Source organism: Ictidomys tridecemlineatus, chromosome 3 (assembly GCF_052094955.1).
Source record: "Ictidomys tridecemlineatus isolate mIctTri1 chromosome 3, mIctTri1.hap1, whole genome shotgun sequence".
In the NCBI taxonomy this organism is placed as follows: Eukaryota; Metazoa; Chordata; class Mammalia; order Rodentia; family Sciuridae; genus Ictidomys; species Ictidomys tridecemlineatus.
Genome location: NC_135479.1, coordinates 10,092,102 through 10,236,280, shown reverse-complemented (window position 1 = coordinate 10,236,280; position 144,179 = coordinate 10,092,102). Strand labels below are relative to the sequence as shown.

At 39.7% G+C, this 144,179-nt stretch overlaps 1 protein-coding gene and 2 long non-coding RNA genes across 8 annotated transcripts; 1 reads left to right on the top strand and 2 right to left on the bottom strand.

Annotated features, from left to right (window-relative positions):
- Positions 1-60,005: 60,005 nt before the first annotated feature.
- LOC144375993 (uncharacterized) lies at positions 60,006-76,014 on the bottom strand. Of its 3 annotated transcripts, XR_013435966.1 has the most exons (5): positions 75,850-76,014; positions 74,669-75,016; positions 65,915-65,968; positions 61,075-61,234; positions 60,006-60,850 (listed from the first exon to the last, which is right to left on the bottom strand). It is a non-coding gene; the product is annotated as an uncharacterized LOC144375993 (long non-coding RNA). The 3 variants fall into 3 exon arrangements; XR_013435967.1 differs by lacking the exon at positions 65,915-65,968 and having other exon boundaries at positions 75,850-76,013; XR_013435968.1 differs by lacking the exons at positions 60,006-60,850; positions 61,075-61,234 and adding an exon at positions 65,654-65,824 and having other exon boundaries at positions 75,850-76,011.
- Positions 74,936-126,027, top strand: Kcnj16 (potassium inwardly rectifying channel subfamily J member 16). Of its 4 annotated transcripts, XM_078041784.1 has the most exons (3): positions 76,045-76,197; positions 118,118-118,275; positions 122,621-126,027. In XM_078041784.1, exon 3 carries the CDS (start codon positions 122,716-122,718, stop codon positions 123,973-123,975), a length of 1,260 nt encoding a protein of 419 aa, XP_077897910.1. In that variant the 5' UTR covers positions 76,045-76,197; positions 118,118-118,275; positions 122,621-122,715; the 3' UTR covers positions 123,976-126,027. The 4 variants fall into 4 exon arrangements, with proteins under 4 accessions (XP_077897911.1, XP_077897908.1, XP_077897910.1 ...); XM_078041785.1 differs by lacking the exons at positions 76,045-76,197; positions 118,118-118,275 and adding an exon at positions 74,936-74,956; XM_078041782.1 differs by lacking the exon at positions 118,118-118,275 and having other exon boundaries at positions 76,037-76,197.
- Positions 125,309-130,811, bottom strand: LOC144375994 (uncharacterized). Its single transcript, XR_013435969.1, has 2 exons — positions 128,909-130,811; positions 125,309-126,293 (listed from the first exon to the last, which is right to left on the bottom strand). It is a non-coding gene; the product is annotated as an uncharacterized LOC144375994 (long non-coding RNA).
- Between the last annotated feature and the right edge of the window lie 13,368 nt (positions 130,812-144,179).

Genomic DNA, 144,179 nt, shown 5'->3' with positions numbered 1-144,179 from the left:
TTTAAGCTCTTGCAGCTTCAATGAAATAAGTTTAAGAGACAAATGTTGGGGGGGATGTTCATGGTAACCCTTCAAACGGACTAATGTGAAACACAAAGGTGGGACCACATTAATCACACTCTTGATATTTTTACAGGTGCCCAGGTTGATGACTTGTGCTGACTCCTTTGATCTCCCTTGCAGAAAACTGCTCTGCTTCCTGTCAACAGAGATTGCTACATGCACCATTTCACCATTCACTGGCTTCTAGATCAAACCAGTGATAGACCTCACAGATAGAATTCCACCACTGGTCCCTCATAGGAGGTAAATTTTAGTCCTTTGCATCACTTCCAATGATTTCTTTCAACAGAGATCAATATTTAGGAAAAAAAAAAAAACCCTGTTAGCTAATATTGCCATCTGCTCTGGTTATTAACGAGGTTTAGAGTCTGGGCCTCAGTTGTGAAGTGTTTTGCCAAAGCCCTTTTTATTTTCAGCTGTTTTAAGGAAGCAAAAAATTAAGACTGGGTGGACTTTGTGAAAAACTTGTTTCTGATGTTGGCCTTATGCCTTTGGTGCTGCCGATAACAACACTGCTGTCTGAGGTTCAAAACCCAGTTTCTGATAAGCATGCTATTGGGGCACCATAATGAGCAGAAGGAAGACTTTGAGTTTTCGGGTGGGATTTTTCCTACAGGTACATGTTTTTAACCCCGGGGCTAGTCACATGCCTAGTTTTGAGGTAAAGGGAAAGCACTTTGCTATTTTAGGTGACAGAATGAATGTAACTGGCCATTGCAAGGCAGAAAGTGGGGCTCATTTACCCTTTGTCTTCATTTTCTAAGACTAAATTAAGGATGGCAATGCGGTAAAGTAGAATTGTCTGAATTTATAGCCAGAGATCAAGGGACCAAAGCCAAATTTGCCACTTAGTAGTTGGTGAACCTTGGATAAGTCAATCGATGCTTCACACCTGCACTCTCTCCAGCTCTCTGAGACCAATAACATCAGTGCATCTCCATAAACAGTCGATTTAATATTTACAAAAAGAGTTTATAAAGTAGTAAAGACTCTCAGAGATGTTGAACACAATAAGGACCGAGTCACAAGACCCCATTCATTGTAGGGAGCATGGGAGAGTATTGTAAGGAGGTAATGAATAACACTATGTGGAAAAATGAAATACGCATTGGTATTAGATTTTTTTTTTCATCATTACATAAAAAAATTATCACTGAACTCATGGCTCAAAACAACATACATTTATTACTCTACAGGTTCATGGGGCAGAGGTCCAGGAGTGACCTGCCCAGGAAGGATCCATCTGTATCAAGATGTCGACCAGATCACAAAGAAGGGAAGCCTGCCGTGTGAACGTCATGGGTGAACCCGAGGGCATTGTGCTAAGTGAAATAAGTCAAATGGAGCCAAATACCACGTGATCTCACCTCGATGTAAAAACCTAAACACATCAAACTCATTAAAACAGAGCAGAAGGGTGTTTCCGAGGATTGAGGGCTATAAAAAGTGAGATGCTAGTCAAAGGGCACAAACTTTCAAATGTGTGATGAATGAGTTCTGAGGATATAGTGTTTAGTCTGCTGACGGAAGTTAATAATATTGCATTGCATACTTGAAATTTGCTAGGAGAGTTGATTTTTTTTTTTTTAAATTGTAATTGTACATGGACAGAATGCCTTGATTTTGTTCCTTTGGTTCATTTTTATGTGGTGCTCAGGATTGAACCCAGTGCCTCACACATGCTAGCCAAGCACTCTGCCACAGAGCCACAACCCCAGCCCAGGAGAATAGATTGGAAATGTTCTTAACACACACACACACACACACACACACACACACACACACACACACACAGGTACTTACATAAGGTAATGAATGTGACTGTGGTGATCATTGCAAGGTGTACCTTATACATTTTGGTCAATTTTATCTCAATAAAGCTGGAAATATCCCAAGGAATTACAACAGTAGGAGTAAAAAGATGTTGGCCATGGTTGGGTTCTCTTTTGGAAATTTGACCGGAGATGAATCCACTACCAAACCCACTAAAGTTGTCAGCGGAATTCATCGTTTTGTGGTGAGATTCCGTTCCCGTTGCGGGCTGTTGACAAGGGACCCATCTCAACATCAAGAGGAAGCCCAAAGCTCCTCACCCTGTGATCTTCTCCCCCAGCCTCTCACCTCAGGACAGCTCATTCTACAAAACCAGCCAGAAAGAAAGCCTCTCGCAGGATCCTGCCGGCAGACCGTTTTTGCATAATGGAGTGTGTTCTTACAAAGATGTCAATCCCGTTGTCGGATAAAAGTGGCGTGATAACAGGAGGGACGTCATCATCTTCACCGTTGCTGTTTGTTGGAAGCAAGTCAAAGGTCCAGCCCACCTTCAAGGGGAGCCGATTTCCCACAGGTGTGGACACCTGGAAGCAGGGATCCTGAGGACTTCCTTCAAGTCTCTCCACCTGATGTTCTCAAACAAGATGAAGCTTCCTTTGGTTTCAGTGGGGGGCAGTCACAGTGAGTTCTGTCACCCCAGCTAGGTCTCTTGTGATCACCTTTCTACATCTACTGTCGGACAGTTTTCTTCTTGCTCCGTGTCTGGAAGACCCACCTGATCATGCTACCCAGCCCGCTGTGGTCCATTTGTGTTCGGTCAGTAGGGGCCACAATGGAAGGGAGGAGAGGAGGTCACCTCATCCAAATCCCATTTCCTCCTTTTGGAGGTCCGCTGGGTCTGCCCGTGTCTCCTCTGAACGCTGTCCTCTTCTCGGGCAAGCTCTCTGTAGGTTCAGTTACTGCTCTCCTCTTGTCTATTTCAGTCCAGGGATGAAGACAATGTGGACATTACTCGTCCTGGCCCACTATCCTGCTTTTTTTTTTTTTTTTTGGTTTTGTTTTGCAATTTCTCTGAACCCATCTCATAACTTTCCGATAGCTCCTTTATTAAATCAGTATATTGAATGTGCTTTTTTTTTTTTTTTTCCTTGCTGGAACAACCCTGACAACTAGATCACACAAAGAATTTCCAGGTATATGAGCTTGGAGGTTTGTGCATCAGGGATAATAAAAAATAATTAGCACGGAATGAATGAGGAAAAGAACTGACCTTTGGCCTGGGAGTGTGGCCACTCGATATTCCAAAAGTCCTGAGGGGTTTCCTCTGTCTTCTGCAGTTCTCCTAAGAGGGCTTCCCTGGAGTCTTCTTCCTAGAGGTCCAAGACTATAAATATGGCTTGTTCCAGAATGGAGAAGAGCCTAGTTTTCTGCTTGCCCTCTGAATCTTAGCCAGAAGACAGGTCTGGAGGAAAAAAAATAAATAAAAGGCAAGAGATGCATATTTGTAATAGGATTCCAGTGTTGGTTTCTGTGTGTAATGTCACAACCCATTGTTGTGGGGGAAGAAGCGACAGTGCAAAGCAAAGGTTATACTACTAAAGGAGAATCACTACAACATGTTAGAAAAAGACGAGTATGAACGTGGAGTAAAGCTAGCATCTCTTAAAAATAAGCATTCTATCAAGAAAATCTAAAACTACATCACATTACGAAATAAACACAAGGAAGCACAAAAAGGTTTGACTTTTAAGGATAATTAAAAAGATAGTTGGCAGGATACCCAACATTGCATGTGGACGAAAATTGGGAAATGATGTGGGATTAAGTCAAGGATGTTGAAGTCTCAGCAGGGCTGGTTTCTATGACTGTTTCATGGTGTTCTGGTATCAATATTTGCTCACGGGTGTCTGATGGATGCCATATCACTGTGATCTCTCGAACATTGGCTAAATTAATCACACAGATATGAATGATCATGGTTTCGAATAGGAAATAAGCAGCTGCCAGACTTCTGGATTTTGTCTCCATCGATTTCCCTTATTGGTTGTGACATTACAGACATGAGAGATCCTGGAAGGATCGAGGATTCTGGAGTCTGAAACCCATTTCTAGACATAGAGTCATTGTGTTTGTTTGTTTGCCAGCTCGTGGGCCCTGGAGTTCCTCTCCCTGGGTCTTGTTCCTGTGCTACTGGAAACATGGGGCCCAGGATGCCAACAGTAGAATTCTGCTCCTCTGTGGGCAAAGAAATCAGAGTTGTGAGGGAGGAAGGTCTTGGATCAGGTGCCGTGATAGGCATTCTTAGTGTTAAGTCGTATTTTGTGTGCTTGGCTTTATGTACTTTTCCATGAAGGATGCTGTGGTTCAGGTGATTATGCTCAAGGGCCCACATGTTAAGGCTTGGTGCCTAGGCTGTGCTGCTCCTAGAAGGTAGTTGAATTTTTAGGAGGTTGGGCCCAGTGGGAGAAACTTAGGTCATTATGAACAGACCCAGGTAGGGGATATTGGGACCTGGCCCCTTTCCCTCTTCCTCTTTGCTTCTGGGATGCCGTGAGATGAACATACCTCTTTTGCCACACACTCCCTTCATGATGTGCTGTGCTGCCACAGGCCCAAAGCAGCAGGACCAGCTGACTATGGACTGAAACCTCAGAAACTAGGAGCCAAAATAAACCTTGTCTTTTATTAAGTTGCTTGTCCTGGGCATTTTGTTACAGTAGCGCAAATCTGTCTAACACAAAGACATTTTATAGAAAATCGTGTGTCTGTTTACCTGTACCAGAACACAATTAATTATTCGGAGCTGTGTGTGCACACAGCACACTTTGTTTATAAACAATTTCAGAGACCATTTGCTTATTGGTTTTTCCTATATTTGAACCCTGGTTGGAAGTCACAGGTAGTGGTGTGGTGGCAGCCATGGAGAAAGTACTGTAGATAAGTGTTGGGCCCATAGTCCGGAGACTTGTGTTCCAGGTCCATCTCTGTTGCCAACTGACTGTAGATTCTTGATATCTTTATTGCTGAGTTTCATTTTCATCTTCTGAAAAGTCAATGTCAAAAAGTAAATGCTTTTCTTTTCTTTCAAGACCACGGTGATCCTTAGAGTTCTAAGATTCTCTAATGCATACTTTGATTTGAATTTGCCAATAATACAGTTAAGCCCAGTGGCCCGTTTTCACTAAGCTTCAATCATCTCAAAATATTTATTGCACATTTGCTCTATTCAGACAGTTAAGTGTGGTAATATAAACAAAATAGCAGAGTTACTAAAATGCTTACTCTGTAAGCACGATCATTATTCTTAAAGAATTTATAATCTAGTAAAGAGAAAGGCCATGTTCACCAATAAGCGAGATGCTTAACAGAAGGTAAAAAGGCAAGCCAGGATGAAACTCCAAAGCTTTAGAAAGTCATTTTGTCTAGGAACCAGGATAAGACATACAACAATGCCAGGCTTGGTGGCGCATGTCTGTAATCCCAGCGACCCAGGAGGATGAAGTAGGAGGATAGGAAGTCTAAGGCCAGTCTCAGAAACTTTGAGGCCCTAAGCAACTTAGTGGCTATAAGCAACTTAGTGAGACCCTGCCACAAAATGAAAATAAAATAGACCTAGGGATGTGACTCAGAGCCCTGGGTTCAATCTCTGGTACTTATAAAACAAAACAAAAAACAGACATGTAATAATAACTAATATGTAATATTTTCTCTGCACTAGATTTTGTCCCAAGTACTTCTTATAGGATAAAAGAATGTGATTTGGTGGCCTCTGTTATTGCTGTATTCTATATATTAGAAAATGTGCACAGACGTTACATGGTTTGCCCAAGACCACAGAGATAGACAGTGATAGAATCAAAATGCTAAGCCAGGCTGCTGAGAGTGAATGCACTCCTTCTCAAATATGATTAAAATGCTTGTTTTCCACGTTAGCCAGCTTTTTGTCGCTCAACAAAAATACCAGGCAGGAAAATCTTAAGAGAAGGAAAGGTTTATCTGAGCTCCTGGTTTCAGAGGTTCAGTCCGTAGTCAGTAGGCTCCAAGGCAAAACATGGCAGAAGTATGTGGTAGAGGAACCCAATTGCTCAATTCATGGCAGCCAGGGAGCAGAGAGAGAGAGAGAGAGAGAGAGAGAGAGAGAGAGAGAGAGAGAGAAGAGAAAAGATGAACCCTTTCCAGGGCATGCCCCTAGTGATCTACTTGTTCCAACTAGACTTCCACTTCCAAGAAGTCTATTCCTTTGTAAATGGATTAATCCATTAGATGAATTAACCCACTGATGAGATCAAAGCTCTCACAATCCAGTTATTGCCTAAGAGTCCTGCTTCTGAGGCTTATTGTTTTGGGGACCACACTTTCAAAACATATCAGCTTTTGGGGGGAACTTTTCAGATACAAACCATAAAATAAATTCCAATGAAAGTGAAATGATAACCTCCAACAAAAGACATCTGGGAGAACTTGATATGATCTCTTCTCTTGGGCCTTTACCTTGTTTTTCAAAGGTTTTTGTTCCCTAAACTCTCTCTGTATGAGAATAACTTAGGTAAAATTGTTGAAAGGATAGATTCTTGGGTATTCCCCTAACCCTATTAAATCAGAATTCTAAGGTTGGGTAAGAAAATCTGAATTTTTAACTTATTCTGTTTTAGACTGATGTATGTCAAGGTGGTGAACAAATTCTGAAGGGATAAATTAAAATTCAGTAGGTGAATTAGTTGGACAGTAATTATAGGTGGGAAACATACACACAGTCCTGGCAGCCCGGGCAAGGCCTTCTGAGAGTTGAAAAGCAAACTTGTGTAGGATGTATTCAAGTAAGAAAATAGTAAGATAGAAACCTTGAAAAAGTACAGATCAATCTACATTGAACCTTGGACAGAATACTTAGGACTTTGGACTTAATGTAAATGGAATCATTGGCTTTTTAAAAGTATTATATATATATATATATATATATATATATATATATATTTGTAGATAGAAACAATATCTTTATTTTATTTATTTATTTTTATGTGGTGCTGAGGATTGAACCCAGGGCCTCACACATGCTAGGCAAGTGTTCTACCACTGAGCCACAACCCCAGCCCCACCATTGTTTTTTTTTTTTTTTGTTCTGATTAGAAAATAGCCATTAAAATAGAATTTTAATCAAACTTGTCTGGCAGCCACAGGATGGATTGAATGTGAGTAGATTGATGAGCCCTTACTTAATTGGGCTCTTAAAAACCTAAATTAATTAATATATGAACTATTACATGATGATATTCCGGTATCCAGAAAGTCAGTATTAAACCTAGCATAAAGACACTCTTTTCTGGGTATAGATGTTGGAAGGGGAATCCAAAACATAGGCCCTGGGTTTCTGAGTCCCTGGGTCCCCACAAAAGACATCTGGGAAAACTTGATATGATCTCTTATCTTGGGCCTTTACCTTGATTTTCAAAGGTTTTTGTTCCCTAAACTCTCTGTATGAGAATAACTTAGGTAGATTTGTCAAAAGGATAGATTCTTGGGTATTCTCTCTAACCTATTAAATCAGGATTCTAAGGTTGGGTAAGAGAATCTGGAACCATGGGTCACCACTAACAGGTAGAAGTAAATCCCAAGGAGACACTGTTACGTTTAGGCAGGTGGTAGAGGGTTCACTTTTATAAGTATCGGTGGTGCTCAAGGGACACCCAGATCTGTGGCCTCAATAGAAATCAGTGTCATGGTTTGGACATGTGGTGTCCCCCAAAAGCTCATGTGTAAAACGATGCAAGAACATTGATGAGCCAAATAATTAGGTTATGAGAGGTGTCACCTCATCAGTGCATTAATCCATGGACATGCATTAACTGGGTGGTGAGTGCGGGCAGGTAGGGTGTGGCTGGAGAACAGAGGTCACTGGGGATGTGCCTTTGGGGTATATGTTTGTGGCATGATCTTCTGTCTCATCTTGGGCCCAGAGCCATGGGGTTAGCTGTCTGTCAATTGAGATTTGTAAAATCATGAGCCCCAGATAAATTTTTCCTCCTCTAAAATTGTTCTTTTCAGAGCTTTAGATCATAGAGGCACAAAAGTTCATAAAACTGTTGGGCATTCAAGGAAGCATGAAAAGGAAATGTCCAGCTTGAGTCATGGATTTAGATGTATTAGCACCAGAATGGAAGAGAACAGGGAGTATGAGGAGCAAATGAGAACACCCAGAGGATTAAAGAAAGACACACAGAGCTGTGCCTGGGGAACACCCTCACTGACAATGTGGAAAGAGATTAAAAATGAACTCCATTCTTAGAAGGAATTGGTTATAATATAACCTGCACTTACTGTTAGATACAGTCTCATCGTAGAGGGGAGAGAAATATTCCTAGACATCTGATTCACGCTTGAAGCTGCAGATAACACCGAACCCTGATATACAGTATGTTTTTCTATGCAGACATACATACGCACATTTAATGTCTTCTTGTCTTAATTTAGCACTGAACACACTATGGCCAAAACCTTATTATTTTTAAATGTGACAGGAAAACCAGTACAAGTTTCTCCTCCTTTCTTTACAATTCCCTGGACAAAAGATGTGGTCTTATTGTTTATTTTGCAACCTCGTCACACAAATATTTTCTTTCCTTATTAAGTCTCCAATTTTCAAATTTTTCACTTAAAGGAAGTACTTTATGGCTTCTATTTGACAATATTGAATTACCAGCATCATTATTCATCTGCATTGAGGCCTTTATGAAGTAAAATAGAGAGTGATTTGAACATAGCCAGTGAAATTCCATGGAATTTAATCTGATAACCAATTTTTGAGTGGCTGGTGGGTAGGTAGTATAAACTATATGGACACATTGGATAAAGGGCAGGACGACTAAGATTTTGTCACATTACTCAAAATGGCCTATGATTAGAAATTTGTGAATTGTATATTTCTGGAATTTTCCTTTGTGATATTTTGGAGCCATGGTTGATCATTGGTAACCGAAGCAACAATAGTGAAAGTACAGTTAAGAGGTAACTAACTAAGGCATAGACATGTTTCAAAGTGTTACCAATGGCCCTTAGCCATGCTAAGGAAGAGAAGAAGAGAGACAACTCGAATTACTAACATACGGGATGAAAAAGGCAATATCACAACAGACACTACAGAAATACAGAAGATAATTAGAAAGTATTTTGAAACCCTATATTCCAATAAAATAGAAGATAGTGAAGATATCGACAAATTTCTTAAGTCAGACGATCTGCCCAGATTGAGTCAGGAAGATACACACAATTTAAACAGACCAATAACAAAGGAAGAAGAAGCCATCAAAAGACTACCAACCAAGAAAAGCCCTGGACCGGATGTGTATACAGCGGAGTTTTACAAAACCTTCAAAGAAGAATTAATATCAATACTTTTCAAGCTATTTCAAGAAATAGAAAAAGAAGGAGCTCTTCCAAATTCATTCTATGAGGCCAACATCACCCTGATCCCGAAACCAGACAAAGACACTTCAAAGAAAGAAAACTACAGACCAATATCTCTAATGAACTTGGATGCAAAAATTCTCAATAAAATCCTGGCGAATCGAATACAAAAGCATATCAAAAAAATTGTGCACCATGATCAAGTAGGATTCATCCCTGGGATGCAAGGCTGGTTCAATATACAGAAATCAATAAATGCTATTCACCACATCAATAGGCTTAAAGATAAGAACCATATGATCATCTCGATAGATGCAGAAAAAGCATTCAACAAAGTACAGCATCCCTTTATGTTCAAAACACTAGAAAAACTAGGGATAATGAAGCCAGATTTAAAGTTAGGTAGTTAGTGTAGTTAGGTAAATCGGGTCTAATACCAAGTGAAATCTAAAATGGAGGCCATGCTGGGAATAACTGAGGGAAAACACAGAGGACAATTCATGGCCAAAGTCCACCTCAAAGAAGTGTTAATGAACAGCCCCCAACAGATTTGGAGATGGCCCATCCCAGAGAAGTGATAAGCCCATCCCAAAAGTCCTTCCTGCCCTTTTGGCCCACAGGTGTCCCACCCCTCGGGCCTTCCAACCTACATTCCATCACCAAAACTATAAAAAGGGGAAACAACCGCACTTCCACGGATTCCACCTCCTGGGTCCCCTTCTTCCTCCGGGAGAAGTCTTTTCTGCTGTCCTTTAATAAATTTCTAATTTCTACTCTGACCTTGCCTTGGCGTGCTTCTTTGGTGTTATTCTTCAACATCGGGGAAGCAAGAACTCGTCACCGGTCAACAGCAGTAACAATAACAGGAACTTACTTCAACATTGTAAAAGCTATATATGCTAAACCTCATGCTAGCATCATCCAAAATGGAGAAAAACTGAAGGCATTCCCTCTAAAATCTGGAACAAGACAGGGATGCCCTCTATCACCACTTCTATTCAATTTAGTTCTTGAAATACTAGCAAGAGCAATTAGACAGACAAAAGAAATTAAAGGCATAAAAATAGGAAAAGAAGAACTTAAATTATCGCTATTTGTGGATGACATGATAATATGTTTAACAGACCCAAAAGGGTCTACAAAGAAACTACTAGAGTTAATAAATGAATTCAGCAAAGTGGCAGGATATAAAATCAACACGCATAAATCAAAGGCATTCCTGTATATCAGCAACAAAATTTCTGAAATGGAAATGAGGAATATCACTCCATTCACAATATCCCCAAAGAAAATAAGATACTTGGGAATCAACCTAACAAAAGAGGTAAAAGATTTACACAATGAAAACTACAGAACCCTAAAGAGAGAGATAGAAGAAGATCTTAGAAGATGGAAAAAATGTACCCTGTTCATGGATAGGCAGAACTAACATCATCAAAATGGCGATATTACCCAAAGTTCTCTATAGGTTTAATGCGATGCCAATCAAAATCCCAACGGCATTTCTTGTAGAAATAGATAAAGCAATCATGAAATTCATATGGAAAAACAAAAGACCCAGAATAGCAAAAGCAATTCTAAGCAGGAAGTGTGAATCTGGAGGTATAGCGATACCAAATTTCAAACTGTACTACAAAGCAATAGTAACAAAAACAGCGTGGTACTGGTACCAAAACAGGCAGATGGACCAATGGTACAGAATAGAGGACACAGAGACCAATCCACAAAATTACAACTTTCTTATATTGGATAAAGGGGCTAAAAGCATGCAATGGAGGAAGGATAGCATCTTCAACAAATTTTGCTGGTAAAATTGGAAATCCATATGCAACAAAATGAAACTGAATCCCTTTCTCTCGCCATGCACAAAAGTTAACTCAAAATGGATCAAGGAGCTATATATCAAATCAGAGACACTGCGTCTGATAGAAGAAAAAGTTGGCTACTATCTACATACTGTGGGGTCGGGCTCCAAATTCCTTAATAGGACGGCCATAGCCCAAGAGTTAATAACAAGAATAAACAAATGGGACTTACTTAAACTAAAAAGTTTTTTCTCAGCAAGAGAAACAATAAGAGAGGTAAATAGAGAGCCTACATCCTGGGAACAAATTTTTACCCCTCACACTTCAGATTGAGCCCTAATATCCAGAATATACAAAGAACTCAAAAAATTAAACAATAAGATAACAAATAACCCAATCAATAAATGGGCCAAGGACCTGAACAGACACTTCACAGAGGAGGACATACAATCAATCAACAAGTACATGAAAAAATGCTCACCATCTCTAGCAGTCAGAGAAATGCAAATCAAAACCACCCTAAGATACCATCTCACTCCAGTAAGATTGGCAGCTATTATGAAGTCAAACAACAATAAGTGTTGGTGAGGATTTGGGGAAAAGGGTACACTTGTACATTGCTGGTGGGACTGCAAATTGGTGCTGCCAATTTGGAAAGCAGTATGGAGATTCCTGGGAAAGCTGGGAATGGATCCACCATTTGACCCAGCTATCACCCTTCTCGGACTATTCCCTGAGGATCTTAAAAGAGCGTACTATAGGGATACTGCCACATCAATGATCATAGTGGCACAATTCACAATAGCTAGACTGTGGAACCAACCTAGATGCCCTTCAATAGATGAATGGATAAAAAAATGTGGCATCTATACACAATGGAGTATTATGCAGCACTAAAAAATGACAAAATCATGGAATTTGCAGGGAAATGGATGGCATTAGAGTAGATTATGCTAAGCGAAGCCAGCCAATCCTTAAAAAACAAATGCCAAATGTCTTCTTTGATATAAAGAGAGCAACTAAGAACAGAACAGGGAGGAAGAGCATGAGGAAAAGATTAACATTAAACAGAGACAAGTGGGGGGAGAGTAAGGGAGAGAGAAGGGAAAACATATGGAAATGGTAGGAGACCCTCAATGTTACACAAAATTACATATAAGCGGTTGTGAGGGGAAAGGGAGGGGGAAACAAGGGATAGAATTGAACAACAGCAGATGAGGTAGAGAGGGAAGATGGGAGAGGAGGGGAGGGGGGATAGTAGGGAATAGGAAAGGTAGCAGAATACAACAGTCACTAATATGCCATTATGTAAAAATGTGAGTGTGTAACTGATGTGATTCTGCAATTTGTATTTGGGGTAAAAATGGGAGTTCATAACCTAGTTGAGTCAAATGTATGAAAGAAGATATATCATGAGCTTTGTAATGTTTTGAACAACCAATAAAAAAAAATGTTACCAATGGCCAGTACTACTTGTATTTCTGGAGATCTTAAGTTTAAAATAAAAATTTCTTGCACTTGCAATGGTGCTCATACAAATGGAAATGGATTTATCTTATATTTCTTGATAATCTTCTAGAACTATAGAACATTAGACTATAAAGAGACCAATTAAGTAGTATTTGAAAGCATTTAGATTGCAAAGTACACTTTTGATCAAAATTCTTTTGATTCCAACAGTGTTAGACTTAGGACTTTTAAGAATTTTTCAAATTATTTATTTATTTACTTTTTGCTGTGCTGGGAATGGAAGCCAGGACCCCATAAATGCTAAGCAAGTGCACTATCACCAAGCTATATCCCCAGCCTGTTTGACTCCTAAAAAGTGCCTCGGCACATCCTGACTCTAGTAATAGGCTCTACAACAATTCACCTTTTTGAATTATGAGAATCCTCCTCTGAAAAGTCCCTATCATTAAAAATAATCTTAAAATGTGTTTTCAAGTCCAACCTCTCAGCAGAACGGGTTAAGGCAAGAAAATATCAAAAACAAAAGGGAAATGAAATTGATAGAAATATCAAAAAAGGCCAAGGTCCATGAGGAATCACAGACAACTTTTTCATTAGAACCAGTTCCTTTCACTGACTGTGCCTCTGGGCACACAAAAGTGTCCTTCCGTGCAATGCGGAGTTAGCTTATTTGTGCATGGGGGTATGGCAACCTTTGATGAATATAAAACCCCATCATTATCTCATTTTGGTATATTTTGAGATTTTCCTAAACATATGTCATGGAAATTTCATTGAGAAAGAACATAACTTGTTACAAAAGTAACCCACAGATTTTTATCTTTCTCTTTTTGCCTTAAAAGTTCAAAGCTAGGAGAAAAAAAAATGACTTAATTGAGATAAGTCTCATAAGAAAAAGAACAGAAGGGTAATTCATGTGGCATGGACTGGGTAGTATTAAGTGAATTGTGTTAGATGGAGATTTAAATGCCCTAAATATCCTGTGATCATCTTTGGCTCTTCAGAAGTACTCCATCTTCTTAGAGTCTTTCTTATTCGCCTTCCGAATATCGCTTCTCTTCATGTATTAAGAAGATACCACTGTGAATAGAAAGAATGCTTGGAATTTATTTTTTTGTAAATAGTGAACAAATTTTCTCATCCATGATAAATATGTTACATTTGAGGTGGCCCGCACAGTGACACATGCCTGTAATCCCAGGGACTTGGAAGGCTGAGACAGAAAAGGAGCCAGAGTTCAAAGTCAGCCTTGACAACTTAGTGAGGCCCTAAGCATCTTAGAGAGAATCTGTCTCAAAATCAAACATGAGAAGGGCTGGCTCAGTGGTTAAGAGTTTCTGGGTTCAATCCCTAATGCCAAAAAAATTTTAAAGGGCTGAGGAACAACAAATAAACACACACACACACACACACACACACACCCACACACACACACACATCCATAAATATGTTTGCAAATTGTGACTTGAGTTCAGGGAGTTCAGGCTGCATCAGGGAGTGAGTGCCACCCCTTTAAGTACAGTCCTTGACCGTTAAAGAATCACACCCTTGACCTTGGGGATTAGTTAAGTGCTCTTTGAACCTGACACTTAAAGAATGTTTATAAGTGTTTAGGATAAAGCTGCAGCCATTATGATAAAGCAATAAGTGGACACTTGAGTCATACCATTGAGATCTGCTTTCTTTTAGAACTTAAGCCTGTATGATCTTGCAGGGAATCTGAGAACCAGCTCCATCACTTTCCTTTGGCCTGCTCCACAGAAACACCCTGATCATGATCCACCAATTAGAACAGTCAAAACAAACACTGAGGACACCAATGGACGGTGAGGACCTGGAGCAACAAGGAGGTGTCACATTCTACTCATGGGAACGCAGAATGGTCGTCACCTTGAGAAACAGTCTGTCAGTTTCTTACTAGAGTCAAGCAGACACTTGCCATATGACCTAACAGTTTTATTCCTTGGTAATGATTCAAGAAAACAGAAAATTCAGGGTCACATAGAAACCTATGTATGAATGGTTGTAATAAATGTATTCAAAGGTGCCCAAACTTGGAAACAATTCAGAGGCTTTTCAATTGTTGAATGAACAAACAAGCCATCAAACAACCATGCAATTAAATTGATTCGCTAAATAACAGGGATGAATCCCAAATGCATTTTGCTAAGTGAAAGAAGCCAGATCCCAAAGGCGACATTCGTACTGTATGAACCAATTTATATGACATTCTGGAAAAGGCAAATTAAAAGGGAAGAGATCAGTGGTTGCCTGGAGTTATGTGTGTGTGGGGGGGAGTTAACTACAAAGGGGCAGCAGTGGTGGGGATCGGGGAGTGCTGAAACGGTTTGCAACACATTCCATAGAACTGCACACCACAGAGAGTCTTTCAGTGTTTGCAAATTTTAAAATAAAAATATAGAAGGAAATATTATAGATTTATTCCACGATATTTCTTCACAACTTGAGTTGAAATCCTGTAAAATAGCTACAAATAAGGTAGATACTCATTTCTGTGACTCCTGAAGAGAGGTTGATGATAGCAAGAGCAGAGCAACAATAGGTCTGCTTTGTTGTTAAGTCCGTCTGCCTGAGAGACACTAAATTTGATGGGGCATTTTTATATGCACTGGTCCATGTCACTCTTGTCCATGGCACATGCTCTAAGTACCTCCAATTGCTTTGCCATGTGCACTCACTGAAGATGCATCAATTACCAAGTCTCAGGAAAGAAGGGTTAGATCACTTACTGCCTCCGTAAATATGGGCTCAGTGTCCACCACGTTCCTAATATTTTTCCAGGCACTGGGGATTCTTCAGCTTAACTGTGTAGAACTCACCCTCTATCCAAGAGCTTTACTTTGGTATATGTAGCATTCAGTAGTTGCAGATCTTCACCTTGGACTTGTTCATTTACATTACGGTTGATTGCAAACACACTTTGTGATTACAAACACACTTGGTTTATCGAGGGTAATTAGCTAATTAGAAACCTTAAACCTATCTGCTATCTAAAGCCCCCCTTTAGAAAACTTCCAAATTGAGCTGAATTTAAACTAGGGATCAAAGTTGATTATGGAAGCATCAAAAGGCACTCTCCAAAAAAAAGGAAAAAAAAAACAGTATTAATTTGATGATCTAATACACGGTGCCTGTTGAAATTTGGGGAACTAGTTGATATTTTCCTTCAGGTATAAAATTTTAGGTCACAAAAACTAATTTGTTCATTTTGAAAATAATACATGGAAATGAGAAGGGGTGCCGACCAGCTCCGTGAACACTGAGTCAGATGAGACTGATCTTTTTTGAACAAACCCTGAAAGAAGGACTGAGCAAGTTAGCAATTCCATAACGAGGCAAAACTGCTCTACGTGTTTTGGAGTTGGAAATTCTCTAGAACTTTGCGGTAACAGGACGCAATCTTTCTGTTTTACACAAGAGTGTGTTCAGGAGTTGATAGAAATACTGAGGCCACGTCATAATTTCTTGTGGCTTCTGTAACACATGATCACCCAGCTTAGTGGCTAAATACACCGTAAATGTATTAATTCGCGGTTCGGGAGGTCAGAATTCCAAACTGGGTTTTGATGAACTAAATCAAACCTTTTCCATTTCTAGAGGCCTGTGTGCTCCCTGGTTCACCCCACCCCCCCATATTCAAATCCAGCAGTGGCCCATCAGTCCCACCTTATGTCACTCTGATACCAATCCCTCTGCCCTCCTCCTCCACACCTAGGAACACCGTGATTACAGCTGATTACAAACACACTTTGTGATGACAAACACACTTGGTTTATCCAGGGTAATTAGCTAATTAGAAACCTTAATCCTATCTGCTATCTCAAGTCCCCTTGGCCAGGTAATGTAACGTATCCACTGCTTCTTGGCGTTTAGATATGGACATTGCTAGGGGTACATTACCCCTGTCTATCACAGGGGTAGCCACTCTATGAAGAATTGTTCCTATTGTGATAGCCTGGAGAATTGTTCAAAAATCTTAGTACTAACCAGATGAAATGTTGAAACTAATGTCTGAATGTTAACTCACTTCATGAGGGTCTTTTTTTTTTTTTTTGAACTATCTCCCATGTGTCCTGTAGGCACTTCCCCTGTAGGTCACCCTGGAAGTAAGCCAGCCAATGGGCAGACAGCCTAAAGTTACTCATCCATTCTGTTGTCCTTCCCAGGCAGCTCATCCTCCGTAACTCAAACACCCAAACAAGATCCCTGGCCCCATGGTCCACATTGGTTGTCCTCATTCAAAGTCCATTTGTGTCGGGGTCCCTTCACGTCTGGGAGCAAATCTAAGGCAAATCTAAATTTTATTGTGTTGACACTGATAAAACTGGTCTTTTTAACACATTTTCTGCAAGAATTTCAAGAGGTTCCAAATTTGAGATGAAACATTGGTTTTTCAGGCCCTTGGTGAAATTTCCTGGTTTGAGAAAGTCTTAATCAGATTTAGCTTCATGACTTCCATTTTTTTTTCCAAGTAGTGGTTTTGGAACAACATAAACAAGAATCATGAGCATCTTACTATTCTACTTGGTTGTAAGGAATCCAAGAACGATAAAAGTTTCTTAATAAAAGATCAATTACTTAAGTTCAGTCTGGGTTTCTTAGCCAACTACCAGTTTCTCTCTTTCAAGAGGAAGTCAATTGTAGGCTTTAAAAAGGTGTGAGATCCTTCTAATCTTGTGACATCAAATAAACACGAACCTGAAACATTAGCAGAGAGGGATTTAATACTTTAAATGAGATGAAAATTGGTTGCAAAATTAATTCCGAATGTTTTAGACATCAGACAGTTTGGGTTTTTCTCATCTCTGACCCCATGAATATTTTCATGGGCTAAGTATAAAGGGATATGAAACAAGTTGATAAAAATAACTATTTACTCTTCAAGAGAAATTAGGATGGGCTTGACAACGTGGAATTCCTCAGAGTGTACAAGCCTGGTCAGGGACACCAAGGAACGAAGGTTTGGGGCATTTGTACTGCGCCAGACCAATGCATGTAGTAATCCTCCAAGTTCTATTAGACTTATGAATATTTGGAGTAACAAGGATTTTTCCAAGATTATCTTGCAGTTAGTATGCTAATAACAAAGTTCTAGCCAGAGGTACACAAGTGAGAATAGTGATGTAATTTCCGAGAAGGAGGGGATAAATTCTTTCTTCCTTCTATTCTCCTTCCTTTGAGAGCTGGAATAATCATCGTGGACCAAGGTGTAGAGAATGACAGAGCAACAAGATTCAAAGACCTTGAGTCCACCATGATTGCTTAAGCCATGGTCGTATTTTCCGTTAACTTGTGACCAAATGTAATCTAATTGATTCAGTTAACTATCTGAAACCAACATTGGCTGAAAACATTGCGGTTAGAATGGAGTACGTTCAAGTATGTAAATCATCCAACATAGCGACTTGTCTAGAAAAGGTGAAACAGATATCACTTCCCTTCTCTTTCCCAATATAAAGTTCTGTAGACCTCCCTTCACGAAAATATCTCCATGAGTTTGATCTTCAATGTTCATAGCAAAGAAACATGTAAGTGCTGAAGGAGCCATGCTTCTAGAAGAACAATAAAAGGACTACTTTCTTGGTTTGGAAGCTTTCATGAAAGAGAAATTCGAACAAGAAATGACAGTATGGATTAGTATTTGGTTGGTAGTAAAAAGAAGCAATGTGTTATTAAGTAGAGGCAATAGGATCCTGGGCAACAAATATATATTTAGTTGATGCTGGTGGTTATGGTTTTGCAAGGCTGGGGTGTTAGACATGAGGGAGAGGTGTCCTGAGAGAACTGTGATAAAAGATAGTTTTAATGGTGGCATGGAGGATATATTTCCAACTCCTGTAGAAGGGTGATATGGCCCCAGCAGACCATTTAAGGTATGTTTCCAGGGTGTGAGATAGATATATATATATATATATATATATATATATGTGACCTCTTTTCTTTCTTTGATAACATATTTTAACCCTGGGCTTCCCCTTTTTCTCCCCAAATCTACTTTCCCCTTGTGTTTCAACTTTTATTTCATGTCCTTAAAAGAGCCATATTTTGGCTGTGTCAATTCTTCTCTATTTCATTGAATCCACCCCTACATTTGATATTTTCTTCTTTCTACTTAATGTATTTATTATTTATTAATATATTAATACATTTATTATTTTTTTTTAGTTTCTTAAATTTGATTTTTCCAGATTACTGATTCTCATTTCAATATCAACCAATTTAATCTTCACAATGACCTCTTTTCTTTCTTTGATAACATATTTTAACCCTGGGCTTTCCCCTTTGCTCCCCAAATCTACTTTCCCTTTGTGTTTCAATTTTTATTGCATGTCCTTAATTTTCATATCATATGTATTTATAGTATAGACTTTATTTATATCCTAGACATATTTATATCGTAGACTTTACATGACTATGATTTCAACTCTTGCAGACGTATCCTCCTGTTGATCCAACCGTGGGGATCAGTTCCTTGTGCAGTCTGCCGTAGTTGATTGTGGGGTCCTCGTTAGCAGGACTCTCAAGGGCTTGTGACCTGCTTTCACATTGATTTCTCAGCTTTGGGGATGCCAGTACCGTGTGGGTAACATAAACTCTGGCCCCAACCATATGAGGTGCTAGTTTGGGTGCTTCTTTTCTAATGGAAGACTTCTTGGTCTCCTCACATTTAGAGAAGCACGGGCAGAGATGTGCATTCTTATTGACACATTCGTAGACAGTTAAGTGGGTTTTATTTAGCCCTCCTTCAATTGAGAGGGTCAAAGATAGACTAATTCTATCCTTATATAAAGGTCTCACTTCTGGTTCTCAAGCTAAAGTCAGCTCCATGCCATCTTTTCCATCCCCATAGATGAATTAAGACATCAACCCTTAGTCTTTATGACCTAGCCACTGGTTCCTATTTTCAAGGGCATCAGTGTATAAGCTTATTTCTCTAACTTCAGTTGTCTCTTTATTTCTGGAACCTGGATAAATTCCCTTTTATTCATTGCAGTCCAGCTATTTGATGAATTAAATATTTCTGTTGCAGTGAGAAGAAAGTCCCTACTCTCCACTTAGAGTTTCCATTAGATTGTATTTGATCTTTGGAAGGCATGTAGAGGTATGTTTTATTTATATGTTTGTATCTGGCACGGACCTGTAAAATTCCATCAGCGCTTAAAAAAAAAAAAAGATTGAATTTAAAAACGAAAAAGGGAGGCAGTTTGAAATAGCGAAAGTTAAAAAGAGAGAGGGCATTAGTTAGTATTCTGATAGGTGAGTTCTTTCTCCCTAGCTCAAGTAGCTAGAGGATTGAGGAGGGGGCAGGAACAAGGCAGGTGTTACCTTCCTTACTAATGTATCAATAATTGCAATGCTGCTTTATTTAAAAAGAAAAGGAAAAAAAAAAAAAAAGCACCAGACTGGTTGCTGCCACAGAAATTCTGCCAACACCCTGGTGGTTGCTGGTTTGTAATTTTATGGGTTTCCAGGGGATCAAACACAGCATTATTGTGTTTGGCTACCAACTCGGGTCAGCAGTTCAAAAGGAGAGAGAAGGGGAATGAGGTGGGTGGGAGGCAAAGAGTGAACACGTATGACCTGGTGTATTTAAAAAAAAAAAGAGATGGAACTTAACGGTGAAGGAGTTTTTACTGAATCTCAATTTTATTTTTAACAGAAGAAAATTAACATTTGTTCAGAGCTCTGTTTTATAAGGATTGAACTTGCGATCTGTTAGAGCAGCCATGGTCCGAGATGGGGCTTTGGGAAAGTGATGGGATCCTGAGGGCTCTGATCTCATCCGTGGATGAATCCAGTGGATAATTCCATTGGTAGTGAAGTCAATTACTGACTGGTGGTAGGAACTGTAGGCAGGTGCAACATGGCTGGAGGAAGCAGGTAACTGGGGGTGTGTCCTAGAGGCAGTATCTTGTCTCTGGTCTCTTCCTTTCTCTCCCCATTTCCTGCATGCCATGAGCTGAGAACTTTCCCCTGCCATACCCTTCTACCATGGTGTTCTGCCTCATGTCTGGCCACAGCAATGGAGTCCACCAACCACAGGGCTGAAGTCACCCAGGCTGTTGGCCAAAGTAAATCCTTGTTCCTTGAAATTGTTTGTGTCAGGTATTTTGGTCAGAGTGGTGAAAAGCTGACTAACACATAGCCAATGTGTCCCAACTTTCATTCAGACTGAAGAATAAATGAATAGGCCGTATTTCCCATGAATATCCACTTTTACAAAGATTTTTAGAGTTTTATACATACAACTATTTAAAAAGTAGATTATTAGATATACCCCCCCATCCTAAATTCCATTCCTTTCAAAATAGATTTATTTATTTACATATAATTTATAGGAATATTAATATTAAATATGCAAGAATAATTATTGGCATTTAAAATAATTCAAAAGTGTGAATATAGCTCAGTCATAGAACATGAGCTTAGTATGCACAAGGCACTGGGGTTACCCTGCAAAAAATATATGTATATATAATAATTCAATAATTATGGGGTGATCAAAATATTTAACTATTATATGAACATCATTTAATATCTTAAACAATGTATATGTTTTCCCAAAAACCGAACTTAAAATTAACAATGTGAGAAACTCTTCATCTTGATCATGCAATTGTTAAAATCTATGTCCGTCATACTTTCTTAGTCTAAGTAAAAGACGAATATATATATATAATCCGTGTAACTGGTGTAACATGGACCAGTTCCTATAAGGCCAAGAAAAAAAAATCATGGTATAATTCAAATTGGTTTTCCAGGTTGTTCCTGGAATTACCTCGGTTCTTCCACTAATGTCCTTTTCCTACTCTAAGATCTCACTGGAAACACAAGTTGCACTTACATGTACTTTCCCACGAGTCTCCTGCAGTCTGCAACAGGACCTCAGTCTCCCCTCACCTTTCATGACCTGACAATGATCAGATATTTTGTCAAATGTCCCACATCTGGAGTAGTCTGTCATTTTACCATCATTGCAGTAGGGTGACGCATGTTGTCAAGAATCCCCAAGGCTTTGCGGAGCATTCCATGCATCCGGTGACACATTCAGAATGCCTCTTTTTATACTTTTGAACTATATCATAATTTCAAAAATGGAAGCCAGGTGCAGTGGTCCCTCCAGTAACCCAGCTACGCTGGTGATTGAAGCAGAAGGATCTCATGTTCAAGGTCAGCCTGGGCAACATGGCAAGAACTTGTCTCAAAATAAAATAAACCAGCTATGGGTATAGGTTAATGGTAGAGTGCTTGCTCAGTGTGTACAAGGTTCTACGTTTGATCCCTGGCACTGCTATAGAAGGCAGGAAGGAAGGAAGGAAGGAAGGAAGGAAGGAAGGAAGGAAGGAAGGAAGGAAGGAAGGAAGGAAGGAAGGAAGGAAGGAAGGAAGGAAGGAAAGAAGGAAGGCAGGAAGGCAGGAAGGAAGGAAGGAAGGAAGGAAGGAAGGAAGGAAGGAAGGAAGGAAGGAAGGAAGGGCATAGTATGTAATCTGGAATCTCTAGAGAAACAGAATAAGTAGGAGACTGTAATCTACGTGTGGTGGTCCATGCTTGTAATCCCAGTGGCTCAGGAGGCTGAGGCAGGATGATGTAGTTTCACAGCCAGCCTCAGCTACTTAGCGAGTCCTTCCTAAGTAACTCAGCAAGACCCTGTCTCTAAATAAAATATATTTTTTAAATAGCTTGAGGATGTGTCTTAGACATTAAGAATCCCTGGGTTAAATCCTTAGTATCAAGAAAAAATAATAATAAATATGAACAACATAAAAGATATTATACATAAAAACTTTTACAAGGAATTGGCTGATGGAGTTATGGACTCTGAGAAGTCCAGGAGCTGCCATCTGCCTGCTGGAGACACAGGAGTGTCAATGGTGATGTTCTAGTGCGATTCTGAAGGCTTTAGAAGCAGGAGGGCTCATGGGACAAGTCCAGTCCAAGTGCAGAGGCAGGGAGGACCGAGGTCCCAGCTCCAAGACAGTTGGGCAGAGCACTCGCCTGTTTTGTTCAGAGCTTCGATGGATTTGGAAGAGGCCCACCCACACTGGGGAGGACAATCTGCTTTACTGGATCTACTAGGACAAACTTATTTATTTGTTTGTGTGTTTGTTTGGGTACTAGGTGTTGAACCCAGAGGCACTTAACCAGTGACCAATGTCACCAGCCTTTTTTATGTTTTATTTAGAGACAGTCTCACTGAGTTGCTTAGAGCCTTGCTAAGATGCCAAGGCTGGCTTTGAAATCAAAATCCTCCTGCCTCAGCCTCCAAAGCCACTGGGATTCCAGGGTTGCACCACTGTACCTGGTTTACTGGTACAAATATTAATCTCATCCAGAAACATCCTCACTTACACACTCAGAATGATGCTTAACCAAAAAAAAAAAAATCTGAAAACCTAATAACCCATAGAATTGACACATAAATTTAACCATCATATTAGCTTAACTTATAAATTAGAAACTTCTGTATGTATTTAAGTTCCAAGTCCCATTGAGTCAAATGGATTTAAGGAAGTGTTTGACCTCTAAAAGTCACTCTGGGTACTGACCTTAGATATAAAGCATAGGTCCACAACTTATTATCATTTTTAAAATCTCAAGAAGATTTTTTATGAGCTTGCTTCATGAGAAGGCAATTGATGCCATATTAGAAAATGAGATCGTCATCTAAAAGAGCTAGGAGGTTATTAATTTGAACATAATCTACCTGGCTTCATATGTGTCCTATGTTGGCATTTTGGATGTTAAAAATGATGGTTCAAAATGCCAATGTGGCTTGTGAATTCAAAGGAACAGTTTCCAGTCAAGAACTTTGGGATCATTCTCCCCTCCCAGCCCTCCATAAAACAAGTGTCCCCAACTGCCACACCTATATGGAACAAGTAAGTATTGCCAACTCCATTTTTCTGGGTAAAAAAGACGATGCTCAGAGGCCTCTGTCTGGTTGCAGGATGAAAAAGAGTTAGGAATATGGAGACATCTGATGTGGTCCTCACTATCCCAGATGTTGGCCCTGTCACTTTGGATGAGTTAACCTCTGTACCCTTAGTTAACAAGCCTTGTAATAAATGGTGATAATGACAGTATTTAGCACATAGGGTTTTGAGCCAACCTAAGTGAGGTAACACATTAAGTGCATTTAGCAGAATAACTGGCACATAATACACGGTCAATGAACACCATGATTACCACTAGCGCTACTACAACCAACCCCACTATTACTATTATTCAGCACTTAAGAAAACTTAAACTGAAGTTTCTGATTCAAAGGCGAGCTCCCTGGAAGCCTTTAAACTGTGGCTAAGTGAAAATTTTAAAATAAAAGAAACAAGAATCCTAGCACCACTATGTGTAGGCAGCTATCCTCACAATACGGAAGGAGGTAGTCAGGGCACTGACACCTCAGAATGATGTCAAGGCGAAGCCACTTCCCTTCTGGTGCCATCTCACTCACTGTGAAGCTGTCTTGGAATCAGCAGCTGGAGGAAGCTCTGGAAGTGTCCGCACAGAAAGGATGACAGTTTTGAAGATATAAAACAATGAGCTGCAAAATCTAATTATAATTTGGCTTTTCATTTCAGGTTTGGGGTTCAGACTTGTTTCTCTTTCTTTCTCTCTCTTGCACGCGCACACACACACACACACACACACACACACACACACACACACAGGGAACCACACTGTGTACACAGTTTCCCTAGTCCTACTTTGGTCCTCTATGGCGATTGTATATAATCCACTCATAATCAGTAGCTAGCTAACATAAGATGTACCACATATGAAGTTTCAACATGATGATAAAGACCTTGTTCCCTTGGACTTCGTACTATATTCAGGACAAGTTCGGTGCGTTAGAATATGGTAATAAGATTTTTTCGTTTTAGTTCCAGAATAAAATACTCTGTTCTCCAACACTCTGCCTGGACATTGCACTGCTTTGGGGAGAAGTTGTAACTGTGTATATGGTAAGAATTTTGAGGTCTCTGCTAGGGCACGTCTCAACCTCTCTGACCTTTGGCATCCTTTTCTGTAAGAGTGACTAACAGGATAACTCCTTTTGCTATTGTGAATATGTATTATGATGCTGAGTAGTACTTGAAACCAGAGTCTAGAGACTGCGTAAGAAGGATCCTTATCTACCACTCACAGGGAAAATCTTTTCTGAGAATCTTAAAAGAGCAAGTTCTTAGCTTAGATTCCTCAAAAAGGCAGAGCCTGAGGCAAGGGCTGTGTGGGGGTAGTTTATTTTTGGAAGTATTCTCACATAGGAGGAATGAAGGGCTAGGGAGGAAGACGCAGGGGTAGAGGAAAAGCCAGTTCACAGGAACGTTGTGAAGTTGATTTCCACTGGGCTGAGTAAGCCCCAGGACCTTCCTCATTGCAGCTGAAGCCTCTGTCAGAGGACAGGGCCCTGAGCTGGCTGCCCAGGCTCCTAATAAAAGATGGGAGAAGAGGGCATGAAATCAGGCTTAAGATGAATCATCTGCAAGTATTTTCCATAACAACAGATTAACGGTAACAACGGATCAGTAGTCATCCTGCAGTAGGATTCAGAATCACATCAATTGCTTACAGATTCAGGAGGATTCATTTAACACAGGGAACTGGAAATAGAGGGCCAATGCATCATTCCCCAGCTTCTCTCTATACCAAGTTTGCAACTTCCACACTCTACCTTGTGGGCCAGGTATGAATTCTCTGTCTGGGTGCTGGGCTACCTCCTGCCCTGCACATTGTTTTTCACGTTTGCCCGTGTTACACTTTAGATATGAGGTGTTCCCCAAAAGCTTATGCATGAGACAAGGCAGAAAAGTTTAGAGGTGAAATGATTGGATGATGAGAACCTTAACCTAATCAGTGCAATAGTACCCTGGTATGGATTACTTGGATGGTAACAGAAGGCACTTGGGCATGGCTAGAGGAGACAGATCTTGGGGGTCTTGCCTTGGGGGTTTATATAGTATCTCTTGTGAGCAGAGTTCTCTCTGATTCCTTGTTGCCACATCTTTGGCTGCTTTCCTGCACCATACCCTTCCACCATGATGTTCAGCTTCACCTTGGGCCCACCGCCATGTAGTCGGCTGTCTATGGACTGTGGTTTCTGAAGCCAATAAAATTTTCCTCCTCTAAGTTGTCCTTATCAGACATTTTGGTCACTGCAATGAAAAGGCTGACTAAATCAGGCCACTAACTACTAGATGCCCGTAGCTGTTTCACCTTCCCTTGACTCCCTAAGTAATAACAACCAAAAATGTCTCCAAGACATTGCCAAATATCCCCGAGGAACCACTGATGTCATGTGATTGTGTTTTCCCTCTTGATGCTCTTTTCTCCGTCCCCTGGCCCACAGCTCTGTCCCAATGGCCCATGAATATGAGCAGCTCTCTTTACAACCTTCACCTCCTCCCAGCGCCCTGGACCCACTATGATCTCCTTGCAGCTCTGTTTACTACAAGGACATTAAAAGCCACTTGATAGGGCCAACACAACTGGAGGCGATTAGGAGCAGTTAAATAAAAGAATCCTCTGAAGAAAAGTATAAAGAGAGCATTCCAAGAGTTTGCTACGGTGAGGTAGGTTTAAAAATATTTTTTATGTGTCTTCTCCATGTTAAAATGCTCCTCACTTAAAATGGAACCATTTAGAGAATACTTCCTAATGCTTCTGTTAGTAAGTATACACAAGACTAGTATTAATAACCATAAGTCTGTCCAGGAATATTTTTTTTCCCTTTTTAATGCTATATCAAGGATCCCATATGGGGCACCATATTACATTTAATTATCATATCCCCTTGGAAATTCTCCATTCTGACCATTTGTAGCATCCTTTTTAATCCTGGGCTCCCAAGTGACCAAACACTGGTAAATCTTAAGATGTCCCCATTGAGAGCACCCATGGTTATGGATGAGGATACAAGGGCCAAGGTTTTGCTCCCTGTGTGTATAGAATGGGAATGCTAGATAATCCAGATTTGATTAGATACCCTGAGTGTTGAAATGACAGAAGGCATAGCTTTATAACTGTGTTAAAGGTTCCCAGACACAGAAAGACTTTTTATGGCTTCAAATGCTAGCCCTGGCTTCCCTTTTCAGCCTCATTTTTTTTTTTTCTTTCTCTTCTCCTGTCCTGAGATCCAGGCGTTCTTACTAGTCCTGATTCCGTGCTGGACCAAGGTTGAATTAGTTCAGAATGTCTGACCCCACATCTCTGTCCTGTCATTCAAAGTTACGTCCTCCATTGAGAGCTTCCAATAGTCAGTCAATTTTGCATCTACTCCGATCCACAATCTCAGCTTGTACATTTTCTGATAATAATATCTTCTAGACATGTGCAAAAAAAAAATAATAAATAACACTAACTCTTCACTGGATTTTTTATTGTGTTCCCTGTGCTAGTGCTCTTTGTGCAATGCCTTATTTAATCTTCATGACAACCCTAAAGGCACAGATTATATTTTCCTGCTTTATAAAAAATATGGAGGCACAGAGCATTTCAGTAAATTGTTCTTGTAGCCAGTGAGTGGTCAAGAAACACTTTTAACCTGAGCCTGTCTGATTCTGAATAGGGTCCAATGCAAAAGTCTTATTTTTCTGGTTTCCCATATCATTTGGACAAAGCCCACCACTATCCAGGTAACAATAACCTCTTGGCTACTTAGAAAGAGGGATTCCATATTATTCACATATATATCCACAAAACACTCCGTTCACTGCTGAATGCATCAGAGGCATTCACTATGAGGATTATTGAAATAATTCCTTAAGTTAAAAAAAAAAAGCTGGGCTGGGGATGTGGCTCAAATTTGAAGCCTCTTGAAATTCTTGCAGAAAATGTGTTAAAAAGACCAGTTTTATCATGCATGCATGCGGCCCGGGTTCCATCCTCAGCACCACATACAAACAAAAGATGTTGTGTTCACCAAAAACTAAAATAAATAAATAAATATTGAAAAATTCTCTCTCTCTCTCTCTTAAAAAAAAATAAAGTTATTCGGGCCTGTAGACTTGAACCTGGCAGCCCTGAAAGTGAGTTGGAAGAAGGCTTATGGGAGAAGAAGAGCTAAAACTACCTTCTCATTAAAGTAATGATCAGAAATACCAGTGAACTTCAGGAAGAGACATTCTTCAGGTCCTCCAGCTGCACAGGGCTCTGGGGCTGAGTTCTAATTGTAGGAAACAGTGCTCTGTCCAGGGCGCTTCTCTTGCCCACACTGGAAAATGACAAGGTGTGGTGGAATGTGCCCTGCTCTGGAATTCAGAGATTCAGCTTACAGCCTGCCAGACACCAACTCTACGACCTCCAGAAACTTCCTTCAACTATGTGGGCTCCAGTTTCCTCACCTGTAAAAATGCTGGGGGAAGGATCTTGGGCAAGCTGTGAGGATTCCACCAGCTCTAACATTCTATGATATTAGGTGCAATTATATGAGTCCTGGAAGCAATGCTCATCCACGCAGCCTCTCTGGAAAAAAAGGGGAAGGAAAAAGGAAAAGAAAAACACTTCCATAAAAGTATTTATAGTACAGCCAGTGACTATGAATCACGGCATAATTAATTCTCTTCTATAAAGTTGCCTTGTTCCCTAACTTAGTGCAGTAATTCCCAAGCCCTGCTCAACAGCAGCCCCATTGACAGATATGACATTTTCCTTGTCTCTTCGCACTGAATAAGATCAAACCATCCAGATGAATGTCGGAGTCTCTGCCAGCTCAAAATTCCTGCAGCTGCATGATTCTGATCTTCTGAGACTGATTGACAGACATGGTTGCTAAAGGGTAGAAGACGGACGTGATCTATCTTGACGTTAACCAAGCTTTGAATTAATTTCCTCACATCAATTTTGCCCATCAAGTTTTAAAATTAAATGCATTACAACTTAATTATGATTTGCCTAGAGAATCATAGCTATAGGCTGCTTTGAAATCACTGCATGCTGATCTTGTAGTTATGGTAGATAACAGCATCCCTCTCCTGCAAATGTATTTGACTCTTCATTTCTTAAAGCCGATGCTTTCTGGAACAGTTTCCTGATGACTTGTCTTTCTAATAACACCTTCCCGGAGAATTACTTCTCATAAAATATTTTTCTCTCATCTCGGATCTTATCCCAGAATTTGTGTCTTTGAGGGCGCTACCTGCAAGGATTCATGCCAGAGAGCTTGATGGCATCTTGATTATGTTGTGCAAACTTCATTTTATTTACTATGCTTCTACGTTCAGAATTGAGTTGAGGAACCATGTATTTTTGATTTCTTCCCCCTCTGAAGGAGGGAATTGAGGAAATTAGCATGCAGCTAAGGGGAGCTGATTTTCATGTTGAGAAATTCTACAGAATGGTCAGAGCAAGATAAATGCCACCCCTGGCAATAGGGGTCCCTGAGCTTCAGCTCCCCTCTCTCCTGTCCCATCCAAATTTTATGGGTGCCAGAAAAAGAACAAAGTGATTACATCTGGGGTTTTGCTTTTGACTTTGAAGAAGGTGTTTGACCTACCTGATATTGTTTTCCTCACAGTGGAATAAAAAATGTGAGCTAAGATGGCATCCAAAGATTCCTAGAACAGTCTGGACCAACCCATTCTATAAATCTCTGGGTTGGTTCACATTCTAAAACAACAGAGGTTGAGAGATCATTTTAAAGTACTTCCAAACAAAAAAAATAGTCCTTAACTTGAATGATAAGACTTTCTCATTATCCTTTCAGGTTGGTGCAATGCAAAATGTAGGGCCATCTGGTGATGCATTGATCCAGTAGAAACTGTATCATTCTTTTGCATCCTGAGGTGGCAATAAATCTTTACATGCTGCAATAAAAGCCTAAACAGTTCAGAGTCAGGCAGAAAATAACCCGTCTGCCTAACTGTCCCCAAGAAGGACAGCCAGACAAGATGCGTAATTCTTGGCAGAAATAACCAGTTTTCTGAATGCAGGATCCTCAGCATCCTCTTGATCCCAAATTGAAGGGATTTAAGAACACCCAGGGATTTCCAGCTTCAACCTCCCTTTTCATTGCCTGTAGCAGATAGTAGTTAGTCCTTAAAATGCCCTTCTTGGCATTACATCTCTCATTTGGATCTCCCATTTGCAAGCAGAGCTCAGTGTAGTGACAGAAAACAATAGAGGTACTCTGTCTCATTTTAACAGTATTATTTGTGTGTGTGTGTGTGTGTGTGTGGTGTGTGTGTGTGTGTGTGTGTGTGTGAAAAAAATCATCTGTTTTACTTTGTCTTATTAAGTACATCTTATAAATCGATAAAGAAATTTGGAGATTTCTTATAAGAAAGCCATTTAAAACTTGCAATCTCCAAAGTTATTTGAGGCATTACTTCTTTTCTACTGTCTGGAGGGTATAAGCCCATGTGTAGCACATTGGATTTAATCTTTATATAACATCTGAGAACACGGGAGAAAGGTTGAGGGACAGCCAAGTGTTACACAAAGATGATAAAGAAAATATTTTAAACTCAAAGGACTCTACGGTCCCTTGCACCAGCACCAGCATTCAGGGCTCTCTGGAGTGGTGGGTGATGAAAGAGCACGGGAGGGTCCCAGCCTAGTTCAGGCAACTTGATTTCTGAGTTAAGTATCTGATTTGTTCCCAAACTGCTGAATACCAACGGGCAGCCATGCTGATTTCTCCCAATACAATTTTTTTTCCTTATGATTTTATCAAAATCAAAATCAGAAAGCCAAGGGTCCTATGTTTTCTCTCATATGTGAAAGCCAGAGAGGAAAAAGGAACAGAAAGATGGGCCAAATCTCATGAAAATCAAAGGGAGATCAGTAATGTGGAGGAAAGCAACCCCAGGAAAGGAAGGAGAGGAGGGAAAAAGGAAATATTGGAGAATGACGTTGGCCAAATTATATTGTTATGTTGTGTGCATGTTACAAATGTGTAACAATGAATCCCATTGTAATGTGTAAAACTATAACACACCAATAAAAATACAGAAAAAAATTCATTCAGCTAAAGAGGTAAGAAATTTTTCCAGGAGAAGCTATTCATTCAACTGGCAATGTTTTTTAAAATTTTAGTCCACTATAAAAATGAACCCCAAATGGAAATTATTTTGAAATAAGATAAATTCATTTCAGGTTGAGTTTTCCTAACATGCTAGTTAATTCCGAGTTTAGTTTTTCATTACTGGCTGTCTTATCAATGGGATGTTTTTGATGTAGGGCATGTTACTGATTCTGGTTGTGTTTTCTGTAATATATCTTTTGTTTACCTTGAGCTGGAGCAAATGAGAACAATACCATAGGGAGGATAAATAAGGGCATTGTCCTTTGTCAAAAACCAAAGCAATTATACACAACCTCAAATAAAACCAAATAACCTCTACCTTTGCAGGTAGATACACATGATTGGAAGCAGAATGGGAAACATTCTTCCGTTGTGTGATACCAACCATATAAAACCCGAGTTTGCTCCATTGACAGCCTGTCATTCTTTACCATAAGTTCTTTTGTTTATTTGTATGGATAGGTCTGTTAATAGTTCTATTAACCTGACATGGCTTAAAATCATTCTTATTTTCAATGGAGTCTCCTTTATAGTGTTGGTCTTCATTACGTGTTATTTGCTACAGAAAAATAACTGCAATTACTGCTCTCTCTGGTTTACTAGAAATGAGATCACATGAATTACCCACAGATATCCAGAGAATGGTTACGGAAGGTCTCAAGGTTATAGAACTTCCCATGTTCCCATCAGCAAGTGGCTGTCTAGTTGAGTAATGAAACCAAGGTAGAAAGGGCATGGATAAGGCCATTTAATCATATCCCCAATCTGAGCAAGGTCATATGCACCTAAACTCTCTTAGAGAAATTCAAATCTTCCCTATTTTAAATCTTCCCAAGAATAAAAAAAAAAATTGTGTCATGTTTTGCTATAGACTAGTTGAAAATTTTTGAAAGCTTAAGTACTGTATTTGTGTGTGTGTGTATGTGTGTGTGTGTGTGTGTGTGTGTGTGTGTGTTTCTGTTTGTTTTAGGTGGAGAATCTAAGAAAAATGTACATGAGAAATGCAGGCATATACCCTGGGAACAAAAGGATTGAGGACTAAATCCTTTCTGAAATTCTCAGTTAGTGAAACTCGACAGGTTGGACCAAACTAGATGACCTGGAATAATGCTCACTATCAAAGAAAGGTGAAATGGCTCTCTGGGTTCAGAATTTCCAAGAAGAACAAAGGATGTAACTGTAGGAGTAGAAACCTATAATGAGAGCAAGGTGTTGACAGTGAACCTTGGGCACTGGAGCTGCTTCTGTTGGCTCAAAGAGGCTGTGGTGCACTTCCCTTCTCATATTGAGATTTTACATTGGTAGTTTGGAGTCAGTCGTGCTTAGGAGAATTTACACCACAGAAATGGCCCTACATCTATTTTTTTCTCCTAGAAGGGCAGTTAAATATTTTCCAGAGAATCATCTTTGGATCCACACACTGGATATAGCCTCAGATCAGCCCACCAGGCTTTAGGGCATTAGGCTTTTACTCTGAAGAAATGGTGGAGAGTGGGAGAGAAAAAATGGAAGGGCTCCTTCACTGAAGAATTGTAACACTGGGAGCTCCGACACACTCATCAGAAGTACAGCCATGACTCAACGTTTCTTTAGTGCTTTCTCAAGCACACATAAACCAAGTGGAGAATTCTGGTTCTCTATCTAAAGTAGCCAGACTGGATTTTGCACAAAGTACATAAAATTCCATCCCGAATTTCCCACAAGTTTCTCTTAGTACAGCAAACTGTTATGTATAAAGCTTAATGTTCCCTTCTCCTAAACCATTTGTAATCGGCTTCTAGCTTGTTTGTAATGGTATGAGAGATGGAGAAGCTTTATAAAATCTGGTGTGGGAAATGGAAAGGATTCAATTCTTGGTGGTCAAAAAGCAAAAAAAAAAAAAAAAAAAAAAGAGAAAGAAACTAGGAAATGATTCTTTTCATATCACTGAAGAAAACATTGGCCTTGTTCTTTGGCCTCTGGTTTCATAAATAAACTTGTTAAGGATCAAAACAGCATCTGAGCCACAGCTTCCCTTAGCATTATGATTTATTTTCTTCTTGCCATTTTAAAATTGAGAGTCGGATTGTTTAAGGTAAATGCCCAAAATAAAAATTTCTTTCTTTTTTTTTCTCCTTACCCACCTGTAACCAAGTTAACTCTCCAATGTTATCAAGATGTAATTGTCTTGGTTACAAATTTTCATATATTTCCCAACCAGAAACATTCCACCAGGCTGAAGCTTTTCGTTATTTCTTTAATATTTGTCTCCTTCTTTTCTTGAGCATGCTAACACCTGGTCATGTCTTGGTCATTATTTCCCTTGGAATATTCATCATTATACATCCAAATTCACATATATTAAAGCTAAGTAAAGAAATGTGGTGTTATACAAGACGGAAGTCTCATATCTTGCATGGTTACTTTGGGCATGGTGTCCAAATTCCTCTATTTTATCCATATCTATGAGTAGCATTTGCTATGTTTGGATATGGTTTGTCTCTCAAGGAATTCATGTGCTGGCTGCTTAGATCTCATTGTGGTCATGTGAGAGGTGGTGGGACTTCTAAAGTTTCTTTACTAAGAAACTCCAGGACACTGAGGATGTGGCCCTTGGAAAGGATTAAGGTAATTCTCATGGGACTTTGAGTTAGTTATCATAAGAATAAATTATGGTGATTGTAATCCAAACCCCTAATTCTCCCTCTGGCTTCCTTCTTGCAATGTGTACTTTGCCATTATGTCATCTGCCATTAGAACTTCACTAGAGACCAGATAAATGAGGCTGTCCAATTTTGGATTTTTAGACTCCAAAACTATAAAGTAAACAAATCTCCTTTCTTTCTTAAAGTAAACCTGTCTCTGGTATTTTGTTAGAATAGCCAAAAAATTAGACTAATAGAGCACCTTTTTACTTCTTAATATACTTTCATCTACATTATTTGATTGAGTAGTGATGTAGCCTTATAATATTAATAGTGTTGTGCCTTTATTATAGATTTATAATTCATTCCACAAGCATGAGATCCTGTGCTAGGTCTTAGTGGTTCAGTATTGAATATACCACGTTTTCTGCCTTCATAGAGATTATGAGCCAGTGATGGATCAAGATTGGTAAATGGGAAATACTGCACTAATATAGGGCGGCCTATCTTCCAAATGCCAGCATATCTCTCTACCTAAGGGAGTGTTGACTGGTCATCTTCATTATTTATCCCTTTACTAATAACTCCTAGGAATTAATGTACAAATACTGCTACTCTCTTGCTCTTCAAATGATATGCGCTCTAGAGTGTTTTCCATACTTTCCCAACTGAATCCCAACTCTAATCACCCACAGTAGCAATCCTCTTGACGACATTCTACTGCCTTCTTTCCCCCTAACTCACTTCATCACTGCCTGCGGGTCCTGACACCACACTTTAAATCAATTACTTGAAATCACATCCATGTATCAGAGTCAGATGTTGGAAGAATCCAAACATGAAAAAAATGCTGTTGATATGGCAATTTCCAAAGATAAGGACATGCATTTCTATTGAGGACATATTCATTCTTTAATCCATTCATTCATTTAATTTCATTTGAGTGACTCCTGTATACTTGATAAAAACTACTGAATCTGGGATGAGGAAAAACAGACTCATTTTCTGACACAATTGCCACTGGTCATAGTCCAGTGGCAATATGCCAATAAGTAAGATACATGGGGAAAACTCTTTGCTATTCTCCATAAGGTAAGCAGGACATTGGGAGGCACTTTGAAAAAATTAAACTCCTCATTTTATAAATATGGCAACTAATAATGAAGGAAGGAAGGATGGTAGTCGAGGCCATCTGGATAGGATGAGGCCAGGTAAGGCAGGATCAAGTGATCTTTCTGCCCCCCACCACATTGCCTCTGACTCTTTGGAAAGATTGAAAAGATGGGAGCTATTTAAATTGTATCACTCTTAATTGTGTCCAGAAATGCAGGCAATAAGGAAGTAACCTGTAAGTTTTTGTTTCAAATGGAGTTTACGTTAATTAGAGGAATAAGTGTGTAAGAAGTCCTTTTTTCCCCCCATTTTTTAACCCACCCTCAAGGGCCAGCAAACAAACAAACAAACAAAAAAACCCAAAGAAACCCCCCCAAAAAAACTATTTATCTATTTATGGATTGAGCCAAAGGAAGCTTCAATGGATTGAGAAGGAGCAAGTGGTACTCAATGTTCCTTACATCATAGTTTCCCATCTTTTATTTCAGAGCAATCTTATAATTCAAGATTTTTGTGTGAGCAGTACATGACACATAATGCAAAAAATGATCAATTATTAACGTGACATCATGGCCTGGTAGCTGCTCGGTCTCATCTTTAGTCACCATTCACAGGAGGTTGAATTAGGACCCCTATCATCACCTGAATGAGCAGGATGCAACTTAAGGTGGTTCAAATCCAAATCCAGGGCTCTATTATCTTTATCTATGTTCTTGCTCTTCTCTCTAAAGTCAGGACATTCACCCTCTTCCAGCCTCCCGTATGCCTTTTGGAGCAGTCTCAGATGATTCTCAGTTATTTATTGTCCATAAACCAGATTGATAGAAATAAGCTCTGATTCTTGCTAGTTCACCTGTAGCATTCTGGCATTTGCCTTCTGGTTTAAGATTGTGGCATTAATTATTGTAGTACCCACACTTCACAGGCAGGGAACATATGCTTTATTTTTATGTTCTCCTAAATTAGAAAAATTTGAAGAGCATTTTATCAACTCTATTCAAACAAATACTTATCTTCCTTGGCTTATTGCATCCTTTACATTTTTCCCCTTCCCTACGCCTCTAGCAATTATGAAATCCATTAACTATAATTACAAAGCTCCATTACAAGTTGATGTGTGCAGCAATTAATATGCGCCATCTGTAATCTTGCAGATGAATATTTGTTTACTTCAATACATCAGCTGCTACATCTAAAATTGAAGGTAAATAATTTGACAAGAGCTTCAAAAGCCTTGAATATTTTCTTTCAACTGTGACTTCTTAAAATATCTCAGCCTCTTTTTTAATAGAACTTATATGAATGCCTCTATTGATTGATTATGTACATATGTATCTGTGAGTGTGAGAGATTGGAAAGAAAAGAGAGTTGTGTTACAAAATTCTTAGCTATTTTTAGAAAAGTATTCTAAGATCAAAAGATGTTATTAGATATTTTTTGCAGAATGCTATTATATTATCAGTGCCATCCCCAGTTAATAGCTGAGGTCCTCAGGTTAAAACAGTCAACAGAAAATCGCTGTCTTCATCACCATCTAAGGAGTTTAACAGTGTACTTTGGTCTAATTAGAGAACAAGACTTAAACAGAAATCAGGTAAGCAAAGGTGTAGCCAGGATGTCCCCTATGGACTTAAGAGTGGTGCTGTTCACCAGTTGACCTTTGATTTTGCTGTCAGATGTGCCTTCTCCTGTGGACAGTAGCTACTCCTGTGCCAGATGCTGCTGTCTCTGAGTACGTCTGCTATGCCATTGGAATCCCCATGTTACAATGAAAAACTTCTGACTCTGTACTTAAACTCCCCTTTTTTTCCCTCCAAGCCTCAAATGCAGGTAATTGAGCTAGGCAGTATATCCAGCTTCCCGGAGGAAACAGGCAAAGTGTATTAGATGCTAGGTTAATAACTGATTGAAAGAAGATGGTATCATTTCACCTCCATCCACCATTTCATTGACCATAAGGGCTAGTGTTAAACCTGTGATTCTGATGAAATGACTAATAGTACTCACATTGTTCTAAAATATATCCAGGTTTAGATGATAAATAATATGTCTGGCTTACTTCTCATAGGTTTTTTCTCCCATATTAAAAGGGTGTTTTGATGCTGGGGAATCAGGTTTAAAACTCCAATTCTCTTCAAGATTTCAAGTGTATCTGGTGCTCTCCCACCTTTTCTTTCCCTGCAAAATGGGGATGGAGGCAAGCTATTGCATAATCCCTATCTCTTAAATTACTTTCAACACTATAATTAAAACACACATGGTGTTATGCACAAAACCAGGGCCCAAAGCATATGTCTATGCCCTTCAAGCAGAGTGAAAAGTCAGTGCAAACTAGATCCAAGACTGGCCCTCTTCACATTCCAGCAGTGCATCTATTTATAGACACTTTCTTTGTTGATGGGCTACAAAGGTTGAGAACATCTAGGTCCCTCCTGTACAAAGCCTTATAAAGTGAATTCATCACACATGTGTCTATTGTTGAATAGCATCATTTCTATGCCCCAAACAAGATGTGGTCAGATGAGAAAGCTCTCCAGAGATAGTAGCTAGATAGTTTATGGTTTACACCAATTCGAGCTGAGTGGGATCAAAGGGTGAGAGGAATTTCTTTCTCTCCACCCACAATTGGGACGGGGTGTCCAAGATGAACCACTTAGACATTCAATGTTTAAAATGACATCTCCTCCTGTTCCCCCTACTTTTTTGGCTCCTTGTTTCTGGAACATTCATTGACTTCTATCTTTACTTCCTATAGTCTCATTATCCTTTCTCCCTAACTAAATAACGTACTTTAATGGTCCAAACCTTCTTATGTTGGGTACCCTTTGAAGTAGGAAAGCATACTTTGATGATGTTTGTCTCTCCAGCTGTACCTGACCTAGTGATTTGTATGCAAAGCCTCTCAAAAATAATTCATAACACTATTATTTAAAATTTAATAACAAACAGTGCCATGCATATAATGAGGGCTCAGAGCATATGTTGAATGACTGAACATAATTATGAGAACAAATGAACATTTGGGAATTACTTGAGTTTATGGACATAGTGGACATACGGTCCTCAGGATTTTATAAGCTGACTTCCACCAAGAAATAGAGCATGAACCTTGGAAGATCTATTTATATGCTATGCTGTTAATATAATACAATAAAGGGTGGACTAAGTACAGCCTTCTTCCCAAAGCACTTTATTAGACTCTGGAAGTTGCTATTCTGAGCTTAATTTAATGACATTATACCTTATGAGTTTTGATTGGCAAGGAATGAAAATGTGGTCGTTGTGACTTACCCTAGTATTTTAGTTCCCTGGGATGAGTTTGTTCTTCATCATGGAGAAGTAATAAACTGAAAATAGATGCTTCCACAGAGATCATAATAGGTGAGCTCTTTTAAAGGGGAAATTGCTTTTGCTTGGAGAAATGTTCTCACCATTTTATTGTTTTGATTGTTCTTTCACACCTTACTTCACATAGGAAGACGTTTTCTTTAATTACCGTAATCAAATGTGCAACTCGGAGGAAGTGACTCAGAGGAAAAAGGTGTAGACGCCTAGGAACTGATAACATAGAGGCTGGCGACCCACAGGAAAGCCTTCAACATGGAAACACAATGTGAGCTTTGTACCAGGGTTCCTAGGCCCAATTTAAGGTACCATATTCCCTTGTATCAACCTGACTTCATGAAATCACTTTCAAGTAAGGCTTAACACTATGTATTACATGCATGGAATTCCCTGATGCCCATCATAACATGTGGGTTAACCCTGTTGAAATGCATTTTCCCTAGCTTTGAGTCTGAGTTGCAGGAGTGGGTTCATTCACTCAACAAATATTTTCTGAGTACCTTCTCTGTGCAAGGCCTGGTTCTCGAGTCCACAGACAGAGAAATGAGCAGAAGAGTGTCTTTTTTTTTTTTTCTTACTGGTTTATTAAGGTGATGCACAGAGAATGGAGGTGAAAACTGCAAACAAATGAACAAATAAGTATATTATATAAAGTATTCTAATATAAATATGTAATAGCAGATCATTAAAACTGCATTAGATAACATACAATTAGAAGAGGAATAAGGCATTGCTGAGAACGTCAGAAATTTCTATTTTAAATGGATTTTCAAAGGCATTGTTCAGATTCAAAGCTATGGCACCTGAGGCCTGACGTAGATCTAGTGAGAATCTATGGATAAATGAGAGTAGAACTTTTCAGCTGCAGAAGGCTTTCAATGTGTTGTCCTTAGGAATATCCTTGTTCCAGGGAAGGCAAGGTGCTCAGCTAGAGAAGGTGCGTGGTAGAAGATGGTATAAGAAAGTGAGCAGGGTCTACATCTTGTGCTTATTCTGGTCTTGATAAGAACTCTGGATTTTATTCCAAACGTTTATGTTAAATTTTAAATGTTCACATTGTACAAAATAAAGGGCTCACCTCACTCCGCCACATCACCATCTGGATGCTCCGAGGCACAAGTGATGAACTGCACCCTCCACCATCTTACCTGAAAATTGTTTGGTGGACTTGACCTCATATCACAGAGTCAACTTGAGGAACTTCTAGATGTTTCCACCTGTCACTGTGGGATCCTCACTTTCTTTGTCAGCTGCCAAGGGGAAATACCTAGAGCGATCATCTAGAACTGGTCCTTCCAGGCTCATGTGGAGACAACATCTGCTCAAGAAATTTTGCTTGTTCTGAAGTCTCTGTTTGTGTAGTTCAAACTCACAAGTGAAAGCGGTATGGCCAAGAATGAAGTTGAACAATAAATAAACCAATCTGTGGAATTGTAAGGTCTTGATACCACGTCTGAGACTCAAGGTTGAACTGCACATCCCTGTCTCCTGTGTGCCAGCTAGTCATCTTTTATTTACATATTAACAGAGGAAAACAATACATGGACATACACATAGGATTTGGAACTAGGCATATTGGTTTGGGGATGCAAAAAATATTAAGCCTCATGGTTTTTTGCTTAGACGTTAGTTTCAAAGTGGTTTGCTAACAGCTAAGAAATTTTAATGAAAATAAATATCTGCAGAAGCTGTTTCTCCATGGGAACCTTTTATAGATCTACTTATTTGTTTTATGTAATGTAAATTGATAAAATGACTCACTAATATGGATTTATTATTCTAAAGTCTCCTAACAACTCTTCTAGCTGTGAACCTAAAAGGACATCTCAAAAGTGTGAAGAGTTTGGAAGCAGATAAAGTAGGATTGAAGTTGGAGCTTTCTCACTCATCTGTTATATTTTCTTGTCTGGTTTGGTTCTGTCTCAATTTTCTAATCTGTAAATGGGTATAATGATTCCCCTAATTACACTGCAAGACATATGTTATTATGTCAGGTAATTGCGTGAGAGCATTGTACATTGGAAAGGTTTGGTGTTATTTATAATAACCATCATTAGTGCAGTCCACACATGGCACAGGTGTTGGGTTGCTCTACACAGCCTGTGATTATCCAAGTTTGGTGATTAAAAAGAACAATCCTAAAAGCACAAGCTTGTTTCTATCACTCTTTTATCATATTTTTATCTTTTTCTTTCTGACATGAATTATGGGCCCCTCATTAACATTAACCTAATTATTAAATAATTTAGAGAGGTTTACAGGGTTCAAAAGAAAAATTTTGCAATAAAACCAAGGCCAAATTGTCATTAAAAATTATTTGCCATAAGAATGAGTCCCTGGTCCTTCCCACTCACAAAGCAGTTAAATACTGAGCTATATGAATAAAGAGAAGATGCATATGAGTAGCTGACTAGATAATCTAGACTTTAGAAAATCAACTTTAGAACAGTAGTGGGCATTTTATACCTGCTGAGTTACTTAAATGATGAAAATATGTTATTATTATCTATTATTTGGCAGCAGGCAGTAATATACACACTTTGACAATTATCTTTTCGTGTGCATACAAAAATTGATGTTTTAGGCAGGTGTAGATTTGGGGAGATGGGATAAGGATTCTTGGAAGATACAGAAAAATTCAAAGTTGTTAGTTTTCTCTCTTCTGTCTTCCTCCCAGTCTGCATTGCCCATGAAGCACTGAAAACCACTGTATTCTCTGCTGTTCACAGTAAAGTAGGGAAGGTAGTGATGTACATACATATTTTTGCAAAACTGTTGTCCAATGAAGAGTCACCAGTAATTCAAAGGGCTTCAAATCGCAGCTCAGAGCTGGATTGGATCCAACAGGTTTTCTATGATTTTCATTAAAATTTCAAATTTGAGATATATAGTTATTCTCTTGATTTTCTTCCAGTGATGTATTTTTAAAAATAATAGATAAAGGGGAAGAGGGTGAGAAGGGGAGGAAAAGAGGAGGATGTGGGGACTGAAGTAGAACAAATTATATTCCATGCTTGCATGATTATTTCAAAATTATTATATATTTTGACATAATGTATACGTATTATGTATAACTATAAGGCACTATAAAAACATAAAAATTACAGTTCTTCTCATCAAGCAAGTGCTAATTAAAAAAAAATAAGAATGATTTACCTTTAGCTCTCATTTAGTCACATACTTAAAAAATATCTGAAGATTCCTGATGACATATGAGACATGGTCTACACATTAGAGGCACAGTCAGGCACAAGTCTAACAGGCCTTCTTCCTCTGGCCTATTCTTTGACCTCACCGTCACTGTGAGTAATTAAGGGCATCCATACAGGTGGAGTCACATTGTAGTTCTGCACAGAACAACACATGAAAAAGATTGAAAACAATTTTTTTTCCATCAAAAAGAGAAGAGTTGATTCTTTCTTTAGGTTTCAAAGAGGAAATGAGACTTTGAGCAAAATGAAAGTATTCCTTTTTATCCTAATTCGGATACTAAGTCAGGAAAGCAAATAAGAAACACAGAACGAAACCAGAGTAATGCCAAGAGCAATACACAAATGAGGTGTCTTCAGGTCAACTTGGAGGAATAACTACCTGGTGGGTAAAGATGGTGACTGTCCTATAGAGTCTCATTTTATTAATTGAGGAAATGGGAGAAAATGAAAAAAGAGATATCAGGTGGCTCCCTTTGGCTGTTGTTACTGTACACAAAAAGAAAATTGGGGAAAACAATAATTATCTCCGTGTTTGATTACATAATTTTTTTTAAACTTTCCTAAAGAGAAAATAAGAAGAAAAGTATTCCTTTATAAAATTTTGGACTGTTATTAAATTACCTTTTTTTTTTCCTTTTATGTATTGATATGTGGAGCTGAGAATCAAACCCAGTGCCTCACATCTGCTAGGCAAGTGCTCTACCACTGAGTCACAACCCCAGCCCTTGATCATCTCTTATACTCTATTTTACTATTGTCTTCAATAATTTTGTAAAAAAAAAATAGTACAAGAACAAAAACAAATAATTTTGTATGATGTCATTCCAAAAGCAAATAAAAATAATACTTGATGTGTGCACGCTTTTCATTAGCCATATTCTAAAGAGACATTCTCCCCCCTCAAAACAAGTTTAGTTGTCATGGCTTCTATTTTTAATTTGTACTTGACACTCCATTTCAGTTCTCACCATTCATGTGCTGTGTTTGCTCACCTCTCTTTGGGCAAGTCTGTTTTCCTTTCTCTTTTATGGAAACCTTCACCATCTGCTCCCCTGCTGTAATAGCTGCTATGTGTTTAGGATCATGGGGGGTGGGGTGGGGTGATGGCTTAGTGTAATGTTAAAAAGAAAAAAAAAAAGTGAGCCATGCCAACAGAAATGTGAGTTAATTAATGGAAAACCTTCAGGTTAGTAAAATATTTTTTTATTGTACACTGTAAAATGAAACATAAATTTCCCTGAATGTATTTATTGCCCTATGCACTATTAATATTATTAAGTCCTTTTCTACTCACAGAGCGGTGGGTCTCTGTAAGTTTTACATTGTCATCACGTATATAAGAGAGATCAGTTTGGAGAAAGAAGCAGGATGGAAGTTTTACATGAAAAAGAAACTAAGTCAATTGAAATATTGCACCACAGAAGATATAAAATGCCATGAAATAATGTCCCAGTATCATTGGTAATTAGGGAAAGGCAAGCCACAGTTAGATACTATGCAGCTCCCGTGAAGATAGTGACGATAATAAAATATACAACAATGTTTTCTGTAGATGTAGAGCAGAAGCATCTCTTCATACATGGCTAGCAGACGTAAAATGGTATACTTTTTCAGTTTCCCTATAAGATGAATGCAAATTTACTATACAACCCAGATTTTCCACTTGTAGGCCTTTACCCAAGAGAAATAAAGTGAAGGTCCACATAAAATCACATATAAGCACATTCGTAGAAGCCCTAGTCATAATAGACCTAAAGTAGGAATAACTCAACTTTCCATTAGCTACTGAAGAGATAGATAAAATGTGATGTTTCCACAGGAAGGGATACTACTTGGCAATAACATAAAGTAGGATACATTGTAACACGAATGAGCCTTCAACATACCATGTTAAGTGAACTAAGACAGGGGTCATGTGGTAGCACACCTTGACTTAGATGAAATGTCCAGAGAATACATATCTACAGAGACACAAAGTTGATGAGTGGTTCTCTGGGTCTAGGGATTAACCGTTAACAAATATAATAAAAATCATAATCAAAATGGCAAAAATTCAGATCATTGGGGCAAATGCAAAACTATGTGCATTTACTAGAAATCACTGAATTGCACACTTACAGTGGTTCTGAGCACTGCAGCGGGTTTTCTGTGCAGGTGTTCAAATGTGGTTTCAGTATGGAAAGGGAGGCAGGCCCTCCCAGAGGAAAGAAACGTGCTAGAGGTTAGTTGATTCTGTGACTCTGTGCCACCTGCTCCCGCTGTGAACGTTTTATGACCAATAAAAACAGGAAATATGCCATTCCTGGAGCTCAGGTTTTATATTTTCCTGCCCCAAAGGACAAAATAAAATCCATGTTAACCTTCGATTTTATACATTTCAGGTGTTCAAACCAGGGTGCAGTGTGATGCAGGGAACTTGAAAAGCTGAGCCGTTGACCTCAACATCCTAAAATCAGGTGTGGGCAGAAGGGAACAAGACACCTGGTAATTAGCAAGAATCCCTGGCCACATGAATAATAAATGCAGCAGAGAAACCTCAGGTGAGTGGCACCAGAGATGCAGAGCTGTGGGTTTTAATGTGCATCCTGTCATAGTTAATTGGAACTACATATGTTAAAATTCAAGGGAACTCTCCAAAATTAATATCATTCCTCTGTTCGTGGTGCATTTATTGCTGCAGCAGCCTTGAAATTCTTTCTCTGTGATAATTTTGTACTGGAGCAGGAACAGCGCTTCTTTTCTTTCATTAATATGTAGGTCTTGGGTGTTGACTGCAAGTCACATGGCCAGCTGAACAGAGCAAAGGGGTACATTGTTGGTGCTCTCTTTTCTCTAATGTATAAGTTAGTGGAGGACACAAGCCAAACACAATCATGGAAAAAATGCATGCCGTAATACCTGAGAATACATGCTAGCCACCAAAAAACAATGGATGGTAGTTCCTAAATGTATATCAGGTCCTATGCAAGTTGCCTCAAAATTGTTCAGCAAATACTAACAATACAAATTCCCCAGTCCTACATACCCTTCCTACTCCGTGTGGTCCTGGTGTAGTCTCAAAGTGGGATTGCCAGCTGTATCCTAGACCTACTGAACCAGAATCTAATTATTGAGTAATGCTCTCGGAGGGGTCCTGTGCACATTGAACTTGAGGAAGCACCAATCTGCACAAGAGAATCATAAGCTTCTGGTGTGAGATTCTACCCATGTGCATTTTTTTATGGTAATTGTTGATAATTTTGTTTTTTCTTATTCACTTTATTTGTTCACTTATTTTAATGGACAAATAAAAATTTCATATGCTTTTTATGTACCACAATGTATACATTGTGAAATGTCTGATGATCATTTGTATGACCTCAGATACTTAACATTTTGTAAGGGTAAGAGCATTTAATACTTACTCTCTTTGCAATTTTCAAGGATGCATGGCAGGTTCAGTGCATGCCTGTAATCCCAGCAGCTCGGGAGGCTGACGCAGGAGGATCAAGTTCAAAGCCAGCCTCAGCAAAAGCGAGGCACTAAGCAACTCAGTGAGACCCTGTCTCTAAATAAAATACAAAATAGGGCTGGGGATATGGCTCAGTGGTCAGATGAAACTTTACAAAAAAAAAATTTCAAGGACACAATATATTGTTATTAATTCTAGTCACTGTGCTGTACAATAGATTCTTCTAATGAAATTTTGTATCTTCTGACCAAAATCTCCCCAACTTAGCATCCCCCAGCCTCTGTCAACCCCCATTTTGGAGTGTGGAGCTTTTACAGAGCCCCAGAAGGTTCTGAGTTTGAATTGTCCAGAGAAGGTGGTGATCACAGAAGCTCAGTAATTGTAGAGTCCACCACCCCCCAGGACCCCAGAATGAATGGGCTTGTGTTGGGACTGGAATGTGACTGTGGAGAACAATTCTGCATAAGCAAAGGCACTGAGGCGGTACTGCTTGTGGCCCGCATGAAAAATAACAAGTAAACCTGCTCTTCCATCACCAAGGATTGATGAGAGCAATGGAATTAAAAATAGGGGCCAGGGCTAGGAATGTGGCTCAAGCGGTAGCGCGCTCGCCTGGCATGCTTGCGGCCCGGGTTTGATCCTCAGCACCACATACCAACAAAAGATGTTGTGTCCGCCGAAAAATAAATAAACAAACAAATAAATAAATATTAGATTTCTCTCTCTCTCTCTCTCTAAAAAAAAAAAAATAGGGGCCAGGTGAACAATCCACATCGGAATGCAGACTGCAGACTGTGGAGTTTTATGGATAGGGATAGGTGATTTAAAAAAACGTTGAATGGGAAAAGAATGATGTAAATAATCCGAAATGTAAAATGTGAATGTAAGATTTCAGAATGAGTAATCTCTCAGTAGGGCCTGCTATGATGAGAGGAAAGCAGACTGTGGTCTTGAACTTGAACCTGCTTCATCCGTTTGTATCGTTAAGGTGCTGCTTTGTCATCAGGATCACCTCACTACCCTGGAAGGCGCTGTGATATCTGCCTGCTTGTTTTTCCTCGATAATGATGAAAGGTGCTGGGTGTGAATATTCCTTTTGACTGGAGCCTTTTTTTTTTTTTTTTGGATTAGCTCCAAGAAGGAATGGAGATATACAAAAGCTAAAGAACTGGATAGATAAAACTGGAACAATCACCAGACAGGCAGGATCGTTGAGAGATTATGATACGTGCAAAGGACAATAGGCCGCAGGAAAATGTGGAAGACCCCATGGCATCCCCTGCAAAGGAAGACATTGTTCATTCTGATTAGCAAGGTCATACCCGGAGCTGAAGGTTTTTCCATTGCTGTGGAGAGAAAGGACACCAAGAATAATGAGATGCTGCTGTATTTCAATGACTACTTTATGTATCACTCCAACATCTAAAATTCCTAGAAAGGATGATTGCTTTCTTTGAATGCAAAGGTCTGAATTCATGCTGCCTGGAGAGGATCATTTAGGAAAAAAAAAGGGGGGGGATGGTTGTTTAAAGCCCCTTCCGTGATCCCAGAGAAAGGGGACCTCAGTGATTGAGGAGAGCTCACAAATATTTTTGAGCTGCTTCTTGGCTTTTCATCCTCCAGTGTCTTCACATATATTTTTTTAGCAACTGATGAATTTGTGAAGCCCCCCCCCCATTCCCTTTGGGTATTTTAACACTGAGAATGTGGAGCCTAAATGTATCTCTGCTCCTGTACTCGGGTTTCTGAGCGGGGCTAGAGAAAATTATGCACATGGGTAGCTTAGTGCTTCTGAAAAGTAGAGTCTCTACTTCCAGTGGCCACTTGGGGCTGGATAGCTGTGTGCTTTTCTTTGCCTTTCGTTAGCTCCTCTGTTTGCAGACCAGCTACCATGGACCACCTGTCTCAAGCCCTCTGCAGACACCAACCTCCATTCCCAGGAGGTTGAGCTCTCACACGTCCTCCATCCTCTCACCGGCTCTGTTTCTGCTCCTCTCTAACTGTCAGGTGTATGCATGTATCTTTCTTCCTACAAAAAAAAAAGTGTTTTTTTTTTTTTTTTTCCAGGAGCCTGGCAATTTTCCAGTTGTACCCTTCCTCCTGGATTGTATCCCTCTGCTTTCCTCGAGACCTTGCCCCGCTGGGGACCCCTTCTGTCCATATCTTCAGGCTTCCCTTCTCTACTGACTTCCTCCTTTCAGTTATAAACACGAAGACGTTTCTGCCATTCCCAGTAAACCCACTTTTGACCTTGTACCTCTTGTCAGCTACTGCCTATCACTCTCCCCCACCCTCCTCCTTTGAAAATCAAATCAAAGATTGTCTATTACAAAATCAACGCAGGCACATTATATAGAATTTGAAAACAAATAAGTGATAGAATAGATATTCCCGGGGTTAGAAAGAAAAAGAGAAGGCAGAACCGCAATATCAATAACTAGAGATGATCGTTGTTAGCAAAGTTTACATACTTTTAACATTTCTATTCCTAAAGATGCTTCAGAAATATAAAAATAAATCTGTACCATTTAGACTTTTTAATAATGTTCCAATAGCATATGTCTTAAAGAACGTTCAATTACATTGCATTTAAACTGAAAGCAGCCAATTTCTCTGCCTGCTTAATATTGAGTAGTGTAGCTGGACAGGATTTTGGAAGGATTAGCTGGCATGCCCTTTGTGACGCTATATGACACTGACTTATAAGGGTTCCCATAGATGAAGAAGTGAGATAGGGAGATGGTGAAGCTTGTATTCTCCTCTTTTTGAATTTCATTTTGCCAAACCCATGAGTCCATTACTCACCATAATCCATATGTGGTTGATCAATATTTTATTTGACAGTGGGGCCTATTTACTTCTGAAACTCATATCTGTCTTAAGTTTCTCAGCACAATCCTTTCCTTTCTTTACATCACTCTGACTTTTCTTAGTTTGTTTCCTGTGATTTTATTCTCTTCCAGCAAAACCCACTCAAGTTATCATCCTTCCTGGTTTTCGTTTTCTTCCCAGTATCTATGTTTTTAATGGGGGTGCTCAGTCAATAGGCACCTGAAAAACATGGCTATCTCAAGTGGCTAGAACAGTGTCTAAATTCACTGCCTGAAATTCTTACCTCCTTGCTTTATTAGTTGTGTCTACTGGTTGTCCTTCCATCTACCCATTTAATATCTATATTGAGTGCCCATGGTATGCCTGCAGACACTTTTCCAGGCACTGGAGATACAGCAAGAACAAAACAGACACACATAGCTCTACTCTGAGACTTTATCTTCATGTTTGACAGGATAGACAATAAATAGTAGGGAGAAGTTGTAATTTCCCATCAATAACATTAATATAGCTCACTAGCTACTTCTTCGTATTTGTGACTTCTCCTTTACCTGCAGTAGCCATGAATGATAATATTATCAATACCATCTTCAGTCTGACTTTCCATGCTAGAATGGCTAGGATCACTCTCAATTTCTTTTCCTCTTTTCAAAGTCAGTAGTATAAGATGGTTAAGAGTCTGAGCTATACCATTCCACAGAACCCGTCCAAATTTTGTCAGCTATGTGACTTGGGTCAGTTTAGTTAAGCCTGTTATCGCCAGGAAAAAAAAAAAAAAAAAAAAAAAACCTACCTTATCTGATTGGGTAAGTACAAATGAAATATTATATGGTAAATATTCCTTCCTCAGATGTAGTATTCAATAACTTATAACAATATTTCTATTATTATTATTATTATTATTATTAGTCTAATTGATCATTGTGTCTTCCAGATTCTATTTTCCAAATCTGTGTCATCCAAGATGGCAGACACTAATATACTACTACATATGACGACTGAGCCCTCGAAATGTGATTGGCCAAAATTGAGATGTGCTGTCATTTTTAAATACACATTGGCTTGCCCAAAAGAATCCAACATACATCTTTAATGGTTTTAACATGAATTACATGTCGAAAGGACAATATTTTTGATGTATTGAGTTAAGTAAATACATTATTACAATTAATTTCAGATTTTGTTCTCCTTTTAAAAATTTGGCTACTAGGAAATTTAAACTTACTCATGTGAATCTCATTATCAGGTCTATTGGACGGTGCTGTTTTTTTTTTTTTTTTTCTTTTTTTTTTTTTTATTGGTTGTTCACAACATTACAAAGCTCTTGACATATCATACTTCGAACAATAGTTTCAAGTGAGTTATGAACTCCCATTTTTACCCCAAATACAGATTGCAGAATCACATAGGTTACACATTCACATTTTTACATAATGCCAGTCACTAGTATGACGGTGCTGTTTTAAACTTCTCTCATTATTGCTTTTCTGCTCATCACATTCATGGGCTTTAACATCTGCCTGCTCTATTACTGCTGGGGTATCTTAGTGGCCTCTGTCCCCAATTCTTCTCTGAAAAATCAATCCCTCTTTTATAGTGTTGCCTGATTGATGCTACTCAAATGTTAGGAGAAAACAAAACAAAACCTTTAATTGGCTTTCTGCTAGCTGAAAGATGAATTCAGTCTCCTTATCTTGGCACTCAGAGTTCTTGTGATCATAAGTTTTGTAATGCTCTAGACTCTCTTTGTTCTCTCTCTCTCTCTCTCTCTCTCTCTCTCTCTCTCTCTCTCTCTCCCCCCTCCCTCCCTCCCTCCCTCTCCCTCTCCCTCTCCCTCTCCCTCTCCCTCTCCCTCTTCCTTTCCCTTTCCTTCTCCCTTTGTCCCCACAGAATCTGGCTACTCCTACGCTCTTGTGCTGGGTTTTCCTCTACCTAAAATGACCTCTCTCATCCTGTCACCCAGAAAACTCTCCTTTCTCCTCCAGAAACTCCTTAAGTTACCTGAGTGACATCATCCCTGCCTCTCCTTTTAGTTTTCACTCTATGTCCTCACTATCCTGCACTGTCACTTGTTATTTGGACTTTGAATTTCTCAACAAATGAGACTGTCATTCGTTACTCTCTGCATTCACTGTACATATCAGAATATCTGTGGCATGCCATGTATACAAAATCGTTTCAAGAAAGGATAGATTAGACACCCTTTTAACAAAACAAACCGTCATAACAACAAAGTAAACATTCAGTGTTGTCCATTTTGCTTTTGAAAAAGGAACCACGTCTGAGACACCAGTTGTCTAAGCAAATATAACATCTGTACATTTGTTATGTACATACAACCTTTCTTATGTGGGTAACAACATACGATGACTACATTTTGTACTAGAGCAGTATTTAAGTTCCTAATTTTAATTCTCCATTTTCTAGTTCAATCAGTGGAAGCAATTGTAAATCTATATATATATACTTCCAGGCAATTCTTTTATACAAACTCTGAAATGTTACTACATTACTTACTCTTTGATATGATCCTACCTTGTTAAATCAAACAAAAGAAGTAATTAGTTAGACTTATGGGACATTGTGTGATTGTATCATTTCTACATGTAATACACGTTGACAAGTCTGCCAAAGCACCAGGGTATGTTCCTGAAGTTCTGCAAGCCTTCTAGCCTCTGAGGTATGGTCTGCAAAGATTATCTCCTATCTAACGGAAACCTGGCCTGGGAATTGGCCTTTTGGGTAAGCATTGAAATCACTATCAGGTGCTAATGATTTCTGAACCAGGCAAAAACAACTGAGAGAAGTGAATGCAGACCTCTGTCCTGTCAGCTCCTTCCTCCTGATTTATTAACTGACAGGCACTGTTTGTTTTCAAAGGCGGGGCAGCTCAAGATGGTCTATACTCATCTTTGCAATTTCTTAAAACCCTAAAAACAGACATAGTAATACAGTGACCTAATTTTCCAGGCATCAGTTACCCAATAGGTCAGCCAGCTAATTTCAGATCTCCATGCAGTGTGAGAAGTGTAGTCATTGGATCAGGAAGTCAGCTAGGGGAAACATTGCCCTTTAAGAGTAAGTAGATGACATCATCATAGACAGCAGCCTTGCTGGCTGTTTGGAGACTCAACTTTCATAAATTATCACAGATGAATGTTTGTGCAGGACTGTTTGTGTAGAGGCAAAGAGATATGATGCACACAGCAGAAATTACTAGGACTAGGAAAGAATTCACACAAAAAATAAGATAATTCAATGTAAATGAGCCTAAAAGCATAATGTAGAGTTATTCCATTCACTACTGTGAAATTCCAAGCCACTGTTTTGGTACCACAGTGTTATTAATTGCATCATCATTACTTACTAAATATGTAAGTAGATCACATTTAATACCTGCTCCTTTTTCATTTACAATTACAAATTGCTCATTTGACTTTGCCATTAAACATTCCTTATAAATACAATTTAATTGACTGACTGAAATAGAGATCAGGAAACTTCTCTGTAAAATGTCAAATAATAAATAATTTAGATTTTGTGGTCATACTATTCCTGCAGCAACTATTCTATTCTACTCTGCCCTTGGCATTATAAAGCAACCATGGGCCATATGCAAATAAAAGAACAGAGCTATGTTGTAATAAAACTTTATACAACAAACTAGAAAAAAATAAATTAACAATAGGGGACCGGACTCGGGCCTCCAATTTATATTTTCCAATCCCTGGTCTATCCTATAACACAATAGAATCTCTTATAAGTATGCATTAATTTATTCAATTATTTTTCCTATATCTGAGCATTTAAATTATTCCAAAAATTTCCCTATTTTAGTAAAAAAAAATTCAACAAACATCTTTGTGATTACAACTTTTTCTGTGTATCCAAAATTGCCCTTAGAATAGATTCCTAGAAGTAGAATTTCTAGGTCAAAACCATAAATACTTTTAAGCCTTCTTATTTGTTTGCCACTTGGGAGTGTAAATTGGTGTGTCATTTTGGAAGGCACTTTGGCAATGCCTAAGTGATTCTTCCCCAAAATCTTACCAGTTCTAAGTTCAATCATTTGGAAAGGAAAACAAACAAAAACACTGCATAGATTTTGATTTTTTTTTTTGCAGTGTCTCAGTATATTTATTCCTATGTGTGTGACTAATGACAGATGTTCAAACTTTTTTCACATGTATTAATATTTTCTACTTCTATTTCAAAACCTGTTTTTATATTGACCCTTTTGTTTTTCTTACTACTTTTTTTTAAAATTCTTCTTCAATTTTATTTCATTAAATGCATTTTAGATTGTAAAGATTTAAGAACACAGGTTCTAGAATCAGACAGCCCAGGTTCATACTATAATTGTGCCACTCTCCGATTCTGTGGCCTTTGACATATTAGCCCATTTTTCATTTGCTATAACAAAGTATCCAAGGCCAACAATGTCATAAAGAAAAAAAAAGGTTTTGTCTGGCCTATGATTTTGGAGAGTAAAAGTCCAAATGGCATGGCACAGACCCTGGAAGGGATGGTCACATCATGGAAGAAGTGTGTGTATCTCCCCCCCCCCCCCCCGTCTCACTTTCTCCACTTATAAAGCCACCAGCATATGACCAAAGGGCTCTACCCAAATGACCTAATTTAATCCCAGAGGCTCACTGTGAGGAGTCCTGGTGAGCTGGAGGCTTTCCATCTGTCCCAGTGTTTCTGGCCTTTGTTGGCAACAGCGGCCTGAATCTCCAGAGCCAGCCAGGGATGAAATACCACAAGTATTAAGTACTTTTCTTGAACGCTTCCATCTCATTTGAGTTTCTCCTCAACCATTTGACAATTATCAGTGTGAAAATGTCCCCTGGTCATCTACAATATTAGAATGAAAATGTGTCAGTTGTTCACAAGAGAAATACAACCCTTAGAACCAATATGCAATGGTGTGAGGACATTTATTGGATTAGCTTGTATGGTTACAGAGGCTGGAAGGTCTCATCAAGGTTATCTGCAGGTTGGAAAGACAGGGAAACAGGGAGCTGCTCAGTCTAAGAGGCTAGAAGTCTCAGATAGTTGAGAGAGAGACCATTACGAAGTCCCTGGTCAAGGCCTAAGGTGTGCGTGTCCATGCAAACATTCAAAGACTGAAGGAACTGGAGTCTGATGACCCTGGGCAATAGCAGCAGAAAAACGTACCTGCAGGGAATGGAGGGCAGAGTGGGGGAGTGAACCTCCTCTTTTTCCTTTGTGTTCTAACTGGACCCCAGCCTATTGGTTTGTGCTGCCTCCATTTAGGACAAATCTTTTTCACCCAATTTCCTGACACACATGTCATTCTTCCCTGGAAACACCTTCATGGACACATCCAGAAGGATGTTCTGTCAACTCTCTAGGCATTCTTCAACCCAGCCAGGTTGACACCTGAAATTAACCATCACATTGTCTTTACTGATTTTCTGCTTCTTGAATCTGTCCATTTCTGATAGGGTAATGCTGAAGTCTCTAGCTGTAATGAGGGTTTAACTGAATCTCTTGTAGTCCTATCAATTTTTACTTTACATGTTTTTCACTTTGTTTTTAGGTACATACATACTATTACGATCTTATTGACTCCTTCATGGTTGTGCAATGCCCTTCTCTACCCCTGATCATTTTATCTGCTCTCAAGTCTACTGTGCCTGAAATTAATATTGCTACTCCTACATTGGTTTTATGTTAGTGTAATATATCTTCTTCTGTCTACATTTTATCTATATATATCTTTATATTTAAGGAGAGTTTCTCATAGACAATATATAATAAAGTGTATACTTTTGATACACTTTGACATGTCTTTTCATTGGATTACTTAAACCATGGATACTCACAGTGATTATTAGTATAGTTGAGCAACATCTACCATAATTGTTAACATTTTCTATTTGTTGTCCTTGCTTTTGGCTCCTGTTTTGGTCTCTGACTCTTTCTGCCTTTGGAAGGTTTCAATTGAGCCTTTCATATAATCAGTAGTTGTCCTAGACTTATCAACATACATGTGCAATTAATCTAAGACTACTTTCAAATAATACTATTCTATTTCATGGGTAGTGGGAGGATATTATAATAACAAAAGTATCCTAATTCCCATCTCATGTCCCTTATATCCTTGAGGTTATTCATTTGACCTATATCTAAGTTTTTATCAGTGTATATAGAAACAGTGGTTTTAAATTCCTTGTTGGATAATTCCAACCTCCCTGCCATATTGGAGTCTGGTTGTAATGCTTGTTCTCTCTCTTCGACCAGTGTGTTTTGTCTTTTGTTATTATTGTTTGTGTTGGTAGATGGATATGATATACTGAATAACAGGAAACGTCATACATTAGTCTTCAGTAACATGGTGAAAATGTGTTGGGTCTTTTGGTCTTAGTGGGCGCATGTGTTTAATCATCCTTTTCACCACCGAGACCAAAACACCTGACAAGAACAATTTTAGAGGAGGAAAAGCTTATTTGGCACTTGAGGTTTCAGAGGTATCAGTCCATCAACAGCCAACCCCATTGCTCTGGGCCCCAGGGTGAGGCAGAACATCATGGAGGAAGGGTGTAGTTGAAAAAAGCAACTCAGAACATGACAATTAGAAAACAGGGAGAGAGTTCTGCTCACTAGGGACAAAATATAGACCCCAAAAGCACACCCCCAGTGACCCACCTCCTCCAGTCACACCCAGTTAATCCATTTAAGTGAATTAGTGAATTGATTAAGTCAAGGTTCTCCTAACCCAATCATTTCCATGCTAAACTACCTGGCATTGTCTCCCACGGGAGCTTTTTAATTAATTAATTTATTTATTTATTCTAATAATGCAACCCAATGCATTTCAATTCATAGTACACCTATAGAGCACAATTTTTCATGTCTCTGGGTGTACACAAAGTAGAGTCACACCTTCCGTGTCTTCATACATGTTCTTAGGGTAATGAGGTCCACCTCATTCCACCATATTTCCTACCCGCTTTCTTCCCCTCCCCCAGCTTTGCCCTATCCAAAGTTCTTCCATTCCTCCCATGCTCTCCCCCATCCCCCATCATGATCAGCATCCTCATATCAGAGAATACATTTGGCATTTGTATGGGGGGGGATTGGCTTACTTCACTTACCATAACATTCTCCAACTCCATTCATTAACCTGCAAATGCCATGATTTTATCTTTTTTGTAATGCTTAGTAATATTCCATTGTGTATATATACCACAGTTTCTTTATTCAATCATGTACTGAAGGGCATCTAGGTTGGCTCCACAATTTAGCCATTGTGAATTGTGCTGCTATAAACATTGATGTGGCTGTGTCACTATAGTATGCTGTTTTTAAGTCCTTTGGGTATAAACCAAGGAGTGGGAGAGCTGGGTCAAATGGTGGTTCCATTCCCAGTTTTCTAAGGAATCTCCATATTGCTTTCCAGATTGGTTGCAACAATTTCAGTCCTACCAGCAGTGTATGAGTGTGCCTTTTTCCCCTTAGCCTCACCAACACTTATTGTTTATATTCTTAATTGCTGCCATTTTGACTGGAGTGAGAGGAAATCTTAGAGTAGTTTTGATTTTCATTTCTCTAATTTCTAGAGATGTTGATCTTTTTTATATATATTGTTTGATTTATTGTATATCATCTTCTGAGGAGTGTCTTTTCAGTTCCTTGGCCCATTTATTGATTGGGTTATTTGTTTTTTGGTGTTAAGATTTTTGAGTTTTTTATACATCCTGGAGATTAGTGCTCTAATGTGTATATGGTAAAAATTTTCTCCCATTCTGTAAGATGTCTATTCACATCCCCACCCCAGGGGCTTTTGAGGGACAACTCATGTCTAAACCGTGACACTGTGCCTCCAGAAGGTGAATTTTACATGTGCTTCTCAATTTCCTCCTACCTTAGCTACAATAGGATGACTAGAGGGGACTGGTGTTGAGTATTTCTCCTCCCTCAGGTTGTTTGATTGTGATAAAACCTTAACAGTTTAGGTTCTGATTAAATTAGTTTCTCCCAAGGACAGACCTTGTTGAGAAGGACAGAACACTCCAGTGTGCAGACGCTCCTCAACTTATGACAGAGTTGTATCCTGACAAACCCAGTGCACCTTGACAATAATGTTAAGTCAAACATGCATTTAATGCACCACCCTGTCTATCTTAAATATTCTCAGAAATGCTTGCATGAACCATAGCTGGGGAAATCATCTAACATAAAGCCTATCTTTTGATAAATAATTGAATATTTCATATAATTTATTGAACACTGTACTGAAACCAAAAAGCACAATCATTCACTATTTACCTTCTTGATCTATCCAGTTTGGGGGCAATGGTTTACTCTTGTGACTTCCTTTCTCTTATGGATCTAGGAGTCATTCATTTTTAATTTTGTTTGACTTTTTGAGTTGTGAGGACAAAATGTCAACGTCTAAACTTCTTACGCGCTAGATAGGACTGATGAGATTTCCACTAAAATTTTTATTAGTTAACATGAGAGGTACATTGTTCTAATGTGAGAGAGGTACATCTCTAGAAATATAAGATCATGACATATAGTACGCATCCATAATATTTTAATATTCCCGGACTTGGATGCTGAATCCCTGATTCTAATATTTTTCATAGCTACTACTTCATAGTGAAGTTGATTAATCATATTAGAGATAAATCTCTGTATGACATTATGAAGAATAGAATATTTGAAATAGTTAATTCCTAGGACAATAAGCTAAAAAAGCAGGAGGAAAATGCATTCGTAAATAGGCATTTCTAGATAATTTCTTAAGTCAACAGAAACAGAATTAAACATTCAAATTCTACTTTTCAAAAGATCCTTCCCATAAGGGAAGGATCAGATCTCCACCCTGAGTACTTACTACAAATGCTGAAGGCTCACAGTGTGGCATTTTTAATCCCCTCTCTTACATAGGAATTTGCAGGAAGGGTTTAAATGAGATGAATGGATTAGCGTCTGCAGATTCAGAGGGCAGCACACCTACCCAGGACCAGAGGGTTGTACAGCTGTTTTGTTTTCTCTTGTTGTTTTTGTAGATTTATAATCACTCCAGGTGATGAAATCGGGGATTTCCCCAAAGCCTCTTTCACAATAATCTTTGTTCTGATTCATTTTTATCCTAATATTGTAGAAGAACCAGTGATGTTTTTGTGCTGGTAAGAAACAGAGCTCAGGTAATTCTCCTCTCCTAAACTATTAAGTGTTCCTTACTTTTCAATTTTTTTTTTTTTTTTTTTGAGTTGGAAGCAGTAAGATCCAGGGCACATGCGCATTTCTCTCTCTCTCTCTCTCTCTCTCTCTCTCTCTCTCTCTCTCTCTCAGTTTGGGGGACTCACCTACCTGGGCAAATCCTTGAAACTTTTTTTCTTTAATGCAGAACATCATCAAGAGAACAGTGCACTGGCAACTTGCTGGTACCCACCCGGAGGCAAATTCCTTCAGCTGTAAGATTAATTGAAGCAATCTAAGTTTTCACTGTGGGAGCTGCCGGGTCCTATACAGAAGCTCAACTCTTTGTATTACTTCCATACACCTTTGGCAGTACTGTAGCCTTGACTTTCAGCCATTAAATTTTTCTTTACATTTGGAGAAAATTAAAAGTGTAGCTTCACAGTCCGGTGTGGTGATACACGTGCATAATTCTAGCTACTGGGCATTCGGAAGCAGGAGGATCTCAAGTTTGAGGCCAGTCTGGGCATCTTGGTGAGAAATTGTCTCAAATTAAAATTCAACAAAGGTTGTGATGGAGGTCGGTGGGTAGAGTGCTTGCCTGGGATGGATGCAGCTCAGGGTTCAATTCTCAGTGCTGCAAATAAATAAATTAATTAATTAAAATAAAGAAGGAGAATAGCTGAGGTTATACAGCTCAGTTGGTAGAGTGCTTGCCTCCCATGCCCAAGGCCCTAGGTTCAATAGGTGTGGAGTGGGGGTTGTTACTTTAGCCTTAATAGTATTAAGACAGTTTTATTTTGTGACTCTGTTTCTCTACTTGTGCCAACTGTCTGGAAGCCTGTTTCTTCCCAGGGCAGGTCTCTTGTGATAAATTTTTCTAGGAGAGTCTTCTAAACCTGATGGTAGATACTCCTCTTGTACCAGGAGCCCTATGACCGATGAAGTATTTTTCCCTTCTAGGACATTCTTGTAAAAATTATATTGATTGACCTTTTAAATTTTTAAATAAGAAAGAATAAAAGGGGGATCTGGGGTTGTGGCTTAGTGGTAGAACACTTGCCTCACACACATTAAGGCACTGGGTTCAATCCTTAGCATCATATTAAAAAAAATGAATAAAATAAAGATGTTGTGTCCATCTACGACTTAAAAAAAATGAACAAATAAAGGTCATCTTTTTTTAGAGTACATTTTTTTTTTTTTACTAGAACATAACACATACACGTACCAGTTGGGTTCATTTTGACAAAACCTTACATGCATGGAATTTGATTTACTCCATTTTGGTTTGTGTTACCCCTTGCTTCCCTCCCTTCTTCCCTCCCCCTGTTTTTTTTTTTTTTTTTCCTCTGCTCTACTGGTAATTCCTTTTGCTGTTTATATATTTATTTTTGACTGGGGAAGAAATGCAAAAAGAATTTAACAAGATCATGATACATATATCCCCTTTCTGTCCCTCCTCCCTCCCCCTCAATCTCCTTCTTCTACTCCACTGCTCTTCCCTATATCCCTATAGCCTTTGGATATCCAATCTCCCCAGCCCCACAACCCTGGTGCTTTTAGCCCCTTATTTTGCCCTAGCTTCTTCGTATGAGAGAAAATGTTCAACCCACTCTGAGTCTGGCTCATGAAGCGAAATAGGCCCTCTTTAATCTTGTTGGTCTGTTTTTATTTTTTTACGTTTATTTTTTGCAATGCTGGCGATTGAACCAGGGCCTCACATCTGCTAAGCAATGCTGTGCCACTGAGCTACATCGCCAGCTCCTGAAAGGTTATTCTGTAGGCTCCACAACGTAGATTGCCTTGCAGCGGTACAGCCAGTGCTGTGTCTGTGTGAGGGGGCTGTGGAGGACCCAGCGGTAGCCTGCAAAAAAAAACAGCCCAGGTCAAGCAGATCTGTCTTCAACAAACAGGAAGCCTGCAGCTTTGCTTCATCATCAAGAAGAAGGATTGAAGAGGGTCAGACGGAGGAAGCGACTCATACTTCCTGGTGTCTACCTCCCTTCTGGAGAAGGAGAGCTGTAAAATAACAGGTGCCAGATTCTTCCTTAGGAACAAGGCACTAATCCACCTGAGGGACAACCAATGGTCCTTCATTCATTCACTTCTATTTTTAAAAAACTATATTGAATGCCTGCTTCCTCCTGGTTCCCACAAAGAGTGGGTACTGAGCCAGGGTCTTGAGAAGTTCACGGTAAATGAGATCTGCAGACATGAAGTACTCAGGATTTATAGATGTAAACATGATAATACAGTTTTGAGCAATTTGCTATGAGAACCCACACTTCCCATGAAAAAAAGAGGGGACTTGCTAAAAAGGCCGGGACAGAGTAAGTTGGGTCATGCAGAAAACCTGACCATTCCAGACTTTACACTCTCCCAATGGCACAGGACAATCTAGTCCAGGAGGAAGAGCTGCACCATTTCTTACACAATGTTTGTTCCAATATTTTTATACATGGATTTGTCCCACTCTGTACGAGAGACCTTTCGTTTTAGCAAAGTCACGGGTAGGGAGGAGTAGTGCAACCTGGAAACTTAAAATCAGGGTACAGTAGGGGACTGCAGACCTCTAAGCTTCAAGGGCCTCATGAGTTCTGGTCTCCAGTGGTGTCAATAATTAATTCAGTGTCGGTGGGAGGGGAGTGGGAAGAACCCAAGCTTGCCCTCTGGAGATGGCTCCAACTCAGTTTAATTAAGTTTCTTTTTCTTCCACGACTTCCTCTTCTTATTATGAATGTTTTTGTGAAGTTCAAGGTATGGTTGTTCTCATCTCACTGATCACTATCCTGTGTGTGTGTGTGTGTGTGTGTGTGTGTGTGTGTGTGTGTGTGTGATTGTTGTTGTTGTTGTTCAGTTCTACCTAGACCTCAGCCAGGGGGAGTTTAGAAGGGATCATTGGGCAGGGAAAGGAGAAAGACATAAAGGAAAGGGAGGAGGCAGATGGTTTTCTAGTGCGGGCATGTTCTATTCTCTTGATGCTCCAGGCTTGTTCCCTCTGTTCGGGTTGTTAATGTTCCTGATGATGTGTGGAACCCATCTTCCTGGAACACCATTGGCCAAAGTTTAGAAGTAAGTAGAGGAGAAAATTGAAAAGCATTTGGAGTGAAACTGGGTTCTACGGGTCTTACTGGGACAAAATTCTATCTTTGGCTTTCTGACATTCCACATGGATAATTCTGAATAGCAGATAGTAGATTATATAAGCAAAAATTGCAAAGAAGTTAATTTCTAAGTGGCTCTCATATTAATAGGTTAATACAGGAGATCCTTCCTATTTTAAAAAGTAAACTCAAAGCACGGATTTCAAAATATAGTAACTAATAATGACGATAATCTTATCATATTTTAACTGAACTCAAATAATTCCTTTGACTTCTAATGTAAAGTTTAAATGAGCAAAGTGTCCCTTACTTCAAGGATGAAAACACTTTTCCTTCCTTCCTAACTTTCTCTTTCTCTCTCTCCCTCTCTTTCTCTCTCTCTCTATCTCACCCTTCCTCACTCTCTTTCTCTCTCCCTACCTTACTTAATGTAGGATATTGAGGTTGCTAAGCCTTCAAGGGTCTTTAGAGCAGTGATTATTACTTCTTCTTTATGCTTAGTAAAGATGCCCCATGACCATAAAATCAAATTTTCTATGGTTGCTTGCCTACATGCCCTGATATGCCTTTCAATAAAGGCAATTCATTAAAAAAGATAATTAAATTTGATTTATTTGGAAATCAATTCATAAATCAGAAACAAATTCTGTTGGAAGGTGCGTATGTGGGGGGTGTGAAGTATATTTATTTTATTAAGATACAATAACATCAAATAGCAAGGCTTTGAAAACTAAGTGCAAAATAAGCATTCCAGTGAAATTGGAAATTATCATAGATATTGCTTGAATGAAAATAGCCTCTGGGGAAGTCACTATAAAGAACTGGTAAATACTACAGTCTTGTTAAGGATTGCATGGCTGGGACTACCCCTTGTGCAGACTTGAAGGGAGTAAGATCATCCTCTTCATGTCTTTATCTTTGTCTTTGGTGAGATTTCCTTAAGTTCTTGAATTTCAACTTGATCATTATAGTGTCAAAAGAAAAATCTCATTAGAATGATTCCCTAGAACTAGTTGGTGATGCTTTCCACAATGACACTGTAGTTGGGGTGCTCAGAATATCCAGGAACTTGCAGATTAGGATCAGTTTCAAGGGCTGAGAGGAACTCCAGGAAATGAATGAAGTGCCCCGTCTGACCTCCAGGAGTGTGCCTGATTCAACAAAGCTGGGTGTTTCCTCAGGATGACCTTGCAAATCCCTTCTATGACAACAGAATCCCTATTCCAACACGCAGAGGAAAAGAAGGCTTAAGGAAGCGGTGAGAACTCCAGGAAGAAACATGACCCACATAGCACATCGGCCCATTCAAGGTGAAGATGAGACCCTAAAGGAAGGTGACGTGCCTTGGTTCCTGTTTGTTTTCAAGATAATCGCAAAATTCAGGCCATCCACTGGTCTCTGCTAATGTGTTTCTTCCTCCTGGTGGGATACCTGAAAAACAAACCCGTTTTAATTCAAGAGGAAACTTCTCACAGTGGAGGGACAGGCAAAGTTATTTCTAGTCCTCCCCAAGTGTCTTATGTCAAAGACTGAACAGGAGGGAAGTCACGGATGAAGAGAACCGGGACCCTTATTGGCTATATGACCTTGAAGTCCACTTCAGGCTTATATATTTTTATTTGTGAAACGGGAGCAATAATTTTGTGTTGACTCACAAGGTTATACGGATTGCACAAGATAACAATGGAGCACGTCGTAGATGGCTTAACCGCGTAGAATACAGTGCCATTCATAGCTCCAGGTGATTGTTCCCTCGAGGGTCATTTTCCTCCTGTGATTCTCTTCTAATTCTTTTTAGTTGTATTGTTTAAAAATCTATTTGGGAAAAAAATAACGACACACAAAACATACATAAATTTTATTCCTTATCATAAGACAATTTTTTTTCTTAAAAAACACTTATGATAAAAGATACTCAAATGTATTATTGGAGGGTTCCTTTTGAGTGGTCATCTAACTATCATAAAGATCAAAGGAATCAGAGTAGGCTCTGTTGCCTGCCTTGATTTTCTAAACTTCATGGGAAATATTCATTGTTTGTTGTATTAGCATATAATTTTTAGATTAGCATAATCTGAAGGATACTCTGCTCCCTCCTGCCTTCCCAGTAAAGGAGATGAAAAGGAGTCCAAAGTTTAGTGACTCTATCCTATTCATCTTCAAGGTCCAGCACTGCTGGCTTAAAGTACCTCTATTCTAATTTCTTACACATACAGAGAAAGTACTGTGTTTGAATGCAAGACTGTGTGTGTGTGTGTGTGTGTGTGTGTGTGTGTGTGTGTGTAAACATGATCTACAGATAGGTAAATACAGCTGTGCACACCAACATTTTCCAACAACATGGCTTCTTATTTTGAGGATTTCCATCTTGTTTGCCATCATTACAAACAGGCATTGGGACTCTTGTTCACAATCTCAGGTTTCACTAATAATTTTCCACCCGATTGTTGTGAAAAAGCCTCCCACTCTCCACTGATCAGCCCAACCAACAATAAAGAGTTACTGTGATCTAGGTGACAGGATAAGGGTGTGTCTTGCTCCATTTTTTATAAATGCTCCCAGTTTTCATTATTCTGTATACCACCATCTCCATCCAATTTCACCTTGGGAGGAAGGCTTCCGAGGCACATTAAATAACTGTCAGAGAGAAGAATTCTAAGGCTGAACAAGTGCAGATTTTTATCTTCATTTTCAGAGACAGGATTGTCAGAATATCAGAAGTCAGCAATGTCATTAAAAATCAGAATTGAAGTTTATAGTCACCTTTAAGGTAAAGTAATTTGGCTTATTTCATTCAAATCCACTAAATTAAAATGATAACTAAAAATGATCATTTGCAGGTTAAAAGAAAGAAAAGGAAGAGAAGCAGCTATTTAAAGTCATAGCTTTGCCACATAGACACAAAAATTGCAAATAAATTATTAGAATGTAACAAGGACTCATGTAAGAATGGTGGAATTTCTAGGCTGAAATAAAAACTTGGGTTGGATTTAGTTATTTTAAGTTCATAACTAAAAAATTGACACTAAGAGGAGTTAAATGGCATTTCAAGGTCACAAATTAGTAAGTGGTAAATTTGAGACCACATGCTGAATTTCTCAATTTTAAAACCAGTGTTTTCTGAAATATATAATCTAATTTGCTGTTCTCCTCTACATTAACTAATTATTTAATCTGCTCTAATCTAATCCAGTTTAATAAGCACCTACTATTTTCCCACACAAGTTATTTCCTGTCAATTTCTATGGGTACTCCCTAAAACACAGACGTGTCAGCTGTTGAATGAGATTAAATGAAATGATCCAAAGCTTACTTTTATTTTATTTCATAATTAATCCCAACAAGAGTTATATTTTTATATTTCACAAAAATATTGTTAAAAATATTTTTTAGTTTATTAGGATAAATACTGAGCAGTGGGATAGCTGGAGCATATGGTAGTTTAAATCCTATTCTTTTGAGGAATCTCTCCATTGCTTTCCTAAGTGATTGTACAAACCCCCCAACAATGTATGAACATAACCTTTTCCTCACATCCTCACCAGCATTTATTATTATTTGTATTCTTGATGACTGCCATTCTATCTGGAGTGAGATAAAATCCCCATGTAGTTTTTATTTGCATTTCCCTGATTGCTAGGGATGTTGAACATTTTTTTTTTTTTCATATATTTGTCAGCCATTTTTTTGAGAAGTGTCTGTTTAGGGTAGAATAGAGGAAGGGCAAATGGGGGAGAGAAAAGGGAGGGGAAAAAGAAAAAGAAAGTATTGTGAACTGGAATGAAGCAAACTATATTCCACGCATATATGATTACATCTAAATGAACCTCAATATTATGTATTCAATACAATATAAAAATACAAATTTTAAAAACTGAAAATTTTTTAAAAATATATTTTTATTTTGCTCTAGAACAACTAAATGATGGGAAAGCTCATTCCCTGACTCAAGTAGAATGAATCGTGATCATATATCAGAATCACACGCCCCAGGGTCCTCTGTGCACCATCTTTCTCACAGAAACAAGCAGAGGAAATGGTTATTAGTGGAAGCTGCTCTGTCTCCTCTGGACTGTGGAGGGCAAGTAGCTGCTTGCTCTCCGTCTATCATGGTGCGTGAGCATGGGTGCTGTCACTAACACAATCCCATGTGTATGTTCAGATGACTCAAGAATTTGTCTTTGCCAAACAAATTCATGAACAAAATGACTTACTGATATATTCAAAGTGCTGGCTATGTATCAGGTACTCGATCTGTATTCCCTTTCATGAGCCCACGTGGTAGCATGGATAAGAAATGGGTTTGGATTGGGCAATTAATCTGGTCAGAGGATGGACCTTATGCAGAGGCTTCATTGACCCAAAATTTGGTGACCAAAAGAGGAGAAAAAAGTCACACTTCATCTGGAAAGGGTTGAAGTTCCAGAAGAACAGGTGGAGCATCAGCAGGGTTTGGGTAGTGCCAACAAACAAATCATTCAAGGTCCTACAGCTCCCAGCCAAGAACTTGATGGAGCTGGAGTTTGAGGATTAGAGATACAGATACCCAGGGTAAGAGAGAGTGGGAAAATTAGCAACTGGCATATATGATATGTCAAGATCAATGTAATGTTTTGAGCAACTAATAAGTTTCTGATGTTTAATATATATATATATATATATATATATATATATATATATATATGTCTAAACAAACTATAAAAACAGACGTGATGAGGACTTCTGAGTATAAGTAACTTCAACAGTTTTATCCTCTCCTCTCTCTCTTTCTTTCTCCCAACCGCCCCACCCATACCCCATACTGAAATAACTGGTACTGACATTTGGGGATTTCGGTTGGCTTTTCACCACAAGGCTCTTCTTATTTCTTAGCTACTCTGCTCCAAGGGTCTATATGACACATCACCTGTCACAAGCTTAGACCAGAGCAGACATGAGAAGTTTTAGCTGATCACGCCGTTCTCTGCTCTTCTCCAATTACTGATACCGGAGACCATGCTGCCAAATCAAATACACTACACAATTCAGAGCTCTTGCCTCTGGAGTAACTATGGCTCCTTCATCTGTAGTGTCCCCCCACCTTTAACAAATCACCTTAGGCAATATTGTAGTCTGGCCATGATGCCCTACTCTAATATCTTGGTTATGCTGGTAATTAAAATCACATGAGAATTACATGACAACAGCAACCCAATAAGGGCAGGCCGTTGATCATTTGAGTTTCCATTTTTTTTTTTTAAATTTCATTTTTTAAGAACTGATTTATTTCCCTTTCCTGTTTAAAACTTCAGAGAGCCATGTTGGAAAAATTGGAACAGTTATACAACAATCAAACTTCAGACTTTGATAGTCTCTGATTTCCAGAAAGAAAAAAGAAAAGTGACTCCCTAGCCATCTGTGGTTTATGAAGCTAAATTGTGTTGCTCTGACAAAGCAAAATATAGATGGTCCCCAAAGTAGGATGGTTTGACTTATCATTCTTTTTGGCTTCACCACAGAATGAAACATTCAGGAGAAACTGCACTTCCAGTCTTGAAGTTGGATCTATTCCTGGCAAAGACATGCAGTAAGACACTGTATGATCTTCCCTTAGGATGCTGGGCAGCAGCAGAGCGGGCAGCTCCCAGTCTGCCATGCAGCCATGAGGGTTCTATGGTACTATGCCCCACGGTGTGCTGCACTCAATAAATTACGCAAGCTGGTCAACTCTTTATCATAAAACAGGCTTTACGTTGGATGGTTTGGGCCCACTGTAGGCTAATGTGAATGTTCCTGGCACATCTGAGATACATTTGGGTGCACTTTGATGTTTGGTAGGTGAGGCATAGTAAGTGAATTTTCAACTTATGATGGATTTATCAGCATAAAACCTCATCATAAACTGAGGAGCTGTATATGAAATGGCTACTTTTCTCCTCCATGAAATATGGGTAGGAGGTTTAATACCTTCAGTGAAATCACACCTCATCCCCACTCCCATATAAAGCATGCACAGGATTCTTTTTAATTCTAGAAAGTAAATATTGTTTTTTTTTCCTTTGTTCAAATATTGTTTTAATATAGTCTCTTCTTGTAGTGGTACAGAATCCCTTAGGAAGGGCCTGAGAGTGACTGATTGGTAGATACTTACATTCAAGAAAACATATTTTCCTAAACAATGTAAAAGAATTTAAAAACTTCTCTAAATTTTTCAAGTTCTTTTATACCCCTCCCCCCCAAAAAAATCACAAAGCATTCTGTTTGGCAAGTTTATTAGCATGGAGAACACTTTTCCTCCACTTGTTTTTTGTTTTTGGTTTTCGATTCTGGTCCTGGATCTTTCCCATGTTACTTATCTGTCATCCCGTCCAATCAATCCATGGCCTCTGACCCTGGATGGCACAACTTCCTGTTGCTGTCTGTAGGCTTTGGAACAAAATAGCAAGAAGTGGAGTCTTTTAACAAATCCTTCAAACCCCAGCTTTCTTTTATTTCTGGAAATCTGGGTTCACTTACCTCTACCAAGGTAGTGGGCTTTTCCGCTTATTTTCATTCACTGGCTCTCTGTTTCTGGTTTGAAATAGAAGAATATTCTTATGTGGTGATAAAACTGATGCATAGTATGAGCACGCAACATTTTCAAGGGCAGGAAGTTTGGGAAATGACCTTTGGAACTGGTTGTCTTAGCAAATTACTCCGGAATCAATTTAATTACAGAAGGGATGTTTATAAGAAGGTCTGTGATGTGCATACGTTTGTGCATGTTTGCAGGTTGTTTTGTTTGATTACAGTTAAAAAATGATGTAAACGGGGTCAAGTATGGTGTGGGTCTTCCTGTTGTTTCATATTTACCTTGGACTCTTGTAAAATCCTTCCCAAAGAGTGGGTAGAACTCCTAGACTGAGGAGATACTGAACTCTGAACAATGTGGAGAAACCAAATGAGATAAATGAGATATACGGAAAAAAAAAAAAAAAACATTTGTTCTGTGTATTTTACATAAGACGACTGGTGTTCAAGATTTGAGACGAAAAAGAAAACCCACAAGACGAGAATAACAAACTCCAACTTTGAGTGAACAACAAGGAAAGACCATTTGGAAGGTAACTAGTTGCTAGAAAAACTTTCAGAACATAACAACAATAAGATGATAGGCTATATAACACAATGAAGATCTGGAACACATGGAAAAATGAAAAACCAAGGATAAAAGCTGGAAGAGGAGTTGGAAGGATAATCTAACCTAATCAACAAGGCCCTCCATCCCACAAGAAGAAAAGAAGCTCTTGAACAATTTCTTTAACTACCGAATTTATAGCCCTTGACACTGAGGAGATAAAAAGTAACATTAGCGACAGGTGAAATATTATCACCATAATATTGTTGATTTGTCTACAAAACACAAAGCACCTATCTGGAAATACCTGCAGGATCAAAAACACTTAACTCTTGATTTGTTTAGATATTAAAGAATTGGAACCAGAGATATCCAGTTTTTTAATACCAATGAAGAAATAAAGAAATAGAAAAAGAAAGGCACCCAGTTCAATTGAGCTGTGTTAAAATGAATAAAACACACACACAGAAACCTTCCACCTTCACCAGCATCCCTAATACCCCCTGTGTGGCATGAGCTCACCTGCACCTGGAGGTACACCCTTCCACCAGATTCTAAATTTCAGATCACCTTTCTTCCACTACTTCCCTCTAACAACATTTGTAAGCTACAAATCTCTCTTCCAAGGCCCACTTCCACAGGTAAACTTCAGGTTTTCTCAAGGCAAAGTGCAATCTGTCCTCATATTTCCTGTGGTATCGGTGTATTCCTTGACGCCAAACATGTGTTGAGTCTGTGCTACCCTTTGTATTAGGTTCCTATGTTTTTTCATGAACTACTAATGTTTTTGAGCATTATGCCCCTATTTTTTCTGAAACTTCTGTGGTCTTTGGGGTCAATCATGAATAGCATAATTAGTTTGGGGACGTGAATGTCATGTTACAGCAGCTCCAACAGCATAGCTCACTGTGGGTAAGTGGGTGGGTGATTGCATGCCTGACTCTGCCTGGACCCTGAGTCCGATGTGCTTGCTGTTTCTCTTCCCTACCCTCACTGCTGTGGCTAGAAAGCCCAAACATGTTACTTTGTCTTCCTCTGCAGGTCTGCCCTCTGGTTATTTTATTTTTAATGCCCCCATAGCTTTGGTTACCTAGGATGAACTTAACCACTTGGCAGTGCCTCCTACTCTGCGATGGGTTGTCCAAAAGCCCCAAATGTACCATTTTTGTTGCCTTTTCAAAGAGAGCCACACAGGAAGGAAAACAAGAAATTCAACTTTTAAGCTGGGCTATTCATGGTCTTTGCTAAATCCTGGCAGAATTTCATGGTTTTTCATTACGATTCATCTCACTGATTTCCTAATGCAATGAACCGGGCTTTTCTTATGAAGGCCACGGGGAAGGGAAGTTGGGTTACCCAAGTCACTGATGGCTGTTATCTGATGAGTGAAAAATGGGGGATTTCTTTTCAATATGAACTGGGGGAGCCCTGGGTATTTTTTTTTTCCTGGCTTCTGTTTTGTAAAACTTGGACCAAGGGGAGGGAGCAGGAGTGCTCATACAAAGTGTGCCTTTTCACTCTGAGGCAGGCAAAGAGAAATTCCCAGGCTCAGGAGTCAGACCTGCAGTCACAGGCCTGGGTCCTGCTTTCCAGAGAGCCTAACCCCTCCACCTGCTCCAGAGAAGTCTCTTCCTTTAACCCACAGGGTGCCAGCTCTGTAGCGCCTTAGCTTCTCCATCAAACAAACTGTCCCACTCACAGACACTCAGACATTTCTCTCTTCCACTAGCCCCACTCTCCAGAAAGACCAGTTTACACAGAGGGAGTATGAGTTCATTTCATCGCATTCTAAATTTACAATTAGAATGCAATGCTGTCTAACACTAAACTTTCAAAAATACTTTGAGGATAAATAGTGCAATCACATCTTTGTTTTTAGTTGATCAAAATTTAATATGAGACTCTTTTTATAAATTATTAAAAATAGATAACCTATATTTACTTGTTGGGAATAAAGTTAAACATAATCTTTGAAGATATTATTTTTTTCTAACGGCTTAAGTCTATACTGCTTGACTATCTAATTCACATTTTTAAAAACGTTTTTTAAAGAAGAAGGGAAAATGATAGTGAGTTGGGACTGGGATAAGAGAGGATATAATCTATTTGACATAATGTTCAAGCATCTTTATTAGAGGCCAATAATCTATCATGCTGGTATTTTGTTTCTGAAGTACTATTCAGTTATTTAGTAACATGTAAAAAATATATAATGTTTGTATTAACTTGCTGGCCTGATATTTTAGCATTATAAGAACAAAACATTTGCAGAAATTTAAGTGTTTTAATTGAATTGAACATATATTCACCAAATCGCTTATCAGTCCACCAATTAACAGTATGTGTATGACTGAAATACTAGTAATACTAGTATGAATTATGTTGTGTGTGTGTGTGTGTGCATGCACATGTGTATTTGAGTATGAAAAAGAAAGAGAATATATTACACTTTTGGAAATGAATAGATAAGAAGAATTTAGCAATATGTTTTTGAAAGGCATAGATCAGGATAAAACAAATCATGAATACAAAATAAACTCTTTGGAATAATTTCTGGGGAGTGGTTTGACTACACAATTCTGTTAAATGTTGGCTCATTCATTATTTTGTCCTATGTATAAATCAAAGCAATAGTTGAAATGTGAAAAAAAAATGTCACTTATTAAACTGGACTGTGGCATACAAGAAATTGAAACAACTGGGCATTGTAAATCTAGTCAGTCAGTTTGTTGGGTGCAAAAAAAAAATAAAACAAAAGATGTATAATGTCTCAAAGCAGCACCACACAAATCCAAAACCAAATGCAGGATTTCTGAGCTTGTAAAATCTCACACAAACTATTTGTATTTTAGCCTGACTGGATCTATATTTTATATGATACAGTGTTAGCAATCTATAAAGATGAGAGTGGGAGTAAGAGATGAATGTTAATGTAGCCAAGTCTTCCGTTTTAAAGACAGAATTGCTGAGTGCATTTGCATGTGAGCAATAGCAGATGACTTTAAAGGAAACTATGTAGGTGTGACTACAAATTTTTGGTGCCATATAGATTATCTACATGAACTCAACTCAAAAACCTATGCTAAATATCCAAACAGCTAGCTTGGATATTTAGAATTGATCAGAACTTTTTCATATAAACATGCAATCTTCTCTAGCTTTGTTCATCCCTTAAAGAAATATTTATTGAGCATGTATTACAAACTAAGCATTGAGTAAGCAGTACATAAAGTGGGGGTTGGAGAGACACAGTCTTTATCCTTATCTATGAAAATTCACTTTTTAATCATATGGGCAAGAGCAATAATAAAATTGTGTATTTATAGGAGATAATAGCAGACATCCAACTCTTCCATTTAGTACACTGGAAAACTCAGATCCAAAGGAGTAAATGTGTTGACAAGACTCACACAGCTCTGGTCAGTGACCAGTCCAGAAGTAGAATCTGATTTTCAGACTTTTTTTTTTAAAAAAAGGTCTTGTGCCTATACTGGTCTGCTTCTGCAGAGTTCATATCACTGAAGAATTTTCTTTTCATAAAAAAAGGAAGAATCTTCAGAATAGTTCTCTCTGCATAGTTAATGAAAACAATTATCTTTGACTTTTCTGTCACATGCCTTAGCTTTATGAGCTGTTATAATTCTCTTCTACTCTCACTTCAGTACCCATCATTCCTTGTTCCTTCTCATTCTCTTGCGGGCCAGATAGGGGCCAGGGTCACATTTCAGAAAAAGTTGGCTTTAATTTTAGAGTGCTGCCTTAGTTACTTATACAGAATATAAAATATTGTAGTAGATGTCATTGGAGATATTGTTTCATTTGAAATGTCATCTACTTACATACATAACTGATATTTTGTAAATCAACTCTAGGAAACTATAATGCAAAAAACATTATTCTTTGACATATGTTACATTGTCTTATAAAAATACTGGAGTGGATTGATCCTTGGACAAACAGATGTAAGTGGGTTCCTCTGACCCCTTCCTCTGCCTCTTAACATATGTGTTTTGGAGAGTTGGGAGCACAGTGATAGACACAGAGCCCTTGAGTAATTAAACAGAAAGAAAAATGAAGAAATGGAGAGAGGATGGGAAGGAGGGAAGGTGGAAAGAGCAGGTCAGGCAGGCAGGAAAAAGACTTTTGAGCAGGGAGTAAAGTTATAGCTCTCGTTACCATCAGAGACAATTTGATTTGTGGTTTGATGGACTCGCTGTGTGAACTTGATTTTCACAAAAGGAAAAAGGCTGTTTGCACACGCAGGAGTATCGCATTTCAGCTAAGGTCCCTTTTGGAGATTCCAAAGTTCTCAAGTTCTCCCTCCTCCTGATACAAACACAGGCTCAGTCAGGTTTCTCATCAGCTCAGGAGAAGTTAACCAACATGTGACCCTGGTAGACAAAACAAGAAGACCTACAGACTCACTGGAAATGTCTCGATTTTGAAAAGTACCTGATGTGGAAAAAAAAATTAAAAGAGACAGGAATGGAAAATTCTTTTGCTGGCTTCCTGTTCTCCTTCCTGCTAAAGTAGGATTAGTTACCAGCTGTCAAAAGAAATACCACTTTTAATTCTTATTTGGTGGGGAAGGAAAGCTTTAAGGAAAAAAAAAATGTCTTGGAAGAGAGAGAGAGGCAGCAAGGACTTTCTTTTCCACATTTCATTCCTGAAGTCTGAAGTAGCACAAGAGAGCCTGAGTTGGGAGGAGAACAGGGAGACAGTGATGCAGGTAAATCAATTTCCCTCGTATGTGACCTAATGAAATCATCAGTGTGCTGAGGAAGTCAGTTAGGAACTGGGACCTGAAACATCCACGTAACGATTGGAAATCTTCCCTTGGATAGATCAATCCAGAATTAATAATAGCAAACTAGTGTTTAAAATGAGGTCATCTTTTGAGATCAAATCAGCTGTGTTGGATGCAATTCTCATTCCCACAGAAGGCTTCCGTAAGGCAGGTGACAACTTTCCATTTACAAGTACATCTTGCAGAGGAAGAGAACACCCAACGTTTGGTCATGCGCTTTAAACATTGGTGTCATCAAGTACATGCTTGACAGTTTATGAAACTCTCCCAGGGTAGCTTTTCAGTTAATCCCCACACAATGTATCAAGCATATCAATAAGCTTGTTGTGACTGCAGAGGACGAGGAAGCCAATACATTCACTTCAAAAATACTACTTGACCCTCTTCTCCTTAGTGTTGAGAATCCCACAGCTAGAAATGGGTTCCTTGGCATTAAGACAAGATTCAAAATGTTAAATCTAATCAAATCCCAGTCCATGTTTAAAAAAATTGGAGAAAGAGTTTGCCAAGGGAAATGGAGGATTGAGACCAATATTCATTGCCTTCTTTATACTCTTGTTGTTATCATCCATTATAGACACGTACACCTTTAACATCTGGGAGAGATTTTTAAAGGTCTGCCTCTCATTCCCCACCCTCAAAAGACCATGTATCTTTTAATCTGTTTGCATGATTCAATGCATCAGATTATCTCAAATGATACAGAGAATTTCATTGTCTTTGTTTAAATCATTGTTGAAGCGTGGACATCATCTCAAGGAAGCACTGGACTGGACTGTTCTTTGCAGAAGAAATTCAAGGTGGTTCTTTCCCCTTTTCCCACTGCTTCTTACCAACTATTTTCTAGAGATCTGGGAACATAGAAGCCCTTCAAGTGGAGGTGAGACACTGTGAAGGAGAATTCCAGAGTTCAACACTGAAAGGAGCAAACAATCTAGGTAGAATCTAGCAATTGCAACACTGGGTATAGTAAGAGGGCCATGAGCTTCCAGACAGGGGTGGTAAGGAAGCTTATGAGACATTGAATTGAAGAAAAGAGTCAAGGAGGATAAATAAGTAAGCAAATGTTCCATTCTAAACAGAGCAGGCTTGCTAAATTCAGAAAAGCAAAATAAAGAGACGCACAGTTCCATCCTCAGTCCCTATTCTGCCTCAGCTTTCTCTTTGACATTTTATTGTATTCAAAGTCAAGATTCAGCTAGTTCTTAGCTGATACTATTTAAAATTTGGTGAAGGAACTAGGAAGTTCAACAAAGTACCATGAAAGATAGATCAAAAGGCATGGTACCTGAAAAAAGTTTCATTCTTGGTTGTTAGACTATAAATTGATGTTTAGAGTAGACAAAGAAGAAGTTAACAAAAGAAGTCTTGAAGGGAAGATAGGTGTGTTAGTCATTTTTTTTTCCATTGCAAAGACAAAATATTCAAGAAAAAAAAATCAATATAAAGAGAAGAAAAGATTAATTTGGCTCACGGTTTCCATCCTTGGTCAGTTGGCTCCGTTGTTTTGGGGCCTGTGGTGAGGCAGAACCTCATGGTAGGGAGCCCTCGTGGAACAAAGCTGCTCACTTCGTGGCCAGCATGGGAAACAGGGACTGGGGTCCCCATATTCCCTTCAAGGACATGCCCCCAATCACCTAACTCCCTTCCAAAGAGGCCTCGCCTCTGGAAGGTTCCCTCATCTCCTAATAGCACCATAATCTGTCAATGAAGCTTGGCTTAGGGGCCGTTGGTGGCCATTTAAGATCCAAACCCTGATAGTAAGACTTCTTTTTGTTTTGGGGGATTGAACCCAGGGGCACCTAACCACTGAGCCACACTTGCAACCCTTTATTTAATTTTTTTATTTTGAGACAGGGTCTCACTAAGTAGCTTAGGGTCTTGCTAAATTTGAACTCGCAATCCTCCTGCCTCAGCCTCCCAAGCCACTGGGATTGTAGGTGTGTGCCACTGTGCCTGGAAAAATAGGATTTTAAATCATAGAAATTTACTTGAACTTAAACATTTGAGGAAATGAATTAATCAAAATAGTAGAGCACTGCCTTTGGGGAACAGTAAATTATGCAGTTCAGTGTGACTGAAGTTGGGTGAACATTTTTTCTCTAAAGGCCAGGGTGTTAAATATTTTGGGCTTTAAATGTCACAGCCTCTGTTGAGACTTAAAGTCCCCTGAATTCTGCTATGGTAGCATGAAGCTGTCATTGACAATATGAAAATGAATGAGCCCGTGTTCCGGTAAACTTTTTATGGACCCCAAAAATTTGAATTTTGTATAATTTCTGCATGTCACAAAAATATTCTTCTTTTAATTTATTTTCATTACTATTAAAAAAAAAGAATGTAAAAGCTATGCTTAACTCAGTCTTTACAAAAACTGGAAGCAGGAAAGAGCCTGATACTGTCACGAATAAAGGACAGATGCCACAATTCTATGCCATAAGCCACCCCTGTGTATAGTGTAACCTCTTCTCAGGCCATTAGTGATGTCATCCAACAGCAGACAGGGGCGGGTCATTCCAGAGGAGAATTATCTGTCACCTTCGGTCCTCACATTCAGGGTACGGATTCTTTCTTCATTGAACACATGTGCCCTTGAATTTGTACAGTTCCTCTCTATTAGGGGGTAGCCTGCAGTCCCCCAAAACAGAGCTTCAAAGCAAGTTCATTTTCAGTGGAGATGGATTGAGAGCACAGAGACACGCCTCAGAAAAGCCAGTCCATACACAATTCCCAGCTCCACCAGAAAGAAAGAAAGAAAGAAAGAAAGAAAGAAAGAAAGAAAGAAAGAGAGAGAGAGAGAGAGAGAGAGAGAGAGAGAAAGAAAGAAAGAAAGAAAGAAAGAAAGAAAGAAAGAAAGAAAGAAAGAAAGAAAGAAAGAAAGAGAGATATAGAAAGAAAGAAAGAAAGAAAGAGATAGAAAGAAAGAAAGAAAGAGAAAGAAAGAAAGAAACAAGGGAGGGAGGGAGGGAGGGAATGAATGAATCCAAATATCATTTTTATTTGGCTTTGGAAAGTGCTTTTTCGACTGACATGTCAGCATGGGTGTGCCTGATATTTCTAGAATTTACCTCAAACAAAGGAATGAAGCCTCACAAGGATACTCTGACCAAGTGGTGGTTGGAACCTGACCCCAGTTTTCCCCATCTTTGCCTCCTGAACTGCTCTGCTCTGTGCTGTTCGGGTTCTCCACTGTCCACTTGCCTAAGTCACGTTTCCTGAATGGAACCCTCCAGAGCAGAGGGGGCACAGTGTACTCTTGAGCTTTTTTATTTTGACAGTCCCATGGATGGAACACTAATAAATGGAGCCTCGGTTTTCAAACAAGTGGTGCAATAAGGACACTCACCAAACCATCAAGCCAGTCTTGTTGCGAAGGCCTCGTAGTGAAAGTTGCCTCAGTTAGCCTGGAATGTAGAACTTGACCTAGTCTTCAGATTTCTTTGCAGAAAAAACTGCAACCTCTGGGTCCACTGCTTCCCTGACATTCATGGGTGACTGAAAAGCTAAGTCCCTTGGAATGTGCAGATTCTTCTACAGGTATTGGGTAACAGGCTGCAAAACACATGTTCCCATCAGAACGTCCAAACCCTGGGGATGGTTAACAGTCTGGAACACTGATGATCTTCTACCTGAGGTAGGTGCTGCCGTCATTCCCATTATCTCTCTCATCATCTCCATTTCACAGATGAGGAAACTGCGTATAGAAAGGTCAGGCGCTTTCCCAATGTCACACAGCCAGTGAGTAACACCAACACTGAAATCTAATCTTACTTTCTCAAATATTCATGCTTCTAAAAATGGAAATCAAAAGCAAACATCCCCCAAACAGTCACTAGAGGAGAGAACCTAGAAAAGGTCCCTGAAAGTTGATTAACCAGGCCCTAAGTGGTCTTCGAAGTCCTCTGCCCTCCAGTGCCCCTTGGAGCCAAAGGAAATACTAACACCTGGTGAGCAAGAATCTTACTTGGACTTTCCTTGACATGACCAGCCCCAGATTCTGAAGAGCCTGGGACCATTGTTGCCTTAGTTCCTCCTGACTGCCTGTCACCTTTTCTGGAATTTTCTCTTGATGCCAGCATTTTAAAAACTACTTCGTCTCTTACCACTCAACGTTCTGCCCTCTGGTGAGCCATTGACCACCTGACCTCCTCCATCTTTTAACTCACTAGGACCCGGGCTACAGCTGGTTTCGTATTTACCCTCGGTCTCAAGCTCTGATTGCTGGGGTTGGGGAAAGAGAACTCTCCAGCTCCAGTCTCTGTCTTCGGCTTTATCATGTGTGCTACCCAGGCTAAAGAATCTTTACAGGCAGGCGGAGCAGAGGACTGCATGGAGGCTTACCCCTGTCTAGTCCTCCGTCTCAGTTTTCACTGACATGCAATGCCAACCTCACCTGCTGAGATGCAGACAAAGAGATCTGGTGGGAAGGGTTTCTTTGCACTCCTCGGACAAAATCTGAAATCTAGCATGAGTATTCCTCCAGGTGAGTTCCCCACAACCCTGTTTGTAAATATTTGAGTCACTTACTGGCATTGTTGAACATGTTTCTGGCCCAGGAAATCTTCCTCCTTGGAATCCCTGACTGAGTTTTGCCTTGGTGGAAGACTCAAGTGACCTTCACACTGTACCTGCTCCAGAGGCACAGAGGCAGTGAGGTAATTGCTGTCTCAGCTGACTGGCTGTCGCCTGCTTTATAAGATGCCAGAGGCACCCTGTGCAGATTCCCAGGGTAGGAACAAACCAGGGTCAATGGTTAACCCAGACTCTTGGTGTCTGGGGCTTTTCCCCATTATTATTAACTAAAAGAGTATTCTTGCCATAGCTCAGCTGAGAGCACACAGCTCACGGACTTCTCACAGGGAGCGTGAACCTAAGGTAAGCATGACTCTGTTTTTGCTATTACATATAGCCATGCAGCCCAGGGTTTGCTCCTGCTCACTGCCTTCTTTGGCAGGCAGCAGTGTGCTATGTCCCCCTCTGCAGACATCAATATTGGAGTCAATGCAATCAAACTAACTTAACTTCCTATCCAAATGCTTTAAGTTGAGTTCAAAGTGGGTGTCATAGTCTTTAGCTTATTTTGAAGCTTTGGGCAAAAGCAGTCTCACATTGGTGTTTACAGGGTCTGTTAAATAGACCTTATGTGCCATGGTGTATCTAAAGTGGCTTCATCATATTTATACCATGTAGAACATTCTAAGATTCCTGTCAAAACCAGATTATTGGATTCTCTCTCTCTCTCTCTCTCTCTCTCTCTCTCTCTCTATATATATATATATATATATATATATATATATATATATGTAAAAACCTTGGAAAAACAGACATTTTTATTCACTCCCATAAAAGCTTCAAGAAAAATAGGCAAACTGTTTCTTAGAGAAACATTTAATAGCACAAGAGGAGATGAAACATGAATTTTTCTAACTTATTCTGATGTGGATTGCAAGTAAGAAATTTTCTTTTAAAGGGTTCATCTTAATTCCCCTACAGCGCTCTCTCTCTCTCTCTCTCTCTCTCTCTCTCTCTCATTCTTCCTTCCTTTTTTTCTTTCTTTAGTTGTCTTTATTTTCTCTTCTTTTTCTTTTCTTTTTCCTGATTAAAATTCTAGAACTTTTTGTCCTTCAGGATTTATTCAGGAAAGTATGGACTTATAAGCCTTTGCTCTCTGGCACCATATATAGTTTAATGTTCTCCCCGTTGGGGGTGGATTTCAATGGTGAACACCTTTTCTAGAAATCCGGTGAGCTTTGGTCGGGTGCAGCAAGGTCCCACGCGGTCGTGTGGACCGCAAGGGCTGGAGGAAAGTGAGGGCAGCCCTTGTGCTGGGCACGTCCTCTAAGCTCCATGAGAGGCAGCGTGTTAACAAGAGAAGGAGAGACGTACCTGCATCTGAGAGCATCATGTGGAAGAGGAAGACCAACCTCTCTCTCTGCCCCATTTCAACCAACAAAATACCATGGAGTCTCTAAAAATGTCACAGCTGTTTTATAGATTACACTTCAGGAGTAGCTGAAATCATGCCAAAAAGAAGTTTAAAAATGAACTGGGTCCAGAGTTCAGTTCAACTCAGGAGGGAGCCTTGGGGTGGGGGGAGGGGGAGAGAGAGAGCTTGAATGATAGATACAATCTTGTTTACGCTTAATTTTAAAATTCAATGATTGTGATCAATCCAAATCGTGGATCTCATACAAAACAAGACGATGGCCACACTTGAAGCAGGAGGAAAAGACAGAAGTGGAAACCTTCTCGATATGCTTTTTTCATTCATTTTTTTTCTAAATAAGTATTTTTGACTTGGGGGAGAAGAAGATTTTGAAAAAATATATTTCTCTCACTATGTAGAGGTTAATGATGAGCACAAGTCTAGTTATGGATGTAAATTAACGGAAAAAATTAGCAATTGGCAGAATCATCAGAAAGGATACATGGATAAAAGGTACGTAAGGTAAGCATTGGGCACCCTGACAATCCACGGGTTCTCTTTGTCAAGCTGGTAAGACCCATCACTTGAACACGCCGTTCAGTTTTTGTCCTATAAGAAGTTTATACTCAATATTCTATGTGACTTCCTAGTCCTAGGGAAAGTAACCTCAAACCTAATTTTAGAAATAGTGGGTGGAACGTTTTGTCATTTCGAAGTTCCACAGGGAACTATAAATATTTCTATGTAAGGAGAGGTCTGAGCCTTTAAGTGCTCACCAAGTTCTGGAGGCTTAAGAACTACCCTGAGTGAATCCTCCTTAAGGTCTAGCATGTTTATTTTACAAATGAAGCTCAGATTTTCTTCTTTCTGATTGAGTCTTGGCTGCATTTCAAAATGCATGTGCTCACCACCACCACCACCACCTGATATCCTACCTCTGCCGGAAACTGACCTGGAGAGGTATCAGGCTGATACAAAGGGCACAGAGGAAAGACTCCACAGGGTCTCTCAGGATCATGGTGCATGGATATACACAGGCCACAGAGACTCTCTACCTTTTTGCTTTTCCTATGAGTTACTATGTTTTTAAAAAAAATAGGTTATTATTATTATTATTATTATTTTTTTTTTTACAGAAGGCAATATCTACATTTTGCTTGTGCAAAAAGAAACCCTAGAATTCTGATTTTTCTTTCCCACCACAGTCTTCAATACTGGAATTGAGAAATGAGCTATCAGGTCATTTTCTTGATTTGGTTGGTTTCTGCACTTAGAAACACATATTTTCCACTAATTTATTTATGGATTAATCCTTTCTGCAAATATTTATTATTTGACAAAAGATCTGAAAGTCTCAGGATTGGGTGGGAGATTGTTGATTCCAATGATATCATTTTTTTTTTGTGAAGAATTTATTGCTAGTAAAAGAAGAAAAACAGATTATCTGCCAAAAGTTAATATCATATTTCATGCATTCAACACATATTTGTTTATTGCCTTTTCTGTGCCAGCCATTGATCAAATATTAAGAATATATCAATGACAAAAACAAGACACAAAATCCTGCCTTCATGAATCTTCTATTTTAGTGGAAGGGATCCTTGGTTTAGTCCAAGTCCAGGGGCTGAAGATATATCCAGTGCCAGCTGGGAGGACCTTTGTCCGGGTCCCTCACCTGGTATTTGGCTGGCTTTGGCCCCTCCACGGTCAGATGCAGGGCAGCTTCTGATCTCCACCAATGTTGGCGGGAGCCCTCTCTCCAGTTGCTTGCCACATGGGCCTGACAGTGGAACACATGGCCCAACATGGCAGCTGGTTCCCTTTGTAGCAAGCAAGTGAGAAGGAAGGACAGAAGTCTGAGCCCTTTTCTTTACATGATCTTTCAAGTGAAATCCCTTCAGTTGAACCTTATGAATCACAAGCGAGTCACTTTGCACTGTTAACCCTCCAAGGGAGGGATTTAAGTAAGGGTATGAATACCAGGAGATGCAAATGGTGGGAGCCACCATCAAAGCTGCCTGCCACAGGGCTGCATTCATACATGGGATTATCAAAGAAGGCTTCACTGGAGAACTTGGTATTCAAGTGGAGACCTGGAGGTGGTAAGGAAGTCAGTGATGTGGATTCCTCGTGGAAGAGCAGCTATGGTCCCTGCAGCAGCCCTGTGGCAACAGTGTGGCTGGCCTGTTGAAGAGACAGCAAAGAGGCCAGTAACAGCCAAAGCAAAGTTGAGAGAGTGAGTTTGCTTAGCGGACCAGGTTTTGTAGATGTGTCTTGTTTGCTTCCAAGATGGGAAGGATTCTTCAAGCTAGAAATTGATTTGAATAGGTTGAGATACAGTAGACTTTTGTAGACATCAGGCAGCTGATACAGATGAACAAAATACAGAATTGAGAATGAACAACTTGGTATGAGCCTGCAAGCAAATAAAGATCAGCTCCTCCAGCTGGCCCAGTAGAGTAAGCGAGGGGTATCTTAACACCAAGGCTCTTTGGAGGCCTAGATCATGGTCACCACCATGAGACTTGTATGGACTCATTAATCTCATTAACAAGGAAGCCAGGCCCTCTTTGCAGACAGACACGCACACATGAAGTAAAATCAGATTTCTTGAGTTTGGTAAACAGAATCTAAAGACTTTCCTCAATTGTCTCTCTCCTGGTTGGGATGTGCTCTTTATCTTACATTTTTAGTGAGTAATGACCAGTAAGTAATCCATCAGCTTCGGCATCTCCAAATGGTCTCTTCACTGGAAACTCCATATATGCAGATGTGTGTTAAAATAAACTTGAACAGGTGGTTTTGATGAAAGGTTCTAGGCTATAGGGCCAAGCTTCAGGGAGAAAGTGATTTGTCTATATTTTGAAATGCATTGCATGAAGGCTTCCTATGCAGGACAGTTACATGCTGTTTTCTTAGCTGGTCAGCCTCTGCAGACTTGACAGAATTCTTTCCAGTATCGTTCTTTGGGTCCTATGTACCCAGAACTTTGTATTTATTTCACTCTCTTTGACATTAGAATCAGATGACTCTAATTTCCATATAGCTACTTTTAAGTGAAAAAATAGGATCAATTTTTTCCCTTTTCTTTCTCCAGAGTTTCTTACTCTAAAATCAAGGATTCAGATGTAAAACATATATAGCATTTTAAAAGCAGCATTTCACTATTAAAGTCACTTTTTCCAATTACCTTGGCTCTACATTCACCCCCTCCCAAAAATAGATCTGAAATTGTCCACAGGTGCAAAGAAAAATTGAAAAAAGTCAATCACCAAGAATTAGGTCTATCCAACAACTCCACAGAAAGGTGAATATTTACCTTAACGTATTCCAGAAATATCACCTCAATTCCTAAATTTATTTTACTGATGTGACTATCATTTTAAAGATTTATCATGCTTATACGGCTTTAGGTTACATTTCATGAGATTTTTTTTCTTTTTTGAACTGAAAACAAATATTCAGACATTCCTCTTCTTTTTTTTTCTTCTTCTTCTTTTTAAAGGAAAAATAAAGTATGTTCCAGCAAATATTACAAAAAATACACATTTTATTTTGGAAAATTAAAAAATTTTATTAGATCCTATTTTAAATCCAAACCATGTTCCCATGCAATCAGTCATTCCAATCATTCATTGTGGCCCATTGCACGAGCTGATCTGATATCCAGATAACAAAGACCTGGTCCTGGCTGGGAATCTGTCAAAAAGGCAGATCTGTAAATATTGAAAAGCAAGGCAACAGTTTAATCTCAGGATAACATAAAGTATGAATAGCACATCAACAAATTGACCTCTTCTAGGAAAGCCAGAGGCTGTGGCCAAGTTCATGGCAGGTCAGCATCCTCAGAGTGCTTTTAGAATTCAAAACTTTTAAAATACTGAAATATTATTTCAACTCTGAAGTCCATTGCAAGATTTTTCATTGCCAGAGCACCCTGATAGTTCTCTGATAATTATTGTCATTTCCCCTCTATAGTTTGGTTACTGTATTAGTCAGAGTTCTTTAGGGAAACAGGTATAGGAAGAAGGTATAAGGAATGAGGAAGTGGAGGAGGAGAAAGTGGAAGAGGGAGAGGTGGATGGGGGATGGGCTTTATTTTAGGAAATTGGTTCACATGGCTGGGAATAGCAAGTTTGAATTATGTAGGCCAGGCTGGTAGGCTGGAAATCAAGTAAGAGTTAATGTTGTAGTCTTAAGTTCAAAGTCGCAGAGTAGACCCACAGACAGGAGTCTACAGTGTTGAGGGAAAATTGCAGCTTCTGCTTCAGGAAGCCTTTTCTGGCTCTTCATACATTCACCTGATTGGATGAGCCCCACCCACATTATGAAGGATAACCTGATGTACTTATTGATGTACTTACTTATTGCTGGTAAATGTCCATCACTTCTCTCACATCTTCAGAGCCATATCCAGACCAGTGTCTGATCAAACAACTGGGTACCATAGCCTGGGCAAGCTGACAAGTAAAATTAAATTCATCATCACAGTAACGTAGGTCACCTTTAACCAATTGTATTTTGCAATGTTTACTGGGACATTATGTTTGAAGTTTCAGTTTCTCTAAAAGAGGTTCAAAACTGTACTGTACTAATTATATACCTTTTAAAATCCATAAAATAGATCAGACTAAAAATATCATTATTGCTCAGAGAAGCATCTATTAATTTAATACAGTTAATAATTTAATACACCTTTAATTAATTAAAAATTAATTAAATAATTAATACAGTTTTAAATAATGCAACTTATTGAAAGAGAAAATAATTTGTTTTAATTGAAGGAAAGAACATTATTTAAAAAACACCCACAGTCCATCCTTCTAATGGCATCGCTTCCTCCTCTATTAAACTTTTGATCTATATGATGTATTTTGGCTATTAGCACTCCCTTCTGTATTTTATGATATTTACTTTTCATGTGTATGAATCTTATCTCTGAATAATTGTCCACAGTGGTAGCTGCATACCAGGAGTTCTTAGAAGCCACAACAAATATGATATGGCATTTGGAAGCATTTATTTAACTTAACAATTTGGATGGGAAGTAAGGGAACTCAAGTAATGTAACTGATAAGAAGTTTAAATAATTATTTTGGTAATTCAAGTATGAATATATATATATATATGTATAAAAGAGATGAAGATATATATGATATCTATAATATATAATAAATAATAATATATATAAATATATAATTTATATATATATAAAAAATAAAATTCAGGACTGGCATAGGCTTTAAAGAAAAATTCAAAAGACACTGGAATATTATGAGTTTGGGACCAGTCCTTTGGGTTTTATTTCTCACAGTATATTCTGATAAGAATAATGGGTAGTGATAAGAATAATGTACACATTTCTCTTCTACTTTGTAAATGTTTATTATTTAATGGAAAAAAACATTGAGAAATACTTTTACAGCATAATTTTTATGAAAAAAAAAACCTCTTGGGTTTGATTACTACTTAATTAGTTAGTTGGCTCTGCCCCAGAAAAATATCTACTCACCAGAAATTTAGCCATTTTTTTAAACAACTGTACATACTTCTCATCTCAGGGGAGACCTATCCAAATGATGGGGAGTTCATGGCATTCTGGGTCCAGCATGGGGAAATAATCCAATCAAAATGCTTCAGGAGAACCTATTGTGGGCTCTCCCAGAGCTTGATAGATTTCACCAATTAGCACCTGAAAGACTCGTGGCTATCTCTGATGAACTAGTTAGGTCATCCTTGATCTTTTAGTGCTCTGCTCTTGCTTTTTGTGGCTGAGTTCTGTTTATGGATGACACAATAAAATCTTTTCTGGACCTGCAACTGAAGTTTGAGAAGGTGCCTGAATATTAGAGGCCATGACTGATATACCAGGCTTCTCATATCCAAAAGCCAACTCCATCTGTACCTTTACTTTGCCTTTTGTTTGGGTCAAGATTGAGCCAACTTGTGGGTGGTGACAAGGAGAGAGTGGTGTGGTTAACTTGAGCAAATTATCTAAGACTTATGTGTTACTCATATTTAAATTGGGGCTTTATGGGAATTGAAGGTGTTTTCATTTCCTCATGACTAAAATCTTATTGTATTATATAACAATACTGAGCTGGAGATAAGATTACACCAGCTGTACTGGGAGTTTAAATGCTGAAGAAATGTTCAGAGAAACAAAAAATGAGCAACGCAAAACCAGGAACAAGCAGTCCCAAGCAAAACCAAATGCACCGTGCTTTACCTAATGTTTTTATGCATTGTATTGCTGCAATTTTTTTTAGCATTTTTCTCCTACACAATTGTGTCGACTCACCCTGGTGTTTGCAAATGCAAATAGTTGGCACCATTTTTCCAAGTATGCATGGAATTTGGTTGTGACCAGCTGGGACAGCTTGTGCAACAGAATCACAGTAGTACAGAACTGGCAGGTGAGAGAAATTACAAAATTGTGTCCTGGAGACTTCAGTTGTTGAGTCAGCACAGTTCATGTGTGCAAATACACATGTGCAAATTAAGTGTCTGTACTAATTACATACAAAGTGGTACCGTGATAATTGCTGAGCCAGGATTATAGTATTGTGGGCCTCGTTATTTTAGACACGTAAATAATAGCATTCAGTAACCATCCTGCTGTTCAGGAGACAGAAACTTATCTTATACACCTTGGTTTTCATAGTTGAGCATATGGCATCTCCTTTCTTCTGAGCAGGTGTAGGATGACTAACTATTGCACACTAGTGTATAAAGATAAATCCATGAGCTTCTTACCTTTGTGAATATCGGAGTCTAGCAAATGAAGATACTGGCAGAATACTGTTTCCTGGGGAAATAGGAAGCATGAGTGTAGAAATATTTCTTGTGTTTTAGCTTGAAGGAAAAGAACATATTTGCCTGTTATGAAGACCTGAACAGGCTTGGGAAGGAGTGCTAGGCTCACAGTGTGGCTAGAGAGTAAGTTTCTTTATGAGGATGGAGGCACAGTGGTATAAAAATGGAATCCAGAGGTAGACCTAGGTGGAAACTTACATGAGAGGAGGGTTATAGTATCCCCCTCCCTGTCTCAAATCTCTAGGGACCGCACCTCTAAGACTGTTCCCCATTACCTCAGGCTGATCCTGGAAAAGGAGAATTACATAGGAAATGTGGAGCACAGAGAAGAGTCAGAAGAGCTAATTATTGATGTTTTCTTATGTTATAGGGGAGTCTTTGTTTCAGCTGGAGGTAGGATTTTTAAGAACTAGAACCACTCCTAACACAGGAACCTAACACAAGATCCCCGGCTCTTTGTCTTGAAGTGGTGGTGCTGATGGATAGCAGCCGGGTCCCTGCAGTGACTCTGACCCCTTTGTTCACATCACTGCACCCTCTTTCCTAAGCTCCAACCCTGTATCCAAAATGTTTGTCCTGCTTTTGTGTAACTTATCCCTCTCTGAAGCTGAGAAAACAACAGACAGGTCATATAAATCATTAGCAAAATTCCTTGACCATGATACTTTTAAAAACGTATTGGAGGTAGGAGCCAGATCCTCAAAATGTTAGGCCAGACCTGCACAATGCCTTTCTTATAGCACCACCTTCTATAGATTTTCTCTCATGTTTTTGTTTGGTTAAACAACATTTCTAACCTTAATTTTATGCCTCAGTTATTTTTATCTGTTTGTTTGTTTCAGTACTGGGGATTGAATCCAGGGAATTTCACCACTGAGCCCAAACCCCAGCCCTTTCTTATCTTTTTGAGACAGAGTCTTGCTTAGGACCTTCCTAAGTTGCTGAGGCTGGTCTTGAACTTGTGATCCTGCTGCTTCAGCCTCCTGAGCTGCTGGGATTTACAGGCTCAAGCAACTTAACAAAAACCTGTCTCAAAATAAAACATAAAAAAGGGTTGGAGATGTGGCTCCTCCCGCTGCCCCCCCACACACACACCAAAAATTGTATTTTTTTTTTAGATTCTTTCATCTTTATAATTTTGTTATATGTATTACATTTTAAGTAGAAGCCTGCAGTATGGGAGATTTAGGATTCAAAGTCCTACCCTCGATATCATCTTTCTTTGCACTCTTCCATGAAACCATCTCTTACTGCCACATTGAGGATATAGTTATCTGTCTGTCACATTCAAAGAAATACTGAGTACTTATAATGTGGTGGGTTATTAAGAATGTGAAACACAGGCAGTCATAAAACACACAAAAAAAGATTTGATATTCAATAATAATAATCCATCTGAGGTCTTCTTAAAACCTGAGTTGATGAATATCACCATGGAGAATCATAAATAAGTTGAAATGAAGGTAGACACTAGGGTCAAATTAGCTGTTCTTACTCAAAAATTGTATTTTTAAAAGTAGAACATTTTCAGTATTCTTTGAATGAAAGAAAACTACAGTAATGGAGACAGAAAGCGGTTAATATTGAATTCTTACTGTTCAAGAAATGCTTATACTCAGATGATTGTTTTTAAATTATTTTTCAATATTCCTTGAAAACAATGTATCTTGAAAAAACTAGGATGTTTACTTTATGAGTTGAAAGCAAATACTGTTGGGAAAGATTAGACAGTTTCCCTACCTTTTAAACCTTTAATGCATTTATCTTAAAGATGCCTTAGCTTTCCAAAGTCCCAGTAAACTTCTTTGCTATGTGTGGCATTTCCTTTTGCGTAGTTTCAGATCACTCGGGGGTTCTACTTTTATTTCATTTGTTTTGTTCATCTTTATTTGTTTGCTGATTGGATTCCTAATGAAAATAACAAGTGACATTTGTGGTGGTATTTTGGAGCTTAGGGAAAAAAATATACTGATTAATCCTTTTTATTTATCTTTAAACCAACTCAGTGAAAGTAGAGAGAGTAGATGGAAGTAGAATTTTTATTGCAGTGATGGAAACACCAAGGATCAGGTAAATTGGGTAATGAGCTGGGATGTGACAGAGGGAAACCCGGCTCCAGGGTTTCAACCCAGCATCCCTTCTTGTTTCATTTGCCACCCACCTACTTTCTGGCTTTCTTTTCTCTTCTACTTCTGTAGTAAAGAATCTTATGGGCTGGGTGTGTTGGTGCACACCCATAATCCCAGTGGCTCCGGAGGCTGAGGCAGGAGAATTACCAGTACAAAGCCAGCTTCAGCAATTTAGTGAGGCCCTACACAACTTAGTGAGGCATTGTGTCAAAATGAAATATATTAGAGGTCTAGGGATGTGGCTCCTGTGGGTAAGTGTACCTGGGTTCAATCCCTGGTACAGGAAAAAAAACAAAACCCTCTTATGGCAATTACAGATGCCTACTCAGGATGACAACAGCACACATTTTAAAATCAGACAGGATTTAATCTAGGCTGGGCTACTTATAAGCCATGTGATATAGGCTAGTGGTTCTTAAAATCTGATCTAGATCTATAGCATCTGCATCACTTGAGAACTTGTAAGTAATGAAAATTCCTACTACCCCACCTGGTGATGGCCTTCTAGCGAACTCTCCAGGTGATTCTGCGCCATATTCAAGTCTGAAAACCAGTGCTGGCAGCAGAGGCCCTTTACCACCATGGCATTTGTTTTCTTTTTAAATTGGGTCAATGACAGCTACAATATAGAGCCCCTAGGAGAACTGTGCTAAGGGATTTGAAGCAACCCACAGCAGGATAATATCCCCAGGGCACTGAAGCTTATTTGCAAGGGTCAATCCAAAACTACTCCTTGCATTGGATCTTCTGTGGGAAGAGAAGCAAAGTGATCCCCATTCTTGGGATACAACACTTTTTCAAAACTTGGAAGAGATTGACTCCTCGGTAACTTATGGATAGTTACTGGCTATATTTTCAATGGTTACTGGCTGCCATTGAAAGGAAAGCAAAAGAAGGCATGTGACTTTTTTCTCTACCTAGGTAGGGACTTTAGGAAAACAAACAGGAAGGAAAATGGCCCAAGACCTATTTCTTTGTCATGATTAATTTGTTTCCCACTTATTTAAATGATTTTGTCTGTCATATCATAAAAACTTTGCCTAGTGGTCAATTTTAGTTCCATGGTTTGAATCATTTTAAATATACACACACACACACACACACACACACACACACACACATATATATATATATATACAAACACCTAAGTAGTTTAAAAGACCTGTTTAAAAATTATTTAAATTCAACTTAAAATTTTTTTAAAGTTTTGTTTCTACCAAAACATGATTCTTTTTTTCTTTTCTCATTCTGAAACCAGCTGCTTACATTTTATGTTGCTAGATGGAGTATACAGGTACCAACAAGAAAATCAAGCTGATTCCCCCCCCCCCCCCCCCCCCGCCTTTCTTTCTTTTTGATTTTCTTTCTGAACCTGCTTAGCTCTACGTTAGATGCTTGCTGGGGGCCATTCCGTCCTCATTTATGTGGCTCTTTTTTCAAAATGGGGGAGGCCTATAATAGGAATTGGGGGCAAGGAGCTAAGCTACGTAGGTGGGGTTAAGTCTTGTGTAATTTACAGACTAGTTGTTACCAGCAAAGAAGGGAGCAGTATGAGTGTGCCCTGATTCCTGAAGTTGGAAAAGAAACAGCACTCAGAAGCCTCTTTTATTTATTTATTTTAAAATTTGTTTCAGTAATTCTCCAAAATGGGATTCCTGACTTAAGGGAAACAGTGAGAAAAACATAACGTCCTAAGTTACTGAAGTGTAAAACTACAGCGTTTCCATAATGGTGGTGTCTACAACCCGAGGGCACGCTATTAAATAAGCTTAACTTGTTACAAGGAGGGAAAATATTTACCCATAAACTAGGCTTCAGCCACATGTAGCATTTTTTCCAATCTCTGTTTATCAAATCTACATGTAGATAAAAAAAATATTGAAAGTTAGTTACTCCAGTATTTAGAGAGAACACACAGCTCAGACGGACGGACTGCATTTAGAATCTCCAGTTACACCACACTCAAGATAGAGGCAGAATAGGAGACAACCACTTGGTATCCCTAGCAATGATTGCTTGTGTCACCTGGGTCTTGCCCTAAATTCTGCTCAGGTGCTGGACACAGAGAACTGGTAGAATCCACTTCCAGCAGGCCTTCACTGTCTCATTGCCCTTGAAGAATGCCATGCATTCATTTGCTCAAGCATTTATTTTTTAGACTCCACTTTGGATTTAATCACTCACTTATCTTCCTGCCAAAGTATTTGTGCTGGTAAAAGAAGGCAGCTGATCTGGATAGAACCTGCTGTTTCTACTTCTGTCCAAAGGCTAGTGGGAGAAAGTCTGAGGACATGACTCTGGGATTGAATGGGATAATTGTTCTGGTTGTTTTTTGGTTGTTTTGTTTTGTTTTACCTTGAAAGAAAATTCAGTTTTGAAAGCTCTGAGATAAGTGGGAAGGTTTACCTGAGAACATCATTTGCCATCTCAGAAGTCTTTATTTAGCAGAAAACAGGTCATCCTTGTCACATCGTCAGTTGGATAAAATTGCACACGTTGTTTGGATAATTGAGGTCAATGAAGACATTTAGACTTTATTTTCCCAAGTACTTTTGCTTTCCTGACATGAATTATGGACCACGTTTAGACTCATTCTTATTTCCAGACCATGTTGCCAATTTAGTGGATACACTCAGAAGACTCACTCAACAGACACTTAAAACCCCATAGCTATTGTTTTGAATTACCAGGCTGTGTAGTTTTTGCAGTTTCTTTTTGTTATTCTATCATTTTTTCTATCCAGCTCAGTATGAATATATTAAATGTTGCATAGTTTTGCTAAATCTATACCTGAAAATGGAGGTATCATCCAGTTTGCTCGGTTCAATTGCTAGAAATATAACATGTATCATTGTCAACACATATGTGGATAGGATACATGTGTCATTTAAAGGCAGGTGAGAAGTTTTCCCAGTTTGAGCTTGATTTAATATCTTGACTTCTCTGCCATCACTTTTCCTTTCCTATTTACAAACATACCTGTTCCTTTCTTTCATCTGGAGAATGTAAGTCCTTTCCCACTAGAATCTTATGCCTCTCTGCGCATCTTTCAAAGTTCTGGACAAATCTACCTTTAATAACATGCATCATTCCAGAGGAACTAAACCAGCATGGGGTGCACTGTTCCTGGTCACCTGTGCCACCTCGCACTCATTTGACCGTTCACTGAAATGGAACTGAAGTAAAGACACAACAAAAATAAGTTCGCTTCCTCTTTGTTTTGTCTGGTCTTCTAAATCCCTAACCAACTTCCCAATGGGCGAGGATCACGTCTTACAAATCACCCTCTTGTTAAAAACACATTACCCTCCTTGAGCCCAGTAGGCAGGGGAGATGAATGAAAAGCATGCACTTGGGAGGGGAAAGAATAGGAACTTACGAATGAAACATAATAGGATTTGCTCCTTGGCAAGATATGCTGCATACAAGTGGAAAGTATGCAGTATTTATTTTGAGCCCTCATTCAGTTCAACATCCCACTGTGCCCCCTCAACACACACACACACACACACACACACACACACACACACACACACCTCTCCTTATAATGTTTCTGCTTCACCTCTTCTACGGGTTGCAAGACCTAGTTCTCTGCTCTTAGCCTGATTTGGTCTCCAGTTTCCTGCTGCTGCTACACTTTGGGGGAATGCTATCCTCGGTTTTCTCATAAGCTAGGAAATCAAGTGCTATGCAACCCTTAAAGGTCCAAAATTTGTCCTGCACTATAAGTAACAGAATTCTAAAATACCTAATTAAAAACACATTGAAGTGAACCATCGCATGCTCTGAGTTATTGTCTTCATTTTGTTTTTATCATTTTATGAGTCTTTGTTTCCATATGGGATCAAAATATCTTCACGTCTTTCAGATATGCGGCTGCTACCGGTAGCCTGCATATTCCTAATTAAAGAGTAAAGAATATATGCACATTTATCTCCCCACAAGAAGTATGCAGCTCGGAGTCTGCTGATACTGTGGAATGTCAGCGAGCAAGATTTTATAATTTCTGTAATCTCTTGAAAATATGGTGTGTTGCAACCCAAGAGTAAGCTTGTTGTCTCTAACGGCACATCTCTGGAAACAAACTCAGAAAACAGCTTAGGTCATCAGGTCGCTGATTTTACGGTTGGAAATGACTGAAACACTTACTAGCTCTTTGTGATCACCAAGTTCTCCAGAGAAACAAAAACGAGGGGATGGGGAGATGGGGAGACGTATGTGAGGATATGTGTTAGGAAATGGACCCTGCAGTCCCAGAGTCCAGAGGTCACATGGAATTCCCTCTGTGGCTGGAGAAGGAATATGTGCGATTCAGGTGGCTCCCCAAGTCTTGAGGACCAGGGGACATGATGATGTGGCTTAGACTGAGTCTGAAGACCTGAAATGAGCTGGATGTCCCAGCTCCAGAAGGAAGAGGAAGTCCTCCCTTCATCCGTGGCTTTTTTTTTTTTTTTTTAATCTGGGCTCTTAACAGTTTGGATGATATCCACCCACATTGCTAAAGGGACTTTCTTTACTCAGTCCGCTGATTCAAACGCTAATCTCTTCCAGAAACTCACTGACAGACAAACCCAGAAATTGGGTTTTACTGGCTGGGCACCCCTTAGTCCAATCAGACTGACACAGAATTTTAGCCATCACCTCCATCAATTTGTAAAGGTCAAAAGCTAGTAAAAACCATTCCTTCAGAAAGGAAGAAGTAGAGGGAATAAAATCTATAAGATGTAAATTAACCTCTAAAATGCAAGTATGAATGTTACATTATTTTCCTGCTGTGACAAAGTACCAAAAACTCAGTAGCTTAAAACAGTAGAAATTTCTTCTTCTTCTTCTTTTTTTTTTTGGTACCAGGAATTAAACTCCTGGGTGCTAAACCATTGAGCCACATCCCTAGCCCTCTTTATATTTTATTTTGAGACAGGGTCTCGCTACATTAGTGAGAGTCTTGCAAGGGTTCTGAGGCTGTCCTCAAACTTGCAGTCCTCGTGCCTCAGCCTCTTAAGCTGCTGGGACTACAGGCATGCACCATAGCAGCACCCGGCTAACAGAAATGTATTCTGACTGCTCAGGAGGCTGGATATTTGGATCAAGCCACAGGACAGTGGCCGTGCTCTCCCAGAATCCACTGGGGAAAAAAGTTTTCTTGCCTTTCCCTGCTTCATCTGGCCCCTGTGTTTCTGGCCTTCTGGCAGCTGCTCTCCATGCTCTGCCTCCATCTTTATTTGACCTTTTTACCAGTGTGTGCATGTAGGTCCAGATTTCCTCCTCTTTTTTTGAGAATCTCAGTCACCTTGTATTGGGGCCCACTCTAATGACTTCAATTTCCTTCAGTCACATCTACAGACATTTTCACCCCCAAATAAGGTCATATTCACAGGGTATGAGAAGTTAGGGGGACCCCCATGCATCCCATCATAGATGGGGATAGCCAAGAGAGACTCCACAATATCCTTGGAAAAGAGTCGAGAAATGCAGCAAGATGAAGGAAGAATTTGCTTTCGTTGTCTTATAAAATATCTTAAAAAAATCATGGTTGAACTTTAAGTTTATTTTAGTCATTATGAAGTGGTTAGATAATCCTGGACGCAAGCACTTGTTTTTCCTGCTTACTGTTTGGATCTTTCATCCTTTTTAAGATGCGTCTTTTGGACTGTGCTTCTGTGATTTCTGTAACTAGTGGAAGTTGATTAGGTGTCAGCAAGCCATCTTAGTAGGGATAATTAAATGGAAGAACACCTTTCAAAAAGAGGAAGGGGAAGATCAAATCAAAAGGGGAAACAAAAGGAACCATGACCTGTGGATGGGGGAAAGGTAGGAGACATGAAGCATTCTCCAAAATAGTTATCCTATAAAGAGGGAGAAAATTGGGATCTGGGTATTGACGCACAAGCTCATGACTCAGATTTTCTTCCATAACTTTTTCTTGCGCCCCAGACAGCTCTCGGGTTCTGAAGCTTCCTCTATATTTTCCAGACTTTCAAGCCTAAAGAGAAATAACAATAGTAACATTTGCATTTACTTAAGACTTTGGAAAAAGCCAAAGTGAAAATAAAAGTAACCTTCAAGGAGCGTCTGCACGGAATTACTGACTCAAATCTTTTGGCCTAGGCTGTGCTTTGGTCCTCATTTTCATGGTAGCAAGAGAAATATTTTCAGGCAGGGCAGGGTGGGGAAGTTGGGAAGGTGCAACTGCCCATCAAATCTGTCTCCAAGAGAAAGTATCTACATGTTGAAAGGTAATAGCTCAGTCAGTGTTACATTTATCCATTTGAGAAAGTTGAGGAAGTTGAAAGACCCTGAGCTGCTAAGAATGAGTGGACCTATATTTTTATAGGGGTGCTTTTCATATTGCAGGGATGGGCTGGTGAAATATTTACATGATCACCACCATCCATTGCACCTACTTCTGAGTCAACAAAGAAAGAAGCTGGAGAAATATAGCCACCAGGAAAAATGAGAGAAATGGCAACATACATTTACCGAACTTTTGAGATCAAAATGAGTTTGAGTTGGTACATTCGAGGAGGTTGGTATTCATTATACCACTATCCTGCACTGGTACAAAACAATTTTGGACAGTGACATAGAGTCACATTTGGAAGTCAATGCACAGTGGGCAAGCCGTGCTTACATTTGCTGTGTTGGGGTTGGTAGTCCTGGAAAATGGCAGGGACCGCTGTCCTTCAGATTCTTTATTGCAGAACGTGTCCCTCTGAGACAAATTTGACATCATTGAGTACTTTTTTACAATCGATTTCGTAAAGAGCAGAAAGACTAAATTATAATAAAATTTATCAAGCTTTAACATATTGGCTAGTAATTAAATTTCTGGAAAAAGCTAAGATGCTTTAAAAATAAGCATTATTTAATGTATTTTTGACTCATCTTATGGAAGCTTCTAAATAATTTCTGCATTTTTGTATGTTTGCTTTATTCACAAGTAACTCGATTTATAAGTCTCTGGGAGGAAATTACAGATACAGAAAATGTATTTGTGTAATGCGTCTGTTGAACTCTACTAAGCACCATACTGTGTTGTTTCTTGGAGAAGCTGAGTGTACAAACGGATGCATAAACTCTGTATCAATCTCCTGAGAAGTCCAACTACAACCTTGGCAGCATTCAGCCTCAAGTGGTCAGAACTTGGTCAGTGATTGTCAGCTTCCCTCATTTTGGTCCCAACTTCGAACTCTGAACCCACCAGAGAAAGAAATCATGCTCTCTGAACCCAGCACATAAGAGGCTCTGCTTCTGGTCAGCCCAACTCCAGCTATCCACATCAGCCTGAGCATACCTGAGTGCTCCCAGTTGGCCTCTGTAAAGTGGTTTCCACTCCTCTGTCTGCATTCCAGTTTCTGACAAATGAAAGTAACTTACCTGGATCCCTGGCTGAATGGAGGTCTGAATTAATAAGCTCTCTGTTTTTTTTTTTATTTGTGTGGTCTTTGCTTCTCCTCAGAGACTTTATTATGTTCTCTATCCTGATGCCATTAAATGGTAAGAGTAGTCCTGCCAGAGGAAGAAACTCACTAAGACCCACCAAATATCACCTGTGGCAACTACGATTTGCAAAGCCAGAAAAATAGCTGTAACTGGTTCAAACTAGTGTCAAGATTCTTTGAACTAGCTCAGGTTTCTGATGATTTGGTGTTCAGGTTACTAAGTCCTCTTTCCAGGTCATTCCAGCAAGAGTTGTATTGCTATGACTCTGATATAGTTGGCTCTTCTCTTTGTGGATCTATCAGCAGTAACATGACATTTGTCTGTAGATAGATCAAAGTGACTCTGTTTCTTTAAGAAGGTCGGTTTCACCTCTACTGAGAATTGTGTGTTCTCTGATGTTAAGACGGTTTCTATTCCAATCCTGCCAATAACTTTTATTCATTATGTGACTTTCTAATAGCACATTAACATGTTTAATTCTCATTTTGCTTGTTTAAAAATTGCTATGATGAGCCAGGTGTGTTGGCACATATCTTTCATCCCAGCAGTTCGAGAGGCTGAGGCAGGAGGATCTCAGATTCAAAGCCAGACTCAGCAACTTAGTGAGGCCCCAAGAAACTTGTCAAGACCCTATCTCAAAATTTAAAAATCAAAAAAAAAAAAAGAGCTGGGGATGTGGCTCAGTGGTTAAGCACCCTGGCTTCAATCCCTGGTGCTCCTCTCCAGAACTGCGATGATGGGGTTAATGCCTTATAGGTTGTTTAAGAACTAAAACAGATAATTCCTGTAAACCAGTTACCAAAGTTCTAATGTGTACTAGTTTCTCAGTGATTAATACCTACCATGATTATTACATCAAAATCAGTGTTTACATTCTTAAATGAAAAATCTTTTGTACATTTGCTGTGACAACATAGCATTCAGAGCCAAGATTTGGAGATTGCTGGTAAGTTGATAATTTTTTCAGATGTTATTAGGTATCAGATAAGCTAAAAAAAAAACAACTATGTGCATTAAGTGACAAGGGAAATTTAGGTTCTATCTGCATAATTCAGGGGCTGGCAACCATCCACTGGGCTGGAAATCAAACCTCTCAGAGCTCGCAGGGTTTGGTATCAGACAATCAGGACTGTTTTGACTTCAGCTTTCTTGGTTGAGCAGGTTACAGCCGGTAACATGGTCAAGGTTTTCAGACATGGATTTTACTTTTTGGAGGGTAGACAAATCTATATTTAAAATACAATACTCTAGAAGCATGGAAAGATAGGAGACTCAGCCGAGCCAAGAGGTAGCAGCAGCAGCGTGTCCTAATATATTTAATGCTCCCTCTTTTCTTGGCGATCCCACTAGAATTAAAGAGATCATCAGACATGGTGAAATACTTATTGGGTAGATGGGATGTGTGCACATTTAATTTCTGAATAGAATAAAGGAAAAATTCCTGGGTGTTTTTGGGTAGACTTCCATTGTGTGATCACAGATACAGAGTTAGCCACTGGAGACGTGAGCTCACTGGGCGGCGGGGTGGGGGCATGGGGGATTCTTTCCTTTGACTAAATTACGGATCTCCCCACAGCGCGCTGGCAGGGTGGCACAGCCAGTGCGCTCCTGTCTCCTCACTGATGTCAGAGGTCTGCACCGGGAGGTCTCCAGAAAATGTTGCTGGAACAAATGTCTTGAGGGAATTTCACTGTTTTTGTCACGAAGGCCATTTAGTGGTCAAACTGGAAACCCAGAATGGAAATAAGTTACCTTATTAACATTCTTAAATCAAAAAGTCTTTATTTTTGCCTGGTGGGTCTCCAACAGAAAGAAGAGGAGCAGATAATCATGGAGAAGGGGGCACCTGGGACGATTTCTCAACATCCACTTATTGCATTAGGCTCTTAGGAACTGTTCCTAAGCCCAGGCGCTCAGCGTCACCCCATGGAAACTTTTTTTTTTTTTCCTACGTCCCGACAGTGACTGTCTCAAATATTTTCCATTCTCTTTAAGTTTCTACTCCTGTCTCTTCTCCCCATTACCCTTTCTACATAACAGCAAATTGACTTCTGAAACATCTTGCCCTTTGACCTACAGACCCGATGTGGCATCCATACCCATCCTTCTCTTGAAATCATCTTTGACTTTTTTTCCATCTCATCCCAGTCTTTCCCCATTTTCTCCACTCAGCTCTGCCATCTCCTTCCCTTACCCCTTTCTTCCCAAATGGATTACAGATTATTGCAGATTCTGACTCCCATGTATCTCTTGAGTTCGTTCCTGTCCTTTACCTCCTTAACACCCTCCCTGTCTCTCCTCTGGCCAATCCATTCTCACTAGCAGAACCCGATTCCTCAATGCCCATCTTGAATGCTGTAGGTTCATGCTAATCAGATGGTGTGAGTCTCCTGGGCAAAGCCTCTTTCACAGTCCCTCAGAATAATCCACATGTTTTGCGATGATGATGTTGCTGTTCTCTGCTAGCTCCGTCTCCTAGTCTCCCCATCTCAAACCCAAGATAGAGCCAAGTATGCATTTGGATTTTTCCTGCTAACTCGTTTTCAGTGGTATCACAGTTGGCCTCAGTCAGTTTCATTCAGCAGGAATAGAGCAAGGGTGTAAATTGTACCCTTGGGGAAAATGTGACTCAGCAAGTAACTACTGTAGAGCGGATTCGCTGGCGAACAAAAACAAACACGTCCAACGCTTCTAAGAAACCAGGAGTAGAAAAGGCTAGAATGAAAAGAGGCTTACTCATTAGTTGAGTTTTAAGTTAAATATTTTTTAGAGATTCTGCAATTCATGATAAGGGCTTAAGTGCTTACGGATTATATGAAAGCATTTGAAGACTTTAAAATAAATCATTTTGCAGCATCACTCTTAATAAGTCAGCAATTTAAATGCAGTTTCTTTTTTTCTTCTATACCAAAAGTTTCAATAATGAATCAGTGGTTGCTTCCAAATATAATTTAGAGGGAATGTACCATGATGCATTGACCACCCAATTTTATTTCTAGCACTGACACCAAAGGACAATTTATTTTTTTCTGACCCAAATATTAGAAGCGAGAGGCTCCCTAGTTATTCTGTATACTTACAGATTTACTACATTCAGAGTAGCTTTGAAGTAGAATTTTGAGTGGAACCTGGACTGTCTCAGGACTGGTCAATCAGCACTCCTCTAATTATAAATTAAGATATATTGCATCTTAAAAGAGGCATTTAGGAAATAACCAGAACATTGAGCAAACTCTAAGGCATGACTTTTAATACAGCACTGTGCCAACATTGCTTTGCACCAGCTCATAAGGTCCAACTGAGCACACCTCTCAAATCTTACCACCCTGATACCTCACATCAGTGCCTTGAAATAGCCATGATTGGAACAGATGCCACAGGAATTGGGGTTCTACAAATCAGACATTTATATCTAAGAGAGTTGTTATCAGCAGGCCACTGTTGACGAATAAGTTGACCAAGTGTCCAGCAGTCCTGGTTAGTAGTATGGCCCTGTTAACTCAGAATTATTACATTTGCCCTGCTCTTTCCACTATCAACAGGGACAGATTAAATGATTGTTATGTATACTGGAAATAATTGCAGCCTTTGGGGAGTTTCAGCAGCAGAAATGAACACTGAGTTTATCAGGCAACTGAGCACCCCTCTCTTTGTCTGAAGAAGTGGCTGTTGGGAGTGGGATGAGACTTGTTTTGCAGAGCTTCAGGGGACAGCTTGAGTATGGAAAAGTCTTGTGAAAGCTACAGACACATTTTTATCTAAGTTGAGGAAAAGACTTCCTCTGTGGTTATGTGGAGTTATCCTAAAGTAGGAACAGATCGCATGGGGATCATGAAGGACCTGGTTCATGATGAAGCAGAAAATGACAGGAAAGAGCTGAGAGCCATTGGAAGGGATGCTGCTAGAGAGGGCATTAGACAGTCGCTCTTGCCGTATACTTCCCTCTGCTGATTCAGATCACTGTCGAATCTTCTCATAACATTACTTGATTCAGTCCCTTTTGCAATTCTCAGAAGGACTTGCCTGGCAGTGTGTATGTTGCAGAGTAGGTACAACAAGCAGCTGAAAACATAATTCATTCAAATTCAGAAGAAAAAAAAATTCAAACAGAAACTTCTATAATGCTTCACTGTTCTGTTCCAAGATTAAATGATTTTCATTAATTTGAGAAGAACTCACTCACTGTCAATCTATTTATGGTTTGGGATCTTGAAATCTGTTAGGATCATCTACTTTAGCACAGCTTGGCCAAAGAAAGGAAGAGATGTCGGAAAGGTTCTAATCACTTTAGGATCTTAAGTAGTGGAGGAGACTTCCAGGAGGAACACCCTGTTTACTAGTGAGGATTTCAAAAGCTTCCTCTGTATTCCAAGGCAGCCAGACAGACAGAAAAACAGGAAGCCCTAAAGTCCATCTACTGATAAGCATACACCGCATCTGCTGAGCTTGTTTAGATCCAGTTGAAGGCATGGCACAGCAGTTGCTGAGGCTGTCTAGAGCAAGTCAACAATGTTCATTGGAGATGGAAAGTCAGGCTAAAATTTAAAATTCTATGCATTACAAGTCAGGGCTCTCTTTTCTCTATTGAGAGGTTAGGGAGCCTGCCAAATATCCTGCAAGCACTAGACATCTTCACACATCTCTCTTCTCTATTGAAAATCAGTTCACTGAATTGGTCCGTTTGTGTACCATGTGATTATCAGGAGAATACTTTGTATGGTTTTCCTCCAAAAATCAATGAGTTTCCTTTACCCATCTTTAATCTGGCCTCAGACCTCTTTGCCCGTTCCTCTGCCACCTACATTTCATCTTCTCAGAGCCTTTATCCTCATCCACCAGCCAGCAGGCATTTCTCTTCATGTTCTCCCACTAGGACTTATTCTACAAATACATAGATGGCATTTATTTTGGCCTCCTGCTGTTTTAAGTGCTTTACAAATATATTTCTGCTAAGAGCTCTATGAAATAGATATTTTTATTATTTCCCTTTTACAGGTTAGGGGATGGAGGCATAGATGACTAAATCAAATGGCTAGTGACAGGGTTCAAATTGACCCTGTGACACCCTATCTCATCTCTAAACCACTCTACCTCTGGGCACTTTAAAGACAACATGAGGACAATTTAATCCCACACATTTAATGAGATTCTCAGGAAAAACAATGTCTGCACTACTCCTTCCATGGAAATGTGCTTTGACTCTCCCTCTTTCCCCAGAACCCAGCTTCTACTCATGAGCATACATCTTCATAAGCGGAGCCACAGATCCCCAGCAAAGTCAATGTCCCAAGCATGGCATGCATTTTACACATACACCCTCTTTTTAGAGAATCCAAATTCTAAATAATAAGAATAATTCAAGTAATCCAATTATTTAGTATTGTATTTTATGAAAGAAATTACATTTGTACATTTTGAGAATCCATATTCTAGTCCAGATACCACTCACCAAGAATAAAACTCGCCTACCAGAATAGCGATTCTTAAGCTGGGGCCACTTTGCATATCAGGGGACATTTGGCAATGTCTGATCCTAGTTTGGGCTATCGCTGCTGGGGACAGGTGGGGGTTCCACTCACATCACATGGGAAGGCTGCCAAATATCCTGCAAGCACAAAACATCTTCACACAACCAAGAAATATTATCTGGTCCAAATGCCAAGGTCAGCAAGCACAGGTCTAACATACTGTGCATTTAAATGGATTCTGTGGAGGGCAGCTTCTGCCTCTTTAAACAGTGCTCTCAAAGCTGTCTGAAAGCTTTATGCATACACAATCATATCACCTATCATCTATTATTTATGCCCATCTATTATATTAAATAGACTCAATTTATCTGTTTTGTGTTTCATTTTTCTGTTGTGGTTTATGAAGGACTTAGGCCTTTAAACTATTCCTAATATGAATAACACTTTTAAGGTAAATATTTATAGATAATGATCTCTTTAGTGATATGCTTTGCACTCACTCATTCATATATTTTTCTTTCCAAGAAATAGGTATTGGGCATAAGTTGTACATCAAACAATGTTCTTGGTGAACTAGTAGCTTAGTGATAAGCTATGACTAGTTACTGGATTAATATCATAATTATTTTTAAAAATGTTTTAATTAATCAAATATTATAAAATATTAATTAAACATTTTAATTAATACTTCCTGAAAAGTTATTATAGGGTGTATACTTTCTATAGTTCATTGTTTTCTATAATTATAAAAACAATGTTTTATTTAAGAAGACATTTTTTCATGGTATGGGAAAAAAACAGGGAAAAATAGAAAATCATCGATTGAATTATTCATTCTTCACAGAATTATTCGAATATGATGGTTAGTGGCATCACATGCGCAAAGAGCATTAGAAGTTGTTCCAATAACAGTGTCTACTCTTTCCCCAGGATTTTGCAACGAAACCAGGAGACTAAAAAGGGATCCCTCTGTGTGTTTACCCAAAGTACTTATTTTTAATAGAAAAAAACACACAGGAGTAATCTCAGGACATTTACTTCATTAAAAAGTTAATCAGCTTGCAACACCTTGTGTGACCCACCATAACATCTTATGTTAATTCAAAACAAACAACACTTTCCCTGAAAAATAAGCTTCCTTGGATCCTCCCATCCTTTCCCTCTGCCAGTTTTCTACTTCATGTATCATCAGAACTCCCTGCATGTTGGATGCCTGCTCTATTCCCTTCCTTCTATACTATTCATTTGTCCTTAGCCTAATTAGTCATTCATTTCCAAAACTCCGTTGTGACATCTTTCATCAAGGTCACCAGTAACATCACATTGCCAAATCAAATGGTCAAGTCTTGGTTCTCTCTTCTACTAACCCTAGTATTCAACATCCAGTGATTACTCCTTTTTTGGTACAACTCCACTTTATTTCACGTCTCATCTCATCGTTTGCCTTTGACTAAGCGATTCTCCCTCTCAGTCTCATCTTTCCAACCTCAACCTGGGCTGCTCCAGGCTTTAGTTATTGTATAAACTCCTCTATGTTCATGGTTCCAAATTCCATACAGGTAACTGAAAATTTGCAATCACATACCTTTATTCTGGGATTCTCCCCTGAAGCCCAGATTAATATGATGTCAACTCGATGTTTTCATTTGGTTTTCAGAATCCCTACCAAAGGTACTACTGCAACATATCAATTAATGAATCTTCTGCTCCAAATTCCTCCCTTTCCCACTGTCTTGGTAAATGGCACCAACATTCACCCAGGTCCTTAAAAATGTCAACATTTTCATGTCTAGTTCATTCCAAACTGCAAGACCTTCTAAGTACATAAAGAATGGACATTGGAGGAGTAATGTATTCTCTCTCTCTCTCTCTCATCTCAAACTCAGAGGAAGTAAGCAAACAAGCTGCAAAACAAAATCAGTTTCTCAAGAACATCTAAACCTTGCCCTTGGAATCACTATGGAGGTTGACAATCTTTCTAGGGTCACACATTTCCTTGGAACCCAAATGAAACACCGTTGGGCAAGATGCTGTTTACCTTCGGGGTAAGATTACATTGTCAGACAGGGTGTGTGTTTGCACAGAAAAATCTTTACTGTATCAGTAACAGAGCACCTAAACTTAAGAAGAACACAAGTTTGGAAGCAGCACCTGAGCCCTGGAGGTATTTGCAAAAGATCCAGCTTTCTGGGTCGTTGAAAGTCTAAGGGCGATTTGTGGCCACTTGGAGATTCTTGTGGGAGATTCTTGCTATTGAACAGGCTCACAGAGGTGTGATCAAGAGACAAAGAGGTGTGGAGGAAGGAGAGTGCTCCCTAATCCTCATTGCCGTCAGCCACCATTGGCAAGCCTACCTAGTGTGAGTAGGCATGGGAACCAGTTAAAGAAAGTGTCGATTCACTGGAGTGAAGCCGAGAACTCAGTGGCCTTTGTCTGTCCGTGAATGTGTCCGGAAAGGCAAAGAAGAGCGAGATTCTCCTGTGCGGTTTCTCATCTCCATGGTGGTAGGTGCTGACAGCTTCAGAGGGGGTACTAAAAGAACCCCCAGCCCCCCGAGCTGCGCTGCTCTTACACGATGAAAAGGACGCGGGGCTTGGATCCGAAGCTCGTTATCTGTCACTAAGGTAAGACTGAGCGAGGAGCACAAAGACAGCCGATCCTGAACTAATTACTCACGGGCTCTCTTGAGCTGGGTCTTTCTGTGGATGTGCTGCTAAGAGGCAGGTTTATGGAGCTTCCTTGGGCTCTGTAGTCATGCTTTATAGCTGCACAGACTGGGAAAGTTTTTCTTTCTCTTGTGTCATCTCCAGGGAGCTGAAACAAACAGATTAAATAGGAGAGTTCACTGATTGACCCGTTTAGGGAATGAATGTTCAGAGAAAGAGATGCAAGGATGAGGACTTAGCCAGATGGACCTGAAGGACTGACTGACATAGGGCAGCGTGGGCTTGGTGGAGCCTCAGTCTCCTGTCTCCTTGCGTGCCCGGCTCAGGTCGCTCTTCCATTTCTGCAAAGTGACAACCAAGGGCATTGAGAATTTAAAACTGTATGGTGAAGTGAGCTTCCATGGATTTGTAATTAAGTGCATCTTCATAACTAAAACTACCAAGAGAAATACTAAAAAGATGCTTGGTAAAAACACCTGCTGAAAGGTAGCTTCATTAAAGCCATAAGGTTCTCACCTTGTAACTTTGACTGTTGCTTAGGAGCAAATGGCACTGGCCACCAGCCGCCGCCTTCTTCAGGTTTCCATTTCACCAGAGGTGGCACAGGTGGGAGGAATCCAATTTGTTTCTGAAAGTTCTAAGTTCTATGTAATTGCATGGCCAAGGTTAACCTTAAATGCCCCACTTATGAAAAACTGCAATTGTTTCCTTTGAAAAGACCCTTTTTGTCCTGCTTTTATTTCCAATGAGCCTTGGAATAAACTTGAGAAGAAGTTAGGAGCAATGTCCCCAGTTCTGAAAGTTTCTGAAAGTGCAGAAACTTTCAGAAAGGGCCACTCGTGAGCAGTGTGACCTTTCCCAGTTACTTAGCTTCTCTCTGCCTCCTTGGCAACAGCCTTTAATAGAATCAGTCTCTTAGATATTATTTAATCTCTCTTGATATGATACCTGGCACACAGGGAGCACAAACTCAATGGACACCATTTTTATTAGCTCCTTTTTAGAGAGGAAGGAGACTCTGATAGAGAGCAAAAGTGGTTTAATAGCCAGGCTCAGGGTAATATCTCAGATGGCTCAGTTCCAAGGAACACAGGTCTGGTTCTCCAGTTGAAGAAAATAGAAGCCAATTGCAATTCTGTCATGAGGAAGGTGGAATACAGTTGCGATATCCAAGGGGGTTTTGGCTATTTACAGCAGCCCAGCTCTGCTTCTGCTCTGGTGTTCTGGCCAGCAATCACCAGCTTTTAGCTTTTTGACATTCATAAGGCATCCCTGGCCTCATCCTCTGATGAGCACTGTGTCTGCAGCCAATGTCAGGGATGATGGCATGTTAGGATGGGCTGGCTTGAAGGGCCATGGTGATAAAAAAGAGTCGAGGCCAGGGACATTCTGCTATGTGTACACAGTCTATAAGAAGGACAGAGCAGTCATTTCACATTCTGATCTTTTAAATTCCGCTATATGCAAGCATGTGCTTTAAAGTGTGCTAAAGTGCACAGTGGTCTCACCCACAATTGTCACTGTCTCTGCTCCAAGTCAGCCAGGGTAGAGGTTTCCATTTTGTCCCAGTGCTTAACCTTTAGGTGAAAACGACAGACACAGACAGGACATTGATTATTTTATAATGCTATCTGATTTACTTCTCGTAATGACCTCATTTTTTTTTTGGAGTCTGAGTTTGCATAGATAAATGGTGGAGACGAAATTCAAAGTTGGTCTGTATTTCACAGACCAATCAGGTCTTCATGATGATGGTAAAGGCATCATTTGGTTTGAAGAAATCCTAAATCATATATTTGGAATAACAAGTTGTGAGAAGAATCAGAAAAAGGGCCTCACAGGATGCAGATGTTCAAATATCTGAATCTGGTTCTTCTTCAAAAGGCCACACCACCCGCATCACAGAGGGATCAGTAGAACCTTGAACTCTGAGAGTCACTGGTCCAGAAACACCTACTGTCCTTGGAGACTTCCCAGGAATGTACCCTAGTTTTTCTTTAATGATCGATCAGAAAATCCACTATCCAATCCAAAGTGCTTTTTGTTTGCTTTTAGTTTTAGCTATACAGAGAATTACAAAATACAAATGAAAATAAGTTAGCTAAAATTACAAAAGTCAATAGAATGAACCCAAACCCACATAGCATCAAAACATCAATTGGGACAATTTTCCTGTTGTCATGGCTGATATGTCTCATAATTCAAATTTTTTTTAATTAGAAGATTCAAATGTCTTGACATTAATGAGACGACGAAGCCTTTCTGAAGCGGTTTACTCTTAATCTTAGACAGACTTTCATTGATATTCATCTCAAAATGTTGGAGAAAATGCTGTGTACTAGTTAATGAAAAATAATGTAAGGTAGAACCATTTAACATCTCACAGTGCTAAAGGAGAACTCCAGCACTATCTAGTTCAACTGCCTTACGATTTTGAAAAAGCCTTCTGTAAATCCTTTAAGCCGATTATCCAAATTCACTGGGTGAAAGTTCTCAATCTTCAATATTTTGTGTCTGTTGTTTGAGACACTAATGGTAAAAATGTCCTTCTAATACAGATATTAAATCTATATCCTCATAAATTCTGTAAGCAGAACATAGTCCCACCCTCTGGGCATCACAGAGCAAGGCCCTGTCTGTATTATGTGAATCTATGGTGTCCCATTTTGTCAGGCAAGAGTGTCAGCCGCTTGGAGTGAAGTCATGTTTTTCAAAACATGAAGTCTGTATTTCAAAACTTAGGTCTTAATGATTATGGTAAAGGCATCATTTGGTTTGCAAAAATCCTAAATAATATATTTGGAATAACAAGTTGTGAAAAGAACCAGAAAAAGGTTTTATTTATCTCAGCACCTCTATATTACAGAAAAGGGAATATAGTTGGTGCTCAATAAAGGCTTAGAATATGGAAGTTTGTATATTTAATAGTTTCTTCTTCTGTTATTTTTATTGTATAATCTTCTACTTTTGTTCCTTCACCATTACTGTGAATTCTCTTAAAAATAAGAGATCCAGAATCAACCATTACCCTAATGATCTGAAATATCTCCAATTAAACAAAACTTCATTACTTTCATTTGAAATTCTCTGTGGATGGGAAACCATTTTCATTGAACCTTTGCTTTGAGTTTCTGGGAAAGATGTCTTTTCACCCCATTTTCCAGTGCTCCCTCCTTCTCTGTTTGTCTTGATAGACTTTTGGGTTGGGCACAGATGGATTGACATTTCGCAACATGAGTTGCCCAGATTTCTCTGCCCGTGAGCTTCCCCAGTCCCTGGAGCTGAGGGCATTTGATCTCACATGCAATCTTTCCTGCTCCAGGTTCTGAGAAGGGTCATTCCTAAGTCCTTACAAATCCTAAGTAAGTGGGCCTAAAAAACGCATCTCAGGGGCCTCAGCCAGCATTTCTCGCAGCCAGTTCTGTTCTGTACTTTTGACTCAGTCCCAGGGTCTCCTGAGCTCAAATCCAGCCTTCACCCTGATTCTGCCTCCACCAGCTTCTTTCCTGATGAAGGTTTCCAACTTCAGTGATGGGACAAGATGAATTGTTCAGAGTCTTTTGCACCCAACATTTATTACCTGTTATGATTTGGATGTAGGTGTCCCCCAAAAGCTCCTGTGTGAGACAATGCAAAAAGACTTAGAGGAGAAATGATAGGGTTGTGAGAGTCTTAACCCAATGAGTGAATTATTCCTTGGGTGGGGATTAACTGAGTGGTAACTGCAGGCAGGTAGAGTGTGACTGGAGGAGGTGGGTCATTGGGTTATATATTTTGCATCTGGACAGTGGAGTCTCTCTCTGGACTTCCTAATGATCCTGTGAGCTGCTTCCTTCTGCCATAATCTTCCACCATGATGTTCAGCCTCACTTCAAGCCCAGAGGAATGAAGCCAGCTGTCAATGGATCTCTGAAACTGTGAGCCACCAAATAAACTTTCCTCCTGTAAAATTGTTCTTGTTGGGTTTTTTAGCCACAACAGCAAAAAAGCTATGTGACCCTGAGGAAATTTACCAAACTAGTTAAGCACCAATTCTTTGACGGTAAATATAATGGGGATAATATGGACACCTAAATCTAGGAGGATTAAGCAAATTCCTGGGTGTTACGGACCTAGCACTTAGGAAGCCCTTCTTCTTGGCTGAGGACTGTGTTTGACACTCATACTTCCCTGGTCTGAGCATCCTGAGCCCCAACTGCATCCCCGGGGCCCAGTAACGTTTTGCTGAGCCTCTTGGATGCAGTGTTCACCTACCTACATGCTGGCGGTACTCACTTCTCAGTTCCCAACTCTGTATCTCTCCTTCCTTCTTGTCCCTTATTCCTTTATCTGTTAAACCAAAGTCCTGACACTCTTTCCTCCCTTCAGCATCCTGGTCAGTGCTGCGGAGGTCTTTCCAGACTGAGAGACTCAAAGTGAGGGTTGTCTTCCATCTACAAGGTCAGGAGACGATCTCTCCAAAGTGAAGACACTCCACGCGCCTGGAAATTATGGCCTGTAATTATAACAGATGCTCTAACCGGGTAGCATATCTTTGGAAATGAGGAGGGAGATGTGCTTTTTCAGGTTCTGAATGCATTTCAGGTTTTACTTATATATTTATTTTTAATTGACACATAAAATATACATTTATCATGCATAATCTATTGTTTGAAATATGATACACTGTGGCAGCGCATTACCTCACGTTTTTATCTTTCTTTTTTTGTGTGTGTGTGATGAGAAAACTCAAAATCTACCTTCTTAGAAGTTTTCAAGAGAAAATCACATTTTTTCATCATCACTCAGCTGCACACCGTACATCTCTTGAAGTGGCTCTTCTTATAAATTTATTTCTCTATCTAAATGAAGTACTTTTATCCTTTGAAGGACACCGGACTCAGGTATTCATTCATGTCTGATTTTACCTGACAAAGGACCCTCCTCCTTCACCTGTTAGGGCATGAAATTCTCTCTCTTTCTTGGATTTTTTTTTTTTTTTTGGTTTTTGTTGCTTTCATTGTTGCCCACCCACATCCTCTCCATCCTCCCCATATCTACCATCACAGTTGCAATAATCAGCAGGTAAATGCTGGTGGCCATTTGAGAGAGCTCTGGAGAAGAGTGAACTGGTTTTCTTTTAAACCTCTGAGGAAATGACCTTGGGCTATGCACAAACAACCAAGGACATGAATAGAGCAGAGACTGGAATGTGGACCCTTTAACTCACTGATCAGGAACGCGACTTACATAGCTACGCGCGCGCGCGCGCGCGCGCGCGCGCGCACACACACACACACACACACACACACACACTCACACTCACATGCGCACACACTGCTTTCTAGCATTGAATCCTTATGATTCAGCTAATTCTTCCCTAAGCTTAAAGCTTCTCACTGCAGAAGGAATCAATACCAAGATAATTCTGTGGACTTTGACCCATGCAGGAGGGAGCTTTATTCTTCCTGATTTCCTGAGGACCTGCTGAATTGTTTTCCCCTATGTGTCAAAGCTTATTGGGATAATTACAAAGGATATCCAGAGACCAAAGGTCCTCCCACGGTCCACTCACAGGCCATATAATGCCATGATTTTGGAAGTATTAACCATGAAAAGGCAGGTCCCAGTTAGCTCTCATGGAGAGAATCCCTTCTGGGTCTGTTTATTTCTTTGCTGCTATTGCAGATTCTAGATGGTTTAACCTGGTGGGTTTTGCTGCTCCACAGTTAGCTGTACTTGTGTACACTGGCATGTATATCAAGGGCTGAATTTATGAGTGGACAAAGAAGACACATCCCAGGAAAGCTGGAGAGTCACCTCAGAATGTTGAAATACCTCCCTACAACCTGGTATCTGGAGTTAGAGGCACAATATATAATCTCCTAGATTTTTAGAAACCTGGTGAAAGTCTTGTACACAAAAGATAAGCACATCCACAGGTGTGATATTGACTTTTAAGCACCACTTACAATCTGGTTTCAGGGACCTGGGTTGCAATCTTAGAGCATAAAGTGAAATACTCTGCAACCTAACTTGTTAATTTGCGAGACATAAAGATGGGATAAAACCTGCCTTTCAGGATTGCTGTTAGGATCAGTGGAGATTGACATGACACGGAGCTCCTGAAGGAAGAGGTGGAGCTGGGCAGAGGGGGAGGGTGTCACTAAAAGTAGAAGCTGGGAATGTGTAGAGAAAGATTGGGGAGCGTCCCCAGCTGCTCTTGGGTTGGACCTTCAGGGTCATGCCACATTGCTACTTGGCTGTGCTTTTGTGACTTCCTGGCAGTCAAGGCCTAGAGAGTTCAGAATTTTGATAAGTGCTGTTCTGCTGAACTGAAAGTGAAATCTCCTTAGGAAAAGGACTGGGGCAGTCTGCCCACAGACAGGCAAGGTCACATTTCCCAATGTGTTGCATTGGGAGAGGAGGTAGAGGCCTGCTCTGCGTGACTGGCACATGTAAGCTGTTGCCATGCTTGGGCAAGCCTGGACCAAAAGCTCCAGAACCAAATGGAAGCCTGAGGGGATCGGAGGGTAATGGCCTGGGCCTTGGGCTTCTTTGGTTCTCATGAGATTTTGCTGCCATTTAGCCAAATATGAATGACTAACAGGGAAAGTATTTCCTTAACCTACTATGTCTCTTCTCTAAAGTGTTTCTGTATATGGGAGCTGGCATGGGAACACTCACAAATGGTTGAAAATCTGTCTTTGAGGATTGGTTTCTAATGTTTTTTTTTTTTTTTTTTTCAATGAGGGCATTCAGTCTATCTTTCCATCAGCAATTTACATGAGATTTGGGAATTTGGATTCTCATGAAGTTTACCCTTCTAAATTCAAGAGTCAACATTACTTCCCCTGATCCTAAATTCTACAAATGGAAAACGAACCTTTAGGTTCATAGTATCATCTTTCCATAAATATTTAAAATGCCTACCAGACTCCCAAATCTCATCCATTGCATTAATATTTCATAAATAATATCTACCACATGCAGGTGGAAGATGGCATTTCAATTAACATGAAGCAAAACATAATTTTATTAGCATATTAGCAGAGAAATATTTGTGTCCCATCTGTCTCCCCTTCTTCAATCATCAAAGCAGGTCACGATTTATAGTTAAGATTACTATAAATAAACTAAAAATCAGTAGCTAAAAATTGTTAAATTTTCAAGATACGTTAGACATTTCCGTAGCTGACTGTGTATGTTCTTGACTAAGGGAGAATTTGTTTTTGTTTGTGAGATACCTATTTGTTCAAGCCACGTACCACTCCGATGTTCATAGGGTCACTGTCCACAGGATGAATTAACCCAAGGAATTATTTTAAGTTTCCCAACGGCCTTTTATTCAATGACCTAGAATATTCCTCTTGATTGCATCTGTTGCGTCTGGAGCTTGAATTCAGATAAGAAAAAGTTATTTTGAATAACCTGGGATGTACGTTCATGGAACATTTTTTCGAAGCCTAGGATCTATTCCAAATGCAATTAGACTTCTCATTACCGTCTTTAGTGGCTTATTATGGCCCGGATTTCCTTCATTGGCCTAGAAAATAGGTATTAACCAAAAAGCAGAGTGGTGGGAAAACCCTTCGACTGTTACATGTTGGCAAGGGCCTCAAACCCGGCTGCCATTCTTTAGATCTAGCAGCATCCATCGCCGTTGGTACTATTCTAGCACAAAGGTCTCCCTCTTCAGAGGACTGCCATGGCAGAGCATCTATGGTCGAGTTGGAAAGAGTAAGCTTCTTACGGACAGTAATAGTCCTCAAAATCCTTAGTCACAATCTGCAAAATAACTCAGATATAGTTAACTATTGATTGGATTAAAGAATATGCATAAACCATTTCCGTGATCTTTTCTAGATCATTGCAGGCATTTGGCTTATTTGGTTAAATGACATATAAGAACTCTTAAAGTTGTTTTCCTGTTGTTGTTGTTGTTATTATTATAATTATTACTATAATTATTATTATTATTTTGGTACTGGGGCTTGAACCCAGGGGCCATTACTACTGAGCTATACTCCAAGCCTTTGTTATTTTATTTCGAGACAGGGGCTCTTCAAGTTGCTGAGGCTGGCTTCCAACTTGTGATCCTCCTGCCTCAGCCTCCAGAGTTTGCTGGGATTACAGTTAGGATCCACTGTGCCCAGTGCTTTAGAGACTCTTACTGGGAAGATTTAAATATCTCAACATGAGATTGAAGGAGAAATAGCCCCAAACTCAATTCCTCAGTGCCCCTCAAAAAGAATACTCAAGTCTGAGAAACTCTGGGATGGATCACTTCTGTTTTTAAGAAAGATATCACTGACTTGTTTTGTCTCTGTTTGTATAGATTATCATAGAAAATGAAATCCAAACCTTCCAGATCAGAACAGTATGATTTACTCTTTTCCTTCAGCACTATAGTGAAAACAGAAGTGTAACTGGTAGAAAAAAAGCATAGGAAATTGAATGCATGGAAATTCAAGAGTCTATCAAACTTACTAACTCCTATTAGCTCCCTAAATCTCCTATTATCTGTAGCAAGTGGCAATGCTTCCTTACCGAGGGGTCTCGGGAATGTGCACAGTAATAGAAAGCTCATCTCACGTGGTAGGCAATATTCAGCTGTAAGTGTTGCCTTAGAGGCAATCTTCCTAGGAGAAACTTTTGTCTTGCATTCGAAGGCCTTCTCAATTCATCTGTATCCACAGGGGATATGGGAATGGCGCCAGCAGTTGAGAACACTTGCTTTATTTTCCTCCCCAATAAAGATGTCCTGGGTTTTCATTCTGACAGCTTAAAACAGAAACTGAATCATTTAAAGGTCAAAGAAGTTGTAGACACTATCCAGGGAGTTCCTAGTCTGCGAGCAAATCACATCTGTGAGCTCAGTGATTCCCGGCAGATGGGATGGACTAATAAATAGACTCTCCGTCCATTGCCAAAGAGGACAACTTGTAGGCCGCTCTCACAAAATGGGAAAATAGCAACAGAGAACTAGGCTTTGGACGTCTGCTGAAATGCCACAAATACCAAACTCTGAGAAGGTCAAAAGTCACGGCACATATGCTTTCCATAAATCACAATTGTTTTGGAGCGAACAGTTCTGTTCAAACAAAGCCACTCCCAAAAGGCACTGTATGGGAGTTGGTAAAGGTCAGTGGTAGGTAACCTGGCACTGAGAACCACCACAAAGAGCACTGTTGTCACTCTTGAGATAAACATGGGTGGCCAGTACCTGATTTCTATGCTTCATGGCACTTGAAGTTCTTCTAGGCAGCTTCCCGTAGGTTATGAAGGTCAAGGCAATTAGATACTAAGGTCTGGGAAATTGCTAACCTTATAATTAACAGTGGGGGGAAAATGATAGTTAACTCTCTTTCTCGTATGGATTTGATAATGCAATCCCAAGTCCTGCAGAAGATGACCCCACTTTCTATTATCATTTGGTTGAGAATGTACTCAAATAAACATGCACTATGATTGTATCTTTACTACACACCAGGCACGGTGAAGGAGGTTCATGTTATCCTCATAGCCATCTAGAGATGTGCATTTTTCAGAGGAGCAAAGAGAAGTTCAATGAGGCTGAATGATTTTCGCAGCAATGCTGGGTGTTTCCAGTGATCAAGCCAGCATCTGAACTCAGACTCCCATCTGTCAGAATGCAGCCCCAATCCTTAAAACTTGAGGGTAGTAGATCTCCACCTTGAGGATGCACCAGAGTCAAACGACACCTTCAAATCAGAAGGATAGGGATGAAGCCCAAAGATCCACAAGGGTCGTGTGCTCCCCTGGGACTTGGAAGGAAGTTGTTAGAAGGCTACGCTTTATGTATTGATGGGTTGAGAAAACAGAACAAGAAGTTTTATTGCTTTGCCAGTAAAGGAAAACACAGGGGAACTCCTGTCCCAGAGACGGTGATTCAAATGCTACATTCTATGAGTTGTAGTTCACTTGTTAATTTGGGAGATAGTAATCTCTGAGATCTTCTGGTACCATCTTCAGGCCAAATTATTTCCTTCTTATGGTGGGTATGTGTTCAAGGACAGAGAGTTCTGCCTACGGTGGGGGGTGGGGAAGAAAGCTACTCCTCTGAGCCCCCCCACCCCACCCCCCCACTAACAGATTAGGGACAGTAGAGATGAGGGAGGGTGAAGGAGACATTTTTAAAGCACTGCTTGTGGCGTATCTATGTGAGGTAGCAGAGTATGAATATGTATTTATTAAGAAGTAGATAGGGGCAGCCATTTAAGCCCATCTGTACTCTACTTCCACAACTGCCTCCTCCGAGCTCATCCATTGAAAGCACCATTTACCTCGGGTGTTAAAAGTTTGTCAGTGTGGGACCCACGTCCTACAATGGCATAAAAGCACAGTTTTTAACATTTTCTTTCCCCCGTTATTAAAATATCAAGAGAAAAGTAAGATTCCTAAAACAGACTTTGCTGTACCAAGCCCCAAAGTGAAAGTGCTAGCATTTAACAGGGTTTAGAATGAAGAAGGAACAAGAGAAGGCCCTGAGGGGGGAACCCCTAGGATGCCCAAACAGTTCCAGCCCCGCATTCAACAGCCTTGATTAGCTCCCAACTGCTTTCATGATTTCTCCAATTGGTCTCCAGCGCCCAAATCTGATCCGTTTCTGGGCTCCCTCTTTCCTCCCCCCCCCACCTTGTTTTAAATGAGATCTGGTTTTACTTAGATGAATTAAATGTCACTATATTTGTTTCTGTGAATTGTTCCAGCAAAAATTACAGCATCAATGTCTGACTTTCAACGTCTGTAAGACTGTCTGCCTCTCTGGGCTATTTATAGCTGCCTTTTAAAAGGTCTAATAAATGCTTTTAGATGGCTATTGGTTTGTTTTCTCTTTACGCAGCCTCTGAATTAGTATGCTTCAGAGTGTCAACTGAAAATACCTGGTTTTGTTTTTGCAAAAGACATGTGTGTGTATTGTAAAATTTTAGATATATCAAAAATGTAAATAGAAGAAATCTGAGGAAAAAATAACCACACCAATCTGAGAGGGCCATAATTAATAGTTTGTTGTATATCATTTGCATTTTCTCCATGGTTAGATATATTTAAACTTAAAATGTTTTAGTTTCAAGCTGTTTTATAGTAATGTTTTTATTTGCACTAACCAATGTTTCAAATTTTTCCCTGTCATTCTTCCATTTCCTCACTTTTGATGATTACAGGGTAATTATGTCATTATACCATTACCTATAAACCAATAGCATACTTCTTAGATGGTTAGCTGAGAGCTACATTTTGTCAAAGCCTTCCAATGTAGCCAAGACTTTGCACTCATCCATTGTAATTTTCTTAGAATATTTTTTTTTCAAGTGGAATTGCTGGATTTGAGGGTTTACCAAATTCATAGACTATTATCACGTATAACTAACTGATGTTTAGAAATATTTCAAATTAAATATGCGCATCTCCTACAGTTCAAATTAGGTATCTATATATTTGAATACTTTTTAAATGAAATTTTAATGTCATGCATTTGTATTTGAGAAGTCACATTTCTAATAATTCAGTTATAGATTTAACAAATGTAAACACTTGGTAGTGCCAGATACATATTATTATGATTTTCTTAAATTCCACATTTCCAGAGAGGTCTGCAGCATAGTTGGATGCAGTTCTCATATTGAGTCAGTCTCCACAAACTGCCAAATCAAACAGATCGTATGAATTGTATTTTTTTTTAACTATCTATTAACTGGCAACTACAGGTGGGGAAAGAGGACAAATGAAGGAAGGGAGAGCTGGCATTTGGAATGCTGATTCTCTTACTGAAACTGATTCCCCTTGAGTATTAGTATCGTCTTTGTATTATTCAACCATTTATTCCTTCATTCCTTCAAAATATGATTAGGAAGCATCTACATGCCACACATTATATTACCATTACATTACCATTATCAATAGCGTGGATACAGTGGTAAGACAAGTGTGACCCTTTTCTCTCAGTGCTGACAATCTATTCCACGGAGCAAGACATCAATTCATCAATCATGCACGCTAGAGCAGGTTTGTCAAACTTTCCACTGAAGAGGCAGAGAATGTTTAAGGTAGTAAATACTTTAGGATCCGTGGACCACATGGTCTTTGTTACAACTACCCTACCTGTAGGTATGTATGATGTAGGGAGAGAGGATCTCCCCTTCTCCTCTGAGGTTTCAATAATTGAGCTTATGAAATAATCAGACAGCAGGGAGATTATTTCAAAACCAAAGAATGTAAATGTCTAATGTGCACTGGACACCACAGGACAGAAGGGGAAATCCCCGCAAAACCAGTGAGATATGAAAACAAACACATTTGCTCCTAGGAGAGGAGTGAGGGGGTGTAAGGCATCGGAGGGGAGAGGAAATGACTTGGGTGAATGATGAGCAGGTCCCTAGGAGAAGAAGCGATCCTCTGTGACAAAGCTGGTGGGGTGTGGGGTGGACTTCCAGTCTCCTCCTTGTGATAGGAGTTAATCTCCCCTGACTGATAAAACTCCTGGGGAAAGGAATTGATGACATTTGATTTTTCTCTTGAAAGATCTACCTGTGAGCAAATCCAGGGGACCCCAGAGGGCTTCTGTCTGCATCCACAAGTTCCCTCAGTTTGAAGTCTCCAGAGTACTAAAGTGACATCTTTGGAGTGGCATTTCCTAAAATTCTTCAGTGATAGCACACAGCCACAGACCATAGACAAATTTTGATGGGAGGGTATTCCAATAAAACTTTATTTATAAAATAACCGCTACAAGTCCCATTTGGCCTACAGGTTGCAGTTTTCTAACCCTCATGTCAATAAAAAAGAAGATGCAACGGAGAGCTCTATCCATCACCAAACAGTGAGGAGAGGGGGGAATGTACTCGAGTCAGAGAGGCAGAGGTCAGATACATACAACCCAGGCGGAGCACGGATTACACAAGGTATTTTAGATGCAGTGGGAAGACACTGGAGGATTTTGAGCACAGAGGGGCAGGTTTTTATTTTGTTTTAAAAATAGAATAAAGTGCAGCAATGGCAAAAATGAGAGACATGTTGGGAAGGTGTTGCTGTGGCCCCCTGAAGATGTGGTCTATTGAAGGCGGGATGGCTTTGCCAAGAGTGAGGGGCAGCCAGGTGACTACTCTGAAGGTGGCCCAATGTATTAGGGCCTGCTGATATTTGTTTAATAAGACTCAGGGAATGAATTAAATTGTACACTTGCATAGGGAAGATATTTTTAAAATGTATGACGTTAAAATGATCTTCAACTGATTTTCTTCTGTTGTTCAAACAACAAAACTATCACTAGTTAAAACAGCAGAAGAAAATGTCATGGAAAATATATCTGGTAACTTATAGCATCCAAGGAATTATGGAAAAAGAGAGAGAGAACCTAATTTTGGCAAAAGGAAAGGCAAAAAGAAAACATTATCTCAGGGATTGTCTGCTAAAAAGTTATGATTTGTGTCTTTTTTGGGGGGCACTTAGATATACATCATATCAACACTGGCCTCCTGATTCCTTGTGGTTGCCTGACATAAGAGCATTTATCACCTTTTCTCAAGACACAATCTTGATTGGTCATACCTGGGCCATGTGACCCTGCTCTGGATGCAGAGGGAGAAACACTATAGTGAGAGATGGTTTCTGCTCCATCTAGGGGTATCATATTAATCCCAGTCACAATCATCTCTTACCTTGTCACTGAAATAGCTTCCTGGCTTACCTTTCCTGGTCTGCTCTTTGAGCTCTGCAGCCAGTTTTCTACTGGACAGCTGAAGTGATCTTTTCAAAATGCAAAAATTATCATGCAAAACCCCTATTTCAATAGCATTCATTGTTCTTGGGAGACAGACCCCAAACTTTAATGCTACCTGTAAGATCTTTCATGCTGTGACCTTTTTTCTAGCCTTGTCTCTCTCTTCTTCCACTCCTGTCCACATTCAGCTCTTTGGAAAGCATGCCCTATGCATCTTGGAGTCACAGGGCCTTGGAAAATACTTTTTTCTCTGCCTAGGAAGCAGTTTTTTTTCTTCCCTTGGTTAATTCCCATTTATTCTTCATACCACAGCTTGAACATTCCTCTCTCTCAGACTAAATGAGGACCTACTGTGAGGAGCTAGCAGAGGCAAAATATTTATTTATGTTAAAGTTTAAAGGGTGACTATAAAAAGACACCTTCAAGGTGCTAGCCATTGTACTCTCATAGCATTCATTCCTCACAAAAAAACATTCTGAACTTAATCAACTACTGTTCCCATGTTCTAAATAAATACCATGGGGCTTAAAGATACTTGTACAATGATGACAACAGGCAGTTAGTTAAGACCTGCTAGAGCCATAACTGGAATCCAAGTCTTTGGTCTCCCCTCCTGCCCTTTATCCGCTATACTGCAGAGGGATAGTATGGAGCTTGTCCTGCAGCCTGTGGTAGACGGAGATTAATATTCAAGGTTTAAGATCATCATTCTGGATGAGGGAGGCAAGAGATGAGGCAGAAGGCAGGCTGTTATGTAAGACAGGTGGAACAGGTGAGAGATCAGGAAAATCTGAGTTCAGTGATAAGATGCAGATGAGTTCCCATAAGGACAGGTTCTCATGAGAACCAGGTCTTAGAACCAGGCCAGCAGGAGCCAAGCTTCATCTAGAGATACTGAGAGCCTTAACAACCACTTGTTGACTGTCTTAAACAAACAAACAGGAGAGGGAATGGGGTCTGAGCTGGGAGCATTCTTCCCCAAGGTGTGTGTGAAGAGCAAGTTCTCAGGTCCTGGGCCAAACCTTCTCTGATGTCTCTGATAAGCAGCAGCCTCCTCCTGGCTTCTGGCCCTTCTCCACGCTGGCACTTTATTTTCCTTTCTCCGTGGTACTTATTACTGTCTCCAATTCTTGTTTTCAGTTTATTGATGTGCACCTCCCTAGTATAAACTTCACATTGGTGGAATTTCAGGCCCAGGTTCTCCAGGGCCTGAAAGGGAGTGGCACACAGTAGGAATACAGTATTGTTTTAATATAATTTTTTTTTAAATGAAAATAATTAGTAACAGTTTCTCCTGTAGGGAATTTAGAGGTCATTGGGGGAAATGCTTTCTTTGTACAACAAAGAAGTTATTGAATTATGTCTTTTAAGTGGGATCTTATCACACCTAAGTTCTGTACCTACCCAGATCCAGCTCCAGGGAAAATCACAGCGTGTTGGGCTAGCGTCCAACCAGGACAGGGATGGGCAGGCCTGTTGTCAAGATAAGAACAAGAGAAACCATCAGAACCATCATCCACATACAATTCAAGACAAAGAATAAGCAGGATAATCATCTTGCGAATTTCTTTAACCTGTAAACTGTGCCAGGCTTGTCAGGCTTGTTTCCTTAAGTTGGTTCCTCAGAATAATTAATCAAATTTTCATACTGAGTTAGAAGTACAGGTGTGTGTGTGTGTGTGTGTGTGTGTGTGTGTGTGTGCACGCGTGTGAGTTTGTGCATGTGAGTTTGGGCATGTGTGCATGTGCGCGTGCACGTGTGTGCAAAACAAGGAACAGGAAATCATTCTTAATGGACCATTGTGAATAAGAAAGAAAAATTACCTAGTTTCTGGGGCTTTGGGGAACTAGTGGAAGGACAGAGAAGTGACCCTTATGGCTTGGTGGTAAGGAACATTGATACCATCCTTGTCAGTGGAAAGCCTATGGGACACTAAAAGCAAAGTAATTTTACAAAGGAGGAAACTGAGTCCTTAAAAAATTTGGGTCAACGTAATACATCGTGAGCATCTTCCATGGGCTTATTACAGGATATAGTGTCTCCCTATTCAATATTTCATTCATACTAACAGTAACTCAGTAACATGGGTCTTATGCCCTTATATCATGAATAAGTATATTGAGGTTTAGAGAAAAATAACTTATAAAAAGTGCTCTGGAAGTCGAGGACAGACCTGGCCCTAGGGTCTGCCTTCTCTTTCAGGGTTTCTCTATTACACAAAAAAGAAAAAAACAAGCAAACAAAAAAAACACTGAGACTAATTCTTATTAAAATAATTTGACCTTTAAACCAAATTACATGGACTCATAATTCATGTCATTTTGTTACAATTTATTTTATTTTTAATTAAACATAACATGTATCCATATTTATGGGACACAGGGTGATATTTTGATACATACATATATGTAACGATCAAACTGATTTTAATACAAACTTGACATGCAGAGGAAAACGAAATCCCAGTCTCCAAAATTCTACTTCCTTATAGAACATAGCAGCATCTGGGCGAGGACGGATTTATGATGAAGATATAAATATCCCCTTAGGAAAAGCTGGGCTGGAAACAGGACCTCAGGATAATGTCACTGGTGATGATCTGTGTTTCTATTCCCAACTGCAGCTTCAAACTGGAGCTGTGAAGGAAGCCAGGGATTTGTGAACAAAGGAGAAACTGAAGCCAGATATCGGGGGATTTGCAGAAGTCTGGACTGTATCCTAGAAGGTTCCGGAGTGAAGCAGGAATTCAGAGGCGGAATGTAGAGCTACCTCTAAGTGTCTGTATGTCTTATCAGAATTCCAAGCCAAACAGGGCCCTTACCCCAAGCAAGGAGCTGTGGAACAGGCTTTGAACAAAGTAGGAAGACAGCCTGACTGTGTAGGGTCTGCCGTAGCTCAATCCCTCTCTCTCCTTGCTCAGTGAGGGGTGCCCACCCGCATGGTGCCACCACCTGTCTGCATTCCCTGACTGATCTGTTCTCCCACCCCTTCAGTGTCTTTGCTGCTTCCTGCAGAGCTCGACCGGCAAAACCTGTGTCCAAGGCCAATGACCTGCTTGAGGAATTAGGCCATCTTTTCTACTCTCTATCCAGTAGGCTCTCACATTTCCACCAAAACTTATCTAATAGTTGCCAGGAGAGTGCTTTGATTACTACTGATGACTTGCATTGACTGCTCTGGTCTTTGACGTGGGAAAGAGGGTACTTTTAACCTCAAAGGGCATGGACAACAGTAATTGAATTTACCAAAGAATTTTTCGACCATTTGTTTTGGTGGTGCATCACCAATTATACAATTAACTAGGCAACGAATATAATTATGTTAAGTAGATGCTGGAGACAAGATCAGATTTTATTATCAATGTGGTACCAGTTTGTACCCTCAGCATGCTAACAAAAAATATACGTTGGACCAGGTGCAGCGGCTCTCCCTTATAATCCCAAGTACTCTGGAGGCTGAGGCAAGAGGACTGCAAGTTTGAGGAGAGCCTTAGAAATTTAGTGAGATCCTGTCTCAAAAAATAAAAAGGAGAGAGGATGTTTCTCAATGGCAAAGAAACCCTGAATTCAATCCCTAGTCCTTGGGCCCCCAAAAAGCTTACTTTTGAATCACTATCTGCAATCGTAGGCAAAGTCAATAAATGAGTGAGACAATGTGGCAAAATGGCAGAAAAAAAAATGCTTCAAAATCGATGAGTCTGCCTGAGACAATTTTGTACATCAAGAAATGAGGAAAAACATGTTGGATACTTGTTGGCTCTGTTAAAAATATTCCCTGCTGTTGATGTCCCATGTGAAATGTGCTGAATTCGTTGACTGTTTTTTAATCCATTGAAGACTTAGAAGGTTAAGAACTAGATGAATATCCTGCTAGTTAAGTTGATTAAGAAACATTTTTTTTACGCCTGAATTTCATATGATAAGCTAGATGAGAAAAGTGGCCAGCAGGATTGGGTGGTCTGACCCCACCAACTTCTTCTCTCCCGACTCCCTCCCGGGCATCAAGTAAGTCAAGGGCCCTCTTAGGCTTTTCTTGGTGTTTTGGACATTGTAACAAGCTCTGAAGGCCTTCTGAGGGTTTGCCATTCCTGACCTTGCCACTGCCCTTACTCTAGTCTCATTTGTAAGAGTCCATGCTTGTGGCCAAGGAATCTCAGGGCTCTCCCCACCTTTGTGGTTAACTATCTAGTCAAATGGGCCTCAGCACTTACCTTGGAACTTCATGTTCCATAATTTTGAAATTATAATTGATCTCATTTCCTTTCTCGATTTTTTTTTAAAAAGAAGGAATTTTAAACCCAATAAAATATAGTCACCATCACTTTCGAGACAGCAACATGCAAAATTAAATACGGAAGTAGGGAGATTGCAAATGCTTTTTCAATGATGGAACTGAAGGCAGCAAGATGATGATGCAAACATTTAGGCAAATATAAGGCTGGGGTTTAATTCCAAGAAACACAGTGTTAAATATGGGATTCCAGTCAATCCACGGGTGCTCTCCTTTGCTAGTTGATGGCAAGCAGTTGTTCAGATTAACACAATGTACTAACCAAGAGGTTAGCTAATGTTTATTTTGTCTAGCTGTTTGGACCAAAGGGCCTCCATAAACTTCTTTCCTCATAGTGTACACTGAGAAATAGGTAATATGATTTATTTGGCTATCATCTTCCATTTAGCTTGAAGACATTTGTCATAAGAAAGTCATCATTTCCATGATCAGAGAAAGTCAAAGAATAAATGAATACAGTTTATGGACCTTAGTAGAATCTGAAAGCTTGTCTCTAGATCAGTTGCAATGAATGGTCCCAATAATGAACCACATCAGAAGATGGTGCATAATTCTCACAGTTGTAACTTGTACTTCTAAAATCGTTCCATTGTTCAGCAACAAATTTTCCACATAATTGAATTTGCTCGCTGGTAACTTGAATTAATTGAAAATTCATGCACCCATTAGCATGTTTTGGAAGGTGTTTTAAAAGTGGCTTGTTTAGAACAGTTGCTGGCACCCCTGGAATTCACAAGGATGCCAACCAAATGCCATTACAAATAAAAAGTGTTTTTCTCTTTTGGCAACATGAAAGAGCAGAGTTACACAGTAGCTCTTAATTTATGAACTATGCTTTCTAACTTTCAGCCTCCCACGATACATGCACTTTTCTTTAAGGAATCAGGGTAGGAGCATGTAATAAAAACAAAAATCCTATTTCCACATCTGCTTTCTAATTTGAAATCATATGGGCCTCTGATTGTCATTCATCCCATTCTCAGGCATCCTGGATCAAGTAGGAGCAGAGACTGAATCCCATAGTAACTTGTATTTGTAGTGTCATTTAATGGCGGATGAGATAGGAATCTCCAAGGGCCAATGGATGGTGATTGTTAAAGCAATTCAATTTTGGCAAATTTTCTATTTATTTATGCTACGAAAAAAGTTTATGGCACTATTTTACGTTCTATATTCTAGAAAGCATTTTGGCAGCCCCAGGTCATGTTCTGAAGTTATAGAATCATCCTCCCAAAACCATGCTGTCAGTGCTAACCAGCAAGAGAACATAGGTACTCAGAACAGATCAGGCGGAGAGGCAGGCAGGTGGACAGAGAAATCCACTGGAGCCTAACAGTGTTTTGGGGCGGTGAACACAGTGCCTCCTCCTAAGTGGTCCACTAAACAAAGAGTTCATTGTAAGTGGGCCTGATCCCTAGCAGAAAGAGGACAATGATTCAATTTCAGTGGGAGTAGTTAACTCTTTCTTCCCTTTTTCAGGGAGGACGGTGTTGAGTGAGTATTTAGTGAACCTTTTCCCTGGTTGGTGGCAGGGGATCTTAGTGTCAGGGACAGTATTTAATTCTCACTGCATTTTCTATGCAGCCGAATGGCAGGATCCTCTTGTATAATCTCCCTTCCGGCACTCCCTTTCTCCCAGCTAGCATAAGTGGAGTACGCAGAATATTCTAATAGTCACTAAATCATGAAAATGGTCTGCAGTTAGTTCTCTGTTTTATTTTCATACAGAAGTGACTAAAGAGGATTTTTTGACTTTGTATTTTTAGAGTTTACTTTCAGGCTTGATCGGGGAAATCCACTGGTCTATAGCAAGGATACTGAAAACTGTATGTTGTGCTTTAACATTGTCACAACTGAGCTTAAAGGGAGAACCATGATACTTTGCCTGGGGTTGGTTGTGAAGGCATCGGAAAACCAATGAAGAACTAGAGAGAAGGATCCAACTGCGTGGCAGTAGGCTCCCTTTAAGAGAGAACAAGATTAGCAACTTTGGCAAATTTTAGGTTTCTATTCAGAGGGAAAGAGACGAGCTGCCAATGTCTAAGGGGGGGGGGGCATAAAAGAATGAAAGAAAGGATGGATGTTATGAGACAAAGACAGAAGCAACTCTACACCTTACCGAAAGCTTACCTGGGAGTGATTTTAACTCCTCTGGGCTAAGAAAGGTATTTTCCAGTTAAGACTAAGGGTGGAGGTAGGGGGAAGGTGTTTAATCTGCAGTAGATGCTCCGGGGTTCTGCTCTATCCTGGGAAGCACACAAGGAAGAGAAGTGTGTGTGGGAAGAAGACAAAGCAGCAGGCAGTGGAGGTGAGGACCACTTATTAGCAACCAGCACGTAAGTTCCATTAAGTGGAGGTAGAAACTCTTTCTTGTGTTGTTCTCCAAGGAAAACTGTATGGATTCAGCACTGGGAACACTTATAAGACTGCTGGACAAATAACCAAATTATAGTTTACCTTTGTCTATTATGAATTAGTTTGTTTTCTAGATGCCCTCATGCAAGAGGAGTCTACAAAAACAAAAGCCAATGTTTTCTATCCTCAGGTCCGAAAGAGTAGTGAGGCATCATTTGGTATAATCATGGTGTTCACTCAAGCTTTCCGCCTATAGAAAAAAAAAACGTTATTTTCTCTAATTGCATATTTTGTTGCTATCATGACTCTATTGAATTCTAAACTGAAACGAGAAATCGATACTGAATGTCCCTATGGTTCAAACGAAGTCGTAGCTATTTCAGGTGGCAGATAATTGCTGCAGATTTGTCCAACGGCTATGAAGGTAGAAATCCAAAGCTAAAGTTCAGTGGGTTTAATTTTCTTATTTATTTATTTTTAGATCTTAACTGAAAAAAAAAAATCAAGAACCATTAACACACCTAGAACGATTACAGCTCCAGAACTCAACTGAATGCTCCAAAGACACAACGGAGAATGAGCTATTACGGCAGCAGCTATCGAATTGTAAACGTGGACTCCAAATACCCAGGCTACCCCCCAGAGCACATCATAGCTGAGAAGAGGAGGGCCAGACGGCGTCTCTTGCACAAAGACGGCAACTGCAATGTGTACTTCAAGCACATTTTTGGGGAATGGGGGAGTTACATGGTGGACATTTTCACCACTCTGGTGGACACCAAATGGCGCCACATGTTTGTGATCTTTTCTTTGTCTTACATTCTCTCCTGGTTGATCTTTGGCTCCGTCTTTTGGCTGATCGCCTTTCATCACGGAGACCTGCTCAATGACCCAGACATCACACCTTGTGTCGACAATGTTCACTCTTTCACGGGGGCATTTTTATTCTCCCTGGAGACCCAGACCACCATCGGGTACGGTTACCGCTGTGTCACCGAGGAGTGCTCGGTGGCAGTGCTCACGGTGATCCTGCAGTCCATCCTAAGCTGCATCATCAACACCTTCATCATTGGAGCTGCCCTGGCCAAAATGGCAACTGCCCGAAAGAGAGCCCAGACCATCCGATTTAGCTATTTTGCTCTGATAGGCATGAGGGATGGGAAGCTTTGCCTCATGTGGCGCATTGGTGATTTCCGACCAAACCACGTGGTGGAAGGGACCGTGAGAGCCCAGCTTCTCCGCTATACAGAAGACAGCGAAGGGCGGATGACAATGGCCTTTAAAGACCTCAAGTTAGTCAATGACCAGATCATTCTCGTGACCCCAGTGACAATCGTTCACGAGATCGACCAGGAGAGTCCTCTGTATGCCCTCGATCGCAAAGCAGTGGCCAAAGACAACTTTGAGATCTTGGTGACCTTTATCTACACTGGTGATTCTACTGGGACCTCACACCAATCGAGGAGCTCCTATGTGCCCCGAGAAATCCTCTGGGGCCACAGGTTTAATGACGTCTTGGAGGTGAAGAGGAAGTATTACAAAGTGAATTGCTTGCAGTTTGAGGGAAGTGTGGAAGTGTATGCCCCCTTTTGCAGTGCCAAACAGCTGGACTGGAAAGACCAGCAGCTCCACAACATGGGGAAGTCATCACCCGTCCGAGAATCCTGTACCTCAGACACCAGTGTCAGAAGAAGGTCCTTTAGTGCTGTTGCCATCGTCAGCAGCTGTGAAAACCCAGAGGAGACCACCACCGCTGTCGAGGAGGAGTGTAAGGAAGCTCCCTATCGGAAAGCTCTCCTGACTCTAAATCGAGTCTCCATAGAGTCCCAGATGTAATCCTGCACACAAGCAGGGCTACTACCTGATCACTTTATCTTCAGCCAATCACCTAAGGCAAGTAGTTGTAATCATGGCTTTAAACAATGCTACAGCTGTGTTCTGGTGATGGTAGTGAGTAGAGTAGGTTAAACTCATAAAAAATAATATATAAACTCCATAGCTTTATGTCATTAAAATTTATTTTTTTTTTTGCTAGCAAATTTGGTTTAGAAATCTATTATGAGGACGAACGGAGTAAGTTTCATCTCCTTTCATATCTCATTTACTTGTATCTTCAATTGGAGGAGCAATTTTCAGTAATGGGGAGTAAAGACCAGGTGCTGAAATCAAGAAAAACTGGAAGACAGGAAAACTAGAATGTGTAAGTTTTTTTAATCTATAGAAAATGATAACCGGAGAGTGCTTCCTTGTAAAAAGCATCCTGTCATCTAACCAAGACATATAAGCCATGCCTTGAGTACCGTCATATTGAGATACGTAAATGTGAAATCATTGGCCAGACAGAGTCACCCAATTTGCCTCTCACAGTGTCTCATTATCAGCAGGCAGACACAGAGGCTGTAAAACAACTGGACAGTGCACCAATTCTGGGACTTTTCCCATTGCCGCTTGCCTGGGTAACTAATGAGTCCTGGAGCTAACTAACCCTGTGGCAGAAGAAACGTTGACGTTGTTATTTAGAGCAGTGTCACTCTCTCAAAGACAGTGGTGGACATCCTCAGACCCTTTGAGAGAGAACTTTGCCTCTGTCCTGAAATCGTGCAGTATGGGCTGCTATGCAAGGAATAGAAGCCTCCCCACCTCCCACTCCCTGCTCCTTGGCGCAGGTGAGGAGAGAAGGATGTGTTTATTTGTGCCCAGAAACATCTTGGTCACCTTATCTAGAGACATAAATGCCTCTAGTTCGAAATTGAAAATAAAATCTTTTGTTGAACAAGCATTCATATGGATGATTTTGTGAAATATGGATGATTTTTGAAGGCAATTTTAATATATATTAAATGAAGAATCTAAATGTTAGGGGACTAGTTACATTTTAGAACATGGGATAAATTTATATACTCTGTTTTTAGGTTAATAGCTATCAAATTATAATTACTTTAGGCATAAATTCAATCACCTTTGAGGGAAGAATCAATTTCAGAATTATCAATTGAGGCATTATTAGCTACATTTGAAATTATTTGTGTGTGTGTGTGTGTGTGTGTGTATGTGTGTTTTCTGTTGTTACTGCTTTGGCAATTAGTGTATGCCACATATTTTATTTGTTTATTTTATTTAAATATACATCTCTATAGACATACACACAGTTTCTGTTTTCTTTCTGGAAAATCAATCTCTCTCTCTCTCTCTCTCTCTCTCTCTCTCTCTCTCTCTCCCACACACACATTTTTCTTTCTTTCTCTCTTCCCTTCCTGCCTGGCTTCTCTCCTTCCTTGTTTCTTCCCCCTCTTCCTATTGCCCAGAAGCAAGTTACTTTTTAAATGAACACACAAAAAATCTGTCATTCCCGTTGACTTGTGAAATAAAAAATTTGCTTAGGTCATAAGTTGCAAAACTCTTCTGGACCTTAACAATCAGAGATCTAAGTGATGTACATTTTGCACATTTTTTTCTGTCTTGCTTCAGGAATGCAAATTCCATTTTTTTAAAAATTATACACACGCACACATGAAAATTTGGATTTTATAGCAGCAATAATTGACGAAATTAGAGTATTACAATCTCCAACGTAGAAAAAGAATAATAAGGACAATAATCAGAAAGCACTCCTCACTTTTTTTAAAAATTTACTTTCCCCAGGTCTAGTTTTCTTTCCCCATTTAGCTTCCTGGATGATGTTTGCCTGGATAATATCAGATCAGGGGTATTGACATTCGGTTAAATACATTCTTTTGTGCTGTGTGCCTCTACAACCAAATCCTCAAATGGAAGAGAATGTAAAATCAGCAGTGATGTGTGAGAATTGTCTCTAATTTTCTGTGTTGATTTCTAACACACTTGGAAACTCCCCAATGTTAACAATAAAGATCTTAAAATAATGCTAAATGAACGTGCAGATACTTTATTCTCTGTAGTGAAAACTCTGTTTGGTGATAAAAAGAATGCTGCCTTATATAATGATAACACAGGTAGTACTGTCAGCCATTTTCGTGGTTTTTTAATAGCTTGTGGACAGCTATATCTGAAATAACAATTAGCTGCTTCTGTGAATGTTAAAAAAAGGTTCTGTGCAAAACGGCTCTTCTGGTTTTAAATGCTCCATTGATGATAAGTAGGTTGAATATTTTTTTCTGATGCCATCCGTCTTCTCCCTAAAAATGAAATGGTGCATTGGAGTTAATTAGATGGAGAACAAATCGTGGCATCAGGTATTGTTGCAGGGTGTCCTCAGTCTGTGAACAATGCCCTGAGGGGGGAATAAACCCAGAGAGACAGAAGGAAGTCCTATTTTCCTGTGCTACCACTCCATCAAACACTGATATGCTTGAAACAGATATGCTTAGTCTCCTCCACAAAATAGTGAGGTGGACATTTTAAGTCTCATTTCTTCAAATGCCCAAGTCTATGCTTCTTCCTGACAAACTGCTAACTGGAACAACAATGTGCTCGGGTTAACAACAACAACAAAAATGCAGTACGTGGGGCAGGGGTGTTATATGGCACTGTTCTGAGCTATGTAATCTCAGCAGAGATCTCCCCAGGGTAGCCTTTATGAAGGCTCTTTTTTTTTATAGGGGCTGAATTAGCTGACATACACCCTTACACTCTCTTTGGACCTCAGACTTGATGGCTGATGCCCTTGCCACCATATGGTCATGAGGCAAATCAAGGACACCCCCTGCAAGGAAAAATGGGAAGACAAGAGAGAGACTGCATCCCTAGATCCCGTATCTCCAGACTTCCTTTGCATGAGTGCAAGTAGTTCTGATTTCTGACAGAGTAAGTAAGCCATAGGTGCAAAGGGAATTATCAAGAAAACAAGACAGGTAAGAAGAAAAAAGCGATGTAGAGTCCAAGTCCAACTGTGCACGATGTTTGATGGAGCCAGTCGCTGTGGAAAGGGCATGTTTTCTGGGGAGCCAAGGGAATGCCATTATTAGTGTAAAACAAGCACAAAGGACTTGATCTGGGCCTGGAGATCCCTGTTAGTCTGGTGGCCAAGGCACCTGGTGGCAGGGCCTGCAGTGGAGATGCCCTTTTCCTTTTTCTTCCCCAGAGCAGCAATGCAGACATTCCCTGCTGCAGTGGGACTTCCACTTGGTTGGACGCTCTGAGATCCTGGAGGCCTGGCAGGGGCAAGGCAGGCACCACACAATAGGGTGGGAAGGGGCCAAAAGCAAACGGCACAGAAGACTCTGCTCCTGTGGCCTCGGCAGACCTCAGAGAGATGGAACAGCTTCCATCTTGAGTGTTCGAGGGGAGGATCGTACACAAAAGGACCCTGCACCCCTCCTTGTTCTTCTGACTTCCCAGTTGGGGTTTGGATAGGCATGAAGACAGAATTAGACAGACAGTCAGTGTAGATAGGTAAATTGAGTCAGGTTGGATCAAGGAGGCCAATTTGAGTGAGTCCGGGAAGTTGGAGACTGTCCCCTGGAGGGACTGAAATGCCTTCAGAGCCCTTCCTCCACCCTATAAAGATAACAGCCTCGGCTCCAACCTGTTGCTAAAGTAACTGGTCCCAGGAATTGCTCCCCCCTACAGAGAGTGCTCCCTCCTCCCACCAGGCCCTTCCCTTCTCCCATCTGCTTCTCACCTTTTGGCCATCCCACCGAGCATCTCCTGGGCCTGGTCAGGACCAGGAAGGAAAGAGATAAGGAGAAGAGAGCAGGAGAACAAAAGAAGCCTAAGATACATAACAAAAAGGCAGAAGGCCTTGCTTCTTGGGATACCAGAATACCAGCTATGGCCCCCTTCCCCCTCCCTGGAGAAACCTGTGTTACCCCTTTTTAAATAAACCCTGCTTCACACGCTTGCCTTGGCGTGCTTCTCTGTTACACTTCATCATGTGAAGGAGCAGAATTCATCACCGAAAACGAGGGGTATCAGGTGTATGAAAGATTCTCTCGGCCATTTTTTAAATCATTAGGCACCAAATTCCCCCCAGTTTAAAATATCCTGCAAGCCACATCCATTGCAGCCATGCACACTGCGGTCGAGAACCCCTTACAAGGAATGTTGCCAAGTCCAGTATTGTTTTGTTTTAATTTTTTTTGTAGTTGTAGATGGACAGAATATCTTTATTCTATTTGCTTATTTATATGTGGTGCTAAGGATCAAACCCAGTGCCTCACACATTGCTAGGCAAATGCTCTGCCACTGAGCCACTGCCCCAACCCAAGCCCAGTGTTTTTTTTTTTTTTTTTATTGGTTGTTCAAAACATTACAAAGCTCATGACATATCATCTTTCATACATTTGATTCAAGTGAGTTATGAACTCCCATTTTTACCCCAAATACAGATTGCAGAATCACATCAGTAAGGTGAGCATCGCTGCGGCCTCCACCCCTGGTGAAGTTCTATGAATTGCAAAGCCCTGTCTCGTCTCCACTTTAAAAATCAGTGTGGCTCCTGCTCTCTCACTGTCATTTTTAAAGGAGCAGGATGACCCATTCCGTGGAGAAAATAAGACAATAAAAAGTGAGCACCCCCCCAAAAAAAACGTGACTGGGGAGGCCCCAGCACAGATTGAGCTGAAGGGACGCTCTTGGCAAATTCTGTGCCAAGATGCTCCCGGATCTGAGGTCTTTGAAAACAAAAATGAGCCACTGAGACTTAGTTTGGATAAAACTGGGGCCAGAAAGCAAGCACAGCCCTTGACAGGGCATTTTTCTAAAAAAAGACATAATGGCAATGTGGCCTCAAGGGACACCATCTCTGGCCTGTGCTGCTCTGGAACTTTTGCTTCAGGAGGAAAAACTTTACCTTCCCAAGGGCTTCTGTCACTGCTGCTGGTTCATAAAGTGACTTAAGACGTTCCTCCTCGGACCTCTCGGTTAGGTCATGAGAGTCTTTGAAGCCCAGGCTGCCTCTTGCCTCCTCCTCCTCCTCTCCTGGCTGCCTGTCCTTGGGAATGTCCTTGCCTGCAGTTTAGAATCCTTTATGCAGAATCCGAAGACTCATTTCAACTCCCCTGAAGGTGCTCATGTTCAATAGGCGCTCTCTCAGTTGCAGGGGCCCTAATAAGGAAAAATAAAATAAACAATTGCCTTTTGCTCTTTGGTCTCATTGATTTATTCTATTTTATAAATATTGTAAAGTGAACAGATACGGGGTCTCCTGTCTGTCAATCCAAGAAAAAGCAGCTGGACAGAGACAAAGAGTCTTCTAAATAAATGAGGCCATTCGTGCAGGGTGATCTCTCATCACTGCCCTGGATGGAAACTTTGGAGACTCCTCAGGCTGCAGAGAAAGCAGGTTAATTATTCAAAGTATTTGAGCAAAGCCGGTGGATGAAAACCCAAATACTGCCCTGCTAAATTACAGAGCTGAAGAATGCTTTTTTCTCTACTGTTATCATTGACCACAGGGGCCTATAAAACAGCCTTAATCACTATCTAAGTAACTTGAACTTGAGACAGAAAGAGCCCCAAGAGGTTTAGTCACTGTGAAAACATCTTCACAGAAAGTTATCAGAAACCTTCAAATTTCCACATAAAATACTTCAAGCACATGCAATGCTCACTGTGGTCAAACGCCCTTTGTGAGAATTAGAAGCACATGTCGGAGATCAATTAGTTACTGTGCTGCTGGTTGATTCTTTCTGACATTAGTTTGCCTGGGGAAGGAAGGCTGGCCACAGGGGTGGGGGTGGGGGGGAAGACAGAGTTAGGCCCTGTCAGCAGCCAATTCCAGAACCCAAAGGTTTTTTAGGACATCAGCTCATTTAATCGGATCCCATTTTGCATTGGAGGAAACCTATGACTCTGGGAAGTTAATCTGCCCAAAGAGACACAGACGTGGAAGGACACAGCAGAGGGAGACACTGGATCACCAGTGACCCAGGGCTCTTTGCATCACCCCAGGGCACCAGCACTTCGGATGCTACCCAAGGTTGAAATATTGTCACGTTATAATCGTTCAATGGAAAATGTGATCCCGTCAAAATCCTTTGCTGAATAGGAGTGCTACTCTACTCATCAGTCATTAATTATTTAGAGAGATTGGGCCAAGAGAAAGAAATATGGAAAACGAATGTTAAGGCCATGATGAATGAGGAGAGTCTTCAAAAGGCAGACAAAACAGATGGAATTAAGTAAAACAAAACAACACCAAAACCCCAGCTCAGACCTTCTCAGGGAAATGCTCACTTGCAGCACAGCACACACCTGTGTACTGGTCCACGCCTCCAAGCCTCTCACCTGGGAAGCAGGGATGCTGAGTTCTCAGACAGGGCCAGCCTTAGGGAATAAACCAATACAGTGGGCACCAGCATTTTCCTTTTATAAAGTACATGCTGTTCCTTCTTGAGACTGGGACAGCAGGAGAAGGAATCCAACCTGAGATAGTTGCACAGACCTGACTGGCAACAACTGCTTGTCTTACTACCTGTGCAACCTGGATCAACTTAGTTGGAGTCTCTGATCCTTACTCTCCTTATTTACAGCTGTTCTTAGTGTATGAAGCTGCAACTAAGGGTAGGGTGCAGGCTCAAGAAACAACAATCTTAGTTTGAATACTATTATTTCAGTATTTTCTCACTCTGTAACTTTGGGCAATTAACTTTTCTATGCCTAAGTTTCCTCAGCTTTGAAATAAGAAAAATAATGGTACTCACTTCATAACTGCTATAAAAATTAAGCAAGAAAATATTTACCACAAATTAAAAAAAAAACACCCTGGCACATAATGAGTGCTAATTTTTAAAAAAAGCTATTAGTATTATTGCCAGCTGAAAATTCTTCATCTCTTTTGGTGTTTCTTCCACTTACATTGTTTAATTTTATCATAGACCTAAATCAAAAATCAAAACAAAGTGAAAAAGGAGTAATTATGCAATCATTCGGTAGAAGGTATACAAGCTATTCCCTATTCAAATGAACATTCTTACCAAAACACTGAAATCTTACTTCCTCTCTATTGTGTGAAGCATCAGGGGTCAGTAAAATGGGCTTTGAGAGTAAAAATCCTACGGACACACATATATCAGGCTTTGAGTGAGCACTGCCAAAATCAAACTGCACATAAGACAGCAGAATCTTGCACAAAGTGCCAAGTGGGCATTGAATTAAAGCCACTTCCCAAAGTGCTTAACTGCTTTATATTATGGTAACGTGTTATTCTCAAACGGCTCAACATGTTCCAGTGAGTGGAAGAATCCTGGGCAAAGCAGGTTCATCATCCCAAAATGACCTTTCACAGTCCACTTAAGCTGCTGCTAGTAAACCTGGAGAACCCCGCTGACTTAGAATGTGCTGGTGGCCCCCACGGATCTGCAAACTACCCAGGAGACTTGGAGCCATACTCTCAGTACTAGAACAGAGGCGTGTGCTGAACTCATTTGGGATGAGGGAGAACAATGGTTTGGTGTTTCTTATTTCTCTGATGCATGACATGCTTTGGCAGGAGGATCATGGTTAAATCCAACAGAAGTGGATTCAGATTCCAGGTGGGTCCCTTGCTGGCTGTGTGGATGTGGACAGCTTTCTGGTTGGCACTGAGACCTTTTCTTCAAGAGTATCAATAGAGCTAGGCATGGTGGTGTGTGCCTATCATCTCAGTGACCAGGAGCCTGAGGTGAAAGGATCACAAGTTCAAGGCCGGCCTCAGCAACTTAGTGAGACCCTAAGCAACGTAGCATGATGCGGTCTCAAAATAAAAGTAAAAAGGGGATGGAGATGTGGCACAGTGGTTCAGTGTCCCAGGGTGCAATCTCCAGTACAAAAAGAAAAATCAAAACAAAAAAAACTGTAAACGGAGCATTAGCAAAATTCACCTTGTGGGTCAGACACCCTGGTTCAGGCCTGTAATCCCAGTGGCTGGAAATCCTCAGGCAGGAGGATGGCAAGTTCAAAGCCAGCCTCAGCAACTTAGTGAGGCCCTAAGCAACTCAGTGAGATCCTGTCTCTAAATAAAATACAAAAAAAAAAAAAAAGAGTAGGGGGAGCAGTTGGGGATGTGGCTCAGTGGTTAAGTGTTGCTGGGTTCAGTCCCAGGAACAATGACAACAACAAAAAGTGCAAGTGGAACATTAATAGAATTTACATCGTGGGTTGTCTTCATCTGTTTTCTGCTGCTCTGACAGAATACCACATACTGGGAAAGTTATAATGAAGAAATTTATTGGCTCACAATTTTGGGAACTGGGAAGTCCAAGACTGAGGGGTCTGGCCTCTGTCAAGGACGTCCCCGCTGTGTCATTCTACAAAGAGCAGAAGGGCAGAGAGCGTGAGATAGAAAAAAAGGGGACCAGGATCACCCTTTTGGAATAAACCCGTTCCCAGGATGATGGCACTGGCTTTGATCTGTTCATGGGGGAGGAGACCTCAGGGCCAATCACCTCTTAAAGGTACCACTTCTTTATACTGTTACCAGGGCAATAATATGTCAATGTGATTTTTGGAGGGAACACACATTCAAACCCTAGCATGGGCTAATTGTGAGCACTAGAACACCATGCCGTCACCTACACATGCATATAAACCTGCATGCATGTGTATGGGAATCTCTAGACGCATAATCACCTGGCAAATAAGAATTGCTCAATAAAGAACATTGCTTATTTTCTTCAGTATATATCGATAATAGTGCATTACAGAAAAAAATGTGAAAGCAAAAGCATGATTAGCTATAGGATAGCAGTGCTTCCCTAACGATCACAAAATCATCTTTTAAATACTCATGATATCCTCTCAGTGCGGTAGTGGATATCTGAGTGGATATCATGTTTCTAAATGTTTTCTATTCCTGCTCCCAAAACAAATTGATTTTCACCTCAGTGCTACTACCGCTGAGCTGTGCGTTTGGGGAGAATTACTCAACTTCTCTGCTTCACTGTTTTTAAACAGTTATGACACGTACGTTCTTTAAATTACTTCATGGATCCCTGCAGCCACAAAACGTAATGATATTTCCTCATTCTAGTTCTACCCCTGATTCATTCATTCATTTTCTTTCCCCCCCCCTGTTTTTTATTCTTGTTTTCATTAACCTATTGCTACAGTCAGATCTGAACTGTTATTTATAAGATGAACTTTCCAGATTGGCACCTTTATGCTTATATTACACATAAATGTAACAACAGAATTGAAAACAACATTGGATTCATCAAATCCCACAAAATTCATCTGTTGAAATCTTAACATCCTAAGAGGTGGGCCCTGGTGCGGTGATGAGGCCATTAGGTCCTGAGTGTAGAGATCTCGTAAGTAACCTTAGTACCCTGTATTAGCATCCTTGTAGAAGTGGCCTGTAGGACCCCTCACCCTTTGCCATGTGGACACAGAGACCAGGCATTGTGAACCAAAAGCTGGATCTCACCAGACACTGAATCTATCTTCAGCTTGGCATTTCCACTTTTAGATCACTAAAAAAAAAAAAAAAAAACACACAAAAAAAACCCACAAGAAACTCTATGGCTGACAAGTCACCTGGTTGATGATATTTTGTTACAGCACCCTGAACAAGGTGAAGATAGAGGTAATCCATCTAAGTCCACCTCATCATCCCTGCCCAAGTTGGGTTTAGTTGAAAAGTTTTGATTTCACATTATTTTCGGCATCTCTTTAAACCTTGTTTTAATGTATACCTATGAAGTAAATGGTGTATTTCTTGTGAAAATACATCGACCACGGTGGATACAATAATTGCTGATTTTAGTTTTCAGATCTGATATGACCGCTCTTTTCTAAAATCAGACTTATTTTAAGCAGCAACGTTTAAGGGATTTAAAAACAATCCAAGGTCTGATTTATTTTGTTTTGTTTTGTTTTCCCCCATGAACTGAATTTAGGTTCTTATTTTCCTCCACTGCTAAGGTATAATATTTGGAGGAATATTTTATAAGAAGGAAATCTGGTTTTTACACTTGCAATGGGAGGAAGCCAGCAGTTGCATGAACAACGCAGTAACTGAGACAGACCACCAGAATTCGGATGAAGACAGCATAGCATATATCACATGAGCAAGGAAAGGCTCTCAACCCTGCTAAATTCTGTGAAGCTCCAGACTTTTCATTTATGAAAACTGGGTGGGGGGAACTCATCTGCGGGTGTTATTAACCACGTTTGTTGTTATTATTAAGAAGTGACTTATTCTGTGACAAAATAATGACAGACAATGATACCTGCCGTTCTGCATTTCATTGCCACTTGGGAAAGAAGCTTTGCTCTTCTGCACCTTCTCAATGAGCGTAAGTAACTACCAGTGAAGCACTTAGACTAGCAAGCATCAGTGGCCTCTTGGTCTCTGTAGCATGAGGAAGTAATAGTCTGTTCCCAATGCAAGGCAATACTAAAATAAATGGAGAGCACTTGGAATACTCTGGGTATATTTTTCAATATGGTATCTGGCATGAATCCAGAGATATAGTAATTTTCAAATAGGAAATACATACTGTTACTATAAGGTGACTTTTCCAGAATGGCTCTTTCATTCTTAAAATAATACAAATAATAGTCACAATAGTCACAGAATGACAACTGAATTGAGAACAACACTGGATTCATCAAACAATACAAAATTTTGTTTGTCCTTCTCCAGAAATGTATGTTACTGTACAATTTATCAGTCATTGTTTTAAAAACTTTGGACAATTAACATTAAACAATTAATTTTAAAAACTTTGGACAATTAAACATTAAAAAGAAAGGTCTGCAGACCTGATCGTCCTCTTGGGGATTAGGAATCGGAAGAATGCAAAATATGAGTGATTTTGCAAAAGGAAGACGACCAAAAAATAAATAAAAGCACTTTATCTTTACGCCAAAGGCTAGGATGCTATTTTAATGTTGGCCTTTTGAAATACCATTATCATCATAACAGCATTAATAATAATTATGGAAATGCCTGCAGTAATTGCATTTCTATTAGGAAGTTGAACATTTTGTTCCTCATTGTGCCACCTTGTGGTCACAAGACAACACAGTTTTTTTTTTTTCCCCCATGAACTGAATCTGTTAGGTTCTTATTTTCCTTCACTGCTATGGGATAATATTTGGAAGAATAGTTTGGAAAGAATGTTTCCAACAATACCTATAAACAAAATATAATGGGCACCATTCAACTCAGAAAATAGAAAAGAAGTAAATGGTCTAAATGTATTGTATTAGATTTTCCGCCTGCTACCTCAACATACATTATATATTTAGAAAATGAAATGGGAGTTTATTTAGGCTGTCATTGTGGATCTACAAATATAGACATGGAAGTCTGGATAGGATCCACTAAGGATCTAATAAATAATTCAGCAATCTATTTATTGCAACAGAAAGCAGCCAGAATTTAGGTTTCAATTACCAATCTCACATTAGAATAAGCTTGTAAATGTGTACCTGGAAATTGCTTAATAAACACAATTTTAATAACACCAGTAAAGATTTGCTTTGTAAATGTGTAGAGTCTACTCTCATACATTTTGGGCTTTTCAAAGAGTTATGGTATTTGTTAAAAGGATTTCTCTGTTTTTTAAATTCCGCTTTTGTCAGTATCCAGATGTGAAGAAGAGAGAAAGATAGGATTGGCCACCTTCCCACACAGTCCTGTCTGCTAAGGACTAAACAGTATATTTTGTAACAAATTCAGAAATTCAATGGCCACCATCTTTTACCATCAGGATAAGTTGGAGCTTGTTTAATCAGGACATACACACACACACACACACACACACATAATATTTGTTATTATATGTAAGTATATATCAAGTATAAATGTAAATTACATATTTACATTTATACTTTATATATATAAAGATGAGAAAATAATAAAATAAGTCTAATGATGTTTTCATTTTAAGTAGTGTATGTGTGTGTGTGTGTGTGTGTGCGCTCGCGCACGCGTAGGACAACATGGAGGGAGAGAGAATCCACAGGAGGCTCAGTGTGCCACCACAGGTGTACTTCCACATAGGAACTGATTTGAGGCTTCTCCATCCGTCTCTCAGTCTCTGCTCTCCATTTCTGTTTCTTTGATACTTTATATCTAACATTTTCCCCAATATCTTCTTTCGGTACCTCTTCTATGTCTTATTCTCACTCTAAATTTTGATCTGTTCTTTTTTTTCCCCTCTCTCAGTTTCTGTCTCTTTGGGTCTTTTTTCACTCTCTTATTTAATTCAGGCTAAAATCTAGGAAGTGCATGGATCTAGATTTGAATCTCATCTGTGGGTTACTCGACATAGTCTCAGGTAAACGCCTCAAACACATAAGCCTCAGTTTTCTTATATGCTAAATAGGGTTAAATGCCTTCCTCCTGCATTTGACAACTATAAATGGCACATTGCAAACCAAAGGCACATAAGACAACACAAAGCATGGATAGAGTATATGGCCGACATAGGTAGCCTGTATTTGTTTTGTTGTGTGAGAAAAGTGTATATTTTGAACATTCCAATCCTTATCCTCAGTAAGTGTTCCAATACTACCTGTTTCCAGGTGTAAGGTTGCTGTAAATTGAAGACCTGCCTTGTGGAAGTGTAAACCAGAATCGCTCCTGTACCTTTTCTAAACACTTTATCAGTGAATCACGCAGGACAAGAAACTACCGTGGCTATAGCCGCACGTTATAAATAGCAGAATCAATGTCATCCACCTCTCCACTTTTTGTACAGAGCTCCTTGTAATGAACAATGATTGTCCTTCTAATTCATGGTTTTTAGAATTTTGTCCACCTGCCTTCTTCCTTCCTTCCTTCTTTCCTTCTTTCCTCTCTCCCTAACTTCCTTCCTCCTTTCTTTCTTCCCCTCTTTTCTCTTTCTGTCCAAGCTTAGAATCAAGGCAGCCAGTGAGATATCAGCTGCCAGTCACCAGTACCCGTTTATATAAAAAATTAACTTGTGCAATCACATGTTGAGCATCTATTTCTTTCAGAGACCGAGCATCTGCCCTGATTTAGGTCATTCATAGACATTGTAAAGGCAATAATGAAATGAAGAGAGAAATATCTCACGGAACTTAACATAGGAGAGATAGGATGGAAAAACATATATAATTAAATGTCAGATACTGTAAAGGGATATGAAAAAAAAACTAAAAAGAAATTTGTGCATGTGTAGAGTAACAGACAGACACCTGAAATATGAGTCAACCATGTGGTTACTTAAGAAACAGAAACTGCTAGTGACCCGAAGCAGAATTTTATAATATGGTGGTGGTGTGGTGAGAGGGACAAAAATTCCGATTGGGCCCGGAGGTGTTTCAGATAGCTATGTTCTACTTCCAGTTCCTCGATCTGCAAGTTGTATGTGAACTTGAAGTTGTGGGAGAAGGTCAGACTTTGTATTAGTCAGCTTCCATCATTGTGACAAAATACCTGAGAAAATCAACCTAGAAGAGTTAAGATTGATTTTTGACTCACAATTTCAGAGGTTTCAGTCACTTGGCTCTGTTATTCTGGTCCTGTGGTAAGGCAAAACATCACTAAAGGACCCATGTGGTCGAGCAGGCTGCTTACCTCATGGCATCCAGGAAACAAGAGAAGGGAGTGGGGAGAGCCAAGAATAAGTGGTTCTGAGGTTCTGTTCCCTTCATCTACTTCTCCAGTTTCCCCCACCTCCCATTAGTCCATCTACTGAAGAGGATAGAATCCTCAGGAGCCAATCATTTTTCCAAATCCCTGTCTCTGACTTTATCTGCATTGAGGACCAAGTTTGGGGTGGGGGAGATTCCACATCCAAACCGTAACAGACACCAAAGCTGTAAACTGGGGTAAGTATGTGTTTGCAGGTAGACCTGGACGAGATCTCTGAGGAGTTGAATGGACATGGGGAATCCTGGTACCGCAGGACCACGAGGAAGCTAGGAGACTGCAACGTCTTGCAGCTGAACCATGAGGAGCTGGATAAGCAAGAGAGGAGCAATCCCAAGGTATGAACAAGACAGAGCCCAGTGCAGAAGGTGGTGTGAGGGGAGGAGGAGGAGGATCCCTCAGAGGTGGCACCGAGCTCCAAAGACTTGGGAAAGAGCACCTGGGGTAGAAGCCTGCTGGAAGGGGCTCTGTGGAGAACAGGAGGTGGGAAGAGAGTCCACTTGTGAGAAGTTCTGAGGCTGAGCAGAGAAGATACATGAAGCCACAGCTGGAGGGAAATCTAAGGTTAAAAAGAAGCTTTTCTTTTTTCTTTCTTTGTGTTCTTCCTTTTGTTAGTGGGAGGGAACTCGGTATGTTTGTGAACAGATGGGAATGATCCCTCTGTAAGGAAAAAATAGATAATGTAGGAGAGAGAGGATAATTAAAGCATCAGAGAAGGGACAGCATTCAGTCCAAGCAGGGGGAGCCGTGGTGGCATGTCATCTCAGCTACAACAAACAGGACAGTACTGGCAGACAGAGGTGGGACGTCCTTCCTGTCACGGGAGAGGGGACAGCTGATCCCCCATCTCACAATTCCAGTTCCTCCGTGTATTGAGAAGTCAGGGTAACAGATGAGGATGGAGGCTATTATCGGAGGTTTGTGTAGAGGCAGAAAAGTTCGAATTCTCAGCCCAGAGACTAGGGAAATACAGCAGGATAGAATAAGCGAGGGTTGCCAGGCAGTCCCAAAGTCCCTCCGAGGCTTGGATCACGCTTTTAAAGTAACACCAGCCACAGCAGCTGTGTTTTTCTTTATCGCCAACGTTGGTTATAAAGGTTGGTTTCCAAGAACTGATCAGTTGGGGGGAAAGAATCCAGCTATTCAAATGAACATGTTTCATTTTTATGAACGGTACACACATTTATATTTCAATAAGAGATAACTGATCCGCTAGTGAAATGTTAATCCAGGGAATTCAGAAACTAGTAGCTAGGTGATCCTGTGGCTCAAAGAGAATATCATACAACCTAAGGATCTCAAGGAGCAGGGGGCTCTGACTGCCACAAGCCTGCTCTGCACCTCTTCTTGTACATGGTTGTATATTACAACCATCCGCTACAGGGAAACATGGAGAAGCGTGTTGGGATTCTGTTAAAAAGACCTATCCAAGCTCGTGGCTCTGTATACAATTTCATGAGCTCTTCTGTGGGTCATACTAAAGCATAATAAAAGGAATTAAATGCCAAGTACATGAGCTTGAGAACCATGAGTCTGCTTAAACTAGAATTGTTCAAGAACGGCGGCCACCTGTCTAGTGTAGCTTGACGCTGGAGCTGAAGGGCGGCCAACTGACCAATGAAGTTGTCAATCAAACATTTGCTTGTCTTCATGACAGTTTGACTTACTGGTTTCCCATCCATGGATTGAATAATTCTTTTCTTTCACATTTGTTGTAATGTCAAAACTGGTTTTGATGGTTAAAGCCAGTCTCACCCATACCCTAAAAAGAGGGAACAATGGATTCCAGTCTGATAATGGTCTTTTCTCTTTTTGGGGAGGAGGCGTGCTGGGGATCAAACCCAGAGCCTTGTGCATAGGAGGTAAGCACTCTACCAACTGAGCTATATCCCTACCCCTGATAATGGACTTTTAATTGAGTAAATAAAGTCTTTGAATAGATGCATTTAGGTATATATTAGGAATTACATTGCAGCTACTATACTGACAATGAATAATGCTAAATATTTTTAAAAGTATTGAAGAATGGGCTTGCATAACATAAATAGGCCTCGAATTCGGCATATTTTTGTTGTTGGTTGTCATAAATTCATCTGAGGGATGAGTTTATGTTTAGTCTACAGTAGAGTTCTGTTTCTCAGATAGCTACAATAAGTCACTGATTTTTATTGACTATCATACAAATTAGAGAAGCTCACAAAAACTTTTAGAATACCCTTATTTACGAATATTACATAGGAAACATCCTTAACACTGAACTTCTTGGTTGTTCCTGATTATTTAAACTGATTGCTTCCAGTCAATTTAGCTTTTCCAGGAGCCTGTATGAGGGAAATCCATGTTCCTGTTAAGAACATTGTATGGGAAAGACAGAGAAAATGGTTTTTCCACATTCATGTGTATTTATGGGCTATGAAGAGTGTAAAGGGTGGTTTTTAGGGATCTTTAGTTCAGCATATTCTGTACTGAAAACTACAATGATGTTGACAATGATGATGATGATGATGATGACAACGATGACAGTATGAACAGTAACATTTTTGGATCAATCTTGAGAGACGACATGAAAGTTAAGCATGTGAACAAACCGAAGACTATAGTGATGTCATATGGAATGTCAGGATTGAAACTCTCAGGTCATAGAGAACTAAGAAAACAACAATAAACACTGTTCCTATCATAATCATTAAATTATGGGACTCTCAGAGGACTTGTAATTATATATAAGTTTTAAAGTTGGTTTTAATAATTGTATTTCTAGTAGGTCAAATCTTTTTTTCTTTCATATTAGGGATTGAACCCAGGGCCCTCAACAACTGAGCCACATCCCCAGGCCCTTTTAATTTTTTAAAAAATTTTTTTATTGTGAGATAGGGCCTTACTAATTTGTTTAGAGCCTCACTAAGCTGATGAGGCTGGCTTTGAACTTGGGATCACCCTGCCTCAGCCTCCTGAGATGCTGGGATTATAGGTGTGCACCCATAGGTGTGCACCATGCCAGCCTAGGTCAAGTTATTAAGAGGGCCAAATCACCGTTGGGAAAGTTTCTGCCATTTCAGTTGTGCCAGAGAGATCACAGAACATGTCACTGGAGAGAACCTCAAGGAGGAACTTGTTCAATTCCTCTCCCTGTGTTTGTAGAATAAAAAGACAGGGTACAAGAAATGAATGAATTTGTGCATGCATGTTTATGTGTATTTAACCTTAAAGATGACTAAATCCCCTTTTTAATGCAATTTAATCCTATAAGTATAAAGGATTTAGGGATATCCCAACCTATTTGAATGAACTAGCATCCTGTTTGCATTTTATGAGAATAGCTATTGAAACTCAAGATTCTTCCAAAATTAATCAGCTAGTTTTGTTTCCTCTTACTGTCTTATGAACTTTCCACCTAAAATTTCTCATGACATGCAATATTTTATTATTTTTTAAAATCCCATCCACCTCCATTTTGATTTTTACCTCTTATGTTTGTCTCCTAGAAGCAATTCTGAGCTTATTACCCACACACGTCATATGGTCATATGACTTGAATGACTAGTTAGTTGTTCTCCATGGAAGCACACAGTCATCATGTGACTATCAGAGAAAAATCTAAAAATTAACATTAGGTAACCAACGATCTCATTGAAAATCAGTATTCTCCCTACATTTTGAGGATATGTCTGTAGCTTTAGTATTTCATGTTATTAACAATGACAAACATACTGGAGGAATTAATGAAGGGATGCACTCTCATTTCTCTTGCTCTTAAACAAAACAGTCACAGCAGCAAAAGTCCAAAACTCTTACTTACTTGAGTTTTTGATATTAAAAAAATTGACAACTTGACCCTTATTACATGAGATTCAAGCCAACTTACAGGGAGATAGAATGGGACTCTGGGAAAACAGAACCAAACTCCTATTAATTCTAGAAATTTCCAGTCTTTGGCTATGTTCCATTCAAGTTCTACAGGCAGTTAGCCAGCATTTGCCTTCTGTGGGGTATGGTGGCAAAAGGAACATGTGAATGATGCTGAAAATGTGGCCGCTATGCTTTCTTTTTCCTTATTAAATCCAGGGAGGGAATTTCCTTGAGCCTCTCCCTTCAGTGAATTCATATTGATCTAGAACTGAGTCTGCATTCACTCAATTAATAAAGAACAAAACACCATATAAATAATTTAGTTGTGTCTCTAGAAGGATAAAAGATTTTTTTTCTGCAATTGAGTAGAGAAATATGATCAGAGCAACATCCATATTTATGTGTACAGGAACAGCTTTCATCCGGTGGTTTTGTAGCCCCTCAGTGAACAAAAGATCAAAATTGCATCACCACATTGATCAAGAAGACAAACTTAGGCATCATAAAAAGGAAAAGGGAGTGGTGTCTGCTATGGACTTTTTTTTTTTCTTTTTTAGTGCTAAGGATTGAACCCAGGGCTGCTTGACCACTGAGCCACTCCCTCTGTCCTTTCATATTTTTGATTTCGAGGCAGGCTCTCACTGAGTTGCTTGGGGCCTCACTAAGTTGCTGAGGCTGGCTTTGAACATGTGATCCCCCTACCTCAGCCTCCGGAGTTGCTGGGATTACAGGCACATACTATCACATCCAGGCTCTTAAAATGGGTTTTTAAGAGTTCATTATTATAAAATGATAAATACTTAGGAAAAAGTAAGAAAATGGCAATCAGTAAACATGAAACTAAATTATGATCACATCAATTAGGTCATTATTTATACACGTGTGTCTGTGTGTGTGTGTGTGTGTGTGTGTGTGTGTGTGTGTGTGTATGGAAATATATTGTTATAGCAGAGATCTAGGGCTCAACCCACCCAAAATTCCATGGTATTACCATCAAGCCCTGGAATACCTATTTCTATTAAGGCAACTCCAACTAATCCTAATATATACATATATATATATATATATATATATATATATAGATGTGTCATATATACACACATACATTCTTAAGAACAATGGTTAATTATCACTGATGAGATCAAACTCAAGATGTATTGAGCTGAACAACACAAAGTTAGACACTTGCCTTCAAATTGCACAGACTCTCATATTTCTCTCCAACATCAAGCTCAATACAGTTAAGGTGTAGATTTATGAGAATCTAGAAACTGATATGGCTACGGAAAGTAGGCCAAAACATAATCTCCATGGAATCAGTGTTCACATTCATTAACTTTTTATCACTGTTATGAATAATAACTGTTCTATTTTATGAACCCACTTGGAAGCCTCTTAATTTTAACATGTAAGAGTATTTGATCAAAATGTTTCAGCTATAATGAGTTTGAAAACAGTTCTTGTTTGAATACTTATTTTATAATCATTATATTGCTCATCCTAAAATACATCTATGAGAATTTTATCTCTGCCTCAATGAAAAGGTATCAACAGATAAATTATTCAGTTGAGTTTCCTCAGCTTCCAAGATCAGCATGAGGAATAGCTTTCTTGCCCTTTTTACTGGGTGTAACTTGATGCTCCAAAGATTTACCCTAGGGTAGCAGCGAACAGATTATTTTTCTATCAAAAACCAGGTAGAAAATATTCTAGACTATATCTGAGCCACACGCAGTCTCTGACTCCCTCTCTCAACTCTGCCATGGTAGCCTGAAATCAGTCAGAGGCAATATGTAAGCAAATGATCATGACCATGGGCCAGTAAAACTTTATGAACATAGAAATAGAAATTTCATGAAATTTTCAAATGTCACAAAATAGTATGTATCCTTTGATTTTTCTACTAACTTAGAAATACGAAAAATTCTTAGCTCCTTGACTTAGCATGGTCTGCAAGCACAATTTGGCTTGGGGCATAGCTGCAGACCTTTATTCTAGGATCACGAAAAGTGGGATGTCCCAGATCTAAATCTCAGCAAAACCCAGGCTTTCACTTTCTATGAGTCTAGTCATATAAGGATATTCTGCTTGTAAAACATATATCTTTGTGCTGGGTCATTTTCCTGACAAAGAGTCTCGTCCATCAATAATGCTCAACCCTATATAATTTTTCATGAGCAAAAGGAAAGGGGTGAACTCAGTTCACATATATAATTGTATTTTTTGAAGAGTAGAGTTTTAAAAGATAAAAATCTTCCTATGATGTTCTTTTTCTCAATGTTTCTTTTCTTTCTTCTTTTTCTTTTTTTTGGGGGTGGGGTGGGAAGGTTGCTACCTTTTTTGTTTTAATTCAGTTCTCTATCAACACTTCTAATATAATTAAGACAGCTGCTATTCTAGATATCTGAGCCCCCAATATTAGGAAGAATCCTGGAGTTCTCCCTAAAGGAGTTTATGTGCAGACTGGAGGGAGGAGATGGGCCGGGAGAGCAGTGTGCCATTGCGGGGGTGATTGCCACACTGGCAGATTGAGGGCTTTACAAGCAGATTCAAGATCATCCAGATGCATTGAGGACGAAAGGTAGAAGTGCAAACAACTGCTGCCCTCTGTGTGAAGCAGAAGCTCCTGCTCTCCAGCTCAGGATGAATTCCTAGAGAAGAAAAG

Coding starts and splice junctions, on each gene's coding strand:
- Kcnj16 (XM_078041785.1), top strand. CDS start 122,716: ATGAGCTATTACGGCAGCAGCTATCGAATTGTAAACGTGGACTCCAAA.